Source organism: Bombus flavifrons, chromosome 2 (assembly GCF_040668555.2).
Source record: "Bombus flavifrons isolate JBK064 chromosome 2, iyBomFlav1_principal, whole genome shotgun sequence".
Taxonomy (NCBI): Eukaryota; Metazoa; Arthropoda; class Insecta; order Hymenoptera; family Apidae; genus Bombus; species Bombus flavifrons.
Window position 1 is genome coordinate 6,207,672 of NC_138443.1, and position 144,179 is coordinate 6,351,850.

The 144,179-nt window shown below is 37.3% G+C and overlaps 1 protein-coding gene and 2 long non-coding RNA genes across 12 annotated transcripts; 1 reads left to right on the forward strand and 2 right to left on the reverse strand.

Moving 5' to 3' along the window:
- Positions 1–3,852: 3,852 nt before the first annotated feature.
- On the forward strand, positions 3,853–32,179 carry LOC138190043 (unconventional myosin-IXa). 7 transcript variants are annotated; one of them, XR_011176183.1, is made up of 16 exons: positions 3,853–4,373; positions 5,141–6,035; positions 6,123–6,424; positions 6,520–7,137; positions 7,215–7,513; positions 7,581–7,840; positions 7,913–8,220; positions 8,305–8,642; positions 8,736–8,796; positions 9,750–10,076; positions 11,329–12,252; positions 12,339–12,416; positions 12,486–14,731; positions 14,799–15,806; positions 16,127–16,385; positions 32,031–32,179. XR_011176183.1 is itself a non-coding variant. In XM_069132492.1 (15 exons), the coding sequence occupies exons 3-15, from the start codon at positions 6,132–6,134 to the stop codon at positions 16,222–16,224; spliced, it is 6,579 nt and encodes a 2,192-aa protein (XP_068988593.1). In that variant the 5' UTR covers positions 3,853–4,373; positions 5,141–6,035; positions 6,123–6,131; the 3' UTR covers positions 16,225–16,458. The 7 variants fall into 7 exon arrangements, 5 of the variants coding, with proteins under 5 accessions (XP_068988593.1, XP_068988589.1, XP_068988591.1 ...); XR_011176184.1 differs by lacking the exon at positions 32,031–32,179 and adding an exon at positions 30,428–31,093; XM_069132492.1 differs by lacking the exons at positions 9,750–10,076; positions 32,031–32,179 and adding an exon at positions 9,111–9,158 and having other exon boundaries at positions 16,127–16,458.
- An 8,307-nt stretch (positions 32,180–40,486) lies between these two features.
- On the reverse strand, positions 40,487–47,584 carry LOC138189483 (uncharacterized). Its single transcript, XR_011176054.1, has 3 exons — positions 47,129–47,584; positions 45,045–46,912; positions 40,487–45,014 (listed from the first exon to the last, which is right to left on the reverse strand). It is a non-coding gene; the product is annotated as an uncharacterized LOC138189483 (long non-coding RNA).
- Positions 47,585–52,817: 5,233 nt separating this feature from the next.
- LOC138190061 (uncharacterized) lies at positions 52,818–86,519 on the reverse strand. 4 transcript variants are annotated; one of them, XR_011176192.1, is made up of 8 exons: positions 86,387–86,519; positions 85,734–85,809; positions 60,591–60,775; positions 59,006–59,302; positions 58,830–58,939; positions 55,436–58,555; positions 53,010–54,167; positions 52,818–52,940 (listed from the first exon to the last, which is right to left on the reverse strand). It is a non-coding gene; the product is annotated as an uncharacterized LOC138190061 (long non-coding RNA). The 4 variants fall into 4 exon arrangements; XR_011176191.1 differs by lacking the exon at positions 86,387–86,519 and having other exon boundaries at positions 52,821–52,940; positions 53,010–53,166; positions 53,976–54,167; positions 85,734–85,961; XR_011176190.1 differs by lacking the exon at positions 86,387–86,519 and having other exon boundaries at positions 85,734–85,961.
- Positions 86,520–144,179: the final 57,660 nt, after the last annotated feature.

Consider the following 144,179-nt stretch of genomic DNA (forward strand, 5'->3'; position numbering starts at 1 on the left):
TGCTCTACGAAATAATCAACAAATAGCTCCAAATACAACTTTCTTCTCAATGGAAGTTTGTGCCACGGTCATATAAACAGGTCTGGACCACTCGTGCCTATGTAATATCCGGTAATATTATGTATACAACCATGGTCCGGATCTGTTTATATGGCCATGATTTAAACATAATTAAAGTAGCAACAGAAATGAAAACTATCTTACCAATTCCTTTCAAATTTCATACTTTACTGATATTAACACTAAACCTACCGGCGCGGTCAAATTGACCGCTCTCGCGACTTTTACACAAATTTAACCATATTTAAACTTTATGATATCGCTTCATAATTTCTGACTTTTCCTAAAACATGCATACAGTATATTTTTCGGTAATTAATTTTAGTTTGCTTTTTTATTTTCTGAGAAAAATTTGTACTCTGTCTTACCTACCGTAAGCGGTCATTTTAACCGCCCAACAAAATATGTTAGTTATTCTTAAAATAAATGCAATTAGTACAAAGAAAAGGCTATTTCAAAATCAGATGACAAACAAAATCAGTAACAACAAATAATAACAGCTGTTACAACCGCTGTTACACAAGATAGCCACCAGCAGTCAAGACATATCAACTCAGGTCCATAATAATCCTAAGGAACCGTCACAAAATTTAGTATTTTTTACAGTCTATTGTTACAAACATTTTAAAAGTCGAGAAATTTCTTAGGGTTATTGCTCATTGCTATAAAACACGGGAAAAGCTTCCCCAACTCCACCCTCGAGTTGATGGAGAACGGTCAATACTCATCAATATTTTCGTATAAATATCGCCGTCACAGATCATATTTTTACTTACTATTGTCTTGTCGACTAGAATACATCTCGGTTTCTAAGTCGATTAGTCGACATCCTGATTTGTTTTCTCTAAAACGCAGACAGAAAGCATCTCAGAGTGTTTTGTGTAAAGTTGTTATAAAAGGAAAAATAAAGCATATCAAATTTGACAATAACTTTTGTATTCCGTACATGGTATTATTCTGTGATAAATATTTACCCTAGAAATGTCAAGATTTTTCAAAAAAAAAATTATAAAAAAAAATGACGGACATAGAAGAAGACTGTTCAGTGTTATCGTTGACAACAGAGAGTGAAACTGGGCCTGATGGAACAGTTTGGAAAGAAATAGATGCAAGTCCCAAATCTGGCAGGACATCAGTTCATAATATTTTTAGGAATATGCTAAACGGCATATAATAAAAGGACAAATAAAGACGGCATTTTATCTTATCATTGATCACCGTATAAGGAATTATATAATTAAATGTACGGAAGAAGAAGTATTTAGAGTATTGGGGGCCAAGAAGGAGCTAGATGCAACAAAACTAGATGCATTTATTGCTCTGCTATATGCCCGCGGTGTATATCAGGCAAAAAATTTAGATGTCTCATATTTGATAAAATTTGGAGACCTGCATTTTTTTCAAAAACAATGAGCAGGAATGACTTTATTGAAATTATGAGGTTTATACGATTTGATAAGAAGAGTGAAAGAAACCAACGTTTACGAACCAATAAATTTGCAATGGCATCTACAGTATGGGATCAATTTACAGAGAATTCACAAAATTGTTATAAACCTAGTGCATACATTACTTTTACATAAAGAATGGCGAGGAAAAAGCCATGCAATAAAACTATCAACAAGTTCAGATTCATTACTACAAAAAACTTGTCAAGTAAAAAATTGTAGAAGTTACGAAATTATGAAAATTTGTTTAAGATGCGGGAAATATTTATGCGGCAAATGTACATTTGATAATAAGATAATTTGTAAAAAATGCAACAAAGTTGAATAAGATATATGTCTATATAAATAAAAGTGTAATTCTATTTAAGTCTATAATTGAAATTAAACAAAAGTAAATTTGGACGAAATTTTATGAAGATTCATCATTTTATATACATTTAGTTATAAATTAACTTTATCGTAAAAATTTCTTCATTAATAACATTAATGAATTAATTGTAAGAAGAAAAGACCAAAGAAATATTTAATACCAATATAAGAATTTTTTTTTGAACGTGAAACGTGCTGCTTATAGCTTATAGCTCTCAAAAACCGCTCACCTGCTGATTTGTGCGACAAATCATAAATGTTTATCCCTATATTTTACAAATTTTATTTCTCAATACTAGAGTTGCCCTGGCTAGATTGACTAAGGCTTGTACTCGTGACCGAATAAGCCAGGTTTCGAATTTTCAGTTGCTCATGGCACGATTGCCTCTGAAACTTGATTTATTAGTAGTTGTATTATGCTTATTTTTAGTGTTTCTGATGGTCTTATTTATTTATGGTGGTTCGGAACCCATCTAAAACTGTAAATTCACCAAATGCAGAGAAAACGATAAAAAGGGCGAAATATTAAAATGATATACTTTATATGACTACACCGCAAATAATGGTATATTAGGCGACTATGGTAGAGCTTTAAAATTTCTTCTCATTTATTTTATACATTAATCTCTTCTCTGCCATTATTATCGCTTGGTTTGGAAAAGATTTAACTGTTGTAGTAACTTTATTGGCTGGTGTATCTGTTGTAGTTGATAGATATATTTTATAATGAAGAATTCCAGCTGTAAAGGGTCGTTTCTTTTTACATTGTTCAATCTTCTTACGTTTATCACATTTGATTTTCCACTTTTAAAATCGAAGGTCTTCCACAGCAGGATTGAACTACGCTTCTAAAATTAAATTTTAATTAATTTATAATGGCAATTATTTACAATTATTTGTAAAATTCCAAGACAAACTATGTGTTTGTTACATTTCGATCTCCATTAAAAAACCTTGCTCCATAGTTTTTACATCAATTTGCGGCATTAAATGTTTTGTACTTTACTGGAAAATTGCTATTTTACTTTAAATCTATTTTAGATTACAAACTCAGATTAGATGCATTTTTCTTTTAACTGTTTCTAATACAAAGGAAAACGGTTTATTCCGTGTTTAAACCACAGTCATACAAACAGATTTGGACACTCCTATACCGAAAACGTAGGAGTAAGAGTATTTGAGTGTAACGTAAGAATTTCGTCTTTGCATACAAAAGTTATATATCCTCCTCAGTAAATACTTCGTTTATAACAACACTCGTTACTAAGGTATTTACGGCATAAATTGGATTTATTATAATTGTTTTAATAATATAAAATAACTAGCTAGTGAATTTTAATTATATTTCAAAAGAACCGCAATATCTTGCACATGTGCAGAACAATATCTGATATCGACGCCATATTGATTTCTTTGTCTTCATTTGGCGAACACTTGTCTCTATGCTTTCAATATAGGAGTGTCCAGACCACGCCAAACTACGGATGTCCAGACTTGTATACCTATGTATATGATCTTATGTATATATAGTGCGGTCATATAAACAGGTCTGGAGTTTCCATAGTGGAAGCATTGATGAAACCATCCGTCGTTTGAGTTAAATAAAATCGACATGGAGGGTAGGGAAAAGTTTCGTTCTGCGCATGCGTGACACATATATACATATATATATATATCATATATTTCATCATATATATATATGTATATATATATATATATATATATATATAGGTACTATGAATGTTTCAGCAAAGACAGATACGTTGTATTCATCTCTGTCTATTTCGCAGAACAAGATCTTTTCTTGCCCTCTGTCACGATCCTTTTCAATTCAAAAGACAGACGGTTTTCTCTAACGAATGTTGAGACCTGTTTATATACCCGTGAACCGTGGTTTGTGCTTCAGCGAACAGTCACGTGGTTCTGTGAAATAAGCCAATCAAAGCGAACGTTGCGTACCACGTGATCGGAAAAATCGAAATGGTGGACGTATCGGGACGCAGGATCCCGAGAGGAGACGAAGGACGATAAACTGGGCAAGGGCCCATCATCCGTGTCATCGGTATTATCAATTCAAGAACACGATTATTCACGAATATTAGTGTAATTTTCAGCAGAACCGGCGACAACTGAACTAACGCAGGAGTATCGGTGACAGTAGACCTTGTTTACTGAAGTGTCAATCCGCCCGTATTGTACGTGTGTTCTCTAGGTGCGAGAAAACAGAAGAACAGTGTATGTCGAGTGCGCGAGAGCCACAGCTGTATCATATCGTTCTTTCGATAGTACGTTTCTGTAACGGTTTATAAGAAAAGGGGGTATATTTTAAATAAACGAACAAAAAAAGAAGGAAATTCGAAATCGTGAAAACAGACGGCAATGAGTTTACAGTGAAATTTTCAGTCCATGATAGTATGCACAAGAATGCGAAGGTTTTGATGATTTATAAGAATGTAAGAATGTGTCACACCGAGCGTCTTGTTATCAGCAAAGGAGGTAACAAAAGCAGCATATTCCTTGAATAGACTTGCATGTTTTCATTACATTCTTTAACGATGATATGTAACAATTAGTAAGTGTCATGCGTGGACGAGAAATTCTTGATGAATTTAAGCCCGGTTTACTCTGTTGACGTTCACACTCGCAGATCGTTGCTGATTGGTGGTGTGGTCCATGACCCGCCAATCGGCGTCGGAAGACGGTTTTCCTGCGAATGTCAGCCGTCAGGTCCGAGGCAATCGGTATCTCGGGAACGTATGTCGTTTTTCGCAATCCTTTGTGTATCCAACGAATGATCGATGTGTTACGATTACCGTTCACTCGAGATTATTTAGAATATTATTCTACACTGTTCCTTCTTTTTGCGTCTAGATAAATCCGCTACTGTTTAATTGAAAAAATACCAGCAATGACGAAAGGATTTAGGGGGATATTTTTAAATTCGGTGAACACAAATTCATAGAAAAAAAAAAACAAAAAAAGGGATTGGGATTTTAAAGTAACAAAGAGATGTATAGATATAATCTTTTTGTTTTAAGGTTAGAACAATATTACCTGGAATTCACATTTTATTGTGGATTTGATAGATAATTTATATTTATATGTAAAATCAAATATAAAAAGAAAATAAAATATTCTTGCATTATAAAATTGTTTGAATCAATTAAATTCGTGTAATAGAGAAATACAACAATGACATTATTTACACAATGCAAGAAATACTTGATGTAAAATATTTATGTGTCATACATTTTTTTTTTCAGATAAGATACTTCTTTAACGCACAAAAGTTCTATAATACGTACAAATGCAAATACATCTATAATCTTTTGCAATAAGTGTATTAAAATACTCAAATGGCATGAGGATGTTTACAAAACATTGAAAACCTTGGATTATTGTCTCAGTGGAGATACTGAGTTACTGCCTGCCAACAATAGCACACCTACACTCTTTGCAACTATACAGTAAATGTCATGATAAAATATAATGGCTATCAGAAAGGTTTTGCTGGACATTCAGTGTTAAATGCATGATATCTGAATTAAACACATCATCCTATAAATTCAAAATACTCTAATTATTGAAGAACAAAACCAACAGGATTCTATAAAATTGACTGAATATATAAATTTAAAACAAAACAGAGAAACAATAGAATAATTTTAATGATTCTGTTTTATTATACAAAAAGAAAGGGTATATTAATTTATAATTATAATACTTTGTGGTATTCTGTCCTATTGATGAAATAATATGGTAAAATTAAATGCGACCTTCAAGAGAAGTTTGGGAGCACTTTAATTATTTCTGTATGTTATGTACTGCAACGAAAGAAAAAATACAAACTTTTATTTTGTTGAACCAATTCATGATTAAGATTTGACATGATATATATGTATATAAATAAAGTCTTTTAGTTTATGAATATTGGGTAATTTTGAGTGCATTTGACAAATTTAAATTAATGTAAAAATTACCTGTAAATAAATTAGCAAAACTGTAACTGATTATTTTTAAACAAAATGTATAAAAATTATTTTAAACGTTTACATCAGTGGTTGTACATAATTGAAAAACAAAAAGAAGAAGAAACAATACATTTGAAATTTTGCCTGGATGATAGAGGACAAATTTGTTAACCCTATATAAAACAAGGTAAAATAGCATATCAACACAAAGTAATAAAATCAATAACAATATGCATAGATGTATGCTTAAAATTGAATATTATTAATTTTATAGGGTTAAAAAATGGACAGTTGTGTCTCGGGGGTAGTGCAAGTATTTGTGGGTGAATGGAGCCCAGAATATGAAGCACTTTCAATTAAAGCTACAAAACAAACTTCCTCAGCTGAAATAGTGGAGTGTATTATAGAGAGACTTGGATTAATTGATGCATCTGTTTCAAATGGTTATGAGTTAGCGGAAGTAGTAGGAAACTCTGTTGGGCAAGAATGTAAAGAAAGAAGACTTGGGCCATGTGAGTGCCCCGTGGCACTTATGTTATTATGGCCAAAAAATGCAGCGCAACAAGAATACTACAGGTAAATATATTTGTTTAAAATGTTATAACTATATGAATATTATCTTTATATAAGGAAATATGTATGAGTTAGACTAACTTCTTTATTATTTTTAGGTTTTATTTGCGCAAAAAACAACCAGATTATTTATGGTCAGATAGTAGGTTTCCCATGGATCCACAACTCCTCAAGGACTATTTTAATAGATTCCTATATCAACCACGAGATAAGGAGTATCCAGATCTATGTCAACTTCCAGATCTTAATGAACAAACTCTATTGGACAACCTTCGGGCTAGGTTTTTAGCTGGAAACATATATACATATGTTGGCAGCATATTAATTGCATTGAATCCGTTTAAATTTTACCCTATTTACAATCCAAAATATGTAAAACTCTATCAAAATAGAAGGTTGGGGCCAGATATACCTCCACATATATTTGCCATAGCTGATGCAGCTTATCATTGCATGCTTAAAGAAAAAAGAAATCAGTGCATTGTTATTAGTGGTGAGAGTGGCTCGGGTAAAACAGAGTCAACAAATTTTCTACTGCATCATTTGACAGCACTTAGTCAGAAAGGTTCTCATGGTAGTGGTGTTGAACAGACAATACTCAGTGCTGGTCCAGTACTAGAAGCATTTGGAAATGCAAAAACTGCACATAACAACAATAGTAGCCGTTTTGGTAAATTTATCCAAGTGAATTATAAAGAAAATGGAATGGTCCATGGGTAAGATTCTTATACATAAGATGTAGAAGATTATATAGTTTTATAATTATTAAAGATTATGATAAAATTATCTTTAGGGCGGTCGTACAAAAATATCTTTTGGAAAAATCAAGAATAGTTTCTCAAGGAAGAAATGAAAGAAATTATCATGTATTTTATTATCTTTTGGCTGGAGCAAGTGAACAAGAAAAGCAACTTTTGCATTTAGAAAGTTGCGACCGTTACAATTATTTAAATAAAAGTGGCTGTTATGGACTAGAAAATGTTGATGAACGACACGAATTTTCAAGGCTGAAACAGTCTATGGAAATGGTTGGATTTACGCCAGAAAAGCAGAGACGATTGTTTGCAGTTCTGTCAGCTGTTCTTTTACTCGGTGATTAATAAATTATTTTAATGACTTTTTATGACAGAATCTAATAACATGGATGGCATTATTTTAGGTAATGTGGAGTTTCAGCCTAGAAAATCTTATCACCATCACGACGAAGCTGTGGGAGTTAAAAATCCTGAAGTGGTTGCATTGATATCTGAACTTCTTCGAGTAAAACAAGAAACTCTTTTGGCTGCACTTACTGCTAAACGTGCAAGAGCGTCTGGAGAAACATTAGTTATTAACTATAGGCTTCCAGAAGCAATTGCAGCAAGAGATGCTATGGCTAAGTGTTTATATGGAGCTTTATTTGATTGGATTGTGCTTCAGGTGAGATACTGTGGTTTTAGGTTTGAAATTTGTCTTTTGAAAAATTATAAGATAATATTTTGTTGTTGATAGGTGAATCATGCTTTACTTTCAAAAAAAGATACCCTCAGAGATCATCAAGGCAATAGCATAGGTGTATTAGATATCTTTGGTTTTGAAGACTTTAAAATGTGCAATAGCTTCGAACAGTTATGTATAAATTATGCTAATGAACAACTACAACATTATTTCAATCAGCATGTTTTCCAATATGAACAACGAGAGTACAGAAAACAGGGGATTAGGTGGACAGATATAGGCTACAGTGATAATTCAGGTTGTTTAAATTTAATAGAAGGGAAACCGAATGGCCTCCTTTGTCTTTTAGATGATCAATGCAAGTTAGTATTTAGCATTGGCTTTATTCTTCAAAAACACAAGTAATATCTCGCATTTCTCTCAATTAAGTTTTTTTTCTATTGCAGCTTTCCGGGTGCAACGAATGAGACACTGCTACAAAAATTTAATACAGTACATAAAGACAATCCATTTTATGAAGCACCACAACGACGCGAAGCAGCCTTTGTTGTACGTCATTATGCAGGATCTGTTAAGTACCAAGCTGCTAATATGAGAGAAAAAAATCTGGATTTAATGCGACCCGATGGTGTTGTTGGTGTATTGAAGAATTCTTCCCTTGCTTTTGTTCGAGAATTAGTGGGTGCAGATCCGGTTGCGGTATTTAGATGGGCAATACTTCGAGCATTTTTTCGCGCTCATTTTGCTTTCCAAGAAGCTGGTCGAGCTCATAGACATGGTCGAGGTACAATATTTTCTTTAATGATATGGAATATTCTTTTATTTATATTTAAATTCTTCATGCTAATAATATGGAGATATTTTCTTTTTATTCTAGCTGATGGTACAAAAACATCTATACAAAACAGGTATAGGACACCGAACGAGAATTTAATAAGGTATCATAATTTTCATGTCTAATTTTATATAATCTTTACTCTCGTAAAGGGTGACGAAATATTTGAGTGCTTGTATACTCATAATATAGAGCAATATTTATTAGTTATATAATAATGATCGTGATAAACAAATGGCAATGTTATTGCGCTTGTTTTTGAATATGTTTTATCTGCATATTATCTCACCCTACAAAATATAAATCTACGTTGTGCGTTGATAATATTTGCATCAAGCTGAAGAGGTTCCTATGTGTTTATAATTGAAGCAAACGTTAATTATATTTACATTGGCCACATGTCTTTTGTCCCTGTAGCCATCTTGTGACGTTGTCGACCGTCAATCTAACTATTAACCGAATCGCGTAAGTGGTCTTTTGATCCACTGTATGTGTCATTTTGGCAAACATTACCTTTTTTTATGCTAAGATGTCTTATGGATTTACAATGTTTATTTCTAGCTTTACAGCAAGAGTGTACTAGGAAAGCTTAAAATACAAATTCACTCAATTTATAATAATACAAAGTAGAGATTGCAAGTTATAAACAGCTTGTAAATCCATATAATTTTCCCAATCTTATGTGTGAGAAATTGTTTAGAGTTTTCTGTGTGCACTTTTTGTATTAAATGTGATTAGAGTGCAATCTTCATAACTTTCGTAATACAGTTACATTCTGTCATTTAAAATATATTAATTTACTTGCTATTATTCGTAAGCATGATTAACAATTCAACAATAATTTTTTATTTATACAATTCATGCCAATCATTAAAATTCGCATTATTTCATCACTCGTGAAACAGATTGTTTCCAATGAAATCATTTTCTTCCTAAAGTCACCAGCAAGCAAAGTTTAAAAGTTTAAATTAAATACTGATATTGAACGATATATGGTTACTATTTAAATACATAAAACTACTAAAAAAAAAAACTAAGCATGAGAGACTTTTTCAGTTTGCACAAACATAATCGTCCACCAAGCTATCAGAAGCAGCGCAGTGTCTGCATACCATCAACTATACCCATTACCACATTATCTTCTATACAACTCGAAAACAACGACAATGTAAACAACAACCGATTGTCGTGGCCACAATCTCGAAACATTAATCAAACGCAACACCCGACAAATGTAACCACGATGAAGGGTTACTTAATAAGGGGCAGGGAAGACCAGCCTCATAGTAATAATAAACTCAGACGGGATACTCATAACCCGCTAGAGAGGGTGCTTCCAAAAGACGAAGCAAACGTCATGGAACGCGCTAATCAAATAGTCATGTATGTAAACAGCACCTATTTAATATTCCATAACACTGTAATATTTAAGCTACAAAAATTCACTGCTCTACAATAAAGGTAGTGTGTGCTCTATAGTAATTCTGGGTGAAGGATTTCTTTGTGCATAGGTAATAGCATTTCAATAGGACATTAATGGTCTTCCCATGCAGTCATACACAGCTTTCTACAAGTATTCATTATTTTATGAAGCTTTCACATATTTTTTAGAGGTCATCAAAATCATTCTATTTGATGTACCATAATATTCACGATCATTATCGCCGGTCGTCTTTTAGTCATCACATTTTAATGATTTATTTGTTCATAATCTTAGCTACAATTAATGCATGTTAATTTCACAATAGTAGTTTTTTTACTTTTTGAATTAATAATATTTAAATTGACCCATTTATTCCCTACAATAAGCTTAATTAAGAAATGTTCAAAAATCAACAATGCATTTATTTCGATTCAATTTCTATACAAATTAAGAATGGGTTAATTTACATTACATGCTGGTTGATACAGCATATATATTCAATTCAAAAAGATCTTATAGCATTAAGCTCCCAATATTATAAACATATCCTTTCTTGCTAGCAATTAATTACAATTAATTGCACGATAATATTTTTTTTATGAATTTAACGAATTGCAAATTTTTTATAAGAATACATTTATGTACTAATGAAAACCATAACTCATAAAGTTAGTAGTTCGTAAAGAATGCAAATTGCTTATCATTAACACTAATAATTCATATTAATCCATGTATTTATTTAGTGCACAATTATCAAACTATATTTCCTTATATTACTAAGAATTTCTAAAAACTTCTAAATCTGCAGATAACTACTTTTGTACACAATTAATCTTAATATTGTATGCTTCTCTATACTTGCTGTCATAATCTAGTCATATAAATTCTAATGACATTCTGCTAAATGTTTGCTATCTCTCTTTCATAGTACGTTTGTAATAATTAATTGTTACTACTTGCAATGCCATACATGTCATTATAGGAATCATAAATTCTCCTTTTCCTGTTTTTCTATGTCAGGATATTTAATACTAATTTAGAGAAAAGAAATATCAAAATATATAAATAATTCTAAAATAATACTAATATCCTTCAAAATGTAAACATATAATTTATGTATATTTTTTATTTTGATAAGAAATTAAAAAATAGGAAAAGGAATTCGTGAAATAATTTTCAATAATAACACATTAAAATTTAATACTTTTACAGGAAAAATAAATCATTTCGACCAAGAGAACGGGGTAAGAAGGGTCTAAAAAATCTACAAACTGTAAAAACACTTGCTGGGAGAACGCAAAGTTACGGCTCAGGACCTGGAAAAGCAAGAAAGCAGCCTATGACAGTATCTGCACAATTTCAACAAAGTCTGCATAGTCTTATGGATACGTTAAATCAAGCAAACCCTTTCTTCATTAGATGCATTAAAAGCAATGCCAACAAGGTACCAAACGAGTTCGATGAAGAAACAGTGCAACGACAGTTAAGATATACAGGAATGTTAGAAACAGTCAGAATAAGACAAGCTGGATTTAACGTTAGATTAACATATGAGGAATTTATTCAATTGTATAGAATGTTATTACCTAAGGGCTTATTAAGTTCTCAGTCTGACGTTAGAGATTTTCTATTAACACTAAATTTAAATAGAGATAATTATCAACTTGGAACAACTAAAGTGTTTCTTAGAGAATCAGAAAAAATTAAACTAGACATTGAATTACACCAACAAATCATTACAAGCATTACAACTATACAAAAATGGTTCCGTGCGTGTTTAGAAAGAAGGAAATTCCTTAGATTGAAAAATGCAGTTGTGCAAATACAATCATTTTGGAGGATGGTCATTGCCCAAAGATTTGCACATTCTTTACGTACTAGAATCGAGGCTGTCATTCACATCCAGTCTGCTTGGAGGGCATATAAACAGCATAGTTGGTTTAAGAAACTTAAGTCCTGTGTAATTATGTTTCAAGCTCATATTCGCGGTAATAGAGCGAGGAAGACTTTCGCAGAATTAAAAAAACAGAAAAAATTGCTTGTTGATAAAATCGGAGAGTATAAAGAAACTCAAAATCAAGGAGAGCTTGTATATGATAACAGTAAGGTATATCCTAGGCTCAGGAATAATGAAGAGTAAGTACTTTCAAAAGAGGTTAAAACTATAATATGTATATTTACAAGTACTTGTATTATTATTAATGCTTGTATTTAATTTACAGGTCACTCACAGATCAGGGCTTGTTGGAATTTAATACGATTCGTAAAACGGAGTCTCAGAATCGTCTTACGTCAGCAAGGTAAATAAATATCTATTTTTTACATTAAAACTTTTGATACTTAACCACAATAATATGTGTTAATTGTAGAATGGATAATGTACTTCGAGATAGTACAGCTGATACGAGTATGTCATATTCAAAGCGTAAAATTATACCAAATACAAGAATATTACAAGAATCTAGCTCGATCTTAAGAAACACGGATTCTTTTCCTTCGGATGAATTTAATGAGCGTAAAAGTAGCTTGGAAAGTTTGACTAGTTTAAGAAGCTATGAATCTCAAGTGAGCAACAGTTCTGAATCTCAAGACAATTCTTATGGAAAACCGGTACCGAGCACTAGAACGAAACGCTGTGATCAATCTCCAGTAGTTGCCGCAAATACAAACTTAGTAAATGCTTCGAGCCGATTGTCGTCTGTTAATAAACGAGCAGACAGTTCATCGACGGGATATAGCGATGGAGAAACTGATACAGAAATTCCGAGTACAGTACAAAGTGCTCCGCCTGTTTTTAACACAGTTCCATCATTTCCAAGTCCACGAGAAATTACATACCATCAATCTAACATGAGTTTAACGCATAGTCCAAATTCAGACGTCTGGCGTCGCCGAGCAGACTTTTCTTCGTCCATTAATTATAGTGATTATTTACTGCCTGGTCCTCAAAAATCAACCTTGACGCGTTCTCCAAATGTTTCTCAATATAAAAGTATAGCGGATAACATGTTCGAGCAAGTGCAACAAGACAAACCAAACGAAGCATCGAATTATAATGTGAAATTGGATAGTGACCGTTTTATTCATATGGATAGTTCATCAGCTAGAGAACAACGTCGATTAAGTGATAATAGTGTACCGAGCGAGCGGATTGAAAGCGTCCCAGTTTCACCTATCAGACGTGATCATGGTTATGGCCACAGTAAAGAAATGAAAGATTTTAGTTACTTGAGAAGGCAAAACTCGGAAGGAGATACATCTATGAAATTAGATGCTGTGAACGATGAAAATGCTTTAAAAAGTCCCTTGTTGAAAGGAACTTCGCCCAAGGAGAAAAATTCGAAACCAAAGGAAAAATGCGAACCCGACGTGCCTGTCAGAAGTGCCAGAAGAAATCGTCCCACTCGGGAAGTCCAGTGTCGATCTATGGGTGAGAGTGTATCAGAAACCAACAGTGGAGAAACCAAAAGTCTATTTCTGGGTACAATCAAAGAGAGTGACCTACATAAAGCAACAACTATAAGGCCTCGGAAAGATAGTCCGCATGATACACCATCCAGATCAATAACAGATTGGCCTGTAAACAAAAATGAAGCTGCATCGAAGACACAACAACCTGGAAAGCGCATGAGATCCAACGCTATAACAACATTAGAGTTGAGGAGAAGAAATTCGGACCCAGCGACTAAAATATCAGGACTTAGCGAAGACAAACCTGGAACTGATACAAGTCCCAATGACTTAAAACTCGCACCTGGAATGAATCTATTAGAATGGAAAGGCAATCTTTTCACGTTAGCCGGTCATTGTTTTAGGAAAGTATCAAGGTTTGCCAAAGACGATGTGTGCGTATGTTGCCACGAAAAGATGGATGCGTTCGTAACACAGGGGTACAAATGTATTGACTGTAAACAATTATACCATGTCAAATGTATTCAGAATGGCGGAGTACTTAAAATGCCATGTATATTAGCAAACACTCCAGGTAGGCGAAAACACAGGAAACCGCCACGAACGCCATACGATGCCTCGAAACAAGTAGTGGTATCGAAATTCAGCTTAACCGGTACATCCGCGTTCTCTGACAGTACCGATAAGATTATATCCGACGCGAAAGAGTTAGCTCTCATGCAAGATTTTATTACGAAGAAGATATACATAATGGAAGGACAAGAGGAAGGCAGGAAGCCAAGCGAAGTCGATCGTGTATTTAGGCAGGCTTTGCGTAAATTTAAAGACGACCTAGTGATCACTTACAGCGTTGCTATTCAGCAAGGTGTGGAAGGCAACATCAAATACACTGACTTAATTGCGAACTTTTTGCACGTAATAGAAACAGTCTGCAAACAAGAAAATACCAGTGAAGATTTTCCCGTGACGATGGGAGTAAATGCATTTAGAGGTTTCATGAATGAATTTATGACGCTAGTCAAAACAGAAGCACCGGAGAAACAGAGTAAAAGCAAGCGTAAGAAGGAAAAGAAACGAAAACATGAAGAACCAATACGCCATGGTAATCATATGTTCCAGTTAACTATTATAAACATCCCTACAGCTTGTGAAGTGTGTACGTCTTTCTTTATGTGGCCTATCGAGCGAGGACTTGTCTGTCAGAGTAAGTATACATATTTCTTCCCTTTTCTGTAGCATTTATTTATTCGTATTTACATTTCTATGTTTAGATTGTAAGTTAACGTGCCACAAAAAGTGTTATATAAAAGCGTCGGCAGAATGTGGAAAGGAAGCGTCGCACGAAATGAACTCACGGAAAATATTCGGTGTACCATTGTATAAATTGGACTGTGGTGACGGTAAAGTACCGATAGTGGTAGATCGGTTAATTACAACCATAGAGATGCATGGTCTGTATACGGAAGGTATATATCGAAAGAGCGGTGTCAGTTCCAAAGTGAAGGAATTAAAAGTGAAAATGGACGAAGGTGATCTAGAGAAAGTGGACTTTGAGAATTATCAAGTACACGTGCTTGCAGCAGTATTGAAAAGTTTCTTTCGAGATATGCCAGAGCCTCTCCTCACCTTCGAGTATTACGATGATTTTCTGCATGCTGCGAACTTAACGGATCCTCGGGATCGAATCAGTACGCTATTTGCAATTTTGAAGAAGCTACCGAAGCCAAACTTCGATTTGATGGAACGACTGATCGTTCATCTAGCTAGAGTAGCGCTTCATGAAGTCGACAATCGAATGTCTCCGTCAGCCCTAGCAATAGTCTTCGCGCCGTGCATTCTAAGGACGAATAGGACGTTGCCCGCGCAAGATTCTTTACAAGATGTTGGCAGGCAGACTTGTTGCGTCGAAACGATCGTACAAGAGAAATTGAGGGTCGTGCGAGCAACTTTAGCCGACATAAATACACTCGAATCCGCTTGTCATACGGCGACTTATCGTTTATCCAGTTTACGATCTTCGAAAATCTTCAGCCCAGAGGAGTTAAACGCTGCGACCCCAAGTGTGACTGCCAGAGGTGGTACTACAGATCGAGAGAGAGATCGAGGCGATGAAGAGGAGGCGCTTCTCGTCGATCATATACAAGAAATCCAAAAGGAAAAGGCCCTACTAACTTCAACTCTTCCCAGCCTAACGAGAGCTTCTTCAGACGACGACCTACTTCTATCTGCCACAGACTTGGACGATGGATCTCTTGACGATCTTCTTCCATCTTCTGCCGGTAAATTGTTATGATTTCGTTAATTTTGATCTTTCGAATACTGTGTATGCACGTATGCGTCCAGAAAAAGAAGTTCATTTTTGCCTGTGTGCACGTGTATACAGTGTAAGAAAAAAAAGATTTAGTCGCATGTTCTAATATACACTTTTCAAATAATATGATATAAATCATTATCTTTTATATTATGATAGAAAGGACAAATTAAAGAAGATTTATGATATTTTAAAACATAGATGCTAGCAGCACTGATTAAAGTTAGATTCTTTTCTCTTAAGTTAAATCATTATAATTTATGGTTTTTGCTTTATGTCTGTCAATAGACGGACTCGTAAGAAAGAGACCTATCCAGAGGCAAAGTTCCGCAGACAATGCATTTCCGACGATCATTAGTGTCGATGAAGATATGGTAATGGTATGACCATCCACGATAAACGTTACCACGAAGAATGATGATCGTCAAGTGTAGCAACATGACACACGCTGTGAAGCGTTGACTGACGGCAGCGAATCGACGAGTCTTACTTCTGGTCTCATCGGCAAGCCGCTAGTAATTTAAATAAGTAGTAAACACGATATTAGGTAGGTCTAGTAATTTGTTCCACACGAAGTTCAGCTGATAATTCGATCAAACATTATATATATATATATATATATATATATATATATATATATATATATATTATATATATATATATATATATATATATATATATATATATTATTTTTTTCACTCTGTCGCAAAGCTTTCAGGGGTTTCTAAAGAATGTTTAACAAATTACGCGAATATATAGCTTCACGTGAAATGTATTAAATATTCATTTTATAAGCTATTTTTCTCCTGGAATGCATTCCTTTTATCGAAGACTGTGTCAATCAGGCTGGATATCTTGAAAGCTCCATCGAAGCAGAACATTTACATTTTGTAGGTATTCTATAGTAGAATATCTCTTCATTTTGATACATCATGTTTCATTTCTCTGTACCATCGACGTGAAGAGTTATGATAGTTATCTTGTCAAGAAAAACGGAAAACTAGACAAGGATTATCGGTTGTTGTTACAAATGTTTAGTCGCATTTAAATTCTTCTTCTACTTCAAGTTTTTTATCGGTTCGTTTGAAAACAATCTATCCTTGTTCTTCGCTCTTCTTACAGATTTTATAGACTGTTGCGTGAATCAACACGATAATAACTACTTTTTTTTTTTACTAGAAAAGGCGCAAGTTTATGCTGAGTTTTTTGACAACCGCAGGTTTAGAAAGGAAGGTATTCGTATTGTTTCGTTAGCAGAATAATGGAAAAAGGACGATGGAAAAGACGGTGTATAGAACAATATTATTGATCGATGGCTTGAAAAGAAGTGATAACGAGTCACCTCGTCAGATTTTGTTTTTGCCAGACATATTCCGTTAACTTTGTTTTTTTACATAGAATACTCGCGCACGCGATGCAATAGATAGTTATCGAATCGCTGCTTCAAGCAAGTGATTCGAATCACGCGGAAAGAGGGAAAGAGGAAACCAAATTGTAGCTTGTACATATATTATTAGGTTATCCGAGAAGTTCGTGCCAATTTTTATACCGTTGTTCCGATCAATATTTTAATCGTATCTTTGGATGCTATGAAAAGCGTAATCAACCAATTTCTTCCACAGCTTTTGTTTTTCCTTTATTTCCTCCTCCTTTTTTTCTTTCTGGCAGAAACATGTTAATCATTAATGATCTTTTCTAATCTTCCATTAAAATCTCCCTTGATATTACTTTGCGATATATTGATATTATTAAATAAATTTGTTTACTCGTTAAAAAGTATTTTTCATAGAGTGGAATTCTAATTTTTCTCGCCAGAATAGCGATTCGTTTTGGATAATGCCTAAACATACCCGTACAAGTAGAACCATTTTAGGTAAATATAATGCGGCGTAAACTTCTCGAGTCACCCGATATATACGATAATGAGTATCTCGTAATAATCTGTTATTATTGTTATCTTTACGAGAGTCGTTACCAAGATTATTTCTATTGTCGATATATGCCGTATAGGGTTTATACACGCCTATATTCCGTTGATAAAATACATAAAACGCAAACACACACATGGCCTGCCAATTATGTACTTTCGTATCAGTTTTTACTTAGGCTACTTTTTTTCATACAGGGAGACTCCTTTATATACATAAACGCGTTCGAGCGAATACGTACTAATGTATAGATATTACATAGACACACGGATTACACATACACGTGGAAAACATTTGTATACAGGAATACTTATGTATATACAAAGACTTTTTTTGTATGCACCGGACTGAGCAGACGGTTTTTTTTACTTGAGATTTATTACGATTTCGTTTTAGTTCCCCTGTCGTCCAGTGCCTTTATTCTTCTTTTATTTTTTCCTCTTTTTTTTTCTTTTTTTTTTTTAAGTTTCAGCTTTCTTTATGCTCATCTCCCCCTTTTTTTTTTAATACACCGCTATGGCGTACAGTTGGTCTGTTTTTCTGTCGTGCGTCCTCGTGTCAGACTCGAATATTCAACAATTGAAAGAGTCGTGAAGTTATTCGAGCCAGACGTTGGAATAAAATATTTCGAGGTCGTGTTTTGCGAAAAGTAAAAATAAAAATAGGAAGGAAGAAACATTATTTTTATTCCAACATCTCTAATTTATCTAGCTTTTTTTATTTTGCATTTAATTGAAAATTCCATCGTGCTATTTTAATTTTAATTCGACGACAAAGCGCATCAATTTCCCACCAATTTCATATTTCAGTTATGCTTGTATTCACCGAATTACCAAAATCATATCCCTCCTTCCCTTCCTCCCTCCCTCCCTCCCTCCCTCTCTCTCTCCCTCTCTCTCTCTCTCTCTCTCTCTCTCTCTCTGTTTCGGGATATTAAGAATATTTTAGAATAACATGCACTCGATTACTTTACTTTTTATTAATTTAAAAAAAAAATCGAAATCCCTTTCTTTTTTCATCTATGCCCCAGGATTTTACCGATATTTCGTTAGCTCGCTGTAAATCTCGTCGAACGATCGGCCACGACAGAGAAAGGATCTTGCTCGCGGAAAAGAGGTGGGGAAATATTTATGCGGTATACATACATGTTCCAAGCTGTAGAAATATGTTTTAGGAACGCGTTATGGAGCAATTTGAACGGTCGAATCGAATCATTTCGCGTTGAATTACATCGGATCGCGCGTGACTTTTATCCAAGTAACTGTTAGCATTAAAACCGGGAAATTCGGAAAAGGGCACGCGACTTCTTTTCTTTCCAAAACGTTGCAATTTCTTCTTGTCTTTTTTCCTCTTTTTCTTCTTCTTCTTTTTTTTCATCGACTCGCGAAATTTACGTAATTCGTGTCACGTTCGTTTTAGAATGATCGATTAGCGACTTCAACTCTTTTAAATGTCCATGTTCATGTTTCGCGCGTCGTTCTTTTTTAACGCTCAAGCCGAACGAGCGTGAGATCTTTCGTTTTACGGTTGATCAATTTTTACACTGATTAGGATAGGATCGTTGTGACGTATGTTTTGTTCTACTACGCAGATTGCAGTAGTAGCCTGTCTTTTAACGTTGAAATGTTATTGCATTTTCTCGAGTTCGTGACATCTGTGACGTTGGCCACGGCCATTCGAACGAATTCTATTCGATCGGTCTCTTCCTCGATGTCGAAACAATTCTTCGTTCGACGCGCCTTGTGTTCTTTAATCATCGTGAAAGTATCGTGCAAGAGTATACGGATTTGTATGCACGGGCGCGTACATTATCGATCGATAAACATACGCGTTATTATGCAAAAGGTTCCTTTATCTTAATCAGTATTATTCACCCTTTTACCTACGATACGCCTCACGTACACAGCGAAACTCGTTCTTTTCCGTCCCATGGGGTTCCTCTCAAATATCGATTCAGGGTTTCCTAGCAATCTTGTACTTGATACCAGCACAATTTTCTTCAATTATTTCTTAAACGATACTTATTAAAGCTTTCGAATGTTAGCGGCTTAATAGCTCGTAATCAATTTCACAGTAAATATCAATTAAATGGGACGGAGAATTCACGAAGTAATTACCGAATCGTATAATTTTGTCAATTTTTTCACCACCTTAACTGCCGTATTTTATTTCTTTGCGATTGTGAAACGTTTCGAATACGATCAAACGTTTTCTCCGGTATTTCCTTTTTATCGATAATGGACGTGCTCACGATGAGAACACACGTTGGTTAACGTTAAACGTTCTTTATGCTGAAAACGTTACTGTTAATTTCAGTGTGTAAAGTGTGTTGTAAAGGTTTTGGACAAGTCCGTTTGTTGTTTGATCGTGCGTTCTCGAAGCAAAAAGTTGACTAAAAGAAAAAGAAAATATGTTAATTTTCGTTTCGGCTAGTCTGTTGTCTCTTTTATCGAGATCGGTTGTTGAATCGTCGGCTCTTTCGCCCGTAAGGAACACTTTCTGTTTTTCATCTTCTTGAGAAATTTATCATTAGGAAGGCCAGCCACGGTTTGATCTAGAGCTTGTAAATCGTGTTAGTGATTTCACCGTGGTGCAGCTGGGTAGTCTTTTTAACCGCGTAACGAGTAAGAACTAATCGTTATAAAAAAAAAAAGTATCTGTAAATGATCGTTTTACGCAAACGCATTACGCTTCTACTGTGCAAAAAAAAAAGGTGTTTCGTGCTATTATTGAGCGCACAAAACGTATCATCTATCTCGATCGTGAAGGGAGGAAAGCGAACGAGAACGAAAAAGAACCGACATATGGGTCGCGACACCGGCAATTTTCTCGACGACTCTCCGTCTCGAGATGGAGCGAAAATTTCACGTATTCGAAATCCGTCTAGCGTTGAATAATCGATGAAAATTGCTTTCTCCAAGGAATCAGCGTTATCGATGCAATAATGTTTAATAAATCGTGTCCGATTCACAATCGAGTCGTCGATTAAATATAGAAGGAAACGCGATCGATCAGATTTTTTTCGCGATCGGTCGCGTCGAAGAGCGAATAAGATCGATTCGTATGAGATTTTCACTCTGCCGTGCGTTGGGCCGTCGTGCGTTGTAAATAGGCGATAAGATAGCGCGAGAAAACGGAACTCTTCATGACAATATCGCCCCTAAAAGTCCTAATTAGCTTCATCGCGTGCGGCTACGCCGACGACGATTTTCATCATACTCCATTCTATATTTTTGTCTTCGAGATCTTGATTCACTGCGTTTCACGGATCATACTCGCTCGAGTTGGTCCAACGATTAAAGCACGATCACCAGAATCTAAACCCGCATCGACTTTACTCCCCGATCTCTTCTAAAGAAATAAAAGCTCGATCGAACATGATGCTAAGTAAAACGATGAATTGAGATCGCTTAAATAACTATGGAGACAACAGGAGAAAGTATCGTTCTAGTTTTTTGGCCCAATTCTACGAAATACGCTTATTACAATTACAGATGCGACAGTGAATCGACTCTGTCTTCGAGGAAACCTGTCTTTTATCGTTCACACGTATCAACCTGGTCGGCGATTGTTCGTGAACCATTCGTCGAACGATCGTCGCCAACGTGAGGGCGTACTTTCGCGCCAAGTACCTGCAGTATACACGCGGTCGGTTTTTTCGTTTTACGAGCATCGTGCGTGAGAATGGAAAATGCACGAAATACACTGCGAACGACGCCGTGGAAGGTGGTCGAGGAAAGTCGACGAGGGTTGTCGAAACTGCGAAATTCGAGGTGTCTGGTATCGATCGAGGGCTGAGGGGGAAACGAAGGAACGGAATCATCCAATGTTCAACGATTATACACCGAAACGTCTGGATATTGAAAGGTTCTTTCCATTTGTGTCTTGGCGTAAAATCTAAGATCACGATCGCGCGATCGGAGTATCCAATTTCGTCGTGCTCTCTCTCTCTCTCTCTCCCTTTCTCTCTCTCTCTCTTCCTCCCCTGTTATCTCCCTTTCTGTTAAGAGGAAGTTAGTCGATCGTTCGATGTATCGAATTCTGATCTTTCGTTTTAGCAGATCGTTGCCTAGATAGAAGAAAAATGTGTTGGCGTCGGATGCGCCGGTTCGTAGTTCCCTTCTACGAAGAAAGATGTTTGTGCGACGTACTTGGATACTCCGTTCATTGTATTTATACATATATATACATATATTATATGTGTGTGTGTACATATATATGTATAATATACATACCTGTTATTTTTCTTCGAACAAAATAATGAGCGTGTACGTGTGATAAACGTAGAATGAGTTAAAGAGAATAGGCATGATGATGTGTCGCAGACGAAGGACGATATACATATACATATATAAATATATGATTATATATATATATATATACGTAGAAGACGTGTGCAAAAATTGTGTAGGTGTGCGTAAAAAAGAATTTCGATAAGCGGTTCGTTCCTACGTCGCTCGGTTCGAACATCGCGAGTCGATATATCGTCGCGTGCATGTGTCGGTGCGAGATCGCGCGTTTTCCAAAAACGCTTCGAAATCCGAATAAAATGCGCGTATATACACACACGCATATATATATATATATATATATATATATATATATATATATACACATATATATGTATGTATATCTGTATAAAAAAGATAGAAGAGAACGGAGAAATTTACGGCGATCGGTATAGCTTCAATCTTTTCTCTCTTCGTTCACGTAGATCACGAAATCCGTTGAAAATCTCCGTTCTTCTCTATCGGTGAATTTTCACGAAACGGAACGATTTTCTCAGCGATTTCACGATCCTGCCACGCTCACCTTTCTCTTTCCACTCGCTCTCATTCAGCGCGTACTTCTCTCAGTCCTTTCGATTCCCTTTATCCTCCTGTACGTCCATCCAGCGTGGCCAAAAACGCGGCCACCGTCGCGATTTTCCGTAGGTAGCGTATCGTAGCGCTGCGTTCAGACCTTCTTTCGCGCGTTCATCCTTCCGCTATCTGTTTGTGTCGTTGCCTGGCTGCGTGTGTTGCAAGGGTGCGATGCGTCGCGCGTACTAAACGCGCGTGTGTGCGTGGGTGGGTGTCGAAGATAAGGTCGGATTGAGTTTACAGAATCACGCAAGGCTTCCAGGGAAACGATCAGTCGGTACTGTCAGAGAGACGAATACGCGAAGAGCGGAAATCCGCCACGAGGAAAGCCACTCGACCTTAAGGACGGATAACGCGTATCGCAGAACTCTCCGTTACGACTGTGGCACCACGAATCGGAATACGCGTCTTGTAGACGTAACCACGTTTCTTCTCGCAACTCGAACTTCCCTCGATGTAACTCGTAACGGGTCTCTCTATGGCGCAAGTTTCCGGTCCCGAAGCGAAAAACTTGCACCCATAACGGTCGTTCCGGACACATGGAACCAGGACGATCGTACGACAGTTTCGATAGATTCAATGGGAACCTTCGAGCGTGTACCAAGAAGGAACGTTTCTCTGGGCGCGCGTGCGGATAATTGCGCGACGATCCACGAAACAGCGCTCTCCTCTTTGATCCCGCGAGTTTCCGGCTTTCCTTTTATTGCGTCCATCCGGTTCTTTTTACAGACCATCGAAGAAATCTCTATCGAGGAGATAGGCTTTTTTTCCTCTTGTTTACGTCCGATCGCGTGTTTTCGCGCCCTAATCAGAGCAGGGATTAGCAAACGAAGCACCGTGAAACGATCCAAATAGCCGCCGCCGCCGCCGCCGCCACGGAGACGAAGAACGCAACGAACGATCGAAACACGGTGATGCACGTAACGCGCGACACCTTGTTCCACCTTCTATCGTCCCTCTCGTTCTTTCCTTCCACCGAGCACAACCCATAGAAGCTGGCAATAAACGCGAAAGAGAGTCCTGAGCGCGTCTCGTACACGCTTGAAATACCAGTCTTTTTTCGCCGTTAACTCACGACGACGATAGTACCACTCGTTGAGAGGGACAACGAACGTGTTTCTTTCGCTTTTTCCTACCTTTTACCCGTGCCTTGGTTCTTTCTATCTCTTTGTTCCGGTTGTCCCACGTAGTATTCGTCGGGAATGCGATAGAACGGTTATGTTACGTGTCTGCCGAGTGGATAGCACTTGTTCTTCTCTCTATACGGTTCGGATTTACTAGAAAACGTAATTTTCCACGAGTTTCTTTTTTTCTTTTTTTTTTTTCTTTTTTTTTCTCTTCCGTTAGGCTGTCTTTCGTGAAACTAGAGGTATCGGGCGATGTGTGACCTAAACTCTTTCTGGTTGTTTTTGGCCTGAAATATTGAGATAAGGAACAAATTAAGAATCAACGATCGAAATTCAAATTTAACGTGGCGCGCATTACATGTAACTTGATTCTCTATTTTCAGATTCTTTTGCTTGTAAATGATTTTAATACGATTATTCTCATTGTGTTTCGATAAGGAGAAACCGCGGTATAAATTGTGCAAAAATATCTGTTTCCAAATTTTGTCATTTAGCAAACAACGATAACAAGAGGCAAAATTTGATCGAAGGGGAGTGAAAACGCGTGAACCAACGAGGGGAAGAGATCGCGGGAGGACGCGAGGGATGCACGTGTTCTGATATTACAAGGCAAGTTAGCTATAACGTGCACGTATCTGTACGTAAATTTAGGAGGAAGGTTTGGCGAGTTGATCCGCGAATCTGTAATAACGTCTACTTGGTATGTGAGCTAGAGTATTTCGCGTGTAGTGTGCATGTGTGCGCGTGTACGTGTCGCCTACCGTGCGTGTGGGTATATCAGTGCGTCCGTGAGACTGTGTGCGAGGTTACTCTCCGTGATCGACTGTAATTTTATATAATATTTGTAAGGCAAAAGAAATATTATGTACAGTATACCTGACAGTAAATAATAAGTATCTACCTTATACCTAATGTCACGTTTTCGTCTAATCCTCGCAAATGTTTCACTCGATATTTTTCTCTCGAAAAAAAGACAGCAAACTTTACGGTAAAAAGATGCAGTTTCAACGGAGATTAAATTTCATATTATTTACTTTCTTTTAATAAATCGAAGAAAAGCATTTATTAAGGAAGATCATCTTATTGTTATAAAATTGAAAAATTAGAATTTAAAAAAAATTTTTGTTAAGGTTCTTGGAACTATATATTAGACTGTTACACCAGAGCACTGAAGTTATAAGAATATAAGCAATCTTTTAAATCCGTACACGTGCACCGCATAGTTATTGGATTCTATGTATAAAACTTTGATATCAATGGAACCTTGAGTCTGTTAGAAGCCATACGCTAACATCTCAAAGTTAAGGTCAACGACTTCGTAGACTTTCATCCGGATGAAATTCAGATAAATCTCGTAGCTGTTGTCCGTGTTAATATCAAGCTTACGTTCATAAAAGTAATTAGATCACATTTTCGTGGGCTATTTTATATATTTTTATATTTCACATAGATATATTTGTACGTGTATAAACATGTTAAGTTCGACTTGAAAATCTGCGAATGAAAGCGCATGTAACGGTTCTTAATCTTGAAAGTAGCAAAGGATTTGCACGATACAGGAGGTCCGTGTTAATTTTCGTGAGCGTTAGAAGAAAATAGATAAAAGGTGGGCAAGAGATTGAAACCGATTGCTACAGCTCCTGTTATCCTTTATGATCCTAATTACGATAGTTTCTTTTTTTTCTTTGTTGTATGAGACATTTTTACAAGAACGTCTAGTTTTACTTCTGCAGTTTCTGACTTCGTGTGCACTATATCGGGTTCGTAATAAGCATCGTCACAGACTGCAATGTTATTACTGGTACGTGGCTTCGGCGTTGACCTCTCTCATGAAAATAGGAGATCCCGTTCGTGCCCGTACATACACGAGCTTCCATGCACGTGATTATTGTCAATGGAATAATACTTGCTGAAAATGTTCGGCAAATCAACGTTTTACGCAATGCACTTGCTTGTAGTCCATCCATTAACCGTAGATCGTTAATTAACGTGGTCGCATTGGCAATTGCAATTGGCCAATGATTTGACGGATTAATTATCCGCTATGATAGGCAAACTGGCTAGACCTCCGCGGCTTGATGCTGTATTGAACTCGTGGTATGGGGAAATTGGGCATCTGTGAGTCGGAAAAGTGAATTAGGTAACCAGAATTTTGTTAGAAACATTGTATTCGAATAATTCCAGAAGTCGAACTTGTACAATTTAAAAAAAAAATTTAAGAAAAATTTCAACGGAATTAAGTGCGTAATAATTGTCTATCGTTATTTATGTAACGCAAATATCTTTTTGCCAACGCTTATACTTTTGAATTAAAACGGTAGAGAATGAAAAATTTCGATATGATTTTTAACGCAACCGTGTCAGGGTAATCTCTCCGTTACACTCGGTGTACTCTACAAAGAGCCCGTCCGCTCTCAAGTTTTAACAAAGCTGCTCGCAGCATTAATAAAACTAAGGAACTGCCGTCGATTCCGCGATTATGCCAACAAGGAATAAAACTTCGTCGCTTAAAGTCCAAGTTGAACGGTTCAAAAAAACCATTCGTCCCTCGATACTATCGTCTATAAAAACTCGCCTAGTTAGCACAGAACAGTGTTTAGTTTGCTTCAAACTCGGAACATCCTGTTAATTCCTCGGCGATGGAAAATTTAAATCAAACCGTGATGATTGATTTCGTTCATATCGAGGATGATTTGCATTTTTCCGCAAATATATACGGTTGTTCTTTCGCCGGCTATTAAGTACGTCGTTTTGAGGTATCCCAATGGTCCTTGAAGGATGGCAGAGACGGCGGAGAGGGGAAATTATGAGGGTGGCGGACAGGAAAATCTCTCACAACTCGTGGGACAGAGCAAACGGACGGTAATGTCCCGCGGTTGGACAGAAATGAAATTCCAGTGATATAACCGTTCGAATTCACGGACAATCGGTAGAGAGGAGGGACGTAGAACAGTAAATCCTGCCGATAAATGGCCGACACCGCTTCTTCTATCCCGAGTACGTGCACCGTTTCTTCCCTTGCGCCACGTATGCTTCTTTTCTTCGAAGCCACGTACGAAGACGATGATCCTTTTTGCTCGCCGACCGATGACAACGGTTTTCAGTTCCTTCGCCGATGACATTGCCTTTTTTTCTCGTCTCTGTGGCTTGACGTAAGGTTGATTATGGAATATGGATTTCTGACGAGAAGCACATACGTGTTGGAAAGGATCGAGATAACACCGGTGCGAAAATGTGCAAGGGAAACAATAATACGAGGGTTGAAACGGAGCGATATTGTTGAGAAGAGAAAATTGGAGGTTACGAAATATATACCAGGCAAAGGAAGCTTTGAAATTAGGGAGTATCAAGAGAGGAAAATTGGAGATTACGAAATACCGGGGTAGATTAGAAATTAGGGAAAATTATGCTGCTGTAAATAAACTATTTAGAATTTGAAAAACATCTATGTACATAGAGGATTTTTAAACAGAGAAAATTGGAAATTTTAATGTTAAGAAAATGCTACAAGCTTTGCAGTAGTTTGCCGCTATAGATAATTTATTTAAGACTCGAGGGGCATCAGCGTACATGCAATGTTTCTATAAATGAGTCGAAATTTTGATTATCAATTATTTATATACGTCTTGAAAAAGAGAAAGAAGGATCTATATAATCTCATGTTCGGAAAGATGGTTCTAAATTGTTCAGGGTGATCATTTATTTTACGACAGCTTCTTTCATGATACAATGTAGAGTTTGTATTATCAAGATTACATATACATACATAAACATTTAAACGCTTTTATAAAATAAAGAAGAAAATACGGCCAAATCCATTTTTACCCATTTATCGATATTGACAGACGTTATTAACCTGCAACATCATTCCGTGCAATCCATTTTTTGCCGTCAATAACGCGTTGTCATATAATAACGATAAATCATTTAATTAAACGTCGGAATAATTAATCAGTTAATTTATTTGAATATTAAACAATTTCGAAATATAAACAGACTTTTAACGTCGGTGATGATTAAAATACGCTGAATTATGTTATGCATGAAAATAACGGTGCTACCATATTTCGTTATTATGTATTTATGTCGTATAAATTTATATACTACATTTAATTTATATGAATTTGATACGATTTTATTCTCTGTTTTTCGTACACGAAGCTCATATCCGCGATTCCTATTAACTGTTCTGCGTTTAATATTTACCTTGGATATTTCAGTCGTAAATTACTCTCTGGTTCCCAAGCAGGCTTCATGGTTCCCTTTAATAGCAATTTCTATATATTAAAATTCACATAATAATTACTCTTCTTAATTGCTGAAAAAACACAACACGCTCGATTAAAAAATTTAATATGAAACTCAGATCAAAGGAAAATATTGTATTTACATATAATTACGATATTTAGACAACCGGCGCAATACCTTATCAATCGCAAAGCATCCACGCTTATCTTATATAATTTCATCAATTTTCTACACTTTTTACGAGGTTACTCAATTTGCCAAATGAGCTTCTTACATAAAAATCCGACCTATTACCGCACCATTTGTAACATATACTCAAAGTAATTTGCCCGCAATTTTTCTCCACTTTCCGTTCGGTTGGACACGCGGCGTTCCCGTTTCATCCTTTGTGTCCCCTTCTTCCGGCAGGAGAGGCGCGTGTGTGCGTGGATAATCGATGGCAAGAGGCCGCGGGGAAACGAGACCACCAAGATTCAGATTTAACCTAATTTGCTGAACAAATTGCTCTGTCCCTCGTGATTGGCCGTGGCTCTCGGTGCGTCTGGCGAGAGTGGAACGTGGCGTGGAAAAGGGTGAAAGCACACAGCGGTTTCCGGATGTGCTCGACGTGTCGTGAATCGTCCGCGAATCAAAGCGAATTTATGCTTTGCAAATGGTGACGCGCGAACAGCCAGTCGAGCGTAATTCAGAAGTATCGACGGCGCGTCGGACAATGGAGATTTAATACCTCGACATCGTGTATATGTATTCTGTCGTGGTACGGCGATCGATGTGGCGAAGACATCGAATTTGTTCCGTTCAGATCCGAGTCCTTCGCCAGATATGTTTGTGCACTGAACGAATTACAATTCGGTCGTATCGGAAGTTTTTATAACATTAGAGCAGTGGAAAATAAATGACCGATCGACGTTCACAATTTAAACCTTTGCAGTACGGACCTGCCTCCTGACCATGATTGATGACTCGTCGGCGTTGCTTGATATCGTATTAATCTTTAGCTTAATTTAATCGGTATTAATGTCGTGGATATTACATTAGTATTCAGAGTAAATAAAAAGAGTAAATGTATTAAAGTTGTTTTATAATTTTCATATTTAATACTTCGTATTTAATGTCCGCAGATACTTTCATAAGTCGTAGTCAGACATATCAAAGCTGAATCAGTGCAATTCATTCGTATTTCATTTTTCGTTTACTATGAAATTTAGAAGCTCGTTTATTTTATTCGCAACAGATTCGAAAGTTAAAACAATGTATTTTTCGAAGATGTCGATTTTCATAATTTCCCTAGGAAAGTTTGTCCACTGTAATTAATCGTCTGAGTATTTGAAAGCGTAATGTCAATCTAGGAAGAAGTTTAAAAAATAGGCGGAAAATAACAGAAACGTATTATTGAATTTAATTAATTACCTTGTAATAATTCGTTAAAACAAAAGCGAACGTTATGGCGCGTACTGGTAAAACTCTTTATTAAGGGAGAAATTCATTTAAAGATATTAAAATTCATAATTTCATCCCGAATACATTTCAAGCGTTATTCCAGATAATTTCATCTTACTCGCAATATCGAAATTATTAAAAAGTAATCGCTAATCGCTACGATAATTATATAGTGAACACGGTCTTATTCCAATCAATCATTTATTTCCCATCAACATTTCATTTCTATATTTCTTATACGTACGACTCATGTATCTCTGTTGAAGATATTAGGCTATGACATATACATAAATGAAACAATATGGATAGATTATGTCATGCGTTGACTTTTTCATGAGCGATCCTACCATATCTGTAACAATACTTTCGCTCGCCGCAATTAGTATCTATATTCTTGAAGCACATAAAAATGTCAAGGACCTTTCGAGGTTACATACGGCCGCATTGAACGTTCTCGATTGCTCGAGAAAATCAATATTTATGTATAACTAGGAAGACGGTTGGGAAACAGGCCGATATGTATCCAAATGAGATCATATCGACACTCGTATTTTTATTTCGTATAATATTTATCTTATGTAACAGAATCTGCCTAAACTCGTACCCCATAGATCAATTATCTTCTTTTTCTTCTTTTTTTTTCAAAACATCAATATATCGAAACGATACATCAAAACTCTTTTATTTCATTTTATTTTGCATTTAGTTCCACCGATATCTTTATATTATATTTTACAGTTGCTATATTTCACGCTTATTCATCTTCGTATTCTCCTATCGATTACGTTATACATACATATATCGGCAATGGATTTTCACCAATAGACGATAAACAAGATGAATGACAGCAAATCCTTCACTAGTGAGTTGATTAACGTCTTGCGTCAGAACTCGTTCCTTTTATGGCTTCTGTACGGGTGAACCGATACAAGCTTGTTTTCCAAGTTCGTTTCGAAAGGCAATACTCCTGGTCATGTTTTTCAGAGGCGTTAACTAATTTTGCGAGGAAGAAGAGAGGCTTAAATGGTGGAAATCAGCCAACGTTTGAGTCTTGGTTACGACCTCTAGTTCTATAAAATCCGAAACGACCGGAAACGTCAGTAACCGACAAACTTCTTGCCTAGTTAACTGTCTTCGAAAACACTGGATGAACGTGGCTGATGACAAGTTGTAAGTTCGACCGACTGACCTGTTGTCATTGTTACACTCGGATGTAGCAGAGTTTCGTCGAAACTGATTGATATTGTGCGCGGTTTGTGCTAATATGTATTCCTTAAGACCAGCTTTGTTCACTGTTTCAACGTTGACACACAAAATAGGATTGCAGTTTAATCGAGATAAAGTCGAAGTTGAATTTAGTACAAAATCTAACTCTTATTGATTTAGCGAAGTATTTATATATACGTGCGTCATAGTGTAACGTGATTGATCAATTTAGAATCAACGAGGGAAATAATTGAAAAGCTTCCTGAAAAAGGAATCTATAGGTCAATGGTAAATATACACAGGAGTGGAGAGTATTTTTTAATCAAATGGTCGAATTATTATAGAATTTTTATTTCCTTGGTACATACAGAATTATCAATACAAATGTAAAATATGTAAATATAAAATATAGAAATTATTGATTTAAACATATCCTGGCTAAACTAATCAAAACGATTGTTTCTGCAATTAATGAAAATATGCAACTATCTTTGTTAACACGAATGCTTACTTTTACCGAGAACTTGTATTTATTTTTCTCATATTGCTTTAATTCTACTTAATTAGGTGTAACGTATACGCATGTTAAAAGTCGCAATCTGAACGCAATTCGTTATTTTGTCTTACGTATGCTTTTCCCAGAAAGCTGTTCGATCATTGAATTAAAGGATTTGAGCAGCGGATGAAATATTGATTCGTAAGAAATGAGTTTTATTGTAGAGGGTGATGGTTTGGCATACTCGAAGGGGTTGATTTATGGAGTGACCCATAGGGTTTACGAATTCTGGGGCCTAGGGCTATCATGCGTCAGAACGTAATACACTTTTCTGATTTATTCCGTTCGAAGGGAATAAAAGGATCGATATCCTGTCGATACGATTCGAAGTCGGAAGAAGACGAGAAGTTACTGGCTTCGCGGCGAAGTCAATTAACTCCTTTGATTATGGTGCTCAAATAGAATCCCGGACGGCCGCGCGAACGGGAACGCTTTTCATTTACGTTTAAATGAGTTTAATTAAATGAAATTGATACTCCTTTTTCGCCGTACAGGTTTCATGTAGCATGATACTCTATCCGTGGGAACGTATGGCAGGGGTGGAAAGCGAACGCTGTTATAGAGCTGTCTAGATATTTGAAATTCAAACTGAACGACACTCGATTATCGCGCTAATACTTTGAATATTCGAATAAGTACGGGGTAATTTCATATTTGAATGATTGGTCCGTGTGATTGGAAATTTGCTTATATTCAGGTTATTCGAGATCAAACGAATAACATGAATTCTCCGATATGCTTGATCGATTTTGAAACAATTGAAAGATTTCAAGTGATAACGAGAATGCTTATTGGTGTTATAGATAATGAGTTTTCATTCTTCAGGCACAGCAGCATGTTGATTCGTTTCGTTACTCTAAGAAATCTTTTTTTCTCGCAGGTACGTATAATAAAATAAAATTGGAGAATTGACAGCGAACGCCTTAGAAAATAATTATTTCTGCATAGCCAAGGTTTCTCTTGCAGTTTTGATATCAATATACCAAATACATACTTTCGAAAGTTCTTTCATAAGAAACAAATTGTAATACATTCGGTATCTATAATAACTTAAAAAAAAACATGTGAAATTTAATCTCACTCATTCTCGTGCTATACTGCAAAAGAGTTAAATTAATCGAATATATATTGCGTAGACATATTTCGTATATTACAACTTCGTACTGTTCAAATGTACTACAAAGGGACTCGACTGATTGTTTTAATTCGAGTAGCTTCAGCAGAAGCGAGCCGGTCGAGCTTTGAAACCGCTTAAATTATTCATATGGATCCAATCTTGTCAAGCTTTTTCAAATAATCAGAGTACGCGGCCCGGCATTCGAATTATTCAGATTCGTTCAAATATCCGAGTTGAGTTTAGTGGAAACCCATATGCTGTAAATATCGATAACCTTCCGAGAACATTATGCAAGTGTTTCTAAAGTAAAGAACACGTAGTACAAGAGGATCGAAATCCTGAACCGAAAAGTAAACCGTTCCGAGATTGAAGGAGATGAGCCGTAGTGGTTGTATTTACTTGGTTCCGCGCGAATAAGATAATATCTTTACGTAATTAGCGAGCCCTTTGAAGTAGGTCAGTCCAATTATTCAGCCAAAAAGCATTCGTTTCGGCGAATAAGCTTATTATTCGGTGAATAAGCGTTATGCGAAATATTCAGCGACGCTGTTCTCCATCGCGGCGTATCAGATATTTATCGTTAACTGCGAAATCGTGCCAGTATCAACAGCGAAACTATACACGGTGGATTATTAAAAGGATACACTGCGGCCACGGTAATGGCCAAAGGGTGGACGAACTCTCTGGAGGTTTAAATAGAAGTCAAACAGAAACTCGTGGCCGGAGGTCGCGTCTTCGTTCTCAAAGTGGTCTCTAATTTGATAAAATTGGACGTTGCTAAAGGATTGCTGTGGGGAAAGCTTTAAAACAAGACCGAACGTCAACCGTGACGTGTTTTTTTCTTCTTTCTTTTTTTTTACCATAATGAGAAAAAATGATTTTAATTACCCCTTTTTAAAATCGTCGCTATAATCGGAAAGAGAAATTCTTTTATCTATCCCGTCGATATTATTAATTAACGTCATTTTCACTTGACTAAGCTCGGTCTCTCGCGCGTCAAAATATAATAAGAGTCTCTCGACGTTGTCGATAAACATTGCATTTCTCCCTCAGAACCGTCTGTCCGCGGACGCGGAAAATTCTCGATGAGAATCGGCCTCTAGCCGCGCTCGTATCTATCATTACAGGAAAACTGGAAGCATGGAAAACCGTCTAAATGGCTGGTATCGAATGACTATCGAAATCTCGGGTCGTGATCATCCAGAGTAGATAGGGTCACTCGAGAATTCGAACCACGGCCACAATTGTTTCTCTCTCTCTCTCTCCCTCCCTACCCTTCCACTTTGGTTCGCTAATCGAATCAAATTGAATTTCCATCTGTTCGTCTCTTCGTTCGTAGCTTCTGATGCTCATTCGTCGTATCTGCCACCGGGCAGTCAATAAAAATGAACGACCGATTTGGTTAAGTATCCCTCCTTCGAGTAAGATTATATAGAAAAAGGGACGAAACGAAGAACAACCCTTGATTTCGATAGAGATTCAAGCCGAGCCACTTGTAATCCATAAACAAGGAAAGGGCACAAGATATTCGTGTAACGAGCTTCCTACGGTGCGTTCGTTCCGCATCGGCAATAGGGCAAAACAGACGGGTGCTTTCCGGTGGAAAACAATGATGGAAGTACAAAGGAGGTCAGAGACGCATTTGGCGGACGTCAGCTTTATTGTTCCTCCCAGTAGCAGAAGATCTGAAGCAGCGGAAGCTGATTGATCGCAATCAGAATTTCCATTGCGCGACTCGGCCGGGTTAAGCGTGTTCTCGCAATGGCACAGAGGGGTGCAACCAGGAAGAGAGAGAGAAAGAGAGGGTGGAGTAGATCCTCGGAGGGGTGACGACTACGAAATTTTAACCCTGAATGCACCGGCAACTCGGATGCAAATAAAAATGCATAAACATGCACGGAATGAGATACGATATCGGAGACGAACGGATGGCGCGTCTGAAATTTCGGGGCAATATTGAAAATTAAAATTCTAGCATGATATTTGTTACCGGCGGATTCGAGAGGCTTTTTATTATTTACGCGAATCTCGCGAGCTATCGGGCACGTTGTAGCGCATGAATGTTACGAAGGAGAAATTGACGAAACGCGCCAAGTAACTTGCTACAGAAACCCGTACATTTCACAGAGAAGCAGAGAAAGAGGGCGAGAAGAAAAAAGCAAAGAAGAAGTTGCGTTCAAGAATGTGAGAAATCGTCGACATGGATAGGTCATTGCGTTTCTGATTGACGAGTTAGGAGGAGCCATCTAGTATCGACTTGTCTTGTATTACAAATTCAGCCGGGTTGCCGTAGTTTGCGAAATAAAAAAAGTCCCGTGACACTTTTCAAATGCATCCACCTTCTCTATCGTCGATAGCAGTTAGGATGAAACGTGTCAAGATCATGATAGAGGTAAAAGAGAAACGATAGCGATCGTTTTACCGTTGAAAGGCTAGAGAATATATGCGGCACACGTCTGACCATAATCGGAACGTTTCTACTATCTTCTTGAAACACGAAGCGAGGGACACGGCGAGCGACGCGAAGGGACGATCGAAAAGATTTTTCTGATACTCGAAACCCACTGACCCTCTGCCTTTTTATTTCGACTCGTTCGTTCCAGTCCGCCTTTGCACCGTCGACATAATTTCTACGATTGGCCGGATGCCTTTGTCTTGCTCTTTACGAGGGAACCTATTGCCAACCGGAAAATATCGAACGCTATCTAAATTTATTTAAACGCGTGACGAGACTGTTGATCGAATTAAAAAGCTAATTACTAAGAGCCAGACGATGGTAATTGTTAACGGAATAACTAGTTCGAAGCGCAATCTGACGCTCTCGATTACCAGAATTAGAGAACAATTCGCTCTTAGTCACCTTTCGGAGCAACGCCTCGAGGAAGGAAAAAAGCCGGGCAAAGTTTCGTGGAAATCAATCGAAGAAAGAGCATCCCGATGAATCGGACTCTCGTCAAAGAATCGAACTCGGATTATGCGCGAACAATCCGCGAGCGTGACAACGAGAAAGAAGAAAGCAGGTGAAAGAAAGGAAAAGAACTAGAGGGGATAAGAGAAGAGAAGAAAAAAGAAGAGCGAGAAAACGAAACTTTCAATAGACGTTGGACGTTGGATCCACAATTATCCGTATCGAAAATCGATCGGCAGGGGCCACTTTCGTGGCCCCGTAGAAAAGCCAGAGCGGCAGTATAAAAGGAGGGGAAGAGGTGAGAAGGAGGGGGACGAAAGTGCAAGAAACAGGCGAGAGAAATAGAGTGAAAGGGGTTGACAGCCCTGGCGGAGAAGACGAGACAGAGAAGGAAGGTGCGCGTAGAGGAATTTTTGGGCAGCAGTCGGCCTCGTTATGCTGGAAAATCTGAAATCGATTGGAGGGAACCCGGCCCGTGTCGGGGCGTCTGCGCGACGCAGACATCGACGCAGACGCCGAGGTTGCTCGCCAGGTCGATAGCGGAGCCCTGGTTAAACTCTGCGAACGAACTTCGCCGATGGTCCGTGAGGAAAAGAGGCGTAGGTTGGCGAGAAGAAGACGAGAGGATCGGTGTCGGGCGACAAGGATAAAAGCAAACAGCCGAGAATCGACTGTTGGATCCTTCAGACTTTCTACCGAGGACCAGCATTGCGTCGATGAATTAATTACCGACAGTCCTCGGGCCCCCGCTTAATACCGCCTTCTGCCAGGCAAATTAGATCGTCGCGTCGTCGAGCGTCCATCAGTAGATCGCCTATTTCCGGGATCCTTTTATCGGCTATTTGTCTTCGGTCACAAAGATTCCAGATTTCGCTTGTTTTCCCTCTTTCTACTTTTTGTACGAAATTTCTTCTAATAAGAAATTTAAATTATTTATAATAGGTTTTCCTTTGTTAACGAAAGATGGTTAGTTCGTACGATATATGGTTAATATTATCGTGGCTGAAATTGGGCCAGCAGGGCTTACTGTTTGGTACTTGGAGCTTTCAATGTTTAAAAGGCATTCTACGTATATTATCATTACGAAAATAATACAACAATATATGACTATGATAGTACATTTATATTATTATACGAGATGGGATCGTACATACATCTGAGCTTCATGTATCTGAATATGTGTGTCTAATTTTTCCTGCGAAGCATCGTCAACGGAAAATTATATAAAATACTCGTGATGAAGGTATTTCATAAATCTAACAATAGTCCACATTATTCAAACTATCTATTATCCTTGGCGTACTATTATCTCGTTGCAAAAATCAATAAGCCTGACCTTTTGGTGAAAAGCAATTTCACGAGAATAATTTCAAGTTATTAGATAACTCTCCACTTTTGACTTACTCTCGCACAAGGGATCACATTCTTCCCCATTGCCAGGCCATCCTATATTATCGTAATGCTATATTACTACGCTGCTGCATTACCACAATATATCACATATACCGTTCTACTAATAGCAGTTTCTTCATCCCCGACATTCGGCTTGTTCCTCTAAATTGTCCAGAAACGTGGTCCCGTAATTGTTTCGAACATCGCATTTGTTAAAGTACCAAACAAATATCGCGCGAATTGTCCCAAGATGTTTTACGGGAACGCCTTATGGTATAATAAACTCGAGGAACAACAGCAGTAAGATAACGGAGGCCGGTACTTGAGGGTATTCCCCCGGCAACCATTGTAATTGATAACGCAAGGGAAGTGATCAGTATTTGAAATTTTATCCGCCGTCGAAGCCCCCGAAAGGTAATTGAAAAAAGGGAAAAGTCCCAGCTTGACAGCGGAGACGAAGGGAAATGTTATCCGCATCGGTATTCGGCCGAGATATAGTATTTGTTCAATTAAACGGAAGCTCGTAAGGAAATATATGTAAGTTGAGCATGGAAGGAGGTCAATCCGGGAATCAAACTCGAATAACCGAGAAACGATTGATCGTAGAACGAATGCGTGTACACATTTCCGTTTAGAAACAATTTTTCTTTTTCATCGAATTGGATCGATAGCGAGCGAATTGGAAAAAACGTACGGTAATCATTAATACTGGGATTATGATGAAAATGTAAAATCTGTGTCGAAGAGACGGGATTGGAAAAATATTTAAATATATGAAACGTATGAAAAGTTACAAACCAATATCCATATCGTTCCAAAAATTATGTAAATCTTCGAAAAATATATTCTTGTAAATAATGAATATCTAAAAAGTTTCTGTGCAGAATTTTTAATTAGTCATTTCTACTATTTTGACAGTTTTCTGATTAACTCGTTATTCAGATCGCCAATTTGCTGGTCTAATTTTTATATTTAGAGACATCAGATCTCCGTGGCATTCCCTTTAAATATAAATATCGTATATCTACGTATACAGGAGACAAAAACTGGCCTAATCGAAATTGACGTTGCTTTTGCTATTTATTTCTTAATTTCTAGATTACTAAAGTTTCTATTTAAGCGGCGACCCCGTTAACGTAAGAAATAAAAATATTTCAGAACAATATCACTCTGTAAATTAACGAAGACACTATTTTTGCTGCACGCCGGTACAGATACAATACATGGAATACATCTTTTAGAATATGAAAAATTGAAAGCGAAAATTTATTTTGGAATAAACCTGCTTTATTTTTCATTTTACGTTTTTTACTCTTAGCTTTTATGTACAATTTGATATGATATTTCTATTAATTTCAATTCGTATTACTACTACTAATTCGACTTTATATTTGACGTATAAAGCAATTTCTAATGAAACTTGAAACTCGATTTTTAAATTTCTGGACTAATTTAGTCAATAATATTGGAGAGATATCATCCTGTTATTATCGTCAGATTAGAAATATACGTAGATACTTAGAAACAAAATAGGAACGAAACATGTGAAATAGATAAATTGTATGAATTTTTAATATCGTAGAATACTGTGCTTAACCGATTGTCCTTCTTCTATGTTACGACACGATATAAGATATTTGCCATGAGCTACAAGAAGGATCGAGAAACGAACGAATAGAGACCTTGTTATATCGGTACAAATTCAAAATCTAGCAACCCCAAGTTTCTTACAACAAAGTCTTGGGCGTGATTTATCTCGAGTCCGCAAAATAGTTTGTTCTGCACGTCTTGGGAATCATGAACTCGACGTTACTGCATTGGGTTTCTAGAGTCGCTTGCTGACGTGCTTAGTCCGATTCTCAATCAGGGATTTATACTTGCTGTTCGTATGCGCATCAAAAGCAGTTACTTGCAAGAACTAGCAACACAACATCGACTCAACATTTATTTTTCTGCTTATTATTGTCTGCAGCGGAATACGAGAACTGTTACGTACAAGACGACTGATAAATATACAGCAGCGGGCAACAGGAAGTTTCAAGAATATACAATACAGCATATATATAGATATAGAGACAGATGTAAACGCCGTAATTTTATAAAAAGGAATTTTATTTGACAGAAGCGATGAATAACTGCGGTATCTGTATTATATAGAAACAAAATTCATGTTTCGTCAATTCCATGCAAGATTAAATCTTTCCAGTTAATGTTTTCATTTCTGAAGAATTAAGTTAATATTCAATTAATATTATGATTAAGGAATTTTTCGAAGGAAATGAAGTTGATTAGTTTAGTTTCTAAATGTGTTAGATAGTAAAAAATCTCTGATACAAAAATTACTAATATATATATATATACACTAGTAACTTCTTTAACTTTCTTTCTGATAGAATATTGGATAGATATATTTAAAATGTTATTTCGTTGAGAAATATTTAAAAAAAAAGTATTGCAAAGTTCGGATCAAATCTTTATAACGAAATGAAAATTAACTTCTTGTTATCCATTTGACGTATTGTAAAAAAGTAGAAAATTGTTTAAATCTGTTGGCAACCTTATTGTCCTCGTTTAGAAGAAATTCCGATGTGATTTACCGAGCAACTTCAAACAGTTCAAACTGTATTACTTCAATGGCTGAGAAGAAGACAGGAAAGATTGTACTTTTGAAACAACGTTAATGAACTGGACTCGATAAACTTTCCTTATCGGTTTTCAAGTCGTAAATCCTTATGGTAATTATTAGTTGATTCGAAAAGTCGAATATATTACATCGAACAAATTTCGCAACTTTTATCCGATATATAAACGTGTAATCGTACAGAGTTCCACGGAACTGGAGTCTTAAGCAAACTCTTGAATTACAAAACCACAAATTATTTGTTTCAAACGTTTACCGTTGATTTTATTCCGTTTTATTCTATTGATTATATATTTCTGTTGATTCACGTTATGTGCTTACGAATAAGTTTCATATGGAATTTTATTTGCACATCGCAAAATTTTGCACACGTTGAAAGTTGCTTACAAAATCTGATTTTTATTTATATTTCGCATTCGAGTCAGCATCGTTACGCGTATCATAAAAATACATGTCGACACCGATACGAGACGTATCCAGCGACCGTGTTCAAATAAAAAATATTCAGATTTATCAATAGACTGCGTATATTTATGCAAATTCATATTTTATATGAAAATAAAAATGCAAATATATCATATTGTAATGAGTGAAAATAAATGTCCGCAGCCTTATCGAATACAAGTATCGTTTAGCGATATCTAATTTATAATACAAAGATCGACGATTTGCTTAGAATCGAATTTTCGAGGTATAAAATTCGTCAGTGATCCGACACGCTTTTAATTCACGTAGGTATTCAAAATTTCACAAAAATCCGGATCACAAGACCTTTCTAGTATCAAACATTCAACATATCAAGCTGCCAATAATCCATCATTGTATTTCGATCCATATTAGTATCTAGAATTTCATAGGAATTGAAAAAACTGCACATTGGTGTTCGTCGCAATTTTTGCAGGAAATGAAACGTTTGAAAGTAGCGTTAAAAAGAAATCGTGGCGACGAAGGGAACGCCGAAGATTGAACGAAACTCCGCATACGGTGAAACGGCGACCGCGACGTTCGAGATCTGCAACGACCCACTGAGCGTCCCGTTCCAAGGACAAGTGGAAGAAGATCGGTCAGGTAGGAAGTACTTTTTAAGAGATTCAAGGGCTTGGGGATACTCCGGGGAGCTCGAGTATCAGTTTCACCGTACTCTTATGAGAAAATCGATGTCGACATCGAGTCGGCCCGATGCGTCCACAATGACGAGAGTAGCGCGGTGCAGTCAGGTAAAGTGGGATATAAGAAGAATCGGGATAAGGTCCCGGTCGAGAGTAGTGGTGGCCGGATCGACGTCTTTCGAGACTTCGAATCCCGTGGAAAACCTCTGCTCGATAACGCTATAAATCTGCTCGAGCACAAGCGATGCTCTGCCTTGTCGCGCTCTAAGGTTTTACCTTAAGCCACGATCGATCGAACCAAGTGACAAACGTCGTTGAATAAATTCGTTCCTGGCCGTGGATCTTCTTTTCTACCTTTGCTATACCTTCCGAACCTCCTGTGTGGACGTTTCGAGCGAAGCTACGCCGTTCGGTACCTCGTCGATTTAACCACATCGATGTGTTTACCGTAACCGGCACGGCGACGAGAACACCGGCAAATGCATCGGGAAGTATGTCCTACTTTACGGATGCATACCATATTGATTCGCGTTCGAAAATTCGCTCTGCGTACGTGCTCACCGATTTGTAGTACCGTGGAAAAGTGTCACTTATTGAGAACGGGAGAGCATCTTTCCGGTTGATGCAGTCGCGAACACTGTTTCACTGGATGTCTAAATTATGTTAATATAGACGTTGTAGTAGTTGGAGCAGTGGCGTTCGAATTAAATTATGTTATCTGGAACTTGCAGGAGTAATTCTTCGGAATTATAGGTAGTTTTTTTCTTTTTATAGATAAGGAATGAGGATGCACCTTGAATTCGTATGTGGACGATAGAAGGTTATAAAAAGAATTGTAATTTTAGAAAATGTAGTTATATTTGGCGAAAGCAACGAATAGATATAATGTGCGCTTTATAAATGGACCGTTATCAACATGGAAGAAAATATGTCTGATACATCGTAGAGTACCAATTTTAAAACTTTTCTTTCATCGCAACTCTGCATCATTTTTGTTCACATCGTGGATCGCTGGTTACCAATCAAGTGCTTTTTACTTAGCTGAGAAGTAAATGGTAGTGTTCCCCGTTTCCATTGATATTGTTTCTATGCTTCTTTATTTCCCTACAGAGGAAGAGCCAAAAAACAGGGATTTCTTGTATCTTCAAGTGGAACACTTAGCCTGCAACAGACTTAGCGATTCTTAGACTGCTACGATGTCAGTTTTGTCAAAGGAGATTCTATTATTTGTAGATATTAAGTCTGGAATAGTCGTAGCAGCGTAGGAGCAGGCCATGAAAGTCACAAGTTCTTAATGGTTCATTCGTACCAGCGAAGACGTTGAGAAAATATTACCTACGTTGTAAGAAGCTAACAAGCGCATTATGTGATTCTTTCTTCCCTTCACAATAGGACGGAGAAAGAATATCGAATCAATGTAAGAAAATGTTGATTTTCATGGAACGCTAGCAGAATTTGAAGAAAATACTGAAAGAGCAACGCAGAAATTGTAGTATAAGGTAGTTGCCGGTAAAAAGCTGCTAGCTAAATACTATGTGTGTGTGCTTTTGAGAAAAGAAAATGAGTTCTTTGCGCGATCGATTCTCTCTAATCGCTTCGTGTTTAATATATCCCCGGATATGAAACGGACCTATTCGCTTCTTTCGACCATAGCGAGATTTTCTCTTTAATGGAAAGGCCACCGACCGGAAAGGCAGAGAGATTTTAATGCGAACGTACATAAGCGGCACACTAACTGCAGCACGAATGATTTCTCTGTTTATGTACTCTTAAGAGCTTTGCCATAAAAGTAGAGAGTGCTCTTAAAGGTTCGCTTGCCTGCGTACATACATGGTGCAGCCGATTTGTCAAGATTCTGTCTTTCACGGCTACGAGCTTATCGAATCGACCTTCGTACACTGAGATCAAAGAAGGAACTTCAATTCGCGATTTACATACAGAAATACATGGAAAATTATGTTCGACTTCGAGCGTCTTGTTTACAACGACGTTTCCGACCTCGGCTATATTTGGAACCTTTATTGCTTTTAAGTTTCTATAATTAATAAAAGATAAATTCGATCGCAGCAATTGCAAGAATAAAATACTGCGGAGATAAGAATTTCGTGTTAATGCTTATTGCAACCGAGTGAATTTCACGTGTGAAAGATCCATAATCTACTGCTCGATATTAGAATGAAAAAAGAATACATTGTTGTCCAAGATATGAAACGGACGTAACTGAATAAGACACGAGAATGCCTGAATTGTATAAAAGGGAACAGACGAACAGAAAATTCGTAGTCATTAGGATGAATTACTACCGAGTGATACTGATTACAGGAACTAGTATTAAATCGATAAATCGTTTTCGTTGTTAAACTTGTTGTTTCGTTGTTTTGTACTGGATTGTATAAATGAGAATTACTTATTTTATTTATTTATATTAATCTTATATTTATGTGTACATTTGAAGCTATTCGTAGCATGTTAAACTGCCTTACAGCGCTATAATTTATTCTATCCTTCGAAAACTCCTACAGCATAGAATCTGCCTAGGTATACAAGGGATTTCCTAGCAATCCATATCAATTACTTTTGCTTCAACAAGCGGGCAACTCACAAGCAAACATCGCAAGCAAAGATTTTATTTGCAAACACGTATATCCAAGAATTATTAGTCTTTAGCTGTTTTGTTTGTTGCTAGACGTTGCATACTGGTAAATGCAAAAAGAAAAGAAAAAAATACAAATCAAGGAATTCGTTGAGTCACGACGAAATAAAATTTATTTGGCTTTTCGGTGGCTACGTACATTCCATACGTGGCTCTAGAAGAATGTAAGTCGGCTCGTAACGTTAATGTAACGTTAGATGATGCTAGCGAGGCTGAACCACTTCTTTAAAAATTCCGTAAAACTCTTGAAATATTAAGACCTCGCTAATAGACGGTCTATTTCGAAATGGGGTCGCCGCCATTAAAGTCGAACTTCAAGAATTTTGTCCCCGCGTATCTAAGTCTTCCCGTCGACTAAGGCCGCTACTATTTCAAAGTAGACGTTTACGCGACAGCTGTCGGAGACAGGGCTTGCTCATGCCCTACAGAAGGGACGAGTTCGCTACGCTTTTTCTAGGTCTGGCTAAATTTTTGAACAGTCGTGTGTTTCAATAGACAGCGAAAGTTTCTCACTCGGAGAAAGCTTTTCTTCCATCTTTCGTTCTTTCTTCTGTTATTTCTCTCTGGCTCCTTCTGCTGTATTTTTCGCTTCCTACCTTCTCTTCGAATGATCTGCTCTAGTTTGTCCTCTCTAGCGATGGGATCAAGTTCAGCGTGTTCACTTACAAATTCGAATCAAATCCATACGTTCGCGTCATAAGATTTAAATAATACTCATAACATATAATGGTTTGTTCACTGAACTTGTGAAATATTCGACTTTCGTAAGCTGGTTTCGAATCTGTGAACGAGTACCCGCAAGTTTCGAAAATCCACTTACTTCGATATTAGAAAGGATCGATAGTTTTACAAGTACTAATCGAGTCACGAGAATCAGAAAATCGCTATGCGTTCTATACATTCTATTTTACTGTTTGTTCTTACAACTATTTAGAAATAATATTTGATTTACAATGCTTTGTAGAAAATTACAATAGCGAATGATAACCAACAAGAATGATTTTAAAAGAAAATGGAGAATTTCTAATAAGATGCTGATCAAGTTTCGAATCTGTTCGTCCAATGTTCGATTCTACTTGCGAGTACTTTTATCATTTTTCAGAGTACTCACACAGAGATCCAGTCTACTTGAAAGTATTTTTTCTTCCTTTCGAAAACCTTCTGAATTCGAATCTACGGTGGTTACAAAAAGTATTTCTACACCATTGTATTTATTACAGTATTTACATACTAATTAATTAAGTCCAGGTATATTAAGTTTTATAAGTACTACTAAGTATTAAGTACTACTCTAGTATAATATGATTGATTATAGAAATTTAATGCTACAAAGATGAAATGTGCTAGCTGATTAAAAAAAGTTTCCTTAAAAAATAACGTTACGTACAAATACTTTTTGTAACTACTGTCATATAGTTTGCTAATAGTCGAATCCACCTGCCACGTATTTAGGTCCAACATTGGCTTTCTGTTTTTTTTTCCTCGTATTTTGATAATTGTTTCTTCTCGATGATACGTACAAGTGAATTCGTATTCATCGCATCCGGTTTTCGTCCCGGGACCATGCAATTCCGTGATAATGTAATTTCGTCGTTGGCAGCCGACAACGGCGGTGGTGTAATTCGAAAGAATGTCCTTCCCGTTCGCTGCCAAACGTCTTCGTACCTCCGTTCGGATAATGTTCGCAAATTGCTCGTGCCGCAATTTCTTCCACCTGGCGGCGGTCTTTCTTCAGCCCCTCGAACTGTCGGCACTTTCCAGAAACGTACAAATACTTGTTACAATGGAACTTGGGAGAATTGAACTTCTCGCCGGGTGCTATCACTTTTCGTTAAATACAATGAAATACGTATGGAATGAAATTTCTCCTCGCTTAATTTATTCGATCCTTCCGTTTTTTTGACAACAAAAAAAACCTCGTCATATCTCATTCACCTTGTGATTAATTTATGTTTCGATGATTTTGTTCGCGATTCTGATTGAATTTGTCTCGGTTTCTAAATCAGGACACGAACACACGGTTAATCTATTACAGGTGTTCTTTTATAAGTTAGAAATTGAAAACTTTTCGTCTGTTTTTGGATAAGGCAATGAACAAACTTATGTTAGTATTTGTATTTTTGGCTAAAATAGGTGAAATAAAATATGGGATGTTGAAAATACAAATAGTCTCTGTGCATCAAATTTTACGTAATTTAAATTGTAATGTCTATTACTCGAAATAGGAATTTCGAACTTGTTCTGTGTTTATAGTGCTTCAAAGCAAAAGAGATGTATTTTTTAATCATTGATCTATAGATAACAGAGAAATATATTTATTTCTATTAAAATGTATACACGTATTGAAACATGGAGACAAACATGCAGACACATTGAAATGGTTTACACGTGTAATTTGAAATTACATACGTTAATACGTGTTCAGATTGAAAACATTATATCAACAAAGCATGGCTACGGAATAATACGCAGCTACATTAATATGTACCGGGTTAATACACGGTAAGTCAACTGAAATTAGCAAACGTTATTATACATTAATATATGTTTTGACTATATGTAACGTAAATGCGTGTGAATATTTAGCACGAACATTTGGCATGAACACATATAGAAATATAAATTAGAAATCTTTAATTCAGACATAGTGAAATATTTCGTGTATGAAACCAAACATTGAAAAATACCTAAATATTGTTATATTATATCAACGTTATCATTATCAATGCATATTGTCTTCGTTTGAGATCACGCTGTACCGCCGAAACAATAAGTGAATCGTAAAAATGAAATTTAGCTGCTTTTATGATTGAATAGACTAACACTTCAGTTAACCCCTAGGATCAACGTGTAACGTGAAAATTTTTTTTGTCTATTTGTAAAAGAATAGCTGAGATCGTTTCGCGATGTTCGATTTATAGAATAACTCGGAAGGAGGAAAATGAGAAAGAAGAGAAGGAAAAGAAAAAGATAAAAGGAGGGAAAGCAGTTAAGGGAAAAAGGTAAAAAAAAAAAAATGAAAAGGCGAAGAAGATACAGAAGGAAACGAGAAACGGACAAATATGGCCAACGAGAAACAAAGGGAATGAAACTCTCCGATTCCGGTGTTTCAGCAGAAATGAACTGGTATCCAGTTTTAAATCTGTTTTGCATGCAACCATCGTACGGTTGAAAACGACGTGCAGAATTGCCTTTTCTCCTAGAATTGTCCTTGGTGTATTATTGCGATTCTTCTTAGAATAACGTTCAGACGTTTTGAAAAATCGGCATCGTTGTCATGATCGGAAAAATCAGATATGTTCGCTTGGCTCGCTTACCTCGGTAATTCCATCTCGTTGATACGTTTCAGTAAATTGTATATAAAACCAATACGACCGTTGGAACGTGAGAAATTATTCGTTCCAGCGATTCTAATATATTTTTCCGTTTACGTATTTCCCTCGATGTAGCTATCGCGTCCGACAAGGTTCCCCGGTATCGGATTCGACAGGCAGAACCCCGTAGAAATTGGACACGCGTAAAAACGGCCGACGTGTAAGCCTGCAAGCAAACATGTTGTTTCAAGGCGAGTACGGAACAGCGTATAAAACAAGAGAAACGAAGAAAAAAAGACACATCCGCTTCCATGGAAGCCGACACGGCGTATGTGATTAAAATCCGTTGAAAGCTCTGTTTGTACGTCAAAGGTAAACTCAATCCTATTTCCCTTCCGTGAAAACTGCCAGCACCGTTAACAATTACGTGCACGGCCGCCAAGTAATTCCGTGGAAAGTCGCTGGGGTTAGAATTCTCCGCAAAATGTCTCGTTTCCTATACGCTCTGCCCAGAATCGCCTTCCCTTTTCGTGTCGGTAGTCGTGTTAAAGATCGTGTGTGCACTGACCGGGACTAAAATTGTAGATACGAAGTGTAGAACCTCTGTTCTACAAATATTTTTCTAAATAGGAAGGGGACGACGTCGGTTTTGTATTTACTTGTCCACTTACTTATTTATGGCTAGATAACCATTTAGCATATAGAAGGATGCATATAAATAGTTAAAATTAGATTCTATTTGAGGGAGACATATGGATGGAAAAAATGCAAATTAGAAAATTTATCTACTTTGACGTTTATACGAGATAATTATTGATAGAAAAGAGGATGATGCGACGAAGCAATCCTAGTTATATTTCATTTGAAGAAATGGAAAATTTCGAGACAGACTACATTATCATTCGACACTTTATCTAAGCAAATAATAAATTAAGTAATCCGAAGTTTAACACTTTGACTGCCACGCCAAAATCACATGTTTCGCTCAGGACACCACGGAAGTATTTTTATTATTCAAAGTTATAATGGCAAAGTAATAATAAATTGATGATGTAAGATAATATTCTTCCCCAATGGACCGTTTATCTTATTGGTGGTCACGGGTGACCACCGTGACGCCTTGATAACAATTGATAATGACATATTATAACAAGACTTCGTTTATTTCAACAAATCACTCGCATTCGTTATTTCGTTGTAAACAAACCGTCCAGAATATATTATTGAAACGTGTAGAAGATATTAATAAACACTATTTGCTCATTCTATATACAGGGTGGTTGGTAACTGGTGGTACAAGCGGAAAAAGAAGTCGAAAATATAGAATAAAAATTTTTCGTTTGAGGCTTTGTTTTCGAGAAAATCGACTTTGAATTTTCGCTCGGTACGCGTGCGGTACGTTATAACGGATCTCACTGTAGATCGTTGTCTCGATGGAAAAATTAAAAAAAAAAAATAAGAAAAAAATATTTTTATTCTATATTTTCGACTTCTTTTTTCGCGTAGAATCATCCCCTTTCCGCTTGTACCACCAGTTACCAACCGCCCTGTATAATAGTAAGGTATGTGCACACTTCTAACTTCAATTATATATATTATTATAAAGCATTACGATTATTTTCTAAGCTGTGTTTATAATAATATTCGTAGATTACCCCTCAAATATATGGATGCAACAGTACACCATTAGATGCAAGATTTGTTCTATTTTTTTTTTATTGATGTTCTAATAAAAATGTTTAATTGTTCAATGGGGCACTTTTTGTTTGAAAGTATTTTGTATTTATTGGTTATATTCAAAATGCCCTAACTGTCAATTTTCATACAATTTTTACAATTGTAAGAAGTTCAAGCCTCCGGTCACCAATGACCATCGTGGCAGTCAGTGTTAAACAAACAGACCGTTATACTTTTATACATGTAGGAACATTTTTACTTTACGCGATTCGTGTTTATATTTATCAGATATGCTTCTCGGATATACGTGTGCAGTTAGTAAGTGAGACGAGTTACGGCTTGGAATACAGTTCTCTGTATAGGCGAAATATCAACCAATCGGCATAGATTAGTTTCGAAGTATTAACAGAGATTGTAATAAACTGTTTTGCGAAGCAACGTGCAGAATTAAAATTAACGTAAATTAGCTTAGTAGAGATTTAGCCTGTTTCAGTGATTTTGATTTTTATTTACGAAACCCTGTTAAAGTAATCGCCTGTCTGGAAGATATTAGGAATTTTCGTAAACGTTCTCGCGTTCGTATTTTATCCGCACCGTTTTACGAGGCACTGGATTAAACAGGGACAGATGGTCACGGTTTATTCGTTTCATTAACTTAGAAATAGCTGTACGCGTTGCTCTTATTTCCACAACCTCCGTCCGTCGAATTACGGATGCACGAGCTTTGGTTAATGACTGTGACTTTTGGTGCTTTGAACGGCTCGATTATTCTTTGATTTACGATCCGAAAATGTCCATCTTTTTCGTGTACATGGTCACATCGATGCGATCCAGAGAATGGAAGTCGGAGGAAATAAAATCGGCTGATCTTGAAAACTAATTTACTATTCTGCCACGGCTATCTTAACGCCGATAACTTCCACTGAGTTTACGATATTTCTTACCTCTACCATACGATATTTCCTTACCTTACCAGCTGCCGCTAAATTGTTTATCAAATGCGAGGAAAAATAGTACGGGTGACAAAATACTTAATTTAAGAAATTGGGGTAAAATTGAAGTCTAATAAAAAAAGAAAAAAATCTATACATTTCTGAATATTATAATAAGTTAGTTCAAATGTTCTACTTACCATTCCAAAACAGAAGAAAGCTGATGTTGGGTCAAATTCTTTACGCCATTTTCGCCTTTCTTCGTTCAGTATGAAATACGTAGCTATTACTTTGTAACAGCATAGCAACGTAATTTTACCTTCAAGGAAGGGTCACATCCGGGTCCGATTTGGATGAAACTTTATAGGCTTGAAGAAGAGGCAAAAGTAGCAGATACGTATATTTTTATCTACGGTAACTCATGTTTAAGGGATGAAATCACCTTCCAAAGTTCGACCCCATAAAAGCTAGCTTAGAAACGGCTACAAATACAAAGAAATGTTTTGTTAACAAAAACGAAGCGTTTTCTAACATATTAGAAGAAAATTCTGGAGTCAACAAACAATTTTCAAAGACGTATAAAATATTACGTCGAGCATATTCACATGAAAAAGAAGCAGTGACTGTGCGTATAAAAAAATCCCCTACACGAATACGACCATTATGTATTATTTCCTATATTTATCTGCTGTGTGGAAAAAACCCACTTGTGCCGCCGAATACCATAAATAAGATTTACCAAAATGCCAGAATACGACCTTTGAAATCAAACAACCCTTCATTGCACGAAAAAACCTCCTAAATCTGGTACCATAAAGTAACTTAACTCCCATACAAAAGATCTTCCTACATCACCATTTTCTCCCCGTTTCTCGCAGGCGTTATCCCCGTACGTTTTATCCTCCACCGAAGCGGAACATCTTCCACCTTCTCCGAACGTATTCGAATTCAGCGCGTCGCAATAATTCGGTAAATAAATTTCCATGATTTATTTATCGCGATATACGAGCGGTCGCCGAGGGCTGGAGAAAAGCAGAGGAGAAACGTCGAGTCCGGGTAAACCGGCTACGTCAGGGCAAAACGCAACGCAATACGAAGAAAGGGAAAAGGAGGAGAAAGTAGCTCGGTTGCAAAACGTTTCTGCTACTTACTTTCCTCCGTGTCCTTTTCTTTTTTACCCGCTTTCTTATTTCTTCTCGTCTTCTCTTTTCCGCTCGGAGCATCGTCTTCCAGCGTCACGTTGCTCCTCGTGTGTTCGTGCGGTCTGTCCGGCTTGTTTACGACGCGGGCATCGAAGCGGAGTTCGCCCGGAGGTGGTGGAAACCCGATATAACTCCGACCCTTGCCATCCCTCTCGACACGTTTCCCGAACAGGGTGGGTCATACCAACACACGCCACTCGCTCGCCACCGAGCAGCGCACTCAAGCTTCTGTGGTTCATGAAAGCCAACCTTCTTTTTGTTTCTCCTTGTTTTTTCCCTTCTTTCGCCGTCTTCCCTAGCTTCTTATTATTCTTGTCATCGGTCAGTCGGAGAGTCCGTACGCCTGTGTTCTAGTCAAATCTTACTTTCGAAATTTTTTGGAATTTTTTGCAAGATCTTTTTAGGTGGTTCGTAAAGATTTATAATTTAAAAAAATCGAGGAATTTTGTGGAAAGAAATCTGATCAAAGTTCGTTATATTTATATCTTCAGGAATACAAATATAATTTTATTGAACGAGATAGCTACGCTGGACTTGCTTTATGGCGACTTCACGAAGTCATCATTTACAGACACTATGAAAAGAATTTTGCGTGACGCTATTTGTTGCGGTATGAATTGTATATGACATGGTATATTAGCCGTTTGAGTCGCAAGCAGCGCGATCGCGCTGTTTAGATTTTATGTCGAAAACATTTGAACGCTACGGACGACTGGCGGTATTTTGTATTTCATTGTTATCTTCTCAATAATTTTTATTGAACAAAACTTGAAATATTTATAAACTAGTAGTACGCATATATAATAATGTAGACGTATTTCATAAAAATAACAAATATGACGAGCGCTATTGCGTCGCTTGTTTCTCTTCGCAATGGATTAAGACAAGCGCTATCGCGCTGTTCGGGATTTTTCGACTCTGTTTTTTCAAAGACCGCTGGTACTCAAACGCTTAAATACTTTATCAGCATTTGTTGGTAACATTTTCATATGACTGCAAAAATTGATACCATGAACACGAAATATAGAATCTGATAAGACATCCCTTCATCGGATAGTAAAGACGTGTGCAAATATCTTTTGTAGCCATTGTAATTGGTATTAATTACGATTTGAACTAGAACAAAGTACAACTTTTGCATTCAACATTTTTATGTCTTACATTTACTAAAACACTACGTATGGATATTTAGAGATAATTTTTATAGAAATAGCGAATGTCTGAAAAAAATGTTTATACAACGATGTGGAGGAAAGAGAAAAGATGGATCATTTATTAATCCACGATGGTTTCCTATTGCGTTAAGACTAGCTGTCAGCTATTAAATTGATTAACCAACGCCCACGGTAGTATTTTTATGCCGTGTGATTTTGTTGTTATTTCGTAACTGATGTTAACTTTTCCAGTACGATACGAGTAGAGTATGGGGGTGTAGTATCAGGAAGTTGCTGTTTTACGGTAGTTTGGTTCGTTATATGTTTCGAAAGTTTGTTATAGTGATTTATCGGTGTGATTAAGAGCATTTATGAGCGTGGTACATACATATTTTAAGAATTATCTGGGAATATATGAATTAGTTAATTATCTAGCATTTTATAGGAACTACGCAGTAAACGATTTTTGTTTATATATTTCGATTTGTAGTTTATACTATACAATAGTAAGTATAAAATGTATAGTATAAAATAGTAAGTATACTTGTATATTAAAGGATATTTAATATTGAATTCAACGTTGCTCGTATTTCGACTTACTTTCAGGTTAGTTTAGGAAACAAAGATCGGTTTGGTTCATCATCAGAAACCTTTAAGACCAACATAGTCTTGTTTCAGAATTGATAAGCCCTAGTCTTGAACCAACAAACCTCGTTATTGATAAAATCTACCTCGCTCCTACGAAGTTTAACCTATTTTATGTTTCGAAACTTGTGCTGCCGGGAGTTTATTCGAGGATATTATAGAGTACATCAAATAATTCGAGAGACAATACCAAGTAATTGGGGAAATAATTTTCCTCGATGTTTCTCGACAATTTTCGTCGAGTAGCGAGCGCCGTGCAGTTTTCAGTTTTTCAGCATCATTAAATTTCCAGTTACGTCTCCACCATAGGAAACCCCTAAATCTCTGTATTTACGTAATCTGCCTAAAAAATATGTTCTAACGAGCTGTGTTTTTCGACCCGTGTTACGATATCCGTGAAACTTCCCGATTTTCCTCGTATTTGAGCGTACAAATGTATGTACCAGCAGCGGAACTTTGCAGCGCGAGAACATCTGTTGCACCGACCGTTTTTAGTAAATCTTTACGCGAATACAATAAGAATTCGCGTCCGCATTCAATTTTCGAAAGTTACATTTTGGTTTCCGAGGCAATAAAGGCGAGCAACAGTACGCCGTTATGGAAAAACTTCCTTTCTGGTAATCTAGAATAGCCAATTTCGCGGCGAAACAGAGTTAACCGCCATTCTTTTATTCCCCTATAAACCCGAATACCACTACGTCATGCAATTTAATAAAATTTAATCATTTTTTTCGCTTGTGGTGAAGTAACCAACATAGAAAACAAAAAAAAAAAGAAAGAAAATGCAACAACAAGAGCAAACAAAAGAATGGAGAAAAAAATAACGCTCGATTCGATTATCAGTTGTATTTTTTATTATATTTAGTATATATATATATTCCAATATCGCCGATTCTGACATGATATCGATAATATCACGTTGAATATTATACATTCAGCGTTCGCTTCCAATTACTCCAGTTTCGCTAATTATCAGACTGCAGCGCACTTTCTATATAAAAACATTAATTGAATATCAGAGAGTAAGAAGGGTTCATTTGCCTCTTCCTTTTTCCATTACCTTTCACCTGGTTCTTTTATCTTTTACCATTCTCTGCTTTGTCCTTGCTTCTCTGTTGCTCTTCTGTTCGTTTTATCTTCGACGATCCCAAACAATCTTCGGGTCGTCAGATTTTCCACGTTCCGCGAAGACTATGGCGAACGAAGAGTTAATCAAGCTGCAAGACCAACAACACCATGATCGTTATGTTTAGAAATACTAATACGGTCGAGCTGATACGGTCCACGGGAGCTAAACTTTCGGCACGAACTTGCTCGTTATCCTTCCATAGCCATGACCGAACGCAGCGCCAAATTTAGTTTGGCAATAACTTTTCCGAATGCAAACTAGCAGTGTTTCGATAACACGTGTTGGACATTCTGATTAATGAATATCGTTCCGCCATTGTAAGTGCCATAAAGTTGCGGCACGTGGTAGAGCTTCTCCTCGTTATACCAACCAATATGTAGCACGCGTTAAACGACGCTCCTGCTCTCCCACAAAGAATACTTTGACGTCGCTTCTGTTAATATTATTTTATCATTACGACAAAAGTGAAATTGTCGTGATGTTAGTAATTGGAGAAGACGTTGGTAAGCGTCCGCGAAGTTGATATTCATATTTCGAACTATAATTGAAAAATTACAAGTAATATTGCAATCTGTTTTACGTTGAAGTAATTTGGTTTTCCACGAGGAGGTCATTTTATAGTATATTCTTTGCTGTAGAACAAAGTACGGGTTATTTTCTGAAATTTTTCAATTAAGATTTTCCAAGAATGAATAAAATTTTAAGAGGAAAAGATAAGAGTAACGTACATTCGTAACACTTAAAGGATAAAAAAATCTCCTATTAGGTTTTATTTCTGTGTCTGTTTTCATAAAAGCATAGATTGCCATATATTTCATATTATATCATATATATCGTCGTATAAATTTATATTAGACGCTAATTGATTCTCGATGTCCATGAGGTTAAAAGACTTACCTCGAACACACTTAGAGTCATAGAACTCCAGCAGACTAGACAACGAAGTCGTGGAACCTCGGCCAAACTTTGGGTCATAGGACCTCACCTACTTAGACACTACCACCGTGAGACACGATCGCGGACCATCCCGAGCTTGCAAGATCTCGCCCACTAAATCTCCGGAATCGTGGAATCTCGCCCGACCAGATCCTAAAATCGTAGTATCTTATCCGCAACCATCCAAATCTGTGGGACTTTGCCTTGGGCAGTTCTGAGATTGTGGGACTTTGATAAACATTGGCATTTGTAGATTTTTCCTATAAAATGCTGGAGTCGTGAGTTTCTACTTAATGAGAAATCAGAATCACGCAATACTCGACTAGATTTTACAATCGGTGTCATATTATTTTAGTTGGTGACGCGTTGAAACGGTGACACTTAACTGTTGGACCTTCGAGACTTTAAACAATGTCGTAGACTCTAGACTCGAGAATCTCATTTAATTAACACTTTGACTGCCACGCCAAAATCACATGTTTCGCTCAGGACACCACGGAAGTATTTTTATTATTCAAACCATATAATGGCAAAATAATAATAAATTGATGATGTAAGACAACATTCTTCCCAATGGACCGTTTATCCTATTGGTGGTCATGGGTGACCACCGTGGTGCCTTGGTAACAATTGATAGCGACATATTATAACAAGGTTTCGTTTATTTCAACAAACCATTCGCATTCGTCATTTCGTCGTAAGCAAAACGTGCAAAATATATTGTTGAAACGTGTAGAAGATATTAATAAACAGTATTTTCTCATTCTATATATAATAGTAAGGTATGTACACACTTCTATCTTCAATTATATATATATGATTATAAAGCATTACGATTATTTTCTAAGCTGTGTTTATAATAATATTCGTAGATTACCCCTCAAATATATGGATGCAACAGTACACCATTAGATGCAAGATTTGTTCTATTTTTTTTTATTGATGTTCTAATAAAAATGTTTAATTGTTCAATGGGGCACTTTTTGTTTGAAAGTATTTTGTATAATATTTATTGGTTATATTCAAAATACCTAACTGTCAATTTTCATACAATTTTTACAATTGTAAGAAGTTCAAACGCTCTGGTCACCAATGACCATCGTGGCGTCACAGGAAAAACCATGGCTGGTCATATATTACCAACGTGGCAGTCAAAGTGTAAATCAAACATCAAACGCATTTCCAAGTTAGATCGAGGAATCGCGAGATATCGTTCATTAACGCTAGAACTATCAGAGTAGTCAGAATGATGATTTTTCACGGGAGCTTTATAAATTTACAACGATGCATTCTTCCCAACTTTATGGACGTTTATTGATCAATACTTTTTGTCCTTTGCATTACGTATTTTTTCACGTACCTTTCATTCTAATTTGTTCAATACAACTTTTATGTAGATTCTTATGTAATTAGTTATGTACCTCTTCTATAACGTACCAGACTCGTACTGCTTTGTTCAATGTGACCCCAAGGTCGCAGATCATCGGCTCAGACCATTCTGAAACTGTTGAACCTTGCACGGTAAGACTGTGAAATCGATGGACCTTGGCCAGTGAGATCTGGAAGTCGTGGAATCTTGCCCAATAAGAATCTACGAGTTGTTTGTGGGAAGTTGCCCAGTAAGACACCACTCGAACAGATCTCGGTCATGAAACCTCACGCGTAGCCATAGTCGTAAGACCTCATCTTCTTTTCTACAACTTGCGCGTTCAATCTAGCTCTATGCGCCTGTAATATCGGCGATCTTGAAATTTTCATTGACGAGATCTTTTATCCTCTTTACTCTTTTCTTTATCTTCGTTGTTATTTGAGATAATATCCAACGTTTCATTAATTTGAAGAGTCAAATATTCTTCGTGTTTGAGCGATGAAGATCCTAGAACTCGGTGATTATGAATTCTGACTATGAAAGATATTACGGTATTACGACGTCGTTTCGCGGTTTCTACATATTTTATATTTTTATATCTCCGTTAAAAAGATATGCGTATATCAGTCACGTTTGTGGAGTATTTTAAATCCGTTGGCCCGTAGTTTGTTAAAATTTGTTACACGACGTTGAAAATGATACATTATTCTCTAGCATTTTCGTTCGATAAATTCGCTGGGAGTCCAATTACTCTTGTTCAACGCGTATACATTGTGCAATGAATTCAACTACTCCCTAACTACCCAACGTGCTGGCTACTATAGTCAATTTTGCTGTTGTACAATGAGTGACATTGTATTATTTATGTATATATGAATTATACAAAATAATATTACAGTACATATCGTTCCGTAATTATGAGCCGTCATAAATTTCATATGTTTCCTTATTATCGTACAATTTGTTCTTATCATAAGGTTACAACAATTTAATCTCGATATAGCATACCAGATACATTGTTGTACTTATCTACGATAGGAGCAATACGAGAAAACAGCTAGTAGTATTTGTGTAGTTTTGTCGCGACTTTACTTCGGATATAAAAGCTTCTTCTTACTTGCTCTTAACCTAATTGGCTGTCTCCTGATATTTTTGAAATTCTTTGCTACATCAGCATATAAATTATGGAGGAAAATTCGCCAAGTACGCTCTCGAGCAATTTATGCTACCGATGCTGCAACATTTGTGTCTGCTTCAAATTTCAAATCATACAGAAATAACACGATCGAAACGGTTATCGTTGAACAGGTTTTCCGTATTGCAACATCGGCTGATACCACGGTACGTGGCCTGCAAGTTTCTTACGCAAGAGTATTACACTGGGTGAACTTTAGGGAAAGTGGACTGAAGGGTTGTAAATTCGTCAGAACTACCGACTGTATTAGCATGTCGTGGCATTACGATACATTGATCTTTATTGGATGCAGAACAAGACACCGGAATACCTGATCTATACAGAAATGTAGGGATCTTCGACTAACTTAATACCAGGGTCAAAATTGAAAAATATTATCTGCAAATTATCTCATGCTCGTTTTTCGAGGAAAACGAGACTGAGAAACTTTATGCTTTATTTTATAGCACTGGAAATTTTAGTTCTGGTTTTTTTAATATTTCCTCCGCTTAAATCGATAATTATATAGCAGCTTTTACAGCACTTTGTCCTTTTCCATCGTATAAAAGAGATAGAAAGTTGATAACAACAGTTGCGATCGTCAGAAAGCTCCTCGATCGATCCCAGTAATAATGTAATGACTCCTTTGTCTTTCTAGCAACTAAATTGTCTTTTTGGACAAGTCAAAGACGAGCAGTCTTTGTAATGATAATAAACTTCAATAGAAAATTTGAAATAATTTCTCGGATAAACGTTAAAAAACGTCGTTGTTCTACAAGTGGATCGTGAATGGGTCCCCTGCAAGATATTATGTTTTTCCTACAATACGTTGCATGCTATATTTTTATTGCTAGATTAATGCATATGTTTATATATATATATATCTTTTGTACATCTTCCAAATTGTATTTTCTATATCCTCTTCTTAATTGCTAATTAATTGTGTTACTTCAGTTTTATGAAAATATTCGCGATACTATTTTTAGAGCGCCCTCATTTTGAAACGATTTTTATGCTAACAAATTTTCTACTGCAAATTTGGAAATTTTTGCGTGAAAAGAATATAGACAAGATATGACTATATTTCATATTCTGATTCCTGGAATTTTCGTATGATCATTCCCGATATGCACGAGGAATACAGCAGGTTTAATTTCCATTTGTTAGCCAACGCGTGGTTATTTCTTTATTAACTCCATCTGTTTGTTTACGATATATTCCTGTGATAATTGCGCTCTCGGATTGTAGGAAATGAATAGGATACAGACGACGAATATTACAAGAGAATAGCTTGTCACGATTTTTTAACTAAATATTCAAATGTTTTATTCAAAAAATAATTTTGTCCGGCTTTTTAATTTCAATAATAATTTTAATAATAATTAATAATTAGTAATTTCGGTAAAATTTATTCCACTTTATACAATCTATTTATTTTTATACAATCAATAATTTTAATTCGTATTCGAGATGTTTCATTATTCATTATAATTCGTCATAATGAATTAATAAAACTGCTCTTTAATATTACCGATTTACTAGTAATTATTTTAATTTGCGAATATTAATATTAACTGAATTAAGAGATTGATTTTAGTATTAACAAGATTTTATTTCTATATTGTGTCACGATTATTTTCCTTTCCGAGCGAAACAATGTTTTGGCATGAAATTTGCATGTTCATCTTTATCAAAATGTTATCTCAAACGTTTTCAGTAATTGAATAAAATCCACTTTTCATCACAAGCGATAATACGCTTCAAAAACGGATCCTGTTTATTTCTTTGGAATCGAACAAGGTTATCTCCATTCGTCTAAGCTTCTGCAGCCCATTTTCGTTACTTTGACGTATTTCTTTAATCTGCCTAATGGTAAAATGGTTTCCCTTCGCTTGAAACGCTATTTCTCTTGCTTTTCATCGTAAATTATTTCCAGTAATATATCTTGACTATCTCAAACGTCGATGACATTCTCCAGGCTTCCTCTCGGTTCATGTTCTAACGAAACATCGCTTTACTTTAAACTGCCCTAACATTTACATGTCTGTCTTTTATATTTACAAGATATTTTATATTTACTAGATAAAATAAATTAATGTCTTCAGCTACTTTTACAGTGCTTTTGCTAAGTTTGAATGCGTGCAAAAATATCACACGAATATTCTCATTGTTTGCGACGGCTGACAACGAGATATTTTTAAATCAATGTTTAAACACGTCTTCATTCTGTTACCGACTCGACCACATCTAGCAAATTTATTCTCCTACTTACAGTAAATTCGTTTTCCTTCAATACGATCAATCGACGACGGAATAAATTTTAGTAGCCAATATCGTTCTATAATATCCAAATCTTGAAACAACAATATTTCACATTCAGCGCTAAAAGAAAAGCAGTCACAAATCGTCAATCTTTACACTCACGTATACCAACGATTTATTAATTACCATTCAGAGAATCTAACTTGAAAACTTGCTGGAGAAAGTTTCCTAAGAAATTCCAGCCACGCACAAGTTCTCGAGAAAAATATGATCCGGAGCTTAACAAATTACTGTCTGAAAAGTCACAGTTATCCTATCTCAGCCCTCAGCCACCAGCGTATACACATCCACCACCATATTTATCACATAAATACGTAGCCATCTCGAAGCTCGATCGTCCAGTTTCGAAACGAATTCAGCCCGACCGATGTGTTACGTGTAAGATGTAGGAAACGAGAGTTCCATGAGCGATATAAGAAATTTCTGCAAAAAGGAAAAGTCGAGGCGTTCACCAGCGGCTCGTGAGATCGAGGTAAGGTAAACTGAAGATTAAACAGGGTTCAGGTGGATCAGGACGAAAGTTAAATTCCAGGACGCGGCGCGGCAGTGGCGGTGGATGGCTCGGTACTTTTCCTAACGTTGAAAGTTATCGCCGCCCGTGAGAGAGAAGTTTTCGCGCGTTCGCTACGAAAAATTTCTTTTCCCACCTTGTGGCGTTCGTGGCCTCTTCTTGCTCTCACCCTCTCTTTCCACGTCTGTAATTTATCGCGCCGCAATAACACAATTTAAACGACTTCGTCGGGCACGGAAGACTTGTTCTCGGAACCCAACGAGCGATTCATCGCCCCGCATGTACTTATGATATCACGAACGCGATGCAGGCTACGCCGTTTGAACACTTAGTTTTAATATATGCAAAGCAATGCGTGTTTCCTGAATTTTCTCCGCGCGCCAGAACTAGACGTTGAATAGATGGGAACTGAGTTTTCTATATGGGGTGGGAGTCATTATCCCGTCGACTATTCCCCAAGTTGGCCGAAACTTGGGCTACGCGTAAAACGATGCATTTCCATATTCGCGCCATTTATGCCAATTATTGCATGAAATTGAAATCGTTCCGTGGAAAACCGTGTGTACCGCCACCGTCGGAAACGATAACGCGAAAAGATACATTGCATTCGTTGGTTATTCACCGGCGGCGCGATAATTTTTGTAAATCGATTTCGTTTTGCGCATGGAATATTAAGTGGTCGGCCAAACGATATAAAGCATGTCCGACTGCGAATACGTACGCGAATCAATTTGTTTTTATTATCGAACGCCGAATGTATACGATACTTTTATTTGTCCCCGCCCCCGATAAATTATTCACCTTTCTTTTTTAACGCTCGCTTGCGCAAACAAGTATTATCGATATAATACCGTGGTATTCCGAATAATTGAAGGCTGCTGATTTCAAAAGAAAATATCTAAATTAATCGTTCTATTCGTCTTTTCTTTGTCTTTCGATTCGCTAAAATTGCTACACTGAGATCGTAAAATAAATCGATATGAATTCGGGCAGCGTAATACTGTCGTATGTTATAGTTACGTATCACGATAAATTCCTTCGTGTAATAAGTAAATTTAACGCAACTAGCATGTCCGTTTGCCTCGTATAACATTTACGGAGTAAAGATCAGTAGGATACGTGCGTCGTTAGAGCAAAATACCTCGTACGTAACCCGACAGGGTTGATTTATACAGCTTCACCTCTGTCAACCGAACATACCTCACACGTGTTACATGCTTCTAGAACTCTGCACTCTCCTTTTCCAATGGCATCGTGTGCCATAAACAAATTCCGTAATATCAGCACAGAAATTTTCACAACTATACGATCGCCGTTTCGTTTCGTAAACTTGCATTTATCAATTTCTCCATTTTATCGTCCATGTACAGGATCGGCATTCAATTCTGAAAAAAACAAATGACTACCATAAATTCGTTTATTGTAAAGAGATAATGTAAATAATAGTAAGTTTGCAGATAAATTTGAAAGATAACGCTTGTAATACAACCATTTTTCTCTACATTCCAATTTTCGAGTTAGTCGACGTGGATTCTAACCACGTGCATACTCATTTTTCTCCATTTGTTCGCTGTTTATAAATTCCAATTCGATCGCACGCGTTTTCAGATTTATTCTACGAATGAGTTTGAAATGAGAAAACATTAATTTCATATTTGCCATCGTCAGCGAGGTTTTGCATAGATTATTACCCGCGTTAGATGATAGAAATAACGCGACGAGGACGAAAAGCACGCTTTAAAGAAAATCAAACGAGCAACGAGCTGCGCATTGGTTTAGTTCTTTTTTCTCCATCGACGTAGCTTATTAAACATGCGATTATGCATGCGTGATTCGAAACAGAAGTTACATGGGAAGGTGTAAAGTGGGTTAGATGCGGATTACGAGCGAGTGCGTCAAACCGCACCTGTGTATTCAGCTTTGCATTCGAAACTTCTTGAAAGCAGTGCTGTCGAATGTAGCAATTCCAGCATCTATCCTTCTGCCGTTGGTTTGCCGAATTTCTGTTTGATGGGCTATCGATTTGTTTGACTCGTTTATGCGCGATTCGTGCTTTACGAACTGTGTATTAACCCTATTGCGTTTTCTCCACCATTTCTCACCGAATTGTATTTCTCGAAGAATCATCGATACGCGTGATTTCTCTTCGTTTCAACTTCGTATCAACAATCGTCTAAGACGTTATCAGCCTTTGTATGATATTCGATTAAAACGAAGACAAGATTAATTAAAATATAAAGAATTCAAGGATTCTAGTAGGGCCACAGTGTTTCAGACAAAAAGTAATTTGGGATGAGGAACTTGTGTGGTCACCAAGAATATCGATATTGGAGACTTGATTATCTACGTTATTTTCTAGTATATAAATTAAACACAAAAGAACAAATTTATTTTGAAAGGTAAAGAGAACGTATATTCCGAGAGGGTGAATATTACGTAGAACAGGAAATCAAATCGAATAAACTCTGATACAGTTGAGATGGATTTTTTCCGTAATACTTTATTCAATCATCAGGCCACGTTAAACAAATTTATAGAAAATAACAGAAAAAATCATTCGTAATTTTCGACTCGGAATTATTGAAAATTTAAAGTAGAACGCCATAAAATTGCAGTTTCGAGGTATAATTTAAATCATATTGAATGTAGGTCAATACAAATCATACAACTGGGATATTAAAAAAATATAATTTTCAAGCTACAAATTTACGATAAAATGAATAATCTTTTTTTGCAAAATCAAGCTATTTTTTCTTTCATGAACAACACATTTGTTGTAAACATTTTTAGACAGATCTTCTAGAGGGTAACAAAATTTGTATACGCTTAAATAACGAAAGAAAAGACTACATTCTCCGTAAGATTTATTTTTTACTATCTGTTGTTCTTCTTTTTTTGCAAATACAATAATTGTCATAATTCTGCACACAACGCAAAGATCATAGTAAAATGAAAAGATATTCGAAGTATTTTGTACAGAAACAATTTTCCTTGTACATCATCACGCGAGTCACTTTAAAATAGTCATTCCGCACAAGTTAAGAAGCGGCACGTTTGCAGTTTTTCCAGAACCGCAATAAGAAGTTCGCGACACCGTCGTAAATCGAAACGCGTCGTAAACTACTGACCGTGCAGAGTTGTCCTAACGTTTACCTCATTTCCCGGGAAAAGAGCGCGAGAATCGTAACAAATTCGCTGTAACTGTAGTGAAAACTTTCCGGTAAGTTGGTTGCAGGTATCAAACTTCAAGAAGTGTCGTGCGAGATATTCCGTGTAATTCGTTTGTTTAACCGTCTAGCAAAAACGCAACAAGGAGAGAAATCGGTCAAAATACCGGAAAATTCGCAATCGATTTTCTTTATAACCGGTCTGATAATACTCATCGATGTTAACGTTAAAATAACAAAAACAATAAAAAGAAGGGAAAGAAAACTATTACGTTTAGAAAATTCGATAAATGCAACAGCGTGCAACGCCTAGAGCTAGAATTCCATGTTATACATACGTTAAAATTCTACACGATCTTACAATGTTTCACAAACAGTATGTAGAAATCTGTACGCAATTTAAAATCGTGTTCTCGATTATTTCGAGAGGCTAGAAAAAATAATAACGTTTGTTTGTGCGTCGAAATATATTGTAAAATATGGATCGAACGATCTGTATCGAACTAGTCGGACGAAAACGAAAAAATAAAAAAAAAAAACAGTGATGGAAAGAGAGAGGTGGAAAAACAGAACTAGAGGAAACCAGAATCGCGATAGTACTCGCGGGCAACAATAAATGCGCATCCCGATAGATTCGACTGCATAACTGCGGAACCGTTCATAGAATTATTATTGCGTTCGCGGCAATTTCTGTCCCTGATGGAGCGGGTATGAAAACCAGATTGAATCTACCGACAGAAATAAATCTGCCACGGAATAATGCCGATCGAGCACCCGCAGCCAATTACGTTCAGATGTGACATATAATGTAAACGATAACGCAAACAATACAATGAACGAGTTCTTTCGCGATGAATATTAGTTACGATAAACTTGAAATATAAGAATAATGATAAAAGAATAAGAAACGTTCTTTGATCGCTGCTTCGATGTTTCGTAACTTCTTCTTAAACGCTTCAAAATATAAATATTGAAATTATATTATTAATCTAATTAAAACAATTATTTTTGTAGGATCGGGTTAGGTTGGGTAAATACTAAATGCCATTTTTTAAAATGAAACTGCAACCACACGTAGACTCCTCAAAATATTACGTTACCTAAATCAAAAATTAAAAAATTCTTGCAATGGTGCTGTTACTGTATCTTACAAAATAATTTATACATTATACCGGAGAATGGACCTTCCACAAACGTTAACATTATACTTCCAGCAACTTTCACGACACTTTGTCTAAATTGGAATTCACGTAAAAGAATAACACGAATATTCTAATTATTCCTGTTGTTCAATAATATAATTTTAATATTTTTAGTCTAAATTTTCTTAATATCAAATATACCTAATTCGTAACAAATATCTTCTTCGATACATTTAATTAATCATAAAAGAAAATTTAACAGGGTAGTATCGATTATCCATCGATAAATATAAATGAATTTATATAATGATAATTCTTTGAGGCACCAATTACGTAATGATAGTACGAAAGAGATGAAAGTTGGAAATGGATAAAACAAAAAGGAGAAAAAGGAGCGCGAACTACAATATTATAGAATAACGTAAACAACAATGGATAATTTTAAGTAAAATCGACAAATAGCAAAAGGCAACGTTATTACAAATTCCATAAAATTAGTATCCCAGTTGCAATATTGTATACATCGTAAAGATAAGAGATTTCCAATAATATTTTATAGTTACACTGACTATTCTGCCGCATCATTTTACTCGCGGAAATGGCATCGTTGCAACAGAAACTCTATATTCAAGCATTGTACATATTCCCAGCGGATTCTATACAAGGCAGGTAACAATTGTCAAGAACCATGCATCGTAAATCCACTAAGATCACAGGGAAGATAAACCACCCTAGAAGACACTACGTTCAAAATTTCTCTCCATTTTTCAAGCACATCGCTTTCGAAAAAGCAGCTTTTAAGAATTGATCGATAGCTTCTAGGAACCACTACGAGAGGAAAGAATAACTTTCATTATCTGTACACAGTCAGCAGAAAGTTTTTTCTTGCCAATGAAATAATGGCGCGAGCATGAGATATCAGAGAGTACAGCTGGGCAGCTCGTGCGATTTTTCAGAACATTAACATCCAATACCATTAAAACCACTTCAAGAGAAAACACTTTGAGGAGATACAGAACATTCCCCACAACGAGACCGAGGAACATCGTCGATAAGTTTGGGAAGTTGTCTTAAGTAAATACAGATATAGTCTGTGATACGATTTTGTTTTGTCGAGAAGTGGACTTATTAAGAGGTTGTAGTTTTCACTGTAAGGATCAAAATGCTCGATCTGATTAAAGTCTGAAAAGCTATTCGTTCTCTGCACAGCGGTTATGTTTTTTTTAACTAAAATATTAATTAAAAATATTTCTTTCTGTAACAATTGATTTCAATATATCGATGTTTAGCGATCATATCAGAAAAGAATAAGTAGATTATCAATGGCGGACGTTCGTTGAATACAGACAACCAAGATACGCCTAGATCTGCTACGCAATAAAGATACAAAAGAACCGTTTTAAACAACACGCGTAAAGTAATATACAATTAACAATTTCTAAGTGTAAACTTTTCGTATTTCGAAAATGGGAAAGAAGATTTTATTCAAGTTTTCCACTCGTATCCCTGAATACCTTAGCCATTTTCTTCAAAGCTGTGAATATCGCGATCCAGAGAATAAACGACGCTATTATTGTATTGATGTCTGTCGTCGATTTCAATTAAAATGGAGGACCATTCGATAAAACGGTATAATAATTCGGCCGTACAAGGGTCCGTGAACGATCGTCATCGGTCAATCGTTCCAAGCGTGAAATCCGTGCAAATCGTGCAAGGAGATCGAACGGGTATCGAAGAATTCAGGCAGCGAGGAGCAAAGGTAGGAACGTGCCAGCACGTTCGTTCGGCAAGGAGCTAGTAACGTGTCCGAGGCACAATAAATATCCTGCTGGAAGCAACGGGACGTTCAACGTCCAAGCGGCGTTACTGCACATCTGGCGCTGTCGCCATGAATATAACCCCGTACCAACCAACTCCGGCTCTGCCGCTGCTACCTACTAAACTCAGCCTTCCGCTCGTTTCCTCTCTCCTGTCCTAGCTCCTTGCCACGCGACAAACTTTCATCCTGTTTTGCACGGGGAACGATCCGGTGTGCTTCGGTGTCGCGCGACTATCACGCATTCGCCAACATCTCCGCCGACTATGTCTACCCTCTGTATGCTTAGTGTACGTTCAGAACCCGTTGTTGCTCAACGAGAATAGAAGAAAAGATCGTCGAATCTAACGTAGGAATGGGAACTTTGGGTATAAAATGTTTTTTTTTTTATTATTATGTAATTTGTACTTTACAATTTGTCCAGCTGGACATTTGGTAAATTTTTCTAACTTAATTGCTAAATAACATGTGGATGGCTACCCCCAATGGGATACCATCTTCGAGTTTGACTATTTTATTTCTTTAGTGAGGTCAGTGGGGTGTTTTCTTTTTAGTCTTCTTTCTATGAGAGTTTTGCTCGCTTCAGTAGCCAACTGGTTTGGATGTGTTGCCGTTCTTTCCTTGTATTTTTCTGCGTACCTGTCGATCTCTTCTTTGACTGTTAGTATTTTTAAGTCTTTGAGTATATCCTCCTTTCTGACATACCATGGGGCGTTGACTATTGTTCTCAGTATCTTCGATTGTAGCGACTCTAGTTTATTTATGTGGCTTATTGCTGCTGCCCCCCATAGTGGTATTCCGTACGTCCAAATTGGTTTTATCGTTTTGTACAGTTTTAGTTTATTGTCTATGCTGAGTTTAGAATTTCCACTAGTTAGCCAGTACATCTGTCTTCTTTTTATCCGTATTTTGTCTATAATTGATTTAGTATGTTGTTTCCATGTAAGTTGTGTGTCTAAGCGGAGTCTTAGGTATTTAACTTGCCTTATTCGAGGTATACAATGTAAGAATTATTTCAACGCCGTTGCTACAAAGCAAAAACAGTTGAAAAAGATATAGGCGAATCTAATGCAGAAATAGTAGTATCTCACGTAACATCGATGTCTTCCGTCGTTCCATTAATATTCGATCCGCTGCATTACCATGGCAGGTTCGAAAATACCTTTCCTATTTTCAAATTTATCTACCCATAGTTCGACATGAAAACATCATAGAAATATGCAAAAGCTCCAATTTGAAAAATGATGTGATACCTAATCGAGAAAGTGTAGAAATATACCCTAAAAGTCATCTTCTTAAAGTTACAGAAGCGGAAAGTTACAATAGATTTATCAACGTCTTACCGAGCTCTTCTTTCCTTATATTTTGAGGGGAGAAACTGTCGTTTGAAAGTACAACCTTATGTAACTTGGTGTTCCATGTATCATCATTACACAAAGGGTTGAAAGAGAGATTCGCGGATATCCTCTATCTTGTTGTTAAGATACAATAGCTATACACGACGAGCGACATGTTTATATCTAAGATAGAGCGGCATCGGACGAAGGGCAAGAGAGGCTGGCCAAGTATCCAGCCAAGGGCTTAGCTAAGCCAGGCGACGCTATCCTATCTCTCTTAAACTGTAGGAGCCGAATGACAATCGTTAAACTCACACAGAATCATCGGGACGAGGATGTACGAGAAACGGAAAGAAAGTCCTCTCTCGAAAAGAAAGACCGAAAGGTGGAAGGAGGATGGAATAAAATGTTGAAGTAACAGACGCTGCATTTCGGGAACAATTTAGCCCGGGTCTCCTTGGGGAGGTATTGGTAACCGTCGATACCTTTGTTCGATCTCACGCTTCCTCGAGAATTCCCCCCGGGTTCCTGGGAATATTTTTCTTCCTTCTTGATTACAAGAACAGGCGTCGTGCCACTGGTTATTGTTACGTCTTACGAGGCACACGGAGACGCGACGTTGCATTGATTGGCGGCTGATATCGCGTTCCGTTGTGTATAATCGTGCATGCACACACGCCGATGGCGGAAATTGCGTGACGCACACGAAGACGTGGCCGAAAGGGTTGCTTCGTTACCCCCATTGCCGCGAGAAATCGATGACAGATCGCGTGAGATACTTAATTAGAGCGATTTTAATGGGGACCTGGTTTTCTAATTTGATTCATTTGTATTTAAAATAGCAAGATACACGGCTTTTTGACAAATCACGAGAACGCACGGGATCGAAAGAGTTAAAAACCGGTGTTAACCTTTTGTTCGACTGGCGAATCTGGTTTGCCGGGGCGAGGAAATCGAGCGTGCCGCATCGTTTAGATATTCCGCTGGTTACTCGGTCTTTTGTGTTTTAATTAGTTGCTTTTATCGTTGGTTTAAAGTACGCTTTTGAGAAACTATTGGTTAACTCTGATAACACGATCCAGATGGAAACGGGCGAACGTATCGATAAACTTAAATATAATTGTGCGCACGGGTCAATTCGACTGCTTTCGCGAAACTTGCGGGAAGCTCTCGCAAACGCGAAAATATCCGCGAGAAAATCGAATGAATAAATAATTAAATGCACTTTCCATTTGTTCCAATAATTGCCCATTTTATAAAGATTTTGCTATACATTTAAGATATAACGAGAAAATACAGATCCAGGATATTTTTATGTATTCATATATTTATAACGTGTTAGATTAGTATGCTTTTAAATACATATATACATACATATATCTAAAGTACGTATCTAACTTTGATACTAAGATCTTCGCAATTAAACTGCGAAATACTCGTTATAGTACTTAAAGAGTAAAAGAAATCTTTATGTAAACTTCAAGTCTTCGGTCATTTCAGATATACATCACAGCCTGTATATCTTATTCCTTTTCTACTTCTGATTTCAATTACGCATCTAGCACAACAAACGAATCATTGTCCTCGTGCACTTCCTTTTGTTCCTCTTAATGGAAAGGAACAACATTTCTACAAAACGTCCTTTCATTGGATGCGGGATGCAATAAACCGAGCATACATTCCTTTCCGAACGTTTAACATCAAAGGGTTAATTGCATACAATAAATCCCGCCAAAATCTCCGCTGAATTCCGTAGCTCTCAGAACTACCTAATATTTACAACCCTACCATTTCACGAGAGCTACTCGAGCCTCCTTCCCTTCTCCCTCTTTCTCCCTCCATTTATTAATTTTCCAACGACAGTACCCTCTCGTAGGTTCGTCTCGAGGCTCTTCTCGTTCTTAGCGTTCGCCGTTTCTTCGTGACGTCGAACGTGCATAACCTCGTCGTCATCTTCGTTGTCGCGGTCGTTCCGCTCGTCCGTTTCTTTCCCAGCTGCCGTCGTAGATTGGCTAGGCGGGCAACCAGCCAGCCAGTCAGCCAGCCGGCGAACAAGCCAGCCAACGTCGTCCCTCTTCCACCCGAGCTAAAGTAGGGGGATGACGGACTCCGGTGAAGCCACAAACTAATTACGACCCGGGGCGCCGTCGAGAGTAGAGGCGCCGGTGGCTCACTAGGGATTGTCCGTGGCTGTGAAGAGGGAAAGGGAGAGGCGACTGCAGGCTGGCGTAGAAAGGATAGAGAACGTTAAGAGTAAGAGAGTCGCGCGTAACATTGGAGAAAGGCAGACAGCAGACAAGGGTGCAGATGATGGCAGAGCAACTGAAAAGGGATGCTGGAGTGAGAGGGATAAGGATTCCCCGGGTGTCGTCTGAGCTGCCGCGAGTCTACGTAACTGTATCTAGCCTCGTATAGATATACGTAACTCGCCTACTCGTGTTAACTATACTTAAGTGGCTGAATTCCGACGCCTTTCGCACGGAGGCTTCTTCCACGGGACACGGGTATCGCGACACGGATACCGAGACACGGCTAGCTGTCGGATAAGCGGTCTGAGCCGGCAAAAGAAATTTAAAGCGGTGGATATTTACAAGGGATCTAGGAGAAAACACTTTTCGAAGAAACACGTTTAGAAGCACCAATTGTGGTTGTTACGTTATATATATAACACCCCATTGACTTCACTAAAGAAATAAAATAGTCAAACTCGAAGATGGTATCCCGCTGGGGGTAGCCATCCACACGTTATTTAGCAATTAAGTTAGAAAAATTTACTAAATGTCCGGCTGAACAAATTGTAAAGTACAAATTGAATAGTAAAAAAAAAGAACGTTATATATATACATATAGTGGTATATACTATGTATACCATTAGGCAATAACGTCGTGCTATTAGATAACGAATGCAATCGTGGGACGTATGTCTCGACAGAATATAGGGAAATGTCAATGAAAACTGGATTACGTACTAAATTGGTGAAACGGAAATTGAACGAGAATAACTTATACTTGTCGACCTTAATGACGATTAGTGGAATTCGCTGAGAAACGGGGACAAATGAAGCGATTACAAATAGTTGGCGTATTATTGAACATTTAAATAATTAAGATCTTACTAAAAGAGAAAAACAAAAAAATAGGAAGATTGAAAATCTGTATTCTAGGGAAACGATTATTCAAAAATACGTACACAAGCGAGGTAACTAATAATAGTTGCTGTATCATTCAAAGCTCTAAGAGGAGAGGATTTTAACAAAAAGGGATGAACGATGAAATAGTAGAGGATAAATATGAACTCGTATAAAAATAGAACTGTGCCCTAGGGGAGCATTTATCTACTCGGAAATACAGATGAACAATTACCAATAGTTTTCTATGCCATTCAAAACTTTGGAAAATTGAAATTTTCACCAAGAGAGTAGCAGAAAAATAAGGAAGCATGAATGAGCATCTACCGTAGCATCGTTGTAGAATAACGTCGCGACGTTAGGTAACGTGCTATCCTGGAACGCATGTCTTCGAAGGAGAAGCGAGATCCAAGGACGGAAGTTCAATGAAAGTTGGGTTACGTATTAATTAAGCGAAACGGGAATTGAATAGGAATAATTCATAGTTGGTTCGCTTTATTAGTTCGTTCCGGGAGTATAACGAACGCGCTTCATTTCGACCACGCTGGCTGCGGAGTCTGGTGTTTAGCAATATTGCGTAACCGGAGAATGATTGTAGCAATAAGTCCGACTGCCATCCTGTTGGAAACCATGCTGTACTAATTGTATTTTAACCGGCTCTCTGTTTCGAGTTCTTTTTCCCCCCTCTCTCCCCATCTTCCTCTCTCATTCTCTGCTAGCATTCCCTCCCTTACCTCTCACCCCGTCTCAGATTTGTGCTCGGCTTTACGTCCTAATGAATGCGAGATTGTGCGTTCGCGAAAGCATTAATGTTGATTTCATTTTATTTTGTACACGCAGCGACGCGCTTTGTGTACACGGCGCTTTAATTAAAGCAGAATATTTATACGCAACCTTATTTAGTATGTTGTACTGAAAACAGGGGAAAAAGCCGAAAAAATAGAAAGACGGTATGTAGCTGAAGGGAAGGGAAAGTACGCGTGACAAGTAGAACGCGACGCGGTGAAACTCAACGTTATCTATTTGCTTTAAATCATCGTTATATATTTGTACAATTCATAAAAGGAGCTACGAAAAAAGAGAGAAGTTGAAACGATCGAATATAGTAGCGATTGCCATTTATCTCGAACAAAATAATTGTTGTCGCGACCATGGTGACGGTAGTGGCATTAAATGCGAAAAAACACGACAAGCTACGTTAAATTTGAGTTTGTCGTAAAACGACGCGAGTGAATTGCCCGTCTAGCCTTTTCCTCTTCTCCCTCTCTCTTTTTCCTTCTTTTTTTATTTTTATGCGTGTACTAGTAGACATTTTATTTCGCTACATATGTGCGCGTAATTGGCGCACTGGAATGTTTTACCAGCCTTTCGTGTCACGGGCGACGGCAATAATTCCAAGTTTCTCTGCAATTTGTATCAACACCGAGACCGTAGGCATCCCTATGCCGTCGCATACACACATCAATTATACGTGGCAGTGAATTCTGCCGCGGGAGAATCACTGGTCTGACCATCGGTATGGCGGCGTTCGACGGTAACTTCCGGTATAAGCCGCGGCCGTGGCACGGTACACCACGCGGCACGAAAATACCTTCATCGCGAGAGGCGGCCTCGGAGGCGGTGGTGATACCTGCCCGCGTGGAGGCAGTGTGCCGGGCAGGCCGACGCAATTAAATCCTCCACCCTGCGTAATTGGCTGCCTCGTCTGGCCTAGGCTTAATTGAACAGTATAGACATAACGATGTAATTGCCAGGACAATTTAGAAATACGCAAACTAGAACGTACAAGTGGGACAGGTCTGAATTGAAGTTGGCATGACAAACGAAACATGAAGGCAGAAAGTTTAGTTTGGTGGGGGAAAATTAGAGACGTGAAAATGTTTAAGACCGTGGTCGAAGCAATGCAACATGCGATGCGCATTGCATATTTTCCTTTAAGATGGTTGCGACTGCAGAAACGTGAGGGTCGGGTTTGTTATCTGCTACTGAAAATGAGTGAAGGTGCTCAGGTCGGTAGATGGCAGATACAAATAAGATGGATGGTACGGAAATTACGTTTTGAGGATACGAAAAAGAAGGGTAGTGACATATTAGGTGTCTGTCCTATTTAATGCACTGTATAATCAACTTGGAATTAATACATTTAACTGTTTTCAAATATATACGGATTAATTGATAGAATAAAATGAAAAATGATACGATTCAGGGTTTTGTGAAAAGCGAGCGTCAATTTGACGATTATGAATTTTGAATATTCGAAATGCGAGTGATAGTAAGTAGTTGAGGTTGAGGTCTTATATCTCAGTAAATATCATAAGGCTAAAGGCTAAGGAAGTAAATATCATCCAAGGCTTTACGAACGTGATCGAATGTATCCTGAAAATATTGGTAATTTACCTGGATCGAAATAAAAATTTGTAAACTGTAAGAGAAGATTCTCTTTATTTCTTAAAGAGAGAAATGTATATCCCGTAGAAAATACATATGTACGACAATTAATTGACATTGAGCGCGATTCTGTGTATTTAGTCTTAAAAGGCTAGCCAAGGAATAAAACTCCTAAAAAGAGGAAAGAACGATGATCTATGCAATTCGGACGATTAACAAAGCAGAGTGAGCCAATATTCGAAATAGGTCAAATGAAAATACGAAAGACGGTAAATAAACGGAAAGTGAATAAGTGATTCGCTCTGTTAGTGAAGTGGAGGAAGGAAAGAGATAAAGGATTAGAAGAGGAACGATGGAGGGGAAGGAGGACGCGAAGGTTGAACGAGACAAATGTGTACTAGGAACGAAATGAGCACGTAGTCCGAAGTAAAAAGAGTAAAGGAGTGCGAAAACTAGGTGAGAAAATAGAGAGCAACGACCGAGACGGGGATTGAAGGCGAATGACGGAGGATAAGAGGATGCGGCGAATGGCATACAAAGGAAGCCTCGCTTTTTTCGCGATCATGCAAAGCGGTTGGATACTTCGAGGCAAAGTGAAACGACCGACGTTGCTCCGCTGGAACGTATTTGATCGATTATGTAAATTTCCTCGCGAAGGAAGAGCTCCTCAGACTTGGAGGGCTCGCCCAGTCACGCACCTGACTGTGTCGACTTTGAATTGGAATTATCAGACCGGATGTCAAGCTAAAGCATACCCCGTGTGTCATTGTATTACGCGAACTGCAGCTTCTATAATATATGTACATATTCAGAAATTTGCTGCAGAGAGAATCATCGTTTCTCTTCCGTTACAGACGTCGCCGCTTTATAAACACGTGTAGGAGAGAAACGATGGTCTGCGGCCCGTTCCCTGATTGCATCCAATCGCAAATTACCAATATCGGCCATTATTACAATAAATGACGTGCTCACTGATGCCCTGGTTAATACGATTACGCGATATCGCGGGTAATCGCATGTACGATGAATCGATCTTTATCGAAAAAAAAGCAGCCTGCAAATTGCGTTACAACAAACGATGTACGCCGTCGGCGTGTATCGAATCGACGAGGGAGAAACCCTTTCTTTTTTCTTCGTGCAAACCGTGTACAAATTGAACCGCAGTAATTGGAACCCGACGATCGCGATACAATGGGAAATTAAATCGCATACGAAATCGCGCCTCGCGATGGTTATTAATTATGTAAAGCCGAAACAATACACAGGAAAATCGGAATTAAACAGATATCCGTTGCCATTGTTCGACGCTGGTTATAAGTAAATGCGGTAGAGAGAAATAGTTTTAGGAGTAATTAACGTATTGATTGAAGTTGCGATTCTTTTGTTGTTTTTGAGATTAAGATTTCAATACGCGTTTGATGTTCAATTTAGTGAGATTCAACAATTGACAAATTACGGGTTACCGGTATTAATAAATTTTCCTCTATAACAATTATAACCGTAATAACTAAAGTTTTACAAAACTGGACAAATCATAAATCATCTGATCATATTATTTGAAGTAAATCTATAAAATTATTCGCTGGATATCTACAACCTATCGCTTGTAATTTGTCAATTCGCTAATATTGATCATTAATAAATGATATCTAGTAAATAATTGCGCAATAGAGTATAATTAGTAATAGCGATTAATGTGTGAAAAACTTATGCAATTTTAAGTTCTACTATCAAAAGCGATCGATATCATTATCCTGAATTTTGCCTAAATCAGATGAGGCATGCATCGCGTTGGTATTTTCATGATAACCAATTATTCATAATCATTGCTAATGCTCGAGAATTCTGTTAATTCCCGATTGATTAAAATCCAAGTGCCTATCAGGAACAAGAATTTTGTATATCCTCCATCCTTATGAAAGATGAATGGGAGGTGGGACCATTGCCTCTTCGAATATTCAGTTGACATGAGGAAAACATATCACAGGAACTAGATAATCATCACTTGCATGAATATAAATTCGATAGATTTTAATTAGAATTAATTTGTATGTCACGTAAAAATGATTAAAGAAGATGAACAAAATAACGAGTAGTGTGTTAAACAGATATTATTATTTCTGATAAAGATTTTTCTGGTGAAAATAATATGGGAGGAAGGAATAATAATATGGGATTTTAATAGCAGCGAATACATTAACACTAGAACAACCGATAGTTAACACGAAGCTATTTCTACCAAAACCAGCCAAAACGACTGGTCTTTAAAAGATACGTAATAATAGAATATTTTTATATTTATTGATTTATTGCTTTCTTACAGAAGGAATTCCATGTTATGTAGTACATTTTTCGTATTATTAATCCACCTGGGACTATGATCCCTAAACGAGGGTTGACACATTTATAAAATTGTGGAGTCAGTCATTTTGACTGGTGTGGTATTTTTAGTGTTAGCATCTAACGATCTAGCGATCGATCCGGAATTTTCCCGATAACTGATATCATCATATTGAATGATGCGCAGTAAAAATTTTAAAAACGTGTGGTAATTGTACAAAACGAGGAAATTGGTTAATTGTGGTTCGATAAACATATTGCAGGACTCTTTTACACTTTGACAAGTATCAGTAATTTTGACTGGTATTGATACAAGTAGCCTTGATACAAAATTATTTTGAGTTTGAATACATATGAGTTTGAATACAATAAAATTCATTATATTATTCTTTTAGTTATCGTCGCGAAAGATATTACATCATTACGGAAAAAAAGCAAAAATTTTATAATAAAATTGTAAAACCAGTCAATTTGACTGGTGTGGTAGGTCTAGTGTTAATGACAATTAATAGGATTTAGTCAGGAGAAAGATAAGTGAACCAGCGATAGTCGTCATATAATACGAAGCTTTAAAGAATTAAAATTGTAATGAAATACAGGATCAAATAGATAGGAAGAACGAACTCAAACTCACCTGAAAGCAGCCGTTCACTTGAGAATACGAAACAGCCAAATAACTACCATCACTTGGCATATCATACAAAGCTGCAGAAAATGAATATTTCGATAAGGAGACGGAAAAATAGAAAGGGCGAATTCTAATTTGTCTAAAGGTAAAAACCTGCTTCCTAAGGATACATTTATTCTCTAAGAAATAGAACTGAATCAGGTAATTACCAACAGTTTCCACATCATTAAAAACTCCAAAGAATTAAGATTTTAACAGAGCGAGAAACAGAGAAATAGAAAAGCGAACGAAGAGCGAATAGAAACGGTCTCTGCTCGTTCCCGGAAATTTACGGAAGGATTGACTGCCGTAACTAAAAAGACTGGTAGTTACGTGAACGAGCAGAAAGAACTGGAAGACAGGAACAGCTGTTGAGAGAAAAAGATGAAGCGATACGGTGGTGAACGCGGAACGACGGAAGAAAAATGGGATTCGAGGGATCAAGAGGTCACGTGCTACGCTGTCAGGGGTAAATGCAGCCTCGGCCGAACCTTGTCAAGGGATTATCGATACACCTTTACAATAAATGTGTTAGACGTTCAAGCCGATGGACAGCTCGTAATCGCTCGGCGATGAACTGTTCCCCTGAACTCGCGCTCTTCGTTTATCCATCAGAGACATTGTGTATATTTGTTCTTCTGTCGTCGATGTTAACAGTTACCGTAAAAGATACGACATTCATGTACATTGTAATATTCTCGTGTGTGATCACCGTTTAATTTTCGACACAGCGAGATAGTGAATACGCCAAGCGGATAAACAGATCTAACGTTTGTTGAAACAAGAACAAAAGCACAGTGATAACGATAACAAATGTCCAGGTTTAAATAAAATTTTAACGATTCGATTTTAACGAGGTAATTTAGCAACAATGATGGTTCGGTGCTATCTATCATTGTGTTTAATGACGACGTGTATACCTAGTAATTGGTCGAATATACCACATTGATTTTACGTAATAATGATGTGGAACATCGCGTGTTGCGTTTGCCCGAATAAATACGATGCCTCAAAGGAAAATTAATAATTTTCCATTGGCCATTAATTATGAAATTGACGAGCTTCCTGAAAAAGAAAATAGGTCTGTGGTAAATGTATAAGCGTCACGTGTAATTTATAGTCGGATAGCTAAACCGTTTTATGAATATTTTGTTTATTCGGGAGAAATAAAAAGATTAAAGTTGTTTAAAAGCCATTATAATTATCAATTCGAACGAATAAACGATTCATTTTGCCTTATGGGACCCCCTTCCAGAAAATTTCTCTATTGTGAAATTATAAAAGTGTTTTAATTACAAAGTTGTTAATTACAAGAATTATAAAATAATAGAGATAAAATCCTTATACGATCTCATTAAAGATTTCGCCAAACATTATCTTCATTTAGTTTCAACATTGTGCAGTAAAACTCCATTTATGCGAGCTTCATTTATTTAAACGAAATTCTAGTTAATGTCCAATGAGATGAATTTCTAGCAGTTTAATCCACTTATCTGAACATGAATTATTATGCGGGGACTCCACGAGCGAAATTTTAACGTGCGATATCGCGCAGATCATATGTCTGTCCTTATTGTTCTTAACAGAGAAACAAAGAGAGATACATGATCGTAGCGAGATCGCACGGCAAAATGTATGCATTTAGCGTTATACGAACGAAAAATCATAGTTGGCAACGAGGATCAACTTTCTAATGAAGAGTTCTTACTATACGTTGCCTGTATCATATCAGTTTCGATAAATCTTAGACAGCAGCATTGCATGAATTTGTCAGATGACTAGGTGTTGATGCGTCAGATTGTACAACTTATCCCTGTGGTCAACTCTCTGGAACACGCACCATAGGGGATATAGATGTTGTGCGAGCCAACTCCTGTCGAAACATCAGCACAGGGATCAAATTTGCAGCTAGCAAATCCACCCGGTTCGAGATACATCTGTTTACACGAATCCCTCAGGAGAGAAATTTTTATAATTTTTGTTGCCAAGTAGAGCAATGAGAAAGAAGGAATAAATTATAGGAATGGAGGATCGTAATTCGTAAATGTGAGAAATTACAACGTAAGGTCGAAGTTTTACATCGAAATGTCGTAAACCATAGCAACAGGAAAACGGATCGAAGAGCCCGATGACATTTTTAACGTTTCTAGGCGACTTGCTTTCCATTTTTGTTTCCATCAAAAGGAATATACGACGACTTTCTTCTGAGATCTAATATTGCAGAGGATTGATATCAGAGCAACCATATTGCTTTTTATGTATACACTCGGTATACTTCTTATACGCTTATCAAATATTCTTTGAGGAATAGTAACTTTTAGCATTTACAATGATTTATCGATTTCAAAAAACACTCCCGGTAATTTAGCTCCCTCGCTAATAAGTCTGGCGTAATAAGAAATTGAGTAACAAAGAAATTATATCCAAGTTATATTATTAAACTAACTGCGAATATTTGTGCAAATTTATATTTTTACGAACACATCGAAGAGGATGGAATTTACGCATAGGTTTGTTTCGCTTCAACTTAAAACAATTTTTTATGGTATTTAATGAGTATTACACTTTTACACATTTTTGTCTATTACGTTTTGGGCATTTGGACATTTTAAAATTTCCCATCGTTCTAAAACCGAAACAATTATTAAAATTCACTAGAGACAGACAACTAATGTGGACGATAAACAAGCAAAGCACATTTTCCACAGCATTCCTCCCACGTCTTTCGTCACAGTAACACGTTGAAAGGGTTAACACAAGCGAACATCTACGCAACCATAAAAATCGACCTGATTTCCTCCCAGCCTTAACTAATGTCCCTTCTTTTGTCTCTGTCCAAAGTCCTTATCAATTTCGGACCCTGAAACGACTACACGGTTCTTCCTATCCTTGCCAGTTCCATTGGTGAAACCAGCACGCGTTGCTCCATCAGGAAACGAGTCGAATCACCCATCCGGTGATTAACGTAATCGAGTGAATCGTACGACGATATATCAGGACGGCAGAGAGAAGGGGCTCGATTATTTATTAATGGATCGATCAAACACAACGGAAGCAAATTCTTCAAGTCTTGGTATCGCTTCGGCCGAATACGAGTTTAGGTGAGAACAGCAGGAAGCCTCGGCGTATAGCATGTACCGCATGTAGCTACACTGGGAATCACGTGTGATATCACGTCGATGTCGTTTCCCGCAAAGACATCGTTACCTTTCGTTTCCGTGTCGAGAATACTCGCGACCTCGCTTCCGTGACGGGAATACAAGTTCTACGAGGGGGCCATAGCGAAGGAGGACTCTGGGAGTGGTGAAAGAGCAGGTAACGAGGAAGGGAGTCGGTTTAGAGGATAGCAGGACTAGCGGCCTAACTGCAATTCCATCTTTACCGCAACGAGGACGTCGACAAATGGCTGAGTCCCGGATCATTCGCTTCGTCTCCGCGCGTAACGATTTACGCACGTGTCATGGAAGCGAAGAGTAACGAGCACGCGTCACGTTTTCGTACCATGAGTCCCTCGGACCATAAATTTACATTGGTTACCAGCGACCAGTTACGAGGTGAATACGATTATGAAAGTCGTAAGATGGGTTTTCTATCTCTAAGAGAAGGAAAGAGACGAGCGAAGGATGGAAAGGTTGGAACTCGAACAGGATAGTAGATGACCGATACACGAATAATTACTCGGCATACGAGGAATGATCGAGAGGGATACGAGGCTATGTCATCGTCGGTTGGCCTAATTCCTTTCGCTTACATGGGATCGATGGCCAGCCGGTCAGTATGAAAAGGGCGATTTTAGAGCGCGACTATTTAACCGTAGGTCGGTCACGTACTACTACAAAATCAACGTGTTCCTTCTTTTGCTCGTCTTTTTCTGTCTTTTCTCTTTTACTTGTTCGAGCGAAGAAAGAGATATACAACGGTAGCCGGAGGAAGTTCGATGGAGCGAGTCAACGAAGAATCGCCATGGTATACCACTCGATTGATATTTTCATCGACGAAACCGAGTATCGATGACGAAACAACGGATCCGTTTCGCCGCTAGAGTTATTTTATTTTATCTTTTACTGCGAGGCCCGTGTTAACCGTACAGTTGTTTGGAAAGAACCCTCTGGCTATTCCGAACTCAGCTCGTATTTTATTGGTGATTCAGCCGGTTGACGTTGACAGGTCGCTGGTTGCGCGTCCGATTCGATTTTTCGCCATGGGGTTCGTCGACGAAAGACAACCTGGCATTTCCGTCGATAATTAATGAACCGTTTTGCTAGTGTCAAGATGGCGAATACTTTTTGGCCCCTGCGTTAAAACGTCTTCCAATCTCGCGTTAAACTTTCCGTCAAACGGAACGAGAATAAAATTTCTCACTTACAATTTTGTTCCCTTTCTTTTCCTATTGAGGGGAATTTTCAATGCAATCATATGGGAATTTTCTTCAGAAAATTTCAGTGCAGAATATTTTGTCACCTTTTCATTCTTTCTTTTTAACGCTCTTTTAATACACGTTAACATATTTCGCAACCGTGTAATTATCACTCGCGAGATATTGCGAGATATGCCTTAAAATCTTTAGGTTCATAAAGAGTTCAAAAGCCGGCACTTGGTTTGTTTGTGTACGTGTATTTACTTGTCGAATGGAAAAGAAATTGCCGTCGCCTTCGTTTGGAAAATTAAACGAACGATAAAGTGAAAGGAGAGGAGGGAAAAAAATTTGTGAAATAGGGAGGAATAAAGGAAAAGGGGGAGAACATCTCTCGATAAAAACAGAGTGGTGGAAAACGGAGGATTATTTATGCAAACGTGCATACACAATACGATCGCAACGTTCCGTATTTGGCTAAGTCTCCACTCTGCTTTTTATTCTCTCTCTATGCACTCGTCCACGCAGTGTTGCAATATTACGCTCGAACTTCTGTTTTCCGTTCGCAAGCTACTCTGCTTCTTATCAGCGTGGCGGTGTGCGTTTAATTATGCATTAAAAAAGACAACAAAAATCGTCCGTGCAGTCAGCGCGGCGTGGTGATTCGACGTGCCTTAAAATGTTAAATTAAACAGACCGTGTAGCTTGTGCAGGGGCCAAGAAACACTCTTCCGGAGAAATCCATAAATAAAAAAGTTTTAATACCGCTTTAGTGGCCTCTTGAAACGAGCACCGAGCCTCGGGTGTTCGGTAATTTGTGGATAATGACTTCTACTTTCTGTTTAACGGTAGTTCACCCGCATGAGTTTTCCGAACCCTCCTCGATCGTAACTCGCCGGCAAGTGATCGGGGAAATGTCATTAATTGGTGCGCGTTCGCTCCTCCGCACGACTCGAAAATCTCCACGAACTTCCCATCGTGTATTCTCAGTTTCGTCGGACAAAATCGAGGAAGGGATGTTTTTTTGGATACGACGTTTCTGTAGATAGGTTCTTAGCGTAGGAAATGCGGGGAGATAAGGTCTGTTTTTCTCCGAGTAGAATAAATAGGAAAGAAGGAGGTAAGGGTTTTGATATCTAACTGCAAGTCAACAGACTGAATTAGTGGCAGAAGGAGAGAGAGAGAGAGAGAGAAAGAAAGTTAATTTGAGTCCGGAATAGGGTAGGTACCGATACCGAGCGCAAAATAAGGTAACATAGGTGTTGGTAATTTAATAAGGAAAAGAGAGGAAAGGAAGGAAATTAAGAGGAAGAGGAGTTTATTATGGCGTGAATTAGATTTAAAATTGTACAGAGTAACGTTGCTATTCGTATCAAGTGGAAAAGCAGGCGTTTTTAACAATGGTAGAATTAATTCTTGAAATTTAGAGACGAGACTGGGAGAAACAAATAATTATTACGGCGTGCATTAAATTTAATATTTTTTAAGATGTTGTATTATTCATGTTAAATAAAGGGAAAATAGTCGTTCTTAATAGCTTAGTTAATATTAATAAAAATTAGTTTTTAAAATTTAGTTTCTACTGAGATTTAAATTAACAAGCTCTGCGGTTTAATTGCGGACATGACAGATTACGATTAGAATTTTTAATTAATACGCGCAATGTTTTATTATTAAATCTACTGCCTTTGTCGTCGTTTACATGTTATTACCTACTTTGAATTTTTATTATAGACGGTCTTTTAGTTGGCGAAGTATTAATCGCTTCTAAAGTAAGTTCGATAATTTACACGATAAGGTTATTTAAATTAACAAGCTCGTAATAGAGTATCGTTGAAGATAGATCCTCTTCATAAACTGAAAATTAAGCTTGAGGATGTGTTGCATAAAATGATGGCGCGAGATATGCTTTCAGCTCACCTTATGTTCGCCATCTTCTCTATAAAACGATTTTCCCTGAAAATTTCAAATACTTCTGTATCGTGAATATTATTTAAAAAGAAAGCTCTAGGAATAATACAGTGTTCTACACCGGATCAATAAATCTTACTTTGTCATTTTTCCGATAATTCGTTTATATAAACTGGATCTGTGAACGAATTATTTCTACATGCAATATTCCAATATATATTAAAACGATCGGATAAATGCTATAGCGAAGAAAATTCCAGAACCAATTATGTTCGTTCTAGCGATATTTATTTATTATAGACAACTGAAAGAACATATATCTTCGATATTTGTTGTCAGAAATGACAAAATCTTGACGAAGCAGGAATACTTTGTATTTTCCGAACCTTTCATTTTGTAAATTCTTCATTTTATCATACTGTTAACATAAGGTGCTCTGCTCTCGGTTAAAAAGGCCAAGCGACGATTGAAAACGTAAAATACGCAGCGATATAGCAAAAACTTTCCATAAAATTTTACGCCAGTAATACGCCAATAATCTACGCGTTATTTTTCGTAGCTCTCACGGTATTACGATATCTTACGAAATAACGACAGTAAAGATGGATTTATGTTCGACACTTTGGTGCAAATTATTTTTCCCAAGTGCGTGCCTATACTAAGCAAGGTCGGAGGTACCTTGGATGTACGACGTATATCGCCCCTTTTTACCTCTTTGAACCGAAAACGGGGAGTAAATCTCCATGCAGTGCTATCTAACGATTTTATCGGGACGATATTAACGGTCAGCTTCATTTGCATACCGTGAACAAGGGAGAATAGAAGGGTTCGATAAAAACCATGGTTAACCGTGGAGATGAAATAAAGCATGCCGTAATGCTTTAATAAACGTCACGTGATAGCGTACCAACGTTACAGCTCGTGCACATTGAAATGATGGTAATAATCTTCCCTCGTATAGATAAGAATCCTTCTCAAGAAGACAAAGTTTTACCGATCCTGGTATTAAAAACCACCTTGATATACAAATAGCCGTACCATAAAATACAACGAAGAACGATATATAAAATCTCGAATAATTCACTGCTTCCACGTACTTGCGTTTTTCTTCACTGAAGAATAAGGAACGATGTATTTTTTATGTGCGATAATACTTGTATATACGTAATGCAGTGCTGTTTCGAATTAGTTAATTAACTTCGTAAGTACTTTGTACAGAGGGCAGCTTAATATTTTAGTGGGTAAAGGTAAATTTGGTCTGAGATTGTCTACAGTCTTGCACGTATAGCTTTAAACGATGGAGGATTCGTTTAGGGTGCGCTCATGCGGTAAAAGCGAGAGTGGACATTTCGTGAGGGCTAAAGTAATGTGTAAGAGAAAATTGACCTGTGAAATGTGGTTGTGGTACTTTTAAGAGTTTCGGTTGCTTCAACAGATATTCCGTAATACGTGCTTTGTCTCGCCATTGGATCATCACATTTAAGGATGGCGGTAGCTACAAATTAACAACCATTAGAAAATTCCAATTAAATAATAAAGAAAACGAGAACTCGTTATCAACTTTCTTCTCGATCAAGTACCTTCATGTAGTTTCTTCTGCCTTTGAAACACGATACTTGACTTGGCGAGGTTGCGTATTCCGCGCGACATCCATCAACTGCGGAGGCTTCCGGTACAGATGTTATCACGCTTCGCTATTTACCTTCTCGTTCACCAACCAGACCGATCAATATGGTTAAACTTATCCGAACCAGATAGACTGGAGTAGAAATCAAATTCTAGATACGAGCATCATCCAACAGATCGTTTATCTTCCAACAAATGATTTCATATATTCCGCTCTTTATTCCATTCTTCTCTTATTTCTTTCCCCTTATACCTCATCTATCGTCAACTTTTTCTTCCCTTATTCTCTTTATACTCTACTCCTCTCTTTCTCTCGTTATCATTACCTTTCTTCTTCACCTGCTCTTTTTGCCCAACACTTCTCAGTCGCGTCCCTACTCTCCGCGCCTTCTTTCTCCTTTTTCCCTGCACGAGTCCTCTCTATACATATCGATTTGAGACGAGGGTGCTTAAACAGCAACGTCAGACTATGGCACTCGCAACATTATCTCATAGCATCAGTTCCCGGTTTTCCGTGAAAGCGTCGCAGCGTATCTCGCGATTCTTCGCACGATCCCGTTTATCATATCTTCTCTGTCCATTTGCCTTTGCGAATTTCAAGCGGCGATCATGCCAGCACCGGCGAGGTAACTGCCGAACCTCGACGCCGTAAATAACTAAAATTCGTATCGACATGACGGTCGATGCCACTGCAGAAAAAAAGAGAAAAATGTGGCATGAGCTGAGGGAACGTACGCGAACTCGACGTTGTCGTCGCGGTACCGAAACTCATTAACCGGCAGCTTCGCCCCGGATATGGGTCAAACGACCTCTCTTCACATCATTCGTGTCTCATTTACCATGGACGCGGGAGCGGCGGGGGAAGAAAAATTGAATGGATGAAAAGAATTGGCGATGGTCGTTAGCGAGCTCCGCGGGATCGGTAAGATCGTTTTTATTGCCTCGAAAGTAGCTGCTCGGGCGATTTGCATTGTACCAAGATCGAACTGAACGATCTATACGGCAATAAGTATCTGCTTAACCAAGCTGTTGGCTGCCGTGAAGAACTATACCGAGATCGTTCGTTTATCAGAAATTGAGATTCGCGGGGAGTAACGAGATTCTTTCACGATTTGAAGATTTGCCGTTTAGCTCTCGGTTCGAGACGTTCTATCGTTAGATGGTATACTATTGTAGTATGGAGTATCAGATGTATTTCATTGAAAAATGTTTACGCTGTTTTAAACGCAGGCATATTTAGATAGAAATTTTAGGGTAGTTAACTTAGTATGCCAATTGATTTAAAACGAGTGCAGCGTGTACGATATATCGAGAAGCTCGTGTTATCGTTGTTAATCAATATCGAAAAATAATTGGAGAAATAAAATTGTTGAGAGAGAGAGAGAGAGAGAGAGAGAGAGAGGGAGGGAGAGAGAGTCTTGCAATGAACATTGTGAGAAAACTGAGATAAAAAGTGAGTAGTTTGCAATCAATTCGTTATGAATCAATTAAACGCGGTTCGAAACGACCGTATATCGATGTTAAACAAATGGGTTCCAACTAAAAATTTATATTCCGCAGCCCACATCAGCTCACGTGATTATATATCATAAATTAACGAATATTCAGTTTCCACGTATAATCGAGTAAAACGGTGATTGATCGTTGGAATGTAGAAAAATAGGAGTTGAGAGACGAAAAAGCGATAATTAGGGTTTAACGAAGTTGACGTACAAATGACGTATCGATAGTATCGATACACGTATAAAATACAGCGCATAAAGTTAGAACGTTTAACGACCGGTGATCAATACAGCGATTAGCAGGTCAATTAAGTAAACGAGAACGCGTTACACTCGATAATAAACAAGTATCGGGAACATGGGAGAATTAATATTGCGCCAGATACAAGTAACTTACGATTAGTTGTACGATCGTCGACTACGAAGCTGCAATTAACGCCAGTAAACGGAGGAATCGTAACGAAGATAACGTTTTCAAAGTACGGTAGCTTCAGCTCCTCTGTTTTTATTCACGTCGTAATCTTTTCTATTTATTACAACAATACATAATGTAACGCCACGTTATCGTTGAAAAATGAATTTCTATCTTCGGCGAATTGTAAGAGCAAGTGGAAAAATTCCTATTTGATGGCAACGAAAGAGGAAAGAAAGTTTCCTTTTCGTCCGGGATTTCCCAGTTGAACTCATCAGTAAAGCTTATCTGGCAAATCCTGCCTTAGATAGGAAGACGTTTGGATGTTGAAAGAATTTCCAATTTGTACAAGTTCGATATTTATCATAATCGGTCACCGATCTTTGGAAATCAACGTGACAAATGCTTTTATAGAAATTCAACTTCCAGACGAGACTAATAATCTGTTTAACGATTTAATAAATATTCTGTACGATGTCGACAGCTATTTCTAGAACCGGTAGAATTTATAATAATCTTAAGTTATATCGTATTTCACTGTTCTATTACTTACCAGGATTAGAAATCCTTCCATTAACTGCTATCTTAGTTACAAGTTCTCATCTACCCATTAATTCCTTCGGCTAAATCTACAGAAACCATTTATATAGCCTTGTCGTACAGAATATTAACGTTTAACGAATTGTAGAACATGTATTAGATGTTATAAAAGGAAATCTTAATAGTATTAAAGATGTAAGAATAGCAATGTAATCGAATTTCATAAATTAATCATTATCGTCTGGAAAATAAAAGAAAATCATGTAACATTAATGGGCAAAAATGTGGAATGATTTATCAAGTGCATATAAATTGAATCTTTCAATAGTCTTTATCAATTCCTCTATTTCGATAGATGTTTAACCAAAACATTATGCAAAATAGCAGAATTTTTAATTGACTTTTTTAGTCAGTCGTGTATGCTGTTATTAAATTACGAATGTTTACTGCATTTATACGAAATTAAATATGGCAGAACACAGATACATAATATACGAAAATTTATAAATTTCTAAGTACAAAGTAAATTAATTATCAGGGACCGTGTTACACGAGCTACATGAATTATAATATAAATCAGTTCAGATATAAAAGGTAAGCCATTATATCCTTTACAATTATTAATTTCCCTAGAGAATCAAATCTGTTCGAATTATCTACTTATACCATATTATACGACGCTGTTTATCACATTTTACGAGTACCGTCGCAATTTCTTCGTAGTATCATTCGCAACTGTATTATCGAGCAGCCACTATACACGATATAAAATTTAGTGAGTGAAACAAATCACTATTCCGAGCGCATTCCTTCGTTGGTATCCATAAAAATCTAGATTTTACATAAACGTTCGTAGTCGTAGTTATTATCGGTATAAAATAGTTTAAATCGTAAAAATCGATCAATCACTCTTTCTGCTTTGCTAAAAACGACAAAATTGTCGAATGGAAAATCTGCTCCGACAGCGGCACGACGACATCCATAAATCGCCGGCAGCGTACTCGCGCAGACACTCCAATGACGAATACGACGATTTTTCTTTCCGTGCGGAATGCTTATCGATCAAATTGTTACTCGTTTTGTAACTCGTATCCCTCGTTGGTCGGATCCGCTTTCGTGAGCCGCGTCCATCAGCCGCATTATTTTCAATTGCTCTCTTCATACGGTGAATTACTCGGCCCGCCTCGAAACCGAATAGAGGAGCCGAGCTACTTTCAACAATTTCGTTTGCTATTCATTATTCAATGGTTCGAACACGTTACGCCCCATCGTGCAGCAAACTTTCGCGAACGCGATCATGGTAGCCATTTTCTGTTGTGTCCGATGAGTAAGTACGTCTTTGTTGTTAATTCCTTGCACCATTCCTTTGGAAGATTCCGTGGCTTGGTTTTAATTGTAGATTAGAAACTTCGTCGACAGATAATCGCGCGGAAGCTTTAAAACAGTGAAATATATCGATATCGTTGATGAAATTTTATAGGTCACAAGATACACGCAAATAATTTTAATAAATTCTCTTGTATAACACTGATAAATTTGATAGTAGAAGAAATTAAATTTTAAAAGAAGATATTGCGAACTTTTTAAATAAATCTATCATTCTGTTGCGATTGAAAGTTAAGATGTTCTTGGCAATAATACGCGTATAATGTAATTTTATATATGGATATAAAAATGTATAATTATTATTATTATCTTGACGTTAACGTTAACGTTGATCGTACCATCTACTAACGCTAACTCGCTACGTCGTGAAATTATTAATCAATGGATGTACCTCTGGTAAACAGTGTCTACTAGTAGAATGCTAGCGATCAATACCGTCACCTTGAGATCCATTCAGAAATCATTCAGTCAAGAAAGCATCGGTCATCGGTAACATCAATAGCACTTCATATGCCAGAAACCATTGTTTCATACTATTGGAACATCATATACTTGATACCAGAGGGTTTCCATTATCATCGCAGAATCTCTATTTCCCGCAAGTTCCGTTACCTAACCATCGAGATCTATTCAAATAGATCCCTGTTTCCCAATGAACATCTCTCCATCCAACGCGCACAAGTTTGCTAGGCAGTCTTATTGATGAATCTACCCGCCTCTATTCTCACATTTATTTAACTAGTTTCCAACGCAATCGTATGAAAAATCATAAACTCGTATGACTGAACTCGCTAGTTATTGTCAAATAATTAAAATTACAATATGTAAATTTTTGTATTAATATGTAAAAGTTCTCCTTTAAATTTGAACGAACTCATATTGTTGAAGTAATTACTTCAAGAAAAACTCTACATCCTTACATTTGTATATCCGTAACCTGGAGACAGGTGTTACGAAGAGAATAGAATTTAGTGAAAAAATTCAAGATAAGGAGAGGTCGATATTATTGTGCCTTTGAATATAAATGTTGTTTTGGGTTACAAGGTCTAGAATCAAAAGAGCTATAAGTAGAGCTTCAGCTAGAGCTACACACCAAGATTAACTTTTTGCTAATGTCCTTTGCTATTAATATATGAACGTGTTCCCTGTCATAATTTCTTTCTATTATATCGTAACATTGTAAGAGTGAGGATCTGGATCAGCATACACTATACCTGTACTTATACTTATACCTATACTTATTTCAATATATTTTTCTATTACAAATTCATCCACTCGTTCCTCTCAGTCAACCTCAACACATATTCGAATATTCCTATGAACCTTGGATTATGCTACGATCGGACATTATTTGTCCTCTTTTAACTGTTTCTACAGCATAAATAACGGTGCATCGTTATTTATATTTTCTGATAATTTTCTAATTACTTATTATCGAAGGATCAAGGCTATTTAGCTAATCTGAACTTGTTCAAAACATATATTATTTTTGTCAATTGCTTTATTGACCATCTTTGATAAGATTATATTACGTTCAACTAAAGTCTTGTATAGATACAGTATTTCAAATCGGCACAATTTAGAAAACCAGAGAATAAAGTACACAAGTAGCAGCGACGTTTATACACCACATGACACCAACACAAAATCCCCAATTCTATTTTCACATCTTTTAAGCTTAACACGGAATTGCACACAAGGAAGAACAGTACACACATTATGAGGTAGCACACCAGCGGACAAATCATTTTCTAGTTCTTCGAACCGGATCTACGTGCAATACGAAACGCTATTTTACGAAAGTTCTTCTTTCACGTTACGTACACGTTCTTTGTTCTTTCCTCGCGTGTAGACGCTTCTGTGCGTTCTATATTTCTTTCGCATCGGCACACTAACGGAATAGCAAAAGGCGACACAAGTCTCGTTATATCCGGCTCACATACTACCTTCCAGGCAATTTTCCTGCGTCTAATCGTCTGGATTTACAGTTATTGTCCATTCGGCAAATGCTCGATTAAAGAATAGCGCGCGACATTGTGGAAAACGAAAGCACGGGGGCGTAAGAAAAATGCAGTCGTGGACAAGAATAAATGAACAGAGAATGAAAATATGTATCAACGAAGATTCGTTAAATATGACATGTTTACACATAAATATAAATATTAATTTCAATTATTCGCTAAATGGTCTACGTATTAGGCTGTCTGCAAGTCTCGAACTTATCTCAGAAACAATATAAATTCTACGTGGATGGAATAATGGCGCTAGACGATAGATACCAAAAGATTATTATAGAGAATGGAGCATATCTGATTTAATTGTGTTACCACAAGATGTTGGAAGAAAGTTTATAGTTTATACTAGGACAAATTTGAGACTCATCTGACAACTCAATACTATCAGGATATATTAAGTTGTCCGAAAAATGTTTTTTTTTTACAGACACGTCTTTTACAAAAACGCATCTTTATACAAACATGAAACCTAATCTGTCGAACGTTGTAATTTTTATCTTGATAAAACAAAATGGATCATACGTAATTCGATAAAATAATATAAAACGAAAAATGGTTGTGCATTCATTATTTCCTTATAACGAAAGAAATTTTTTAGATGACCATAACGAATAAAATTGAATTATATATAACACTAGCATCAGTTCGATTAAATTTCGTCAATATCTACTTCCATTACCTGTCCACTTATTTTTTTCCTCGACTGCAGATAACGAAGGATACCTCGATAACGTATAGAAAAGAAGAACGGTGGTAAAGGATCGTATAAAAAGAGAAGGTGAGAGGTTTTTGCAGCGATTGATTCATTGCCAGTTTAGAAGACCCTTGTCAAAGATGGACACCTCCATAATTGGAGGAAATTCGCGATAAAAACTACTATTCTAGGATGATGATGCAAATTCCTGAGGGATCGAGCTGTGAAACGCTACGACAAAGTGTGTTTGAATTATGGCCGCGATTATTAGCCGTGATGACATGTGAAATTATCTACGATGAAGTTCACGGCAGGTTAACTTGTTATACTATCAACGTCGACTAAACAAATGCGAAGCGACATTATTTTTACTCGGTTAAAGTTCAGAGCTATTGATAGCTCCGGTAATATTAATCTTTACACTGTTACTTTTCATAAGTTGTAACTAGGGACGTTTAGAAGTTTTTAGAGAACTTCGCAAGCCCTGCGTCATCTTAACTTTCTACCTCTAAATCATACACTCAAGCAGAACCTTCCGAATCTTGTCCTCCCTCGGAGGTGTCGCCTTTTCTGTTTCAAAAAGTTGCAAAAAACTTTCCGTTCCCGATCAATATCTTTTGCTGTCCTAAAACTTTACACCCGTAATATTCCCGAGACGTATATTGAAAAGGAACGTGATAAAGTATCGTGATATGAAACAGAGTATCCGTACTCTTCGAGAATAAACCTTCCTCGCCACATTCATCCTAACACGGTCATACTATGATAGTTGGTAGAAATAAAGATACTATTACGGAAAAATATTGTTTGCTACGCTGTTCGAATATAAAAGAAAATCAGAATGCTAGATATTCGTCGTTCAAATTCGTTCTATCGTTATTTAAAGACCTTCTTGGCCTATTGAAACTATCACTTTTTCTTACTTTTTCTAATTAAATTTTCTATCTATAGTGAAATATAAAGCACGTTCGCTGGAATATATAAACTGTCATCAAAGCGCTGGCTTTTCCCCCGAGCACCGAATGCGCTGTATAAACTCCGCAACTGCACTACTTCGTATCGCAACACTAAAACGTATAATAGGTTCGACAATGCCATTAACTCGCCTGATCCGAGAAACGACGCGTGTAAAGAAATGGTAAAAGAGAAACAGCTGATCCGCCTATGCCGCAATAACTTGCTAACCCTTCGCTAACACCTGAAATCTGCTTTCTTATATGTATATACATATACTCCGCTGTATATCCTGATGGCTATATATTCTGAAACGTTGCACAGATTACAGCATAACTGTCTTTGATTACGGTATACGATTACAGCGTGACCGGTAAATAACATCGTTCCTCTTTCTCTTACGTTACACGACCAGCGAGGTGTTAATATCAGGCTGCTATTCTTCGCGAACGGTACCTAAGATAAGAGGATTGCGCCCCGATATTCTTAGTGTACGACAGCCTGCAGGCGGCCTTGCTTCACCAGCACCGGTTATTACCGCAATAAATAGTACTATTAAGAGTGACACGCAGAAAGTTCCGTCTGTTTAGGAGGCGGTGGGCCGCACATAATCGCTCGGTCGCGAGTAAGCCGAACAGACGTTAAAGTGGCACCGATTTTCCTAAGAAATATCGTGGGACACGTCATGATGTACCACATAGGGTCTCGGTGCCAGATTGGCCGATTTATCGGCATTTCCACGACTTTAGTGTGACCAGCTTCAACGGGAGGATCTCGAGCTTTCTCGATATCGCTCGCTATCGCCCATTCACCACAGTCAAATCGTATTTCACGAGTTTTTGAACGGGTCGAGCGGCCAGCCCTCGGTTTTATGGAACAGCATTAGTTCTCGTGTCTCGATTCACGTCTCTTTTATTTAATTTGATTCATAAGCGTGACCGCTTCGAATGACCGTGTAACGGCGGTTTCGAGGCCGACTAGCCCTTTGTTTAATTTGATTTGTACGTATAGCGGAAACAGAAGACGAACGTTCCTCCAACGTGTTCGTCGCATCGCGTCGTTATTCGGCCTTTTAATACGGTTGATTTGTGCGACGAGAAGAATGCTACAAACGTACTCGTATTCGCGGATATACCGCGTTGAATAGAGATCCTGGAATTGGTTAAACAGAATTATGACATAGAGGAACTATGGATTCGAAGTTAACGAATTAAAGATTTAAATCATTGTGAGTGATATATGGTTTATTGAAATATAACTGGATTGTTGATCTTTATAGAAATTCATATTTTTATGGATAAAACTAACAATTTGTTTTATCTCTTAAATATTTTAACGAATACTTCACTTTCAATATTCCATATATTTTTACACATTTATATTATTCATGAATGTGTAAATTTTCAAGTAATACATATGAGAGAAAAATTACGCATTTGTTTATTTGAAACAGAGCTTTTCGAGAAAGCTTTTCAATGATATTCGCTATTAATTTTAAAAAACTGTAAAAACATTCGAAGCTAAAAATTACTTCTCGATGACGTTTAAAATCTCTCTACATTAAAGCATCATGTAGCACACACATTTTTTTTCAGAGATCTTTATTTTTTATGATAAAAATCGAACGTTCGAGTAGTAGGATATTGCAGTACTCGACACGTATCTTTTCCATCGTTAAAAACGTCCCTTAATATCGAGGAAATGTATGAAAAAATTATCACTGACGTGTATCATTTCTCGTTAAAATTTTTACATTAGACATTTTCTCAAAACATTAAGCATTTCTCTGTTTGTTAAATCAAGAGTATGTTTCAGACATCAAAATTCAAGAACTGCAGCTAAGTTAATCTACCTTATGCAAATTCCTCGTTATCGTTTTCGGTAAATATTTTACATTAATTAATTCAAAAGGAAGACCAGAATACTTAATAGAAAATAAACATTTTTCTCCGTTAAAACTAACACAAATCTCAGTATGGAAACTAATCTGTAAGGGAAAAAGATTCAAGAAAATTACGAATCACGAGACGAAATACAGCTTTAAACTATCATAAACTAGCGAATTTACATAACCATCGCTCGTCGTTTTATCGTTGCTGCTGAATACCATTCCTTTATAACGGAGATAGCTGAGAAACGAATCGTATTCGGCCATTTTCACTGACAGAAGATCGTTCGCGGCGCGCGTTTAAGTTATTTAGTATATCGTGCTTCTATCGTGGATTTTAAGTAGACGGCAGAAGCGGCCGGTATGCACTGCATTTTAATTTACACGATCGCCGGGTCAATCCTTCGACCATCAACTGGCTGAACCCAATGTGGGTTGCTGTATATGCACGTCATAAATACGCAAATCGTCCCAAGTTCGTTCGTCGATTCGGCCAATTGCACCGGTCAATTTTGAACGATCTTAATCTGGAGCCACGATTGAAATTCATGAAGCATAATCACCGACGAAATTTCCGCGAACGGATTGCTATCAGTTCGCGATCGTGCGCATACATTCCCTTGGTTTATTGTTTAAAACATTAATCAGCAGCCCCGCGGCAATTACAAACGTGTCAGGACACTGGTATTATTCTTCGTGTAAAATTAGTTTCGAATATACTGCCAGAGAGATTTTATTGTACGGTCGAAATCGATAAAAGTTTTATAAATTAGTAACGTAAACATTGTGAACGCGATACATTGCACAAATATCCTATGAAAATCTGTATATTCGAACATAAATATCCTTTGTTTTTAATCCGGATATACTTGAATCTTTTTCACATGTTTTTCCAAGTAATTATCTGAAATTATCTGATATTTAAGCTATATCTTTGAAAAGTTATCAATATCGTAAAAAATGGCTATGTGTTTCAAAGGACATTGAACAGTATGATCAAACAATAGATATTACAAAAATTGTAAAAAATGATAGCAAAATTATTTTCTAATCATCCTTTTGAAAAGGTGACTGGCACATCTGGGTTAATGATAATACTAGGGAATATTTAATTCTCTCCTGTTTTGTTAGAAAATTATTACAAGAGAAGCAGGAACTTTGTTAGAAAGATTTATTGAAAAAAGATTATTTGAATAAAAAGAAGATTAAAGATTTATTGACAAATTTCCTATACATCTAGATAAAATTGAAGAGAGTCGATAAAAACGTTGCATTTACTGATAACTAAAATTATATCTGAAATTAGTTGACAATTGAAATTTCAGTTTATGACTTGACAAAATTTATGGATCTGAAGTATACGTTTATGCGATGTATTTTCGAAATGTTATGAGAGTAGAGAAGTTTAGTATCTCTCAAAAAAAGGGAGTTCATATCCTGACCTTAAAAATTCTTTCGGCTTAACGGCCAAACAACTTCGCGTTCACGAGCAAGAAGCAGCAGAGATGAGCATTTTAGGAATGTATAGTATAGTTACAAGTGCGCGCCGTTGTGTCAGCTAGCAAAAATTTATTGTACTTGTGGAAGGGAGTACCGTACAAATTGCTACACGTTGTAATGTCCTGATTTCAAACAAGAACCATGGTGTAGCGTTAATTTAATTTTATATATACCGAACCCATGTATTACGGCGGTCAAGAACAGAATTTATTTCCAAATAAAGAATTAACGAGTGAAACAATATGAAACTTCATAAAAAGCTTCAAATTCTATACATTTCCCATTTCAGCTGAGGATCATTTTTATAAAGCGTAGAAATATAATACATAACGAATTTTTCTTTAATTGAAATCGCAAGAATATTTCATAAATCACAGAAAATATTTAAAAAAATCGTTATTATAGGAATTGTTTGGCTTTAAAAGAGACATTACACGTTGTATGGTCTAACTCGTCACCGACTCTTTTGATACGATATCGTTTAACTTGATAGATGCTCAATTAGTAACGTCCCAAGGAAAATCTATGTAAATATACACTCCCATTTCAATTTCAATTGTCAACTTCCACATCTACATCTAAAATAAGATCGATACCATCCTACAGACTGTATCTTGCATTCTGCAAAATATCGGAACGAAGAGATCCAAAACGACGATTAAGAACTCGATACACGTCCGCGGCGTGAGTCACGTAAATTTCACGCTACACCATCTATCTAGACTGTATACCCGGGAAGCTGCGATTACAGTGAACATTCTAAAATACATCACGCTATGAGATAGAATTTATCCGACTGCACGGGTTGTGCAAACAACAGTGGACACGAATATCTGCTGGCGAGCTGCAGCTGCGTGTGTCCACGTGAAAAAGTGTAAACTGTCCACAGCATGGTGCTACTTATACCTTAAAGGTATATACACGATAACACGACGGCGAGGTTTGATAAGCTCCGGCACGGTGCATTAGACACGCGTCTCGGACGTTTATCTCTAGCACAGGAATTTCCCTTCGACGGTGTAATGTAATCCCCTTTCCCTGTTTGTAGCCTATTTATTTCTTGGAACAAGCCTTTGCCCCTTCTACGTTCTATCCGCCTGTCCACCCACTGCATTTTTTCACGAGCACGCGAACCAGCGTCCACCAAGTACGTGCCACCTTATTGTAAATCGCGTAAAGCCGCGTCCTAACTGAAATGACAACGAAGCAACTTTCTGTTGGGGTTCTATGTTTCTTGAAATTGTTACCAGTTGTTGTCCGATACTTCGCCGTGTTCCTTCGCGATTCTGGTGGAACTATTTGAAACGTACAAGCAACAGCAGGCAACAAAAAGTTGTTCGTTGTTGCCTTAGCGAGGACGCAGCTTTACGCCAGCCAAATCGATCAACTTCAGTTTTTGTCAATTTCTCAATTCCATTAGATAAAGACGACTTTAATGTTCAGATTGCAAAGAAATAAATTACTTGCTTCCCTGAGCTCATTTGTTAAAACGGGACGATAGAAACAATAGGAAATTTCAGAAATAATAGTGAATTTCGAAAATAGCACTTACGATATCGCCAATTTTTTCTGCTTTTCAGTTTATGGAATTGTTTATTGTGACTTCTGGACGGCTGAAACGTCAACTTGTAGAAACATTTTGTCCACATTGAAGCAACATAATCAAAGGAACGTTCAGTCTGAAAGCGACGTTTGTCCCTAGCAATAAGTTGTCCACACGCAAATGTGTCGAGACAGTCGTCAAACTGTACAAGCATTTGTTTCAGTCGCAACGTGTTGCCGCCTGTTTCTTGCTTCTCTTTGATCTTCACCGTTTGACAGACAACAAGCAGAAACTATTGTTACTGGTAACAGAAACCTGAAGACACACGGAAAAGGATTGGCCAACAATTAGCAACTTTTCAAGAATCATGGAGCATGAACGAAAGACTCCTCGTTGTTGCCTCAGTGAGAGCGCAGCTTAGCGTTGCTCGACTCGGTGTTTACCGAAAAGCATTCATATCCAACGAAGCATTCGTGTGCAAGGTAGAACGCGCGCGCCACTAGATCCTGCTGTTTTATGTAATTGATAGATTCAAGCTGATAAACCCGACCTAGATAGAGGCTTTTCGAGCCTCGGGCAAGGAAGCAGCCTCTGCTCGATCTCTTGCCCGACACTGTCAAAGAAAGGAGGCCAGATGAGGCTGTTTCGAAATACCGCCTCTTCTTCCTCGGATTCCATTGATCTGTCGATGGAAGCGTTATTCGGGCCAGAGCGCCCCGAGAAACATACAACAGCAATCCACCTGCATGTTTTTCACGGGAAACACGTTCCACGGTTCGATCGTTAAAGATATACGCTATCAGCGAAAAGTCTATAATCACGTTTCCAGTTGTTTCTACGCTGAATCTTTTGCTGCTAATTTTCTTATTAATTCGAAGTTATTGCCAGATATCAACAATGATGAGTGAGAAGTTGTTAAAAGCGAATGTGCAATCCTTTAAATTGGCAGGTGATGTATGTGTAGGAGTGTTATTGTATATTTGAGGACAAGGCGTGACGAGTATGTGTAAATTTCGTTCTAATGCTAGAACTACCAAAGTGATTAAAACGATCAGTTCGTAGTTTTTCATAGTGATTTCATTGATTTACAAGAATACATTTTTGGGAAGTTGACTGATTTTTAGCGGTATATGTGAATTAAATATTCGAATGGTTTTTTGTAAAGTATTCTAAAGTATTCGTATTTGTCACGATATTACGCAATAATAATATACAAAATGAATCGACGAAAGAAAAAAGAAACACAAACGGATACGACAAGATGTGCGATACAAGAAGAAAATTCAACTTTAGTAAAGTTTCAAGATTAGGGGGCCAAGGTTAGAAGTCCTGCTATGGCATCTTGAGACCTCAGGTAATCTTCGGTAAAAGTACTCCTAACGCTAGGTAATAATCTTGGCATTCTTACAACTTGAAGTTTAGACTTTGTGGAATTTACTCTTTGATGTTCGGTGCTTCACATTTTCTATGGTCTGTTAAATCATCCTTTTAATTTTCAATAATTCTTTGATTATTTTACTGCTGTATATTTCTTAGAAGTAGTAATTCACATCATTCCATTAGATATTCGCGAATCAATAATGAATTTACCGGATTTTCACAAGCTGAGCTATTGTTCTTTACACTTTATTTGTTCTTCTCATACTAATATATGGTATATTATTTACATATATGTAAATAAAATTCTTTACATTTGATGGCCTACACGAATAAAGCTGCTGATGCACATGGCGTGGTAAAGTACAGGTTGCTAATATTTTCGTTTATATATGTAAATGTTGATAGTGTATTCTAATTATGCAAATACAACCGGTAGATGTATTACGCTGGATATGAAAATAGTTTCAGTGAAATAAGCAAACGAATGTATTGTTACTTATTTCTCGTATCAAGGTATGCCACGTAATGTATTTCGATTTGAATAATACACATATAACTATGAATTATTATAATAATCGTGAGTAATTTTTCATTTAATAGCAAAACATATTTATTTAAAATAAGATATATCCAGGCCAAGTAGCTTCATAAAATGAAGGAAATTCCGTAAAGACGTTCATCGTGAAGAATTTCAATAAAATTTATACGAATATCAATTTTTACGAATGTCAGTTTCTTACTATCGAAGGAAGTAGAAGTAAAGGTAGAAGCGAAGTTTAATGGCAAATATGTGAAATGGATGAGACGTAATAAACGTAAATAAAAAAATTAAGAAATCACGTCTTCTTCTGTACATGATATAAATATTAGAAACTATCATACACGGTTGATCTAAGAAACTACTTCTATAACTAACGTTGTAAGCATAGGTTTGTCGTATAATATTTTGCGTTTATCTTACGTACATACGATAATTAATACTATAAAGTAAAGATTAAATCGATCGTTTCATAAACCTTATCGTGCTTTTTAAATCGCACCATGACAAAGCTTGTTGTGTTATAATACGTAAGAATAATTAACCAAAATATATTTTAGATTATTAGATACCAAAAGAACTATGAGATCAAAATATTACGATCTAACACACAACAATTTGTTTCTTTATTATACTATTTGTACTTTTAAATATATTATACCTATATCCCTAAAAAGCGTGTTCAAGTTGTACATTTTATATCATGTTCTAAAAAGCCTTATAACAAATTAGTTTATTTGTGGTAAAAGATTTAATTACACAAATAAATATTTTCAGTATCAAGCTTCAATTTTTAGTATTAGTAGAATTTACGTAAAAATTAATACCAAATGGAAAATATAACATTCACGTAATAGAACTTTGGCAACCGTTCCTTGTATCGTATGACACCATTCTTTCCACAATACCAATAGGTTATTGGCACACATCGGTAAACCAATGAAAGTAAATATGTCCGTAAAACTATGTTCGTACTAGCTTTTCCTATTTCCTGATGAACATAAAATAAGGTTGTAGACCCGTGATCCTACCGTTCAAAGTCATACGTTACTTCGCCATGGAACGAAACAACCTCGGTATCGACCGGCTTTCTTTATTCATGACCCGTATATCTAGCTCCCAAAATATTTTCTTGTAAAATAATGATAATATCAACCCCGTTACTGTTCAAAATGTCACGTTGCTCCATCGATCCCAACGCTAGATAAACAACTTGATTACAACGAAACCTGAAAATAGCCTGTTCTCCTATCATAGCGAAAATGTAGTCTCAACAAACATAACTCAACGGAAAAAGTAGTATCGGCTAAATTTTCTACCAGCTGTTTACATTGAATTACTCCATTAAATCGCCCCATTAAAAATTCAAAATTATATATAAATACGATTATAAAGTTGCGACTTTTAAGAAGCATCTATCTAGAAACAGACTACGAGAGTATTAATCTATTAACCCTTTGCACTCTGAATTTTATTTCAATTTCGTTACCAGCAGCTCCCAATGCTTTCAAGTGTTTTGAGATTTACATTAACTAAAAAATAAGAGAATTTAAATAAATGAAGGAAGAAACAAATTCACTTAAATACCACTTTTATTCACACTATCGTTGTGAAGTGTATGATATATCTTGAAACAATTTCTTTCGCACGTTTCACAAAAAAAAGTGCGACTGAAAGAATGTCGAGTGGGACTCGACAAAGGAGCTCCTGAGATAAAAACTAATATCAAGTCACACTGCAAAGGGTTAAACTTCTTTCGAAGACACGAATATATCTATGTACAATGTAGATTCGCAGATAACCGAGGCTGTAACTGGGATCGCTTAAAGCTAATAAATAAGAAAAAATCCACAAGTTTGTAAGATTGCTGCGTCGTTTTCATCGAACGAGACTGACGAGATAAGCCGCTCGAGCTACCCCGAGGCGCAAAATTTGGAAGCGTCCCATCTTCATTTCCCCTAAGAGTCTCCACGCGCGTGGATGAAACCTCGGTGAAATAAATTCCATCCGGGAAAATGAAGAAATTGTAACCTGTCGTAATTATTCTACCGTTGATCGTAGTCGAATTTACACCGATGATCTTTGAAAATTGCCGATAAGTGAGAAGATAGAGAGATCAACCCCTAACTGCTGTTAAATAACCATCTGTCACTGGAGCGGTTTTCGATTAGTCTTTACTTCGATCGAGCGAAATATTTACGAAGAACGGCTTCTTCTCGAGGTATGAGTCCTCTCTTACCGTTCTAACGAATTTTCAACATGGTCGCTTCGGGATTAAGAAGGAAAGGGCCAGAAGACCGTTTAAAGGGAGAAGTTTCCGTGAAAGACTTTCACGTGCACACGGTGTTGCTGTCAGTGACGTTGGTGTCCTCGTTCGGAATATATCGTGGCTGTCCTTTTCTTATTGCTTTCTGTCGTCCTTTCTCCTTTGTTCTTTTCACGGAAGTCTCGCACGGCGGAACTGACTGGAAGATGGCCACGTCAAAAGAAATAAACGTTGATTTTACGCACGACCGCCCACCGTACTTCGTTCGCGCGCGTTCAACAGAACAAAATCTTCGCTTTATGGTAAATAATTTTCGATGTTTACCCGACCGTGTACCGAGTTGCCGAAACACGATGTTTTCGCGCCATGTGTATACTGGATACGCGCATGGCTATCGGTAACTGGTATCGCGGTAATAGCCACCGTGCTGGTAAACATTGCTTTACAATGCACGGATTGCACCTCGCTCGCGCTAACGATTCCCGCTAACAAATCATCCTGGGAATACGCTGTTTTTCATCGATAACTTGCAACGATTCGTCCCCGTACGTGTGTACATTTTCGACGACGAAATTACATTTTGTTTATCGCGACCGGACGTAAACGCGGCTCCGTGTTGAAACGTTGTCCCGTGTGTATACGCTTCAAGCGATGTTTGATGGCGTTTCGTTTTTTCCTCCTGTCTTTTGTAATTTCTAATTTTTAAACTTATTATTACTATCGCGTGATATCATTTAGTTTGAGGAATAATCTTGAACAATATTAGAAGAGATTAAAGCGATTACCGAATGCTTGGATAGAACGTTGTAAGTAGAATCGATTTACGAGAATCAAACACTATTGTACGACAGTTTCACCTTTTGTAACAAGTAAATTAGAATACATGTTCAAAAATGCTGTTTCTTTGCACAAGGTGTTCTTTTCGATGAGCTAGCTTCGTATTCCACTTGGCCGAAATAAATTTTAATTATTATCTGAATATCTTTGGTTTATAGCGAAAGAAATGTAGTAATATACGAGAGAAATCTGACGTTAATTTTAATCTTGCTTAATTTACTTCCGTTATATTATATCCTGTTCTTTCTTTCTCTCTCTCTCTCTCTCTCTCTCCCTCTCTCTCTCTCGTAATCATAATTTCAAAGAATTTTCCCACCAGCAGCATATTCGGTTCTTTTTTTCTTTCTACGTATCCTTCGCTGCGTATTTAAAAGAACGAGAGAAGTAAAGCTCGAAATAGATGGAAAATACAAATTCCTGTATCGCGTATTCAACTCTTATCGGAACTATTTCCAAGCGTCAAAGATATCGCGGAAAATCCGAAATACATTTAAAAGTAAATTCCAGATTTCAGACGACTTCTTCTCCATACAATTCTTTCCACCTTTGCTTCAGCATACAGGTGCCCCCCACCCCACCTCTCACTGGAATTTTACTAGAGCGAAGAATTCCTACTTTTTTTCTTCCCCTCTGAAGGATACTTCACCTTGATCCAGACAGTTCCAACGAAAAGTGGTTGATCGATGGATTCGAGTTCTCGCCTACCAGAGAACCTCGTCTTACCCTAACTCTGGGGAAAACTTAAGGCAGGACGACATCGGGCAAAATTTACGATCCTTTGAATCGCGCAACCGAGAAGACTTATCCGGTCTCTCGTCTGCGTCAACCCTCTCCGAGTGCCATGGTCGAGCTACAGTGAAACTTTTATGATATTCTATGGATTCTGATTAAATTTCATCGAGGATGCGGGCTTAATTTTATGCGCAAGAGGAAATAACCCAGTGCAGCTTTTTACCGCCATATCTGATACAATATTTATAAATGCGTGTGGCTCAGCTTCATTTTCTTTGAAAACATTTATCTTTAATAGAGAAACTTATGGAGATGCGTTTTGCAAATGTTTATCTTATTTAAGCGATAGAAATTAACAATATGTTGTATTTTAATATTGTAATAAATCCTTAAGAAAGTCTGAAAAGAAAGATTGAAAAACTGTAAGGACGAAGAACTGTATAAGTTTCATTAACAAATTATGATCCTTTAACATTCTTACTGTTAATTGCTGAAAATAATTATTTAATTCATTTAACCATCTACTCGCCCCCTTGTTATTATTTTACATTATACAACGTTATATTAAAGCAATATATACCTGCAAGCATCAAATAATAATTTGACGCGTGTGTTTAAAAGTTAAAAGCGAGGCAACGTTGTAATGACTTAAATCTAATTATTGCAAAGTGCTTCGCAAGGTCTCGGAGGTATTTAAAGGATTATTTTTTTATTCCTCGATCGTTGGAACTTGTATAAAATTTATTATCTTGCAGGTTACAGAGGAAAGAACTTTCGCCAGTTTTTCATTTATGCAAATACGTAGCAGGTGTTCAAAGATTCTTTTACTGCCCGCATACCAGGGATTTCCCAGTTTCATGAATTTTCGTGTAAATTTGTGCTGGCATCGTTGTACCAGCGTTTTTACAAGTTTCGTTAAACGAAGCCACAACTCCGATTCTTCTACTCGGCTCGGTTGCCGTTCTTTTCAAGATAAACGATTTCTTTTCCTCTCAATGACGCGCATTCACTGTCACTGTTACTGTTATAACGTATATGAAAATGTCTGTCGCTTTTGCGAAATACACTACGTTCTTTCTTCCCTTCATTTTGTAAAACGCTTTGGCAAAATTATCGTACAAACGGCCACCGTGTTGAGTTTCTTTCTTCTTACTGAAGTAACATTTCTGCATTACGTTGATGAACTTTATACGAAATTCTTGATGCTATGGCGTTGTACTTTGTTAAAGGTTCACGAATTGCTTGCGAATGTTTCATTTTCTTTCTAAAATGAATTATGTACACGTATATACGTATTTCTACGTTCTACAACCTTCTTTCTACAATTGATATTATGGTATTAAAGTTTCAATTTTTAACAGCGTCGCTACGGGATTGGTCCTTTTCCTCTGACATGGCTCTTTATTTTAACTTTATTCGCTATATATATATCTATGTATTCGCTGTACGATATGCTGCACGATGCTATAGAATATAAGATATGTTTCGGATATTGGTTTCAAACCAACCGCTCTGTGCAAAATTCCGGAAATTACTGTCTATCCTTTCTATTTAATCAATACCTCAGATATAATATGGTTAAAAATCAAACGTTCTGTAAAACTTTCATCGCGATGAACGTTGCCTTTTAAACCCTAGCTGTCAAAAAATTTTAATTCCCGATAATTCAGACATTGATCTATTTCATTACGTTGTCAATTCTGATATTCTCGCAGGTAATTAATTATAAGATTGTCAAAGATTTGATAAATATTTATGATATGCCAAATGTATAACATTTATAAATTTATAACAGAAGTAAAGGTAGACGAACGAAAAGTAAGTGAACGTAATTCGTTAAAGATAGATTGAATGAACAATTCGAAACTGATAAATCATTGGAACTGAATCAAAGAATAGAATAACCGAGAGAAAGAGAAGATCTTTTAATTAGTAGTTTCAATACATCGACGAGAGAGAAAAATAGGTCTGTTAGATATAACTACGAGTTTGAGTAAAATCAATGTTCCCTATCAGACTCTTCGCATTATCCAACGCATATTCTTGTTTAAGTACCTGAATCTTAATTAATTCGAAGTTAAGTGTATACTTTACTCCCACTACCCATTATAATTAGATTCCTAAACCTTAAGTTAGCTAGACACTCCAATTTAGGCTTAAATTAATTTCATATGCCTAAGTTAATTCCGAGCCAGTTTTGAATTAGATATTCGGCTAAAGTCGATGCTTATCTAGAATTAGTACCTGAACTAGTTTTGAACTATATATCTGAAACCTAATTCCGATAATTACATAACCCAAATACATCGCCTAACCACTCTAACGCCATATCATTTTTTCTAATTCGCAGCTATTTCGCTTTATTTCCTCTGTTCTTTATCAATCACAAAATTATATCTACACAACAAAATTATATTGTACTTGAAGGAGATGACTTATTTGATTGTTCTTTTTTTATTTAATTCATACGTTTCGAGTGGTTTCAAGAATTATATTTCTCAATTCAAGATTAGTTTATCCATCGTAAGGGCCATAATTCCTCATTAAATAATTAATTTCTCATAGTATTTGTAATTATTGGTGATTGCGTAGAATTACGTATATTTATAATTTAAATGTAACAACATGGAATTGACAGTTTTGTGTCACGAGAAGAATCATCGAGGATGAGAAATAAAAAACATTGGAAAAATTAGATCCCTCGTGGTCGCTTTAGGACGTGCAGACTTATCCCACGAGATTACCGCGTTAAAGAATACAAATTTTCGTAATATGGAATATGCTGTGTAAAGTAACCAAAGAAGAAGATTTCAGAATAAAAGTGAAATTCAAGCAAGTTTTAATATTACTCGAGAAACCGGATTATTCTTGGATACGGTAAAGCGTAGATAAGCAGCTGTTGGATTACATGGCCGACTTGCAACACAGAAACCATTCTCAAAGGCAAGGAACAGAAAATTGAACTAAGATGCATAAGAAGTGGATTTTAGAAAAATATGATTTATGAACCGACCAATTCCCAATTGTTTTGGAAACATCATATGTCGATGCAATTAGAAAAGAATGTTGCAATAATATATCGTATTTGTTGTAAAATCATTGGAGAAATACTTAGGAAAAGGAATGGCAAATTCTTATAAAACAGACAAATATAGACAAAAATGATATTTATTACCATTTAATTCATTCGTTTCTTTCCTGCAACATACGTATAAATTTCAAACGTCCGTTTCTGCTTGCTAATTTAAAAAAAACCGATTTCCTTCCTTGTCAAATAAACAATTCCATATTTTTAAACAATAAATAAGCTTCCGCCATCCGTAAGCCATCTCTACGTTACGTAACAACGTAACGAATTAAACGTTCATCATGTTGAAATCCGCCATTTTCATATCACAACGCGACGTTATGTAATTCTCATTCGCTAACAGCGTATTCACGAATATTCATAAAAGACGAAAAATGATCAATAGCAGACGAGTTAATCCCCACGGTAAGCTCGGAATAATTAAAAACGATAACGCGATTATCGACGAATTTGCGATCGTTTCGTAGCAATCGACACGCCGATTAAAGACTCGTCCCGACGCAATTATTTCCCCGCTTATCAGGAATTATCAGAAGCGGTTTAAGTGCTGTTAACCGGGTAGGTGAAAAATCTTTGCCGAAAACTGAAACGAAATCCCGAGCGAGGGTGTCACGTGAAACGTGAAGACCCATGAGAAAATGTTTTGCAGAGGAATCGGTGTTCGGGGACGACGCGATAAAAGAGTCGCTGACTCGCGCCATGCCAAACATGGTAATCGTCTCGGGATAGTCTGCCTAAAAGAGAACGCGGACAACGAAGCTTTTTACCGTGCACTTCCGCCGCATTTGCATCGTGGACGGAGATGTTACCGAATCATAGCCGAATATCATTAGAAACGACACGATTCCCGCCACGATAAACCAGCGACCGTGTTCTATGTAGTACAGTCCTGTTCAATAGAATCAGAACACCTGCTGGTTTCGTACGAAACGTGTCAATTAATGCCCACTATCAAGGAAACGATTAATCGATGAAAATTTGGTATTCATGCAGTATCGTGATATAATACGTGTATGTTAAAATTGGCTAAAATTATTTACAAGAATTAGAATAACATAGCGAATCGTAATTCTGCTTTCCTTCATTAAAATGTCCTATTCATCGCTTTAGAACCGAAGAAAATTTATTATCTTCGTGCTATTTTTGTTCTCCATCGATTGATTAAAAATATAATAGTCGTTATTTCGTAGCAGCGTGTGAAACACACGTTGTAAAACCGTTCGTGACACGCATGGAACACAAAACAAATAAAAATACAAATAACAATATAAATGTTTAAATTGATAAAAATACCGATCGAAAGACAAATATAGACAAGGAAGTCATTCATTTTATTATACAAAGTTTGTGTAATTGTTATCACAATATTGAAATATTGGTCTTTTATAATTTAAAGCTCGAAACACAGCAATAATTCTTAAAGGCTCTGGTAATATCTTACTGAGTTGTCAAACTGGTTTAAGTTTCCCTAAGTGTCTTAATATTACTTCTGAACGTGCGTGTATAGCTATCGATCTAGCGTACGATCGTTGGTGCCGAACGAACATTCTAGCCAAAAATACTGCTGTCTAGAACGATAACGACTCGTCGATGGTTCTCTCCATTGTTTCGTTGCTGAGTACGATGTGTACTCTCGTTTATATTCACGCGGTCGGTGGTAAGTCCGTTGTTAGCGACTGCTATAAAAGTTACGAACGTATTAGAGGATGGAAAAGCACGAGCACGCTTCAGCGTGTACCGCTGGTGAGTTACGTAGTTTGCGTAACCCGTGTTCCTGTTATGGGCGACGATAGAGGAAACGTGGCGAAGGTATTACTTTTTGGTGGCGTTAGTTTTTGTAGCTACGATACGCTACTTTTTTTCAGATGCGATTGCTTTTTTTAATGGAACCACATGTTCCTTTTTAGATTCCCATTTCCTCTATGGTCCTTTGGTTTATTTTCTAGGTAATAGGAGTCGTATTTCGTGATTCTCGTTTTTTCCTCCTTTTTCCTATTAATTTCCTGATTATTAAGTATAGCAGTATATTATCTGTTTTTTATTACATAATAGCCATGTGAACCAGAATCACGTGTTTTCTTTTTCATCTGGTTTCCTTTCTGAAACTTTGGTTTAGTCTATGGCTAGTAGATAAAATACTTTTGTATTTTGCGTTTGTTTTCTTACTTTGGTATTAATTTTCCGATTATTCAGCGTGAGAATTCATTATCACGTGTTTCCTTTTCCATCTAACTTTTATGGTTTTATGTTTTTATTGTTTACCTTGGTATTAATGCATTATATTTTTTGTTATAAGAGTAGTATAAATTCGATTGTTTAGCAGATAGAAGCGGCGCAAAGGATATTAATACGGAGGTAATAAAATACAGAAACTAAGCGATGGAATATGTAATATAAAGATACAAAGTATAAATGTATAAAAACAAATTCATTGATCTGACAAAAATATTTAAAATATTAATGATTCATGTTTTCCAACTACCGGTAGCTTTTATAAAACAGACATTCGGACGTGTCGCTGTCCGATGATAAACATTTTGTTCGTTTTATTATCTCCTTTATAACACTCGTAACTTTATGACATTTAAAATAAAACTGCACAAATAAATACAGAATTTTCCTGTCGTAACGTTAAATTATCGACTCGTCGTGTAAGTAACGAAGTATCCATGTTGTTGACGGCTGAAACATCGAATTCTGCGAAAGCACTTTCTCGTCAGACTAAATTATTCCGTGTTTTCTGCTATTCACCGCAACTAAAACACTAAAAGCGTCGAGTGAATAATCTTCTCGCGAAATTGCTTCGACGTCGGAAAGGGCGAGAAGAAAAAAGAAATCGAAGAAAGTACCCAACGACGACACAGCGTGTAAAAAGGTGCGTTCGTTGACGAGAGGGTAGCGAGAAACGATGCTTTCTCGCGTCGATCGTTTCCCTATCCGTACGTTTGTCTCTCAATCCAGGGAACCAATTTGCTCGCTTTAGCTATTGGCTGGTCTTCTTAAATCACTCGAAACTCGTCTTGGAATTTTCATCCGTTTAACGCGGAATCCTCGTGAAAGCGTAGCGACGTAAACTGGATGGACAATGGGAACATCTCTGACCTATATACTCTTTGGTTGAGTAATGAGAAAAGATACGGTCGAGCATTTTCATCGAAGAGAAAACGCTTGTCGTTAGTGCCCAGTCGATAGAAGCAAATCGATCGATATCGTTCTTAATTTTACTGCGATTACCTAAGTGATATACCAAATGAATTTTTATTCGACGCGTCATTTGACATATTTTTCGTGTAGAGGCGTACTTTTACGATTGGCCGAACGATTTCCGCGTTACAAAAATACGACCCGACCCTCCATTGGTCTCATTTCACACACGAACCTCTAACGAAACTGTCGCTTCGTTTTGCCTAGTTTCCCTTCGGTTCTAACCATCCGCCGGGCAAATATTTTTTCAAAACATTTACCACGCCAGAACGTAGAGGAATATTCTTCAATATTTACGAACCTCCGACATACAAACGCTTCAACTCTCGAAAACGCGATTCATTCCTGCACTATGACGTGCAAAGAATTATGATACCATTCGCGGAATGCCGAGCTCGAAGGAAAATCCTGTCACGATTAAGGATTCCGGTTTCGGAAAGCAGCCTCGGATCTTATTAATCGGTGCATCCATTGATTAATTAATTAATTGCAAAACATAAACGGGTTATCGGTTCACTGGATCTGCAATGTTCGATCTATAATTATTTAAGTGCAAATTCTTTTCTACGTATTACAATAATTTCAGTTGTTGTTTTCAGTTTTAAAAGTTGCACGAGTCATTGAATTCTTTATGGTACAAAGTAGTTGTAGCTTATAAAGAAATCATTCTTAATCCTTGCTCCGCCTTAACGCACTGGAATAAATGATGATTCTATTTCAAGAACTTTAGTTTTCTAAAGAGAATTCTTTCAAAAATAAAACATTAATTCTTCGAACTCTTATTAAAGCCGTTTATCTGTCTGTGAAGAAATATCCTCTTAGAAAGTCATGCGATTAAAACGCACGCTTGAATTCTTTTAGAGATCTGTGACGAATACGTATCAGTTTCGATGAAGAAAAAAGCAATTGTATAATTTGCGCACCAAAATTTGCATTTCCATGGCACATTCTCCACAACCCAAACGATATATATTTCGAAATGATCCAGTTTCGAACAACGAAGTATCGTGCCTACTCTGGCAGGAGACACGCTCTCGAAAGTTGGAGATTTCGAACTGAACTTGGAAAGGGAAAAATATTCGAGAATGAAATTCCACGCGAGATCCAATCGTGACGAGGGGAAGACGAAAATTCGCGGAACTCTTAAGCGAATTCGCAGCCAGATTTAATTCGAGAGCACACAAGCACACGAGATACGAAGGATTCTGTCCGCGCAACGTTCTAATTCCCTGATGCATTACGCGGTACATTGTTGACGCAACGACTACCAACCGGTGTCATAACAACAGCGAGTAACGTTTGCACACGCCGAGATACACAGTGGCGTGCAAAAGTTTCCGGCCAAATAGATTTCTCGTTTTATATTCCAAAAGTGATGATATTTTAAAGAATTTTAAGAAGCATTATACGACTATACAGCGGCGTTTGTCTATTTTACTATATTTTCTTTTACTTGTCATATCCTAGCGCGCAACGTTATTTCAAATTCTTTCGAATATCGCTTTCCGAATATAAACTTAAAGATTTATTCTGACCCGAAATTTTTCCATGTCACTGTATCATGTATAGCTTGCATTACATACTTCTCTGTGTGATTTTTCCACTTACTTTTCTCTTTTTTTTTTCTCGCCTCTCCTCCCTTCCAGGGTTTCTTCAATTCCCGCCACTTGGTCGCGGTTCGTGGTGGTTCTCGATGAAAGCGTTTGTTAAGCGAAAGAGGGTTGCTTTGAACACCGATGGAACGCCGCGCGTGTTCGTGCAAACGACGCAGTGTGAACTTCGCGTGATTGCCGGCAATAATGATTTCCCCGTGTCCTACTACCCACCACGCCCCTCTCTCGCCACACGTTTTTCCCTCTTCCAGATCGGGTTGCACAGATGATACCGATAGGCTGATTACTTCCGGATAATAAGGAGTCAACGATGTAATTGGTGGCACGGTTATTTCGACTAGTGCTTCCTTCCCTTTCTTCTTTTTTTTTTTTTCGTTATCCGATTTTAATCGGTTAAGTACTTACGTTTGGGTAATTGTGCTAGTTATTTCTGTTCAAGGGCTACGAGATAGGGTGCACGATTTAACTTCCCAGTTCGTTGGTCGTTGAATACTTGGGGAGAGAAGTATGCGAGGACTGAGCTAGATGTTTTCGTCAATTTTCATTAGTCGAGATTTATTTAGTTCGATGGAAATTCTCGGGATCAATGGAAACTGTACGAATAACGCTAATTATTTTAATAAATATTATTAGTACTGTTCTTCGCGAAAGTTTAAGCATTGCAAGGTTATTGCAAAGGAGTATTAACACTCCATAGACAGACGTATATTTTTCCATAATCCGTAGACAAACTTAGCCGTTTATGTCGAAAAAAATGCTTTTTACGATTCGTGGCTTTCAAAATATTTGCAAAAATTCTTAGATATAAATCAATGTCTCTACTATATTATACAATGACGTTCGTTAAATACTTACAATTCATACGTTAAAAATCAAAGTTGCGTGGAAAGAAATATAAAGGTGAATTTTTGTTTACGTTATCCACGACCCAGTTTGCCTACGAATACTTAAGGTAACAAATACCTGCAGGAAAATTAACGAAGAGGAGATTAATTTCAAAGGTAAAATACTTACCTGTTATAGTATCTTCCTCAACTGTTAAATTGCTTCGATAAAATTGCGATACTTGTTTAATAAATGAATCACAAAATGAGCTACACAAAAGCCACATCGATTAAATAAATAAATGGAAAAGTAAAGAGAAGCGTGTAGAGCGTTACAATTTTGGGATTTGCGCATATTTGTGTTCTCGCAATAACTAAACTTAGAAAAGCAAGTAGTTCGTTTCTTTGAAAATCCGATACTAACTATTCAATATTAATTACGTATCCAAATAGTGAAATTGGAGATCTACACAAAGTGGAACTGATCAGTTTGTCTGAAATAAGAGTCCGAACGAGGACTGACGATAAACATGAAATATCAAACGCACGCTATCAACAAAGCAATAATATCGCATAAACATATAGTGCTCATGGTAAATTACGTACTGTGCGGGTATTTGCTCGCTAGAAATTGTACAGTTTCCGGAAAGTTAATTCTATCACTACTATTCTCAATGTAAATGTTTCGAAATGCGATTTGACGTTTTACTTTAGCCAACGACATCGACCTTTCTCGTAGTCAGGCTGGCGGACGCACATACACAGAACGGGAATACAGGCGCGTACGAAAATGAGGCAAGGGGAAATTTCATTTTCCTAGGCCGAGAGAAGGCACGGTGAAATCATATCAGGTACCAGGCACCGTCGATGTTGCCGCACGTCGTGTGGATTTGGCACACCACTCTGCGTTTTACATGAAAACCTGTGGAACGCCAGCAAATTGATTTTAAACCAAAAATATCCTCATCGTGAATTTCGACTTCCTAATAGCGGCTTTAAATCGCGTGCACAGTAATGACGAGATCTTACAATTGATTCTAAAAAAGTTTCGATCATTTTTCTTCGTATTTCGTTACAACAAAATTTTACGCTGTTTATAATATTACACTGTTTTTTTTTTTTTTTTTTTTATGTATAACAGAGAAGAATCGTTTCGTATGTCGTGAATAAGAATAACAGAACAGTACCGATAAATACGGAAATAAACGGAGAAAATGAAAAAGTAAATCATAGAGGAGTTTGCAAACACAAGATTATGTCCATCATTTCATTAGAATTCATATTTCTATCGGGCTATGAGATTAATTGCAGGTTATTAGTGGTGACATTAATTGATGGCTGTGAGAAAGGGAAACTTTATTATAATTCATACTATAAAATTAATTATATGTCATTAACGATGATTTTAATTGATGATTCTAAACAAGTTTTAAAACTCCGATTTGTATTTAAACTCTAAAGTAGACGAATATCTTTTACAAAGTTTCAACAAAAGTATACGATAAAACACATTTTGAAATATCTCGTTGAAATTTTCCATCACATACCGCGTATGCGAAAAAGTTAGACAATTAGACCTCTGCAACAGAACCACACCTAGCACATTCACGTTTAAATCACTCGACATGCTTTTTTGAACCGGTAAGAGATATAACTCCGGTCAGTACTATGGACATTCTCGTGCTACATGGTTAATTATACCTAGTGTTCTATACAATACATTCCAACACCCACTTACGTTTCGATCTAATCTATACCCTAGTTTTAAATTCAAAGAAACGTTCCTAACATTTTCCAAGACATATCACGCGATAACGTCAAAAAATAATATGTATACTGTACATGCCAACATCCACTAACATTATCCACTAATCTATATCATAATTTCTATGCTCGAAGAAACATTCTTAACATAATGGTTTAATGATACGTGATTCTCCCACGGAATACAAAAATACAAAATACAAAACTATACCTTATATATATATATTTCTGGAATGGCGTTCCAAGTTGTCGGATAAATCTGAAATCTTTTCTACTAAAAAATTATAAACTTTATTCCAACATCTTGCGATAATCTTCTGCCATCTTATTTGCTAGAATTTCTCCATCGTGTTGAATTTCTGTTGTTTCTGAACAAAAACGTGACCTCATGTTTCAAAGTTCAAGACTTATCCGAAGATCCAATACATCTCCTACGCTGTACGTGTAATGAATGTCACTGACCACGATTATAAACCAATCTTAGATAGCCTAAACTTGAGATCTCTTGAATCACATGAGACAGTGGCTACCTTGATCCTTCCCTTTAATCTGATAAATGGTCTCGTTTCCTGTCCATGGCTGCTGAAATTATTAAATTCCTACGCCTCTGCGAGAACATTCAGAAAAGTGAATAAAATTCTAGCGCGTAGGCTCACATTTAAATTTAGAAATTTCCATCCCATCTATAAAATGTGTTCGATCGCAAATAATGTTTGTTTCGTACCGGAGTTTTTCTCCGCTTCTTTTCGCGTGTTTAAACATTCTTCGTTTGAACTTCTGTAATGTATACGTGTATACAGTGTACGCACACTGTAATTCATTTGTAATTCGATGGGTATATTGAAATTAAATTAAATGAAATATACTGTCTAACAAGAATAGCGTCCAATTCTTGACATACTTGCAAAGGCGCTTCGATAGCATCGGCAAACGACACGATAGTTTGTTTCACCTGGAATTCAACGGTGATTATTAATCGCTGCAGGTGGCTAAGACAGCTAAACGTACACAGCGTTAAGTTGGAAATAGAATATTTAGTGTGTCAAAGGAAGTAGGCGGAACCGAGGATATATTCCAATTTCGTCGGGACTGTTCCCTGTAATACAAGTAGTTAGCGCGAGAGCTAATCCGCGGTGCACTCTCGAGAATTTACTTCGGGTTCTGGTTTCTCCATGCTAACCATTTATCCTGCTTTAAGGGTGGCTGCGGTTTAAGGGAAAGTGGATTACCGGAAGTCCCGTACGACCGTGCACGGCCGGCTTCAATCTCGGCTAAATTCGATCACGTGGCTTTTCGCGAAACGATAAGGGTCGATTCACCAGGATAGCTGCACCATCGAGATGCTACCCTTACCTTCCTCTTCTTCTTTCTTTTTTCCCCTTCTCTTTTTCTTTCTTGTCTTTCCTTTTGTTGAAAGAAGCCGCACGAACGAATCGTCTATCTTGACAAAGTTATCGACGCCATTCTATGTATTATAGGAGAGAAAAACCACACTCGAGCGTCGCCAATTTCGCGACCGAAAAACGAAAACGATAGGACAACGAAAACAACGCAAACGAGAATTTCAACAAGCTTGCTTGGTATACGAGGTTTACGTGTTACATGTCGCGAATACATAAATTTGCATATCTTTAACCCGCTCGTACAAGTGGCCAGGCGGTATGCGTTGCGTATATTTAGTAACAGCGTTGTGTTTAATGGCGCTGATTTTTTGTCGACTTCGGAATTTCCAGCTTGTCGAATGTAACTTTGTTGGAATATATAGAGGGTGTCTTATATAGATGTCTCGGAAAATGTTGTTCTTATCGTCTGATTGATCGTCCTTAAAAGTTTTATTATTAACGAGTGTTAATAGTATGCGTTAATCACCGGCATAGTTTGTCGAATTAATTTAATAATAATTCACGTTAAGCTTTCATTGACGGAGCAGATAACGTTTTGACATATGAAAATAAATGTAACTCGACATGGGCGAATTTCTCAATTAATTTATTATTCCCTAAATATTTCTTAATATACTTGATTCTAAAAGTCAATCAAATGAAATTAAATCAGCGATCGTTCTTTTATGTTTTATACTTTTATTGCACCTTTTTAACCAAGTATTTATAAACGTATCTTCGCGTGACGTTTCTGTATTATTTTTACCTGCGAAATACATCGGCAAATGTAACAGTAATTTCCAGAGTACTCTGCATGAAGATTCAATAGAGTGACAAGCTTAAAAACGAAAACGTCAACAGTGGAAAGTGTCAGGGAAATCTCAATTACCGTGTAACTTCGTTATCGCCCTGTGGAAAAAAACCGCGCTTTCATCATTGTTACCCTGAAAAGCTCTCCATTATGTACGAAACTAACAAAAATTTATAGAAACATGAAGAAATGTTTTCGCAGTATCCTGCCTATTAATACGTTACCGTTTTACATTAAGGGGGTGTCCTGAATTAGAATGTTCTGAAACAGCGTCTTTTTGTAATTTTTTTTAGAAGGAAAGAAAGAAATGAAGTTATTGAATTTTGAGGTATGGCTTTATATATATTTAACGAATACAAAAAAATTTTTTTTAAGTAAAAAAAGAAAATTATAACAGATTTTTAAGCCTATTTCATGGGCTGCAGTTTTCAATCGGCGTGAAAGATCCACCTCGTAATTCTTGACCGAAACAAACAACCAAAAAAGGATTAAATTACTATATATTTTTCTTCTCGATGAACTAAAAAAAGGCAGAAAATAGTGTGAAATTACAAATTTTGACGAGTTTAGAGACAAAATGTGTTTTATAAAAAGAAAAGATAAACTTTAAGGTACTATAACAATTATTTAAATAAACTTTTTGACGAACTTGTTTAGTTCATCGAGAAGAAAAATATATAATAATTTAATCCTTTTTTGGTTTTTGTTTCGGTCAAGAATTACAAGGTGGATCTTTCACGCCGATTGAAAACTGCAGCCCATGAAATAGGCTTAGAAATCTGTTATAATTTTTTTTTACTTTAAAAAAATTTTTTTGTATTTGTTAAATATATATAAAATCATACTTCAAAATTCAATAACTTCATTTCTTTCTTTCCCTTCTAAAAAAAAAATCACAAAAAGACGCTGTTTTGGAACATTCTAATTCAGGGCACCCCCTTAAATCAGGAAATTCAATGTATTTTTAATAACTTGCCACAATTCTGATCATGAGCTGATTTAAATTCCAGTAACGTGTCATGCCAAATTATATTTCGCAAGTAGAATTTATTTGAAACCTTTTATACGCTATAAAACAGTAACTATTGTCTACCTGCAATATCCCCGTTATTTATTTTTAAAGATATAAGGTAAACTGTACTTATGGGAAAATTGTATAGCACCAAAGGGACCATAACGTGTCAATAACAATCGTTTTATATTTGAGGAGGTTTTGAAGATCACTTCCATTTATTTTAGACATAATACACTTTCGAAATTCTAATAAAATATCAAATGATTTTATCGCATCATTGTCGATCATTCCAAGCTACTTATGATTAAGTAACAGAATAAAAAGACAAACTCATCGTTCTATGAGAGACAAACTTATCTGATCATTCTCGAAAGAGAAACCAAAAGGACACTTTCCATCGTTTTGGAAAAATCTTATCGAGTGTCACTGTTACGCTATACGCAAGATATACAGTGCATCCATCACGTAGCAACCACAACTTCAGCCATTCGAGGAATACAGTGCCTGGTCCATTCAATTGGACATCGACTTGATCATCTTCTATGACGCAAAAGTCATCCTTTTACTTTATCATTTAATGCTGAACAGCCTTTATAATCCCAACGACCCAATCCACGGTTCGATCGAATCACTATTAAAGAATGAAGACTCGCAGCGTGTCGTTTAAAACAATAGAAATGACTAACACGTTTCAGGTCGCACGATATGATATAACCTTTGCGAATAAAGCTTTTTATATTTGCAGAAATGGCGAAGAATAGTCCGTATGAGGAAAGTTAGTTCTCCTCTGCGCATAATGTAGTTCAACTTTAATGAAAGAATTATTCGAGTCTTGATAACTGGAGAAACGTAATAACCTCCTTAGCCTCGATGCAGGCTCGAGTCATTTATCTATGATATCCGACACGCTATTCATTCGGGGAGACAAACTTCTTAAACTTCAGGCGAAACCTCTTGGCGTCTGATTTGTATTCCAGCCCAGTTTGCATACATTCCGATGCGCGTATATTATACACCCAACGGTATTGTTATTAAAGTTGTTACTACTTTAACAAGGTATTTGCGAAAGGGACGTACAGTTCGGAAACATCGTCGTTTAAGCTCTTGAGAGTTCATTTAGATCGTGTATAAATTATCTGAAGCAACTCACAGAAAAAGGAAGCGAATGAACCTGATTTTTCTTTTAACGTTCTGGAGATTAACGTTGACGCAGTTTTATTTCTAATACTTTTTTTTATATCAATTTATAACATTATAGAATTCTTTAAAAGATGTAGCTGCGAAAGAAATTCCAGAGGATCGCTCAGTATTTGTTTTCGTTGCTATTTCTATCGCTTAGATTCTAGAATTTTATGAAATTGAAAGAATTTGAAATATTTATGATAAACTATTGCTCCTCCATCGGTTGATTAGTAAAATAAATTCGACGTTATTAGTGAATGTGATAAGGTGTCTAAAGTCTTTAATCATCGAATTAGAACCGTTCAGAATTTTTAGTAATTTTCACTTTGTTAGTAAAATTGCAAGACGTGAGCAAATTCTAATAGCAAATTCTATGGGCTACTAAGGTGTCATTCACATACATGTCAATTATATGTATTTCCTCCCTTTGTCTGCCATTACAACTTGTATTATTTCCAGCATGCTGCGTATGCACTGTCGCATAGATTATCATATATTTTACCATGTCGTCATTGCTTTGTTAAGTATGTTGTATTTTTGTCTTCAACTTCGATAATACAGTGATCAACATATTGGCTTCAACCAAAAATTCAACATCAAAATTCAAAATATCAACAGCTAGGCTTTATTTTCAGTGACATTCGAATCAAGTAAATTGCCTGATTAAGTGAAAACGCAGGAATACTCTTTAATATGATGTAGTAAGGAACGAAATAAATTAAACAATTGCAATATATATTCTCGTCTACGTACTTGATAATAATTCGGACAATCCAGTATACAGTTTGCCATTTATCTGATACACTATGTGTCCATGTGACATGTCGTAATTACGAAAGTAAAATTTCAGTACGTTGTCGTAATTCAATGAATAGGAACTATAGAAATAGAAGAACAAAAATAATTGGTATTTATAATAACTTTTACTCAGTGCAAACGTAGGTGGGTTTTCAATCTTTTCTTCGCAGAAGGAACATCATTTGTCAAGCGTGATGTACTATTTGTAAAAGTAAATAAAGAAAAATGCGAGGAAAATGTAGGTAAAAAGCACAACAGCTGAATGTGATTTTCGTTGAAAGTACCCGACAACACGGATACGTAAAATGGACGTTAAAAGGTTCTTTTTAGATTCATTTTAACAGCAAGGGTTAAAAGTAGTGGAAAGAGAAAGAGAGAGAGAGACAGAGAGGGGATGGGACGGGGTTGAAGTGCTTTCCGCTATTAGTACGAGAGCGATTAGCGATCGGGACGTGAGAACGGAACATCTGATTGCTGGACGTCGGGCTTAACGTCGAAATGGTTTAATCCTACGTATATCTTACCAACTACTGCACCCTGCTGCACGTACCAACGTTATCCTAGTAGCAGATACGAAGCAAGCGGCAAAAAGGCGCGTTTTAAACGCTCCAAGTTTCTCTAAATATTGGGCGAGGCGGAAATTAACGAAATGTTGAAACGCGTGGCCTTTATGTTGGGAAAAAGAATCGAGTAAAACGCGATAAGTATACTCGCTCTTTATCGTATGCTGCCAGTGTGTGTTCATAATTACGTTTGGTAGCATAGAAATAGAAAGAGGATAAGAGAAATAACAATTTTTTATTTCCAAACATCAAGTAAAAATTACATTTACTAAAGTTAGATTTAAGATTCAAGTGGAAATAATTTTCGGATTGCATCTTTCGTTAAAACGACCAAAACCATTTCGAAATGTAAAGCTTTTCAGTGGTCCGCTTCTTTGATCGATTAACTGTACAGCCTAGGGTCCTACCAAAGCACCCTGATTAAGGAGAAACCAGCTCGCTAATCCAAGTATCTGTTATGGTTGTTCTCGTACACACTCGTCTATTAATCTTGAAAAAGGGGTTACGGTTCGCGAATCACGTCTCATTGAAAAATAAATTCAATTCTAAAATCTTCGAATCTAGAAATTTCTCCAATTCGCAAACTAATAATTAACTCTACACACACACATACGAAGATACACGTGAATTAAATAAAATTTTCCAAGTAATTTATCACTCCCAAACTATTTCAAAAAATGGGTAAAACGAAGCTCTGTAGTATCCAATAATTCGCAGCTAACAATAAGAAAATAATAAGAGAAATTCCTGTGTCGGACCTCATTGCAGAACAAGCCAGTAAAATGAATTACAGTGGAAATTACAGGATTCCTCGGCAAACAGGTAGAGAATCCCGCCAAATTACGAAACACTACACGCTCAAGGACAACGTAGCTGCATTCAACTCCACGTAAGTTGTATACAAAACTATCGTCATCAAGTTGCATACAATAGAAGCACGCTTGTTTCTCAACATTAACTATCGTATAATATAACAAATAACTTTCGCGTTGAAAGACACAAGTGTGATAATCCCTGTTGTCGAAAGTTGGGCGGCACAACGCAGGATGAGCTTATGGGCAACGCGCGTTACCATCAAAACGAGAATTATACAACATCGAACCAACGGGCCATGGCGTAATGATAGATCGATATGCGTTTCAACTAAATCCAATCTGTTTCAGCATCAGTCTCCTCCGGCGCTTCAATTTCGATTCGGTCTAAACGCTAGCCGTGCTTGCACTAGCACGTGTAAAGCGGTCTGGTGCTTGCAGGGACGCAGAACCTCTGCACACACGCCTCTCTTTGTGTACCGACTTGTTTGCCTTCGAGCATAAACAGCCAGGGAACACAGGCATGTACTATTATTTGCATACGTGAACTTGGACGTCGGATTAAGGAGTCATGCTGCGAATTTTCTATCTGGTAATTCTCGTTGCGTTTCGTTTGTATTGTCTCTCCACGAAGAGAATATTCCGTAGTTTCTCTGCCTCTCGGTGTCTTCTGATCTCGTTGCTCGTTTTAAGATTCTACGTGCAACTATCGTAGAGTAGCTCGTGAAAATATTTGGGTACTTGTTATGGAAAACTTTTATCTATATGTTGTGTATGTTTTGTAAAATATTACGAAATTTCGTTAACTCCGTTACGGAACAGGATTGTCATGACTATATCGGTAAAATTCAAAATCAATCCAAAAATGTACACAGAAGTTGTAAGACGTTTACTGCAAACGTACATTTAGTAAAAGATTATAATATGAATATAATTAAAAGTGGAAGTTATCAGCCTGGTTTCTGAAAGATTTTGAGAGACTCGATTGATTGTTTACATACTTTTATGAGCTTTGATATACTTTACATTAAATATCTTGTAGTTTCATATACATATTTATCCGATATAATTACGGTGGTCAAATTTCATTACCGTGCTAATAAAACTTCAAAATATTTTGTATAGCGAGAAGTTTCTAGGTATGTGGCATGTATACTGGTTTGCGAGACTACGTCAATTGTACCATTCCTGTTCGCAAATTCAATATTTTGATTCGAGCAAAATTTAAATTTCCGAGACACAGCTTTCGCTTGCTGCATGCCGGGTTAGGATTTTATATTTTCGACCATTTCGATGATACCGAATTTCTATTGAACTTGCCCACTGTATTTTTATTACATTTCTGTCCCTATCGATTTCGAATGTACCAATCTAAAATCTTTTATTACTTTTGTACTTCTCAAATGTTTTCGCTTCAATCTGATATGGGAGAATTGACAATCTTGGGAATGTTGCTCTATCTTAGTTTGAAACTCGCTCTAAGGCTTTGTATCGAGGAATTTATACCAATTTAGTAGTCTAAATTCTCCGAGTTGCCCTAGTTTCAATTATGAGATACATAACTTTATAAATTTAATCATTCTGCGTCGGTATAAAATTCATTGTTTCTAAACTGTTTCGATTTAGACTATTTCTTCTACTTTTATTATTTCTACAATTCGAGGATCTTTCCCAATTCAAATTAATTTTAAACCTTGCATTTCAAGATTTACTCGATCTTTATCGATTTCAAATTCCTCGTTTCCAACTATTTTATTATATAAATTTTATTTCATTCGATCGATCTTATCCTACTTCCAATTTTATGTTTGCAAATCTTTTCAATTTGCATCAATTTCCAATCTTATATAATTTCGTCTGCCTAATGTGCCAATTTTTGTATATAACGTATTTCGCACTTCTAGGATCTTGATTCATACTGTTTAAATAGCAAATCCTGCATTTGCTCCTTTGATGTCCGACTTACGTACTGTCCCGATATCTCGGCAACCGATATCTAACCAGGATGGTTTGTCACATAGATATTGGCGATTAATTACAATTAATTGCTGGAATAGGTTATGTTTCGCGCGTCGAGAGACACTGGAAGCCCGAATTACTCGGGATAATTGGTTGAACACGCAAAAGCACGTAACCCTTGTTAACGCGTGTAATCAAACGTATATCCGTACAATTCACAACTCTTCGCGCGTTATATTTATTTCGTAGCAATAAACCAGTAACAATTTCGTAGTAAATCATAAATAACTACTTTTTCATTTCATTTTAATAAAATGAAGCTGAATCGAGCGTTACAACAATTTACAATATAACAGGGGAAAAAAATAAATGGTATATTTTTTGTTTTAAATCGCAATTCGTCTAACTGTAAGCTTTATTTACGATATTGGAATTCTGGCATTTTAGGTGTACACGCATTTATCGTATAAAACGCGAATATGTGTACACTGCCAACATATATTATAGTAATTTAGTTTCATTTTAATTCTTATTACAGCGAAAGCTTTATGAAACTCTATAACAATTTAAAATATATAATAACGAAAATTAAATGGTACATTTTTTTAAATCATGATGCCTTTTTTCATAGAAAATTTTATCCACAATATTTAAATTTTATATTAATATGCAAATATCGTGTGCAACAAAGTTATACCTATACAGAGCAAAACAAAACGTTACGACGTAAATGCGTGTGTAGTTCATCACCAATAAATCATAGTAATTTAGTTTCATTCGAATGTCAATGTTCACCATTGCGAAAACTCAATGGTGTTCAATAACAATTTTAATATATTACAACGAAAGATAAATCGTATCTTTTTTCTTTAAATCGCGATGCTTCTCTGGCTGTAAACTTTATTTACGATATTCACATTCTCGTGTTTTATATTAATGTTTGTGTGCGTGTGTGTATTATGGACAGCAAAATTATATAAGAAGGAACGAAAAATATTGTAACGCGAATGCGTGTATGGTTCATTGCCAATAAAATTGTACCTTACAATGCTCCTCAGTGAGTATCTATACCGGACACCTATATCATTTTTCGCATGTTAACAGGGTTTTTGGTGTTCGTTCTTTGTAATGGAAATTCCCAGGGTAATATCATTTCACGTTTGTGTGCAAAATCAGTTGGCCGATAAAATTATTCGCCGTGACATAGTTCCATAAGCAACTTTATCAAACTCGTATATTGTACTGACTGCATTATCGTTTACAGTGTTCATTGTTCGTAATAGAAAATTCCGGAAGAACGTTTTTCTTTCCCTTTCTTAGCGTTTCTCTACTTAGAAAATATTTCATTTCGGGTGAAAAAAATCTTTTTCTTTTTCTAGAAATACATAAAAACGAAACGCGACAGGAAAAAAAGTAGAAATAGACGAAATTTTTATGTACAATACATAGTAGATTGGATTTCGAAACGTTGCGATGGCGGAGAGGCAATCACGGGAACCAGCGTGCCAGTCAACGTGCTAATCAGATTTCGTAAAATTGTTATTCAGTTTTATTCAGAATTTCGTTGGAAATCCCAAAGAAAAAACATCGAATCCCCAATGAGATCGGCCGAGATTTCGATTTAAACTTTAATAAAGCTATGTTTTGTTTGACGTGAAAAGGAAAACATCGATCTCACTGGCATGTTTAATTATCCGATCCTCGATCCAATGAAATATGACACGCGATCTCTTATCGATATCAAAGGCAAAGGGAGAAGAACTGTCTGTATGAAAGTGGACAAAAAATTGAAGAGTATCCTATTTCGCGTAACAATATTTCACTGGAAAACGGAATATTAACTATAAATTTTCTGTATTCGTAATAATATCCTTACTCGCATTAATATATACATGATGATATCATATTTCAACAGAATACGATTTCTTTGTAACGGCTGATTGAACACGACTCTATAGTAAGGATGACGTACGAAGAAAATTACGTGGAAAAAGTAATGCATGAATATCGTATCGGAAGAATCATGCGTACGCTTTTCTGATTCGGCGCACAATTGAAACGAATAAAACTCAAGGAAAATCTGGAAAAAACTAGAGAATGCAGCTTCATAACAAAGGTCTTTTGTGCAACGAACGTTATTCCTCCATTGAATGCTATTACAGACTGCATACGGCTTTACAATTCCTCCTTCTTGCGCATTCGCAAAATTCCACCACTTCTCCATGCAATTACTTCCTCTCTTCTCTATTTTTCCTTTTTTTTCACTCTTTTAATACGTATCACGATCATTAAGAAAATAATTGCATCAAAAGACCGATCCGCAGTTCTTGCCTGCCACGGAATTTCGTATTTACGCATACAGTGGCGAATGAAAGGAAGTTTAAAACTCGGATACTACGAGTCTTAGTAACTTTTTTTATTAAACATTTTTCCCATGTTAATAACCATCATCTATTCTGCAATATATATTTATTCATTATTTCTACCAAATATAAATTTATTTTGTAAAATTATCATGCTTTCCTATATTTCTTATTTTATAAACATTCTTCTGCCCACCATTCTACATACACGCATACATACATACATATACACATCCTATAGCGAACATATCGGTTCTAACAAAAAATGTCCCATAGGAAAAAAGAAAGAAAAAGGGAGAGAGAGAGATTCGGTTGGAATTTTTTTACGGTACACGGTTTGTTATCCACCGATTATTTTTTATTTTCCAGCATCGTAAAACTTTCGACTTTCGGAATTGTAAAACCACAACTCCGTTTCCTATGGTACGTACAGAAAACGGAAGTGGGAACAACGGAACGTCCGAAGATCACGCGATATGAAAATAATACCAGCTGGATCGTTCTGTAATGCGGGTAATTAATAAAGATTTTAATTAAATCACCGTATCATCGGATAGATCCGACAGTTACAACGGCGTATAATCGCTCGCCGGTCGTCGAATAAATGATACCGTGTTACATACGATGTTAGTTACTAAATTCAGGTCGTCCATCCTGATGGAGAGAGAAAGGAACAGCGACTGGCTAACATTTCCAAATGCTTTCGTGTAATCCGATTTACTTTTACTTGTCACGCCGTCCAAACACTTAGAAATATTTGCATCGCGGCTGTGCCACGTCTAGGAGACCCTTGGAAACACCTGGGAGCCCTGGGAATTCGGCATTTCGCGTAACAGAAACTGTTTTCAAGTAATTTACCATTTCGCCGATTCACGATGCCAAGAACAACGCGAATTATTCCGCGCGTAACACAGTACATAGTGGATTTTCAGCTGAATAACTGCAATAAACGGCCATGGTCGAGAGAGAGAAAGAGAGAGAGAGAGAGCTGTTGAACGCGTTTAGACTGGCACAATTGATGCGGGGGAATTTCAAATGCTGAAGTACACAAGATTTTGAGCGAACGGAGGAAGGGCGTTGAAACATTTAAATCCGCGGTCGGTTTGTTCTACACCCCGGCTTAATGATCCCCGACAAACGTTGAACTATTTTCGAACCGGTGGAATTAAAATGAAACGTTAATAGCTACAATTATGAACGAGTTGAGAATTCACGAGGCATAATATGCTTTTCAGCTTATTTCGCAATAATTAGTTCGCTACAAGGATAAATATCGTGTCATTGTTCCGAAGTTTATATAACGAGCTAATAATATTGCATTTTCTATAGACATTTTTTGTATAATATACAGATGATTTTATGCTTGAGATTTGAAATTTATTTATTTATTTATTTGAAATTTATGCTGAGAGATTTGAAATTGTCTATTTTATAATTACGGAAGAGATAAAACCGCTGGATTTCTGAAATCAGATTGAAACCATTGAGAACACAGGGATCGTCTAAGCTACTAAATTAGTAAGATCCAGAGACTGTCAACACCCTTGGGGCTGCCTAGATCTAAAAATTATTCAGGTAAGACAACCACCGAGATCCCCGAAATGTGTCTACGCGATCATCAAAAAACCACGACCTATGAAACATTGACATAGATAGGGTTGCAAAATCGTCCACGTCTGCTATGTATGAAAAATATCTAAGGTACAAAATCACGGTTTAAACCCTACGGTTTAGAGATCCGTGTTAATTGTAGAATTAAGATTAGAAATAACGTTAAGTTCGGATTATGTAATCCTTGGTCCTACGTAATCTTGACTGGTGAAAGTATCTCGTCGTTTAGATAATCCTTGAACAATTTTCAGTTTTAGGTGGTTTTCTTAGACTTAGAAATAAAAAGAAATAAGGAAAAAGAAAGACATTGGAAGTACTACATATCTTTTACTACAGTCAACATTAATAATTATCTAATTCGTGTCAGCTGTTTACGAATCTACTTTGCTTCCATTAGTTTACTTAACTTTTCATTTTTTATATTCTTAACAATTATAAATCCTATTTGTTTCATTATTTATTAACTAATTATGCTGTTCTACAAAAAATAGCACTGCAGCACGAATTAAAGTCGTTACAACCACAATTTTTAACTCGACTACTTTTTTAAAGCCAAATAATTTCTATTCGTTATCTGTCGTTTCGTACGACAGTCCTACGTACAGTGAATCTAATTGTCCCGCTATGTTTTATTTAACATGACTTTACATCTATGTTCATTATTCTCTGATCTCTATTGACGTTCGTGCACCCGGATTGTTTTAATTTTATCACGACTTTGTTTAATTCTAAAGTTTTTCTGTGTTCGGCTCGCTCGACGACAAAGCTCCGCCTACGCATCCGAGTCCCCTTTGTCGACGCAAATAGGAAAATAAAAGTACCATCTGAAAGCGGCACGAGAAAATATTTTTAGCTCGTTATCCGAGTTTAAGTACTGTTTATTTTAAGTTTCTTATGCCCGGAATTATTTTCCGTCGTATTTCACAGTCTCCACCACGGCTTCCTTTCGCATATTTCATATCTGCTGAATCATGTTAATCGGCTTGTCGTAGTCCGGAATATCCTATATGTTGCTAGAGTCCAGTAGTAAACTATATCGCATCGTACATACGCGGTATAACCTATAGTAATCATCAGCAATCCATTGCTATACATATCAGGAATCCAGAAGTCATCTGTGTGTATCGTGTTCTATGAGTAAGAGACTATATACATATATACCTAAAGCCATGAATTCGGATCGTGTTTGCATCGAAGCTTGCTGTACCAAGATGTTCCTTATCGTGTCTGAGAAATTCTGAATGGTCAAGACCAGGCTTAACAGGACTGATGAAATTCGTGTTTGATTATACAATTCCTGGCCATCGAATTAAAACCATTCGATATTTTTAATTTTTCTAATAAAATTTCAAGATACAAATGAATATATACATATATTAGTAGTATATACCTTATTACCTTATCTTTGCCTTGTTTATTGCTCGTATTTTTGTATGTAATATATTTTTAATGACATTTAAAATTAATTGTATGACCATGAAACTGTCTTTGAGATCTAATAATATGAAATACTATTATTATATATTATTTATGACATAGTATTATTTCTATGTTATTATTACTATATATTAGATTAACTGCTATGTAAGTATATATGGTTATCTATTTATATATCTAATAACGTGACTAGCTTGTCATTTGAATAATAACTTGTCATTTGAATAATAACTTGTCATTTGTGTCACTTGAATAATAACTCAAATGAATAACTTGTCATTTGTGGTATATAGTGAGCACAAAGTGTATTTGCACATCATCGTAGTTATTACAGTATACTACAGTATCATGCAGTATAGTATAGTACATTTCGTATGCTGTAGCAGTACTTTCATATGACTGCAAAAATCTAATATTATAGAAATGAAATATAGGATCCGATCAAAAAGCGCTTCATTGGAAAATAAGGATGTGTGCCGGGTGCCAGCACTTTTTGTAGCCACTGTAGCGTTATAGATAGAAAAGCGAAATATTTACATGAGAGTACAGAAATTTTCTTCGATGAGAAGAACAAAGAATAAAAATAACAAATTAATTCGGTTAATTCAACAACGAAATTCGATATAATTCAAGATCAACGAATCTTACAGATCCGCAGTATTTGATTCGTAAATAACCATCTTGAAATTATATCTAGATCTTTATGAAATTGTAGCTATTAGGGCTACGTAGAAATCTAAGATAAGCTGCTAACACATTTAGAATATTATACCAAGAAACAGTGAACTCTCTCTAATAACGTTGAAGTCTTCCGTATAACAATGTATTTTCACTTGCACGGAATATAATCTTGTTCGGATAATCTGATTTGGCTCTACATTTTCATACATAAATGTGCATATATCTGCCCATGCAAACACGTGTTTATATATATACCTATGCATACATACTTACGTACGTGATCTTGGGATATATGGTCATACAATCGGATCGTGAACAACAGGAATAGTCCCAAAATGATTTTACCCCCTTAACGTCGGTTTCACCATATAGCACAAATCGCAAGCTACTCCATATATTGCTATTATCGAACCTATGTATTTAGTATAGATCCCTAGAGATGCAACCGTGCCACTCTCCATTATGTACCGGGGCTTATCGCAGTTCCCACCAAATTCTTATTAATACTGGTAAAATATACCTTAGTATATTTACCTTAGTAACCTTAGTATATTGTCAGAAAATCCGTAAAATATTTCAAGTAATACTTCTGCGTTTTCAATGTTCTAGAAAGGATACAGTAGCTGACGAAAATGTGAATATAATAGGCTCATTCCTATTTTGTTAATCGAATATGATCAAATTTATCTAACTAAAAAGTAACTTATTTCGTTTTTCCATAAATACATCTATGAAAAGATTCAGAGAGACGTATTTTTATATTTTTCAAATAATTTCTATAATATTTTTCAAAATCCGTGGCCTAGTAAAAGACGAGCAAATTTATTATTCGACCTAATATTATGTGTTATGCAGAATTCTTAGGATATGATACAACTACTATAACCACATTGGTAAAATTTGAAATGAATCAATGAAAACGTGCCTATATATAATAAAAGTCGCAATCTATTTATTACAAACATGTAATAATTCAGAAAAATCACAAAATTATTTAAGCAGTCCAATTATCCATTATATCAATAGGCTTCAATATATAATGGGTATATATATAATATATTCTCGTTAAGAGTATGTTTGCAATAAACATTCACTCACTGGTATATATGATACATTTTCAGATTGGTTTCAGATTTCACGACTATAATCCTGATGATCGTGTCTCATTAGACTTCTAATGAAATTTCAAAAAGCATAAAGCACGTAATGTGTCCATAAAAGTTTCTATAACACATGTAATATATTCATACAAATTTCCTATGGCAGATGCTCAAATATTTTCGTGAGTCATAGCATATCGGGAACAACAATGTCCAATTTGCGTTCGATACAGATTAAATGAGAGTTTATGTAATTTGGGCGTTGCATATCGACGTACACGAGAACGATGGAATCCTATCATTAAATGAAAATTCACGCACGTACGGCAACAAAATGAAAGCAGTGATACCAATTATTCATTGAAATTGTGTTTTCGAAGGATTATGACTAAAAATTTGTAGATTGACGACGATCTCGGTAGCAGCCAGCTAATTTTCAGTTTGATATCCCAGCATTTTCAAATATCGAGTTCTTTCTTACTCTGATGAATATATCGTACAATACTAATTGTTTGAATGGATTTTTCTCGGCGAACTTTGTATCATAAGTTGATTGTGATTTATGCGACACACAGATTTGCATAACAGTTAACAGTTGTCAGCAGGGGATGATTTTTGGAATTAGAATTTATCGCTGATGAAAATATCAGGAATATTTACCTTATTTTTTGGGAAGAAACGGATGTGATTAGGGTAGATTATAGTTCGAGCAAGTTTGATGAAACAGAGTCCATGGAATATAAATAAAAATAATTCTAAAACAAGTGATATAGTACTTTTTATCGGCAGCTTGAAGATACTTATACCTCCGCTACTATATTAAGACAATTGTAACTGTGAATATAAATAATTGGTTGGTCAAATCTTTTACACTTTTATTAAAAATAAAATCGTAGGAAATAATGGCTGTCGAGCTGTCAATATACCATCGCTAACAACTAGTCAAATAATTTATTTTCAAATACTGGTTGTTTAAAAATTGTTTGTAAACAAATTTGACTAGTTACAAGTCAAATTGCTTTATACGTAATTTGACTCAATTAAACCTATCTTACCCTAGTCTGTTACAGTTAATTTAGAATTTGTTGGTACACCAAGTTACATACTATATTTTCAACACTCATCTATAGATCATATAATATATTATACTGAATTTTTATATGTTTATATATATGTTATACGGAATGTTAATTACAAATTCGTTTTCGACATTGACTTATATAATATTTCATTTTTTTAAACCCTCGAGAAGATGATACTGACATATTGTGAATGATGAACTTGAAGTAAAGAGGGTTCTCGTTAGGAATGACTGTGATGTTTAGAAAGTCACGGTCCAAGGAACATGTACACGTGTCAGAATGATTGACAACGAGCGTGTATACTTAGGTATCTAGAGAATATGAGAGAATAGTCTTAAGGATCCGATGCGTGGATTTAGTCGAGGTTTAAAGAGAATAACAGATATAAAATACTCTAGAGCTTTAAGGAGAATGACAAATAGATCGAGCTACTAAAGAACTTAAGAGCAGAATTTAAATTTGACGAGCCAATATCGCTTAAATTAAATTTCGATACACGTGTATCGACTGCAAACAAGTCTTTATTAAAGGAATAGGAATCACTCGTGTAATTTTTTCATATGAATTTTAACTTGCAAAAAGTATTGCAAGAATCGTTGGAAAAATAAATCTGCAACTTGAAGTAGATTGTATAAATTTTCTCGTTCAAAGTTAGTTCGTGGAACTCGAGGCTAATTAATTTTCGTTAAAAATGAACGAAAAGAAAAGCTACTAAATGCCACGATGACAAGATTCTGAAAGATGCCATTGGAAATAATTTGATAATCCGTAAGAATGTAGCGTTCGAGTAATTTTCTTTATTTCAGAGATAACTATTTTTTTGAATCCGGAATCATGATATTGATCGATCGTTGAATCGTTGATCTGAAGAAATGCATAGTATCATACGGAAATTATTTTGATTAGATATTCGATATTTTTAAATAACGTGCATGAATACTATTTTAAAGATCAACGTTACATGTAATCAGTCCAATATAAGAAATACTATCAACAGAAGAAGTTAATGTTCAGATTATTTTGTTATTCTCACAAACGCATTCCGTAATACTGGAACGATTATAAATAATTTTATCGGGGAGTGAAACATATTGTTCGTGTAATAGAATACTTCACCCAAGTGACGGGGAGTATTGTGCGAACTGATTTCGACACGTTATTGTTTCCACCACAATACGGATTCATGAATTAAATCAAAATAACGTGCGTCCACTTAATTGTCAGTAATTGCTACTTGTTCCAGACATTTCACACGGTATGTTTAACTAATGACGTGCCGACTTGAACCTGTAATACCCGCAATCGTCCATTTTCAATTTTACTTTAACAATTTCGATGCGGATTGTAAAATGTCAGGTTGGCATATTACGCCGTACAATGCATTTCAGAATACAAAACCTCGATGATGAAACAATAAAAATAAAGGGGTGTGAAAGATACGTTTACCAGGTTCGCATAGTTTATTTAATGTAAACGCGTGATTGTTACAATGCAGACAGGTCTGCTGGTTATTTTCAATCCACCGTCGTGCGACTGACTGTTCTGCGCATCGATCAATAATTTAGCAAAATCGACGTAATTGCGACGTGTGGACGTGCTAAAATTAGAACAAAAATGATAGGGTCGATGTGACGCTCTCTGGCAACGAATGACCAAAGCGTCTTCCTACCCTTCTTATAGACGGCAAGCTAAAACTTGAAGCGTAACTCGATTTACAAAACGCCTGAAACTATCATCTTTCACTCTGGCGAGCGTCCATCGATTGAACTTTCGAAACTCGCCTCCCCCTGTGCTTCTATCTAAAACGTATACATATATACCTATATACATATATCATTTTTCGTTCTTCATACGAAGCACGCCCCATCTTTACCATTCTTGACCCTATAGGAATGTAATAACAATAAACGTCGTAGAAGAACGCATTCCTCGCGGCAAGAATACGGCATCCTTATCTTAGGGTGAGTCGAATTCGCGTCGACTTTCGCGTTTCAATGAACCGCGAACATCGATACGCCGGTATGCCACAAAAGGGATTGAAAACTCGTAGCACGCACCGGTGCCAGCAAAACGGGGCTGTCCCGATAACGGCTAGTCGGTCACTGCAAACGTGGTCGTCCACCACACACCGGGCAAACGGGCTTAATCTTTCACGATGTTTAAGTGCGGTCTATTCGGCCATCGGTTTCGTCGAGTTTTAACGACAAGCTAGCCAAGCCACGGCCTGTCTCCGGGACACGCCACGCTGTTCCGTCTGCATGCTCGAGAGCACGTGGCTATAACGAGAGGTTCGCGTGCCACGGTATAATTAAGCATCCACGTTGAATCCGCGCGTTCAACCCTGCCACGGCAACAACCGGAACGACAAACGAATCCGAAAAGTCGGAAAGCTCGGCGATCATCCCTGCCGACCGGCGCCCGTTACGCCGCGAAATGCCGCGATTAATCAACCGTGCCCCGCCTGACAGCACTGCGAAATTTATCACGACCCCGCGAGAAAGTTCGCCTCTTCAAATTTATCCCCTGCTCGTCTTTCACCCTTGTCTGACTCTCGTCAAACAGCCTGCATACACTGCCGGTGGAACGCGGGATCGTGTAAGTACCTTTGTAACGCGCCAGGGGGTTGAAGCAGAGACAGGAACGGAAAACGCGACAGAGATGATGGAAGATGAACGCGAATTCAGATAAATAGGAAAATAGTGTTTTATCCAAATGGGCCTCCTCTATGACGCGATCTGACAGTGAAAAAGCGACGATCTGATTGCAAGGCAGGGAATTTAAACGAACATGTACGACTTCATTGGAGTATCGTGCCGAGGAGGGATTTGCACGAGAGGAAGTTTTTGATGCTTGTGCCGGATAAAAGAATCCGTCTTGTACTGCCGTTATACGATGTACAACGCTGCGAGCTATTGTTCTCTTAACATTTTCTCTCTTTCTTCTTTTTCTTACTTCCATTTTGTTTCTTGTGTTTTATTCTCTGAGGCAGTATCGCGAGCAGTAAAGTTGGTCGCCGCAGTTGAAATATTTTTAGGCAAGATTGTTTTCCAGCATCTTCGGTAACGCGATAATTTCAGTTGCATTGTTCGAGTCGTTAAGTTATATGTAATTAATATCTCTACCTATTTCTCTAAGCGACAGGTTATTACGTTTCATTCTAGAAACTGTTTTACTTTCCATTGTAGATAGGACCGGATTAAAGTTTTCAAGACCTGGCTATTGACCCAGGAGAGCCTCCGTTCATAGAAAAATGGAGGAGAGGGTTAAAGTGAAACAAATTTATATAAATATGAAATAAGGCTTATTTTATAATAATAATTATATTCTATTTCATTTTTCTTCGGAAAGTTCACTCTTATAGATACTCTTAAAATGATATGTATTTCTCTTCAATAGTTGTAATCCTAATTGGCGCTTGGGCATATATTTTATAAAATTTTTCTCTTTTCTTCCAACCACGAATTACCAAATAAAGGTCGTACGACAACTATGTCAGAGCTGTCTACAAAGTAGCAGTCTTGAAAAAGTCGACGCGTTTGCGTCGCCAAGGTTGCCATGGTTCTTGGTAAAAAAAAAGCCTGGATAAGTTCATCGTGTGAACGATTGTCTTTGAAGTCCTCGATGCATGTCATCCGTCGCTTAGAGGGTTACGCGATAAAGAAAGTATGACAACATAGCAATCGTTCGATGTGGCTCGTGCATCGGACTAGGAAGACACTCATTAACGCGAACACGTGGAACACAGGGGGGAACTGGTTCAAGGATAAATTGTGTAAAGTCGCTCGGGGCGGTAATCGATATAGAGGAAAGTACACTGCAATCGCTTTCAATTACCGGCACTTGGCACTCGTGAAAAATAAAATCGCGACCGTTACCCCAAGGGATCGAGACAGGAGAGAGAATGGTTGCGAAGAAGCGATGGGGTGGGGTGAAACACGCAGAGGTCGCTAGAAAGAGGGGCGGATAGGGGGAAACGTTGGGAAACGAGGAAAACGGGCGAAAAGACGGAAAACGGGAAAGAGGACAAACGGAATCGTAGGGCAAGCGTCGAGCTCTCGTTAATTACACCGCGTATAATGTCGCGACTGTCTCTAAACGTGGTGTACACGCATACGCGGTTCCGCGTGTACACGCGCAAGCAAGCGTTAATGATGATGGCGTTGAGCCCTGTGAAAAAGAAACGCAAGCTCACCGGGCGTCTCGTTAAATCGCCAGGTATCACGACAGCGGCGCGCGTATACTGAAATTGTATTTTCTACGTAGGTCGAGAAGTTTCATCCATCAAAGGAGGCACAGCGAAGGTGGATAACGGAGGTAAAGAAAAAGAGAAAAGTGGGAGAGGAAGTGGTTGGTAGGGGTTGAGGGGGTGTGGAGATGGTGCCTTTCATTAATCATCCCCCTCGACGCAGCGTCGCGAGGCTTGCGACGTTGTTAGCGATATTTCTAATCGAATCGTATTATCCCGATGACAGATGGGCGCAACGACGAGACGGCGTCGACAACGACGTTAGCTCCGCTCGTCCGAGTTGCTTTCAGAGATCGGATGACACTTGTTGAAGTGCACCGTTTGTACGTCATCCAATTACCGGTGACTTTATCGGTCTATCACACGCACGGCTACCACGGATATTAACCAAGCCGAGAGGAAGTTGTAAATTAATTTACGGTAATGCGGCACGGCCGCGAGGACAAATGCCGCTGCACGGTTTACGGCCTTGGATTCCGGTAATGCAGGTGTACGGAGGCCCCGAAGGGAATGCACGGTAATTTCGTTTCCGCTTACGGAAGATGATACACGATAGCCCCTGATACCGGCGCGGTTTGATGAATAGGTCTCGGGCACAAAAGATCGTCGATGGTGCGCATCCTCCTTCGACACCCCTCCCTGTCCGTCCCTAGACGAAAGAGAACGATCAGCACGAAAGTTCAATCGAATTTAAATTGCCCGGACCTCTCTTAATTTCGCCGGGGAATTAAAAAAAATTAGGATGGCGCGTGCCCCGGTGAATTCATTTCCTTCTCGAACGATCTATTCGTTTACCCCCGCAAATTCGTTCGCGGATCAGGAAGGACGACGGGGAGGGGGAAATAAAAGAAGACGAAGAAGGAAGAGGAACTCGCATCGAAGGGAACAATAAAGACGATAACGCGGACGATGAAGAAGACAATGGTTAAGGGAGGACAGACGGCAGTGGCAGATAATGGGAAGATCATTATTTTCACGAACAAAGTCCCGTCCACATCGTCGCCGTCTCGTCGCCTTCGCCTAAGCGCGCCTTAATTAACATCTGCCCCAATTAGAATGGTTCTACCGTAGTAAGGCCGTGCTGCTTTGAATCTTTGCTCCTCTCGCTCTCTCGTTCTTCCTTTCCACCACCATGATTTCTCTTCTGTGTTCTCTTCTCTTTCGTTATTTCCCTTCCCACGACCTTCTCTTTGCTCGCTTCCTGTGCATCGTTCTTTTTTTCTTCCTTCCTCTCTATTCTTTTCTTCTCGTCCCTTTCTTTTTCTTCTGTCTTTCCTCTTTTTCTTTTTTTTTTCGTTCCTACCACTTGTTCCTCGTCAACAAACACGTCGTAACAGTGACCCGATTGTTTGCTTTACCGGCTATACTAGTGACATTTTCAGCGTTGAAAAAATAAGTACAATAGGGATAGGAATGTCTGCCGCTGGAATGTTGAGGAAAGAGTGAGCATAGAAAGTCGGATATCGAGGCCACGAACTGCTTTCTAACGACTGTGTTAATTGTCGTGCGGCGGCTACGAGGAGCCAGAGGCAAAGGGAATTCTGATGGAGTGCTTTTTGATTGAGCACCGAATGGGAAAATAGAGGAGAACCTGCTGTCCAATCCAGTCGAATTTGGATATTTACGCGTGACCTCTTGAATCCGTCCTGTCGAAAGTACGAAAGAGCGCAACTACCGAGAGAAATTCACTTGTTCAGGCTTAACGCCTTCTGACGCCATTCCCGAGACCTGCTAAAAGGCTCGCCTAAAAAATTGTTCGAACGTGAACTGCGATACATTTCAAACACGACGTATTCGAGTTTCAAAATTTACACAGCCTTTCAGAATGTTCAGCTGAAATAATCTTGATATAAATTTGTTAATCTTCTTAAAGTGAGACCGATATATCCAATGTTTAATTTCAAACTGCACCAGAATATAATTTTGTCAAATTTAGTTTATTAATCAAACAAAATTTATACAAACAGTTATAAACGTTATCTTTTGAAAAAAGCTTACTGAAAATCCCCAATTGCGAATTGCAATCGTTTCTATCACCGTTATTCTGGTAATTTATTAAACTCGCAAATATAGCTTTTAACAGAGGACTAGATTAATCAATGATACAGACTGTCGATACTAAACAATTATCTATCATATTATCGATGATCAAATTGAAGCAGAAACCTACATAAAAACCTAGCTCGTTAGAAAAACAAACGGGCAAAAAACAAACATCCGATAGATCCATAGATTACCATTATCCGACTCGTGTAACAAGGAAACCTTGATGCTGATAATTACAAAATCAATAAACGAAGTACCATTCGAAACCCCGTAGATAATTCTTGGACGAAAGGAAATTTAATTCGCGTCATCAGCGAATATTTCGTTCGGGATTAATCGAACACGTCGAAAACGGAACAACAATCCGCACACTCGAATCCTCCTTCTCCCGATGGCCGTGTTCTTTTTTGCCTGCCGCCTCAATTTGTCGAGGGATATTAATCGCGAGCGCGATAACGTCGTTGCTGTTGCTTCGTGCATGACAAACGAGACTGATATAGCATGCCTGCACGAGCGGCACGTTAAACAGAGAGGCGTATTTATTCTATGTGTTTCACTGGCGTGTTTCTACAAATTAACTTTCCACGGAAATGGATAGGTAACCGGGGCGGGACGTTGCCAGTGATGGCGTGAAGACAAAGACAAAGACAGAGACAAAGATAAAGAGAAAAAGACAGAGAGAAAGAGAGAAAAGAAACGAAATGGAGAAAAGGATAGAGAGCAACGAGGTTGTAACAGAAGAGTGTAAGGGGTTGAAAATGGGTAGCAAACGACTGCATCAAAACACTGTACCTGTCACACAGCATCCAATTATCTTCGAATCACGTACGTTACCGTAACGCTCTTAATTATCCATCGCAGGGACGAGAAAAGTTTCTCTCAGCGACGATCCATGGAAAAGTTAAAGCCGACCGTCGCGTCGACGTCTCGTGCAAACGAAAATTGCTCGTCGCGTCAAATTATCGAGTTTAACTCCCGGTAACCGGCGGCGGTTCCCAACGGTTCACTTTTACCGTAATGGTTTCACGTTTTTGCCAGATCACGGTCGCACGCCGCCAACGCTCTGCCATATCGCCATCGTTTCTGTCGTCTGATTCGGCCGTTGTAGATTCGGCCCCGGTCCGATCCCCGATGGTGCGAGACCGGAAAACGTGGCTTCGATGTTTCGATGTTGTTGCGATGCGGTGAAAATGGAACATTCTTTTTTTTTCTAAAAGCTTCGATGTCATATACGACTGATAGTTTCTTTCTCAACGCTGGCGTGAAAATGTTTTAAAGGATGGCTATTTTTTTTTACTCGTTCCCACTTCTTTTTTATACAAAGCATAGCGATAGTGTGGCTTTAGCTCGTTAGGCATTCAGAAAACGAAGCTATAAAATAATCGTGTTTCGATGATTTGTTCGAGGAATTTAAATTTAGTGATGCAACTACTAGAACGATATATTTATTATTTTTCATAGTGACTTTAAGTTATTAATAGTATATACGTACATGAGCTCGCGTGTGTATTCGAACACTTGCAGACACCTTTTACGAATATATTCTTATTACAAATTTTATAGAGAACATTGTAACGGGACGCTGTACTTGCACTACATACAATAGATATCTCGTAGCTGACGAAATTTCAAGATGACATAAAAGTACTGTTTCAAGTGCATTCGTAAGTTAGTTTATATTTTTATATTAACTGTTTAAATTTTACAGACCTGTGTCAGTGGATTTTGAAGAATTTGAGTAAAGTATATAAAGAGAGGTCTGTTTCTTCTCTTGCATTATGCAATTTTACATACGACCCTCGTTGTAATTTCTTGTTACTCCTGTTATTTCTTGTACCTCAGAGGTACAAGTTTTATACTTTGGAAGTTCTAGCATGGAATCCAGATGTATGAAGTTACATAAACTCGAGCGTTATTAAGTTAAACGTATTGCGGGGCTTATTTATATAAGTCTGATGAATCTATAGCGATGTTTTCTGCCGGCCTGCGATACCAGATAAAATGATTACCTAGGAATAATCTTTGAATTTCTCGTTCTCGGCAGCGACTCTACGCGAGATAAAATATCTCTGTGGAAAAGCTTTTCACGATCACCTTATCGACTTCTCGTGGAACCAGCAGATTTTCTATGAAAATTTTGATAAACGCTTAGTCATGCTGCTGATGGCGGCAATCTATCATCTCGTCTTTCATTTGATATCTTCTTCGATATTTGAATAATCACTCTGTTTATGAAATTGAATTTGTTTCTCGCCACTTTAAAAATACAGCTGAGCCAGGTTGAACGAAATCTTGAATAGATAGGTGAAAAAATAAAACGCATATACAGCGTGTTCTAGATTTTTGTGATAGTTAAAAGTAACGCGAAAATAGTATATGAACACCACTAGATCTATAAATATTCCATTAAAAATTGTAATAAGACAATGATACATGAAATTGGAATTTGAAAGAAACAGAAGTCTCTAAATATTGTAAGAACGATAGCAAAGTACGAAATATGCACTTTGTACGCACATGTAAAGACGAAGTAATTTTGTTATACTTTATATGTAAACAATTCGATGTACGTTTCGATCAAACACACAAATATTAAGGTGTCTCCATTCCACAGTAGCGTTTATTGACACCCAAATTTGCGACAGTACACTCTTAACGTGACATTAACTCGAGCGCAGAGAATCCTTTCGGTCCGACTAACGCATTTGGGCCGTACAACTAAATGGCGTTATGTTATCTTGAAACGTCAGTCTTGTCGGATCGTAACGAGAAACATCGCGTGACAATGGTAAACTATATTTCTGTCCGTGTTCTCGTGCCATGATGAATCGCGAATCCATCGTTCCTATAATATGCATCGAAACAATTTATCTGTTTCCATCTACAGATGTAGTCTTTCGATATAGTCCGTTCTGGAAACCGTCCAACCGGTAATCACGTGGCAATAAAAGAACTCGTGCTCGCTATTTAGCGAATGTATCAAACCGCGTGATAGAAGCACTATTTTACGCGAAAATAAACAACGTCGGTGATAACTGCGTTGTCCACAACGATGAAACGACGAGTCATATCGATGTTCATCCTAGAATTAACATGGTCGGTAAAAGGAAAAAAGGACAGAAAGCAAGGAGAGAGAGAGAAAAAAGGGGTACGATATACAGTTCGCTTATTCAGCAGCGAATTATCATAGAAGAGATACGGGTCGCAGAAGGTTAGCTAGGACGAGAAAGAAAAAAAGAAAGAAAAGGGGAACGAGAAAGTACAAGATCAGCTTTTTCCATCGTCCGAGCGATTTTACGATCTCGTAGAAAAATAGAAAAATTCTTACCATTCAAAATGCCTTATTTATGATGCAAATTCGGTACGCAGGCTGCAACTCTTCCGACAAGAGTATAACAGTAAAAACAAACGGACGGTTTTTACGGCGCGTATATTCCGTCTGGCATAGAATTAAGGAACGAACGCAGAGGAAAGGGCGAAGATAGTGCGGCGAGAAAGAGCAACGGTGGAATAAAACAGGGGGGGGGGGTGAGAGGGTGCAGCGACATTGAAATTTTACATATGCATGAGCCATAAACGTACAAGAATATTTCCGTCGAGGGCGACGGTGTTATCAATCGACGAGACGTTGCAAGGAACGAAAGAAATTCAGCGAGACGAAGTGAAGGAGGCAGACGCGTGGAAAGCAACGGCAGAGCAACTCTCTCTCTCTCTCTCTTTCGGTCTCTTTCTTCGCTTCGAAGAGTGCGCGATGAGAAAGATGCAGAGAAGTCTGATGCAGCTGTAGCTGCGTGCGACGTTTATACTCGTATCGCGTGTATCCATTTTTCCCCTCTTCCTCTTTCACTCTTTCTTCTTCTTCCTCTGCTTTCTTCGTCTGGCTCGTTCTGGCTTCGCGTCCCCCTTTCCCGTCTCTCGCCTCGTTCAGGGGTAGTTTTCATCCGCACTTAAGAACTCTTAGGCTGAACGACGCGTTACGAGTATTCAAACAGAAGTTTCACTCTGTCGAAATAGTATATCCAAGTCATTGAGTGGCGACGGTGTTTTTTTCTCCTTCCCATCTGCATTGTGAGGGACGCGGAATATAAACGCGTGGCCAAGAATTATTTAAATCCAGCTAGCTACTACCTCGGTGTGTAACGGTGTAAAGCACGCGCGAAACAGTGTCGCCGGATATTGGCTTCCATCCACGGGGTCTGCTGTTTTCGAATCGAGTGGCGCGCTCGTTGTTTCAACGGATGGAGTTTCAAGGTGGCTGTTTCGGTGCCGCTGATAGAAACGCACAAAGTGGCAGGAATTTGTACACGAACACCGGTAGTTGAAAGGAAACGCGGAACATGTCATACTGTGATCTTCCTTTTAATCCACAATCGCTTTGTTGCACTTTACAGGTCTACCGAATATCTGTTTCTCTGTCTTTCTATCTCTGCTCTTCCTTTTTCTTCTTCCTTCCATTTCTTCTTTTCTTTTCCCCCTTTTTTTTTTGTTTCCACTTCCTTTTAGTCGGTGAAGCACCAAAGCGTAAACGTATCAAAGTAGCAGTTTGTTGCGTCGCCTGATGATAAATCTCAACGGAGGAGAGTAACAAACCACGAGTTCGTTACGGTTGCACCTGTTATATCATATTTCGTCGTGCGCTTATTATAACCCTTGAGAACCAAGTTGCTATTCAGTTTACGAATTTTCTTTAAGTAGATGAGTTTTTGGTCGTTTATAGTTGTTCGCGTAATTGGCTAATCTGTTTGCAGAATTTTAGTTAGCTGTTATATTAAACCTTCTTTGAATGCTCTTGACAATTAATTAGCTGCTTTGTAATCTTTCGATGTTTACGTAATATTCCTATTAACCGTTAATTGGCACAATATCATATAAAATTTAACATAGTAGAGTATCATACTTTAGATATTTTAGTAATAAGCTATCTGATTATTCAATTTTGAAACTAAAGTTAGAATTCAAACTAACGTTCGAATTCGTGGTGAATCTATAGTGGTCCATGTTAGAAGATAAGGATACAAATCGAGATTTTGGTTAACAAACTTCTGTATGAATATGCAAGTTACATCCTATCATAATGATAACACACAATGTAATTCAAATTTCGATTATTTTCACGTGGTATTTCATCGTGATGGTATCGCATGAATTTGGAATATAGACGTGTAGCCGAGATTAACAATTAGTGCCGTAAAATAACCAATTCTACCAATTCCATTTGCCCAATATTACTAGATTAATGCACGCGAAATATTATTCCTACAAATAAACGCCTAATCACGAGTGAGTAGCTTCTCGAAAACGTCAAACATTTCAGGAAAGTGATTACAAACTAGCTACATAGTTTCATTATCTTAGATTCACTAGATCAGTAAGTTGTAAAATTCAAAAATTCTTAAGACGTAGATGTAACAAAATTTCGTCTCTTGCAGCTGTTTTGGCCTCGTATAAATCACACGAATATTCTGATTATTCATGACGAACAATAACGACATTTTAATATCTTTGTTATAAATCGTCTTATCTTTGAATATATGTACGTGATTTACAGAAAATTTCTTCTTCCATGATAAACGCTTGATAATTCAAACTTCATGCATATGTAATAAATTTTTGAATTTATTGAAAGATACGATATTTCACATGCGCAAACTTGATATCTATTTGATGATTTCACTCCATTTATAATCTTATTAGGCTTTTAACAATATGAACGAAGAAAGACTTGGACAAGTCATTCAATATCAACCAAGCTATAAATTTCACGTGTTAAATGTCATTCTGCATAACGTGATTATTAATATTTATTTCGTAGAAAAGGATTGAAAGCGTATATTGTCAATATCGCTGTCAAAAATGAAGAAAATCTTGAAGATAAAGAGATAATCGGGAAGCTTTTTAAAAAAGCGGTCTGTAAGACAAAATGATGGATCGAGTTATTAATAACATGAGAAATTTCAGTTTTCTAATATTAGCTTTAATTGGTAGTTATAACTTTACTCTGAAAAAAAACTTCGTTCTTTTCATATCTACGAAATAATTAAAAATTTCATAACGATTTAACTATAATATACGCTATGAAATATACTATACTATTTGATCACGATAAATAGTACACTCGAGCTTACATATTTATCACGAACTTACAGATCCGTTTACTTTTTAAATCGTTCATTCTCGCTTCTTTATCATTTCTTTATCATATTATTAAACTCTCCAAAAATTAGATTTTTCCCAAGAAAAATGACACATTACTTTTCCCTTAAAAATTATCAACAATTCGAATTATCCTCGGTGCTGACAATAACCAAAGCAGCATTTCCCCAAACCATACACGTCGAAATATACTCGACAGACACTCCACTAATTTCCACGGCGAGCTCGCAACCCCTTTTCTCATTCAAACGCCAGAGAACAGAAGAATCAACCGCGTCGATAACCCCGGTGTATTCCACGGCGCGGAGTGCGACGATATTAATATTTTTCAACGGCGCACCAGCGGCGAACGGGGGAATGCAGCTCGCAACCCCAGCGCGTTAAAAAGCGCGCGACAACCCTCCAGGAAAATGAATAGCCAGCTACGGGGCGAGAGGGGTGTTTCTGCCGCGGACGGAACTTTATCGTCTGGCAAACTTTATCTTTATCGATGCGTCGCACGAATCTCGTCGCGAAACGGAATCCGAAGAGTCGTGTTCTCTCGACCGAGGATGTCGCTGAAAAGCGGCAGATTTTCCAGCGGACTGGCCACGCAACCGTGGGACGTCTAGAGGTGAAGAGGCGAGTCGATTTGAGCTCTGGTGAGCCAGTTTTTTTCTACACATCGCATCGTCTTGAAGAGAGAGCCTCTCGAAAGAGGAATCCGTGAACGACGTGCGCGATGTTTCCATAAAGTTAGCGATGTCGCGCTTCGGGGAATAAATCCCTGGCTGAGCGTAAGGTAAATTGTTCGAGCCACGAAGATTGGTAGAATGAGCGAGCGCGTGCGATGGCTGAAAAAAGCATGGAATAAAAATGAGAAATGGAAGTGGCGGATTGATAGACGCGGAGGGATAGAAAGTGGCGCTAAGAGGAGAAGACAACGAGGATGAAAGAACGAAGAGGAAAGAGATAAGAAACGCGCGGCACGTTGAGAGGTCTAACTTCGAAGATACGTACTGCTTCGCGGGTTTAAAAATTGAATTGAAACTCCTTCAGCGCGAGATGTTACGTAGTTGCTGTTTGAGTTTTATTTTCGACACGAATGATTCTGTTGGATTCGCGGTACAAGGCAGATCGAATGAATTTATAAAAGAAGTTGGTGAATGGAGAAACACGAGCGTAACAACGTCGATGTAAAAGAAGTTGCGCGGGGTTGAGAAAGTGTCGGCAGCTTTTTTGTGTAGCGTACATGTGTATATTTACGAAGATCGTTGAAAGTATGGCAAGTGGGAGAAAAACGGCATACATCACCACGACTAGAAGAACATCGTTCTAGACACACGCTGATCAAACGTTTTTTCCTTCTCTTAGCCCGCATTACGATTCTACCCGTGAATGTCTCAACGTTTCCTTTTCAACGCACTCTACTAAGGGAATGGACGAGGGAAGAATGAAAAACACAAGAGAAATGGATAAAAAAGGAGTGCGCGGCTAGAAGAAAGTGAAAGAAACGGCTGGAAAATTAAAAGAACGACGTCGGATAAGTCTCTGTGGATGGGAGGGTGACGACGGGGAGCAAGACAGAAAGGGAAATAGATCGATAAAGAGGAAAGAACAAGGAAAAAGGTGGTGCGAGACAAAGATAACGATAGATCGTCTACGGAGAAAAGTTCCGTAATTTACTAAATGCCAGTCTACCGCACCATGCAAATTCCTTGACGTCGGAAACTTAACCGAGATTCGAAAACTTACTTCCGACGATGAAGGTTAATCTCGACGGGCCGCGTCGGAGGAAACGGGACGAAAGAGCTTACATATTCGGGACACCCGCTCTAAATTTCCCCGGCGAGCAGAGCAGGCCGCCCCTTCTGTCGTCGATTATTCGAAATTACGAATTCTGATCGAACGGTCTCCGCCGTATCTGGAAAGTTAATGTCTTCACGGTTACACTTTGTCGTGTGGCAGCCAAAAAGGTCGAAGAAGTCAAGTTGACCTGCCACCGAGAAACGGTACGAGAGTAAACGTTGGGTTCCAATTCATTTTTGCCGAAAACAGTCGCGGTCCTGATGTCAGACAAGGTCCCCTTATGTTCGGTCGCTCGTTCGATTCTCGCGTGTTTCACCGTGATCCAAGCGAATTCGCATATTATCGTGTAATCATCCGACATGGTGAAAAATTACGCGGAGCGCGCTCCGAGACGCACGCTCAAACGAACAATTTCGCAAATAACCGATAATTTAAAGCAAACGATCACTGACTCTATCGCGTTGTTCGCGCGTAATATTTCTTCTCATTTAGTCAACAACCAGCGTCCTTTTTCTTGCCTTTTTTCTTTTGCGTAGTTCGTACACGCTGGAAAGAACGCGTCGTATCGCTGCACGAAATATTATATCAAACGGGAAAGTTTTACATAGTCGGCAGCGTACACCGGGATCCTGTATTCGTTTGAACGTGAATCATTGCATAGGCACAAAAAACGTGGAGTTAATCAACTATGCGGACGATAAGAATAAACCGTATAAAAGGCCGAGTGTCTTTTCTCGCCGAATAATTATAGCACACGGGCGTGGTGGATGAAAGAAGCGTAAAAATTTCAGCGGGCTACAAAAGATTGTGGAAAAGCGCAAGACGAACGGGATGAGAGTAGGGAAAAACGAAGGAAAAAAAGAACCAAGGAAAAAGATAAAAGAACGAAGGGGTGTTCGGGCAACGACAATGAAAGTGAGAAAGGAACGGGGTTGGTCGGCTCTTTTTTCGCAGGCCCTAATGGGACCCACGTTCCTGTCAGCCGGATTAACATCAACCGTGGGCACCTGTAACGTTTGCCACGCTAGCCCGCGGTAGATGTTTATCTCCGAGTAAACGAAGTTTGTCGAAGGGCCGGAGATTCGGAGGAGTTAAACAAACCTGGATATATAGAATTAACTCGGTGGCAAAGAATAATTTCCAAGGGGGAGAAAATTTCCGGAAGAAACAGGCAGAAGCGAGTGTACGAAGTAAAAGTTGGGTG

Excerpts from the sequence above, each read along its gene's own strand:
- LOC138190043 (XM_069132488.1), top strand. The coding sequence starts at position 6,132 with ATGGACAGTTGTGTCTCGGGGGTAGTGCAAGTATTTGTGGGTGAATGG. Across the intron at positions 7,841-7,912 it reads TTGATTGGATTGTGCTTCAG|GTGAATCATGCTTTACTTTC; the intron begins GTGAGATACTGT and ends TGTTGTTGATAG. Across the intron at positions 15,807-16,126 it reads TCTTCTTCCATCTTCTGCCG|ACGGACTCGTAAGAAAGAGA; the intron begins GTAAATTGTTAT and ends GTCTGTCAATAG.